The 133282-nt window shown below is 36.0% G+C and overlaps 6 protein-coding genes across 8 annotated transcripts in view; 2 read left to right on the forward strand and 4 right to left on the reverse strand.

Moving 5' to 3' along the window:
- LOC127878034 (protein MON2 homolog) overlaps nucleotides 1-13645 on the reverse strand; it is a 450013-nt gene extending 436368 nt beyond the window's left edge. For both annotated transcript variants that reach the window (XM_052424435.1, XM_052424430.1), the window contains exons 1-8: nucleotides 13511-13645; nucleotides 11582-11738; nucleotides 7647-7710; nucleotides 5824-5951; nucleotides 4327-4458; nucleotides 3750-3882; nucleotides 3132-3232; nucleotides 1416-1541 (exon numbers count right to left, since the gene is read on the reverse strand). In XM_052424435.1, coding sequence (XP_052280395.1) covers nucleotides 1416-1541; nucleotides 3132-3232; nucleotides 3750-3882; nucleotides 4327-4458; nucleotides 5824-5951; nucleotides 7647-7710; nucleotides 11582-11701 — 804 coding nt within the window. In that variant the 5' untranslated portion in view covers nucleotides 11702-11738; nucleotides 13511-13645. The remainder of the gene's footprint in view (nucleotides 1-1415; nucleotides 1542-3131; nucleotides 3233-3749; nucleotides 3883-4326; nucleotides 4459-5823; nucleotides 5952-7646; nucleotides 7711-11581; nucleotides 11739-13510) is intronic.
- Nucleotides 13646-17011: 3366 nt separating this feature from the next.
- Nucleotides 17012-39364, forward strand: LOC127870256 (uncharacterized). Its single transcript, XM_052412921.1, has 7 exons — nucleotides 17012-17140; nucleotides 33542-34282; nucleotides 34548-34916; nucleotides 35263-35430; nucleotides 35770-35930; nucleotides 39043-39096; nucleotides 39217-39364. Exons 1-7 carry the CDS (start codon nucleotides 17105-17107, stop codon nucleotides 39362-39364), a joined length of 1677 nt encoding a protein of 558 aa, XP_052268881.1. The 5' UTR covers nucleotides 17012-17104.
- Nucleotides 39365-52805: 13441 nt separating this feature from the next.
- On the forward strand, nucleotides 52806-96910 carry LOC127878112 (ectopic P granules protein 5 homolog). The gene is made up of 34 exons (XM_052424537.1): nucleotides 52806-52946; nucleotides 55116-55267; nucleotides 55612-55752; nucleotides 56235-56399; nucleotides 58626-58748; nucleotides 59918-60165; nucleotides 60648-60788; nucleotides 61364-61484; nucleotides 61812-61915; nucleotides 62179-62275; nucleotides 62983-63216; nucleotides 64124-64293; nucleotides 64672-64802; nucleotides 67077-67255; nucleotides 67806-67947; nucleotides 68781-68952; nucleotides 70096-70186; nucleotides 70485-70562; nucleotides 71278-71420; nucleotides 72875-73043; nucleotides 75726-75953; nucleotides 76562-76693; nucleotides 78723-78804; nucleotides 79662-79783; nucleotides 80267-80459; nucleotides 80832-81002; nucleotides 81466-81641; nucleotides 87187-87366; nucleotides 87702-87859; nucleotides 88179-88378; nucleotides 88949-89197; nucleotides 91724-91946; nucleotides 94190-94396; nucleotides 95086-96910. The coding sequence occupies exons 2-34, from the start codon at nucleotides 55193-55195 to the stop codon at nucleotides 95384-95386; spliced, it is 5346 nt and encodes a 1781-aa protein (XP_052280497.1). The 5' UTR covers nucleotides 52806-52946; nucleotides 55116-55192; the 3' UTR covers nucleotides 95387-96910.
- A 300-nt stretch (nucleotides 96911-97210) lies between these two features.
- Nucleotides 97211-102079, reverse strand: LOC127878189 (histone deacetylase 6-like). The gene is made up of 4 exons (XM_052424677.1): nucleotides 101859-102079; nucleotides 101068-101590; nucleotides 100198-100326; nucleotides 97211-99521 (listed from the first exon to the last, which is right to left on the reverse strand). The coding sequence occupies exons 2-4, from the start codon at nucleotides 101563-101565 to the stop codon at nucleotides 99465-99467; spliced, it is 684 nt and encodes a 227-aa protein (XP_052280637.1). The 5' UTR covers nucleotides 101566-101590; nucleotides 101859-102079; the 3' UTR covers nucleotides 97211-99464.
- Nucleotides 102080-103208: 1129 nt separating this feature from the next.
- On the reverse strand, nucleotides 103209-105629 carry LOC127878199 (histone-lysine N-methyltransferase 2D-like). 2 transcript variants are annotated; one of them, XM_052424698.1, is made up of 3 exons: nucleotides 105413-105629; nucleotides 104711-105047; nucleotides 103209-104629 (listed from the first exon to the last, which is right to left on the reverse strand). In XM_052424698.1, the coding sequence occupies exons 2-3, from the start codon at nucleotides 105020-105022 to the stop codon at nucleotides 104543-104545; spliced, it is 399 nt and encodes a 132-aa protein (XP_052280658.1). In that variant the 5' UTR covers nucleotides 105023-105047; nucleotides 105413-105629; the 3' UTR covers nucleotides 103209-104542. The 2 variants fall into 2 exon arrangements, with proteins under 2 accessions (XP_052280658.1, XP_052280650.1); XM_052424690.1 differs by having other exon boundaries at nucleotides 103209-105047.
- Nucleotides 105630-110725: 5096 nt separating this feature from the next.
- On the reverse strand, nucleotides 110726-114494 carry LOC127878145 (uncharacterized). Its single transcript, XM_052424582.1, has 3 exons — nucleotides 113856-114494; nucleotides 112378-113588; nucleotides 110726-111998 (listed from the first exon to the last, which is right to left on the reverse strand). Exons 1-3 carry the CDS (start codon nucleotides 114188-114190, stop codon nucleotides 111586-111588), a joined length of 1959 nt encoding a protein of 652 aa, XP_052280542.1. The 5' UTR covers nucleotides 114191-114494; the 3' UTR covers nucleotides 110726-111585.
- Between the last annotated feature and the right edge of the window lie 18788 nt (nucleotides 114495-133282).

Consider the following 133282-nt stretch of genomic DNA (forward strand, 5'->3'; position numbering starts at 1 on the left):
CAAAAATGTCCCATTTCTTGGCATTCATGATATTATTTAAATTGAGCAGAACCAACTTAAACAAAATATCAAAAGAACTAATATTCTAAGCATTTAACGTGGATGAACAATTGGAATTGAAGAGTATTCCCAATGTTATTGCTTGAGTGTTGTTTTATGACCCAGTTTCAACTTGGCCAGACAGTGGAATAATTTTGGTTTCTGCCCTATTTTCATGAAGATATCGCTATGACTACGGATTCTTTAATTGTAGTATTCTTAAGGTAAATGTTGCCAACTAACAATTGAAAAGAAATAAAAAAAGGAATACAAAAACTCACCATTAATATGGCATGCTAAGGTTAGCTAAAAAAGAAGACTATTAAAGATACCAACCCATGAATGGGTTCAACAATATTATACCAACTATATACACGTACAACTTTAACTTTAGACATTGTATTATCTTAACACATTTTAATTTTACTATTTTCATAACCATAATTATGAAAAAATGGATTAACAATTATTATCTAATACATATATAATAATATATATAAGCGCAACCCATCTTCAGTGCAATATTTCCATGCATAAGTTGCATTAACTTGAACCTTTTTATTTTAAAGGAAGAAAAAATGTCTAATAGAAAATAGCAATAAGTACCAGCGGCATATTTGATGTACTTCCGAGATATTATTGTTGATTGTCATTAACAATTAAAGTTATAAACATGTAAAGAAGCTTAAACAATGCTTCCCTGGTCTGCCAGACAGACTAAGAATCTATAGAAATGTGTTTGTTATTTGTTACTGGGCCCCACACATGCACTGTAAAGACATTACTTCAATCATCTTACCAGAGCATAAATCTAAACCTAGGTGTCATCTATGTATGCAACCCCTACAAATGTTTTCCGGCAAAGGTTTATTCAGCATGACAAAAGGCGTCTTAATGGCCATTTCTTTGCAGTGTACTTTCTGTATATTACTAGCACTTTTGCAGGGGATTTGCGAGATCTAATGCACTTAAAGCTGCTCTTCCTATTTGCTAATAAAGAAGGCATCTTTCATAGGAAACAATCTTATATAAAGCTAGATTTATTACCTTCAGCTAGCGTTATCTGTATATTGTACAATTTGTTTCTTTCAAATATCCTCTATACAGTCAACTCCCAATACCTCAAACTTAATTGGCTAGAATTTCTAATTAGAGCAAAGTTCCGTATCAATAGACAACTATTCAATTGCTAAATATTCACATAAGCTTCTCGCATTTCCTGAACTTTTGGATGGCTGACATTTCAATTAAGCTTTAACAGAAAATGAAAAAGTAAACATTCTCCCGCATGAGATGTTGCTGAACTGTATGTTGATTGGCTGGTCCCTAAGACATTGAGCTGCCAGGAGAAGACTCTATATTGGAGTGAGCTCTACCTGAGAGAAGATACTTGGAAATGCTGTAAGGACAGACTCCAGCAGTTCTAGACCAAATGTGCGAGTCATTTCTGTCATCCCTTGCAACCAAAATGGCTGGTCCGCATTCACCAGTTGACACAGATCCTGCAAATTTGAACAAAAATGAGCAATAGATCCAAACTGAAATTCAGCATTACCTGATCAATTATTATTAATTATAAATAGTTTTAGACTAATCCTGACTAACTATTATGATGCTATACAACAAATAGGTAGTGCATTTTCCAAATACTTTTTTTAACCTAAAAAAGAGGAGATACTAAGAATGCACGATTCAACAAAACAAAAGGGCCAGAAAGGCCCAAAATACTTGCATCTGATATATAGCCATATAAGGATAAATTCCCTGCCATGTTTTTAAACAGACCAGAACCATTTTCAAACTCATCAAAGATATCATTAAGAAAAATGTTCTAATTAAGTTTCATGAAGATTGGACAATAAATGTGAATTTGAGAGTGTTAACAAGCTTTTCCTAAAGCCATATAAGGCTAAATTCCCGCCTCTGGCGGCCATGTTTTTCAACCAACTAGAACCAACCGAAAACATTTTCGAACTCATCCAAGATATTATTGGGACAAGTCTTCTGATAAATTTTCATAAAGATCGGTCAATGAATGTGGCCTCTAGATTGTTATCAAGGTTTTACTACAGCCATATATAGCCACATAATAAAAAATGCCCCACCCCCTGGCAGCCATGTTTTTCAATTCGAACTCAATTTCGAACCCAAATTTCATAATGGACAATAAATGTAGTCTCTACAGTGTTAACAAGGTAAATGTTGAAGCCGCATGACGCACAACGGACAAAAGGCGATCGCAAAAGCTCACCATGAGCACATTATGCTCAAGTGAGATTAATATGTGTGCTTCAAATGAATTTTACAATTGCAATAAATGGCCTGTATTGCAATTTCATGTGACAGTGCAAATACATGCTTAACATAGAAGACGAGATTAGTTTAAATACAGAGAAGTTTATATAGCGAGCCTACGAAAACCTACACAAGAACCTTGGCAAATTTTTTAATGTAGGGTGGTGCAAATTACATATGTATAAAATAATTTCATAAGGAACAATCCATTTAGGTTTGTGAACATTGAATGTTGAAAAGTGTATGAATAGAGACAGACTGACAGACTTATATGGTGAATGCATTATCCTGATATACATCAAGTTTAACAAAGATATCATTAACCTACATTCCAAAAGATTGAGTACTTTGTAATAAAGAAACACCATTAATGTACATTGCTTGTTGAAAATACATAAAAGCCAAACTGAAAGACAAACATTCCATTAACAAATTACTCACTAAGCTGACTACCACTAAAACATTGACCAATATGGTTGGCCTATTTTGAGCATGAATTTATCAATTTGTAGATATGTCACACATTAAATGTTCAATTAAGCTAAAAGTTGTCAAAATCAGCTATTTACATGAGCATGTGACTTTTGAGCTAGCTAATTTAAACATTTAGACATTTATATCTTCACAAGAAAAAAACAAAACTAGAGTGTTAACAAGGCAAATGTTGAAGCTGCACACCGCATGATGCACAATAGATGACGGACAAACGGCGATCAAAAAATACCATGGTAATGGATTGCATAAAACTGCAAACAAAACAATATTTTAAAAGTGTGTTTCCACATAAGAAGGCACACCTGGAAGAGAAGATAAGCATCCCCTGCACATGGTCTCAGAGAGAGTGGAGCCTTGCTGGAACCAGTCTTCAATTCTGTTTCTGACACATCGACGGAAAAATCTGAAAAAAGGAGTGTATATAAGTCTTGCTCAAGAAGGTGCATTATGAAAACATAATGGAACAACTTATAACTGAGGTCTGTAGCGTAGTCCATTGAACTTGTCTCAAAGACACAAAGTGCAGATTTTTGCACTTCAAGAAAATAATGAAGGAAACATTGTTTATTTCTGGATTCATTTCCAACTTTTTTTCCAGTGTTTGGTCTAATTTAAGTTTGAATATCATTCTATTTAATTGCACTATTCTATTTGAAGACATAATTAAGTAATCTGTGCATAAAACAAAAGATATCTGTATTTTACCAAATAAAATGTATTTTCATACCATCATACCATTCTTATGCCTATAAACTGATGTTCTTTGTGTATTTAGATCTTTTTTTTTCTTTCTTTTATTTAAGCTAAAAAGTTGAATAAAGCCAGAACATTCAGTTTATCTTCTGCAATCACATATTGACGTAAAAGCAGCCAAAGTCATTTTTTGTGAAACTTGTTTTGGAGGAAATTGTTGAACATACCTGGCAGTTTCAAATTATCCTCGGCAATGACACGTTCAAACACTATGCTAACAAGCTGCTTGATGGCTGCAGCGGCTGTGTTGTTGGTCGTGCTGTCTTTGGTAAAGTGCAGACGCAGACAGATCACCAACGCCTGAAATGTTACACCTCCCCTTTCAGTATCATGAAATCCAACAAACATAGGTTATTTGTTTCATGATACAGAAATGGGGATTTCACAAGACACTGTTTAAAGGGTACTAACTTGAGATTAATTTATTTTGTTGACATCAAATTAAGATGTATCCAAATCTTGCTTTTTCGTTAGATCTCAATTTTTTTATATTTTTTTTTAAATGTCTGATATTAGGCTTTGGACAAGAATATTCATAGAAAATTTGATTTGCAAGTTGAAAGGATCCATGAAAATCCACACAGTCAACTTATTTCGAGAAGCATGGATCACACTATACTAATTTGGAGGAGCATGGGACACACTCCACTGGTCTTGAGGAGCATGGGTCACACTCCACTGGGTTTGAGGATCATGGGTCACACGTTATTTTTCTGTAGATCTTTCCACAGACACTTCCCCTACCTTTGAAAGTGACTCATGCTGGACGACAAAATTAGTCGTGATGAGAAGTATGGCTGTCTGCAGCAGTTTCAGTTCCTCCAAACCACTCTCCATCAGACCCCATAGCATGTTCAACACATCGTCTGCTGCAGTCTACAGTTAGATGGGGAGTTGGAAAGATTTTAGTTATGCTACTGCAGAATTATTTATATTCCTCTGCATGATGTCTACTTGTTTAAAAAAAAAAGAGACAATTTGTGGACATGCAAATTCGTGGATTTAGGATTTTGAAAAACAAAGAATTTGCCTTGGTAAGTCGCTGATGTGCTAGTAACTGTGATAAAGTTAATTGTATTGATACAGCTTAACTGCATCAACATCTCTTTGTTATTTAACAGCTTAATATACTGGCCCCAATATCTCAACAATTCTTTAGTTGCTTTTAATAAAAAGTGGCTTATTTCATGGAGTTATTTTACTTCTTTTAAAGGGTTGTGTTTTAAAATGGTAGTTCTGTTGTTTATGACAACAAGATTTTTTATTAAAGGCTTGTAATAAGTTTATCATAAAATGTTTCTCCACTTTACTGCAATTCAAACAAAATGTGTTCTTAAGCTAATCCTGTAAAAGCAGATTTCAGAATATTCTAAACATCAGGCCCTGGTTCTGTTCTACTCAGGACACAGACTTCAAAGTGTCACAATAAGCATAATCTTTTAATGCCATAGCGGTTAAGTACATAAGTTTAAATTAACCTAATGACAACAGCAACATTGGTAGATTACTAATATGCAAATATCTATCAGGGCTTTTTTCATTCTTTAGCCGGGGCCTTACATAGACCTACTCCCATAAGGAAAAGGCCCAATGCCCCTACAAAATGTCCTTAAAATATAAGCAGTTTCCCCAAACTTCAAGTCAGACATTTCCCACTCAGCAGCAAAGTGAAAATGGTTATGTGCAACCAGCATAAAACCTGAAGAGCATGCAAGTAATTCGCAGTCTGTTCAGGTTTTATGCTGTTTGCTGCTCATCAGTATCTTAGGGTTGGAAATGAAGCATTTCCAACTTGAATATATTAAGAAAAGACCTAAATTTTATTTAATTTTCTTAAGTAATTCAAATGCGTCAAAGTGTGTTTCTGAGTGGTTAAGAGTTAACCATCGCAATTATTTTCCCCTTTCTCACTAGCTCGGATATTTTTCCCTCCTAAAATGGTAGGCCAGAGACATTTAACAATGAAGAAAACAAGCCCTGCATATGATGGTAGTTGATTAACCCATTTATGCCTAGCGTCTAGAAAAAAGGCCTTGGCAAACAGCAAAGACCCAGATGAGACGCAGCATGATGCGATGTCTCATCTGGGTCTGCGCTGTTTGCTTAAAGGAATTTCTGTAAGAATTATTCTAAATATAGAAATAAATATACTAGACATCTCTAATTTTGGAAATAAATTGATCCAATTTAGAAGGATGGGCAAGTCCACTAGGCATAAATTGGTTAAAGGCCCAAACTTACTATGGATATGGCTTCGTGTGAAATCATCCTCTGTACGGCAGTGAGACCAATCTGGACAAGCTTCACGTTCTTGGTGTCACATCCCTGCACAAAAGGCTGCAGTATCTCCGAGCTAGCAGACACCAACCCTGATAGAAAACAAGAAACCGTCGGAGTCGGGTGATGCTCCCCAAATGTTTTTTTTGTCACAATATTGCACTATATATTCAGATAAAAGGAAGCGTCTTGAGGGGCATAACTTTGGACAAAATAATACGATGGATGGTTTAGCAACTTAAAAATTTCAAAAGACCAGAACTCTCTAAATAAATCATCTAACCAGAACCCACAAATAACATGTGCATCTCCTCAAGGTAGTTAAGCTTCCCATAAAGCTTCATTGAATTCCAGTCAGTAGTTGGGGAGAAATAGCCCGGACAAGAATTGCACTATATGTACAGTTACTGGAAAATTTCAAAGGGCCATAACTCTGTGAAAAATCATCCGACCAGAACCGGCTGATAATATGCACATCTCCTCTTGGTAGTGAAGCTTCCCATAAAGTTTAATTGAATTCCGGTCATTAATTGCTGAGAAATAGCCCGGACAAAAATTGTGCACGGACGGACAGACGAAGGGGTGACTATATGCTCCCCCCAAAACTTTTGGGGGAGCATAATAAAGGCTGAAAAGCTTAAACGCTCCATAATCTGTGATTTTGAAAACATCGTTTCAGAACTGATCATCAAAGATTGCTAAATTTAATTATAATATTAAATAATGAGTAATAATATGATTTACACCAGTTATGAGACACAGCAGTGCTTCCAGTGCAACTTTGCAACAGAGACTGAAGTTGATTCAGGCTCTTTAATCACGTAAATGGTTTTTCTTCACAAGAGCACCGCATAACGAGTGCCAACGCTCGGCTGCAGGTGCATTTTTTAATAAATGAAAGCTTGTCAGATTTTTTTGATTTTTTTTAGAGGTCACAGTGACCTTTACCTTTGACCTAGTGACCCAAAAATGGGTGTGGCATGTAGAACTCATCAAGGTGCAGCTACATATAAAGTTTCAAAGTTGTAGGTGGAAGCACTTTGATTTTAGTGCCAATGTTCAAAACTTTAACAAAATGATAAGGTTTTAGCACGACGACAGCGGACGCCGACCTGGTCATGACAATACCTCAGGTTTTCTCCGAAAACAGCCGAGCTAAAAACGACAATTGAAACTTTTTGACGTAGGAAACCCAGGTGAATAAATAGCCCACTGTCTTTCAACAAACATTTGCTGTTAAGAATTCTATTCAGATATATTCAACTATACTGTAACATAAATAGAACAATAGATCTATACTTAATTTACCTTTCGTGTACTGTATAATTATTAAATTAGGTATAAACAGATTTTATATTTGTCAACTTTATCAAACTGTGATGAGACCTGAAAAAGCTAGCTGTAGAGCTACTAGTGAAATATCTAGAGTTAAATAGCTTGGTGCTCTGCCCTGTTTCTTTTTGTTTGCTACCCCTTCAATCCAATCAGATTCTAGAATGTTCAACATAAAACTTGTGAAAAAACTTGCAAAATGTATATATATATATTTGAAACATTTGTAACATGTTTAATTACCTTAATTACATGTGTTAGAAAAAAATATTCCTGGATTTAGCATTTCATGAGAAAAATTCGCCAAACAAGTCCACCCTGCCCCTTTCAAGCAGCACGTTTTGTGATCCTAAACCTTTCCTTAAGCTTCAGAGCCCCCATAATGATAATGAAATGGTATCTCAATAATGGAGTAAAAAAGATAAACAAAGGGAGCCAACCCCACCAAGATCTACCTGACAGCATGTCATCTCCCTTGGCTGAAATTGTCCTCAGCTTCAGTTGAACTTTTTCGGAAGCCTAAAAGATGGAATTGCTCATATTGCACACACAAACTTGGGATAGAATATAATAATATATGTCAATAATTTTCTAAACTAAGACGAAAACAAGAACTAGCTATATAAAACAAAATTTAGTTCGCCTTTATGTATTTACGTCTAACTCTTATTAATTAAATTAAATTTTGTCTTATTAAAATGATCATAACTGCTCTATAATGCTCCTACTGCATCTTTAAAGAATCAAGTAACACATAAAAAATCTCAAAATATACTGTTAGACACTTCTTGACACATGTAAGTATGTTTCATTGTGAAGAAAATTTATGAAGTCACTTATTTGGTGTAATGTTATTGATATCAGTTTACAGAAAACATAATGACAGGTGCTTTTTTCCACAAATATTGGGATTGTGGCCAAAGCCCTATGGATTAAAAAAAACAAGTTTAGTTGAGTTTTTCTTGCATATAAATACTATAAAACTTCGAATAAAAGTGAGTTTATATTTATATTTTTGATGAAGTTTAACTCAGAGAGCTGGATAGGGAGATGAACTGAAGGTTTGGATTTATTATAAACAAGAAATGTGTCAATAGGGCACAGATGCTCCCTAATTCCACTTTTGTCTCAAAGATGCACATACATAAATAAAATCAACATTGATCTGAAAGTCATGCAGATAGACTTACACAATAACTATCAGGCATATATCTGTAAGTGTTTCTAACAAAAATATGAAAAGCATCATGTTAGAGAACATTGTTAATTCCAACGACTGTAACTTCTTCAAAAGTTAAAATCAGTGGACCGAAAAAAAAACACCGTCTTGATCTATACATCATGTAGGTAGACTCACACTAAAAACAAGGGCTGTTTGTAAAACATGCATCACTGTGACCTTGACCTTTGACCTAATGTAAGTTATCATCCGAAAACCATTGTACTATTTCGAGTCACTGTGACCTTGACCTAGTGACCTGAAAATCAAAAGGGGTCATCTGCCAGTCATGATCAAGGGGGGAGTGAGAGGGGGTATAATGTGGGGTGTGGTAATTTATTAGAGGTTTAAAAAAAAAAAAATTGGCAGGGGGGGGGGGGGGGGGTATAAAGGGGGTAGGAGGGAGTTGAGAGGGGGGTATAATGTGGGGTGTGGCAATTTATTAGTATGTGTTAAAAAAAAATTAAAAAAGTGGGGGGGGCCGGGGGGGGGGGGGGTTGTAGTGGGGGGGGGGGGGGTGTAGGGGGGGGGGGTTGAGAAGAGGGGGGGTATAATGTGGGGTGTTGGTCATTTATAAGATGTTTAAAAAAAAATTTTTTTTTTGGGGGGTGGGGGGGGGGGGGGGTGAGAAGGGGGGTATAATGTGGGGTGTGGTATTTTATTTTTTTTGGGGGTTGGGGGGTAGGGGGGGAGGTGAGAGGGGGTTTTTTATATGTGGTGTATGGTAATTCTAGCTGTTTAAAAAAAAAATGGGTAGGGGGGTGAGAGGGGTATATGTGGGGTGTGGTTAATAATTTATGAGATGTTTAAAAAAAAATTGGGGGGGGGGTGGGGGGGGTAGGGGGGGGGTGGGGGGTGAGAGGGGGGTATAATGTGGGGTGGGGTAATTTATTAGATGTTTAAAAAAAATTTAAAAAAAATTGGGGGGGGCCGGGGGGGGGGGGGGGGGTTGTAGGGGGGGGGGGGGGGAGGGGTTGTAGGGGGGGGGGTGAGAGGGGGGGTTATAATGTGGGGTTGTGGTAATTTATAAGATGTTTAAAAAAACTTTTTTTTGGGGGGGTGGGGGGTGGGGGTGAGAGGGGGGTATAATGTGGGGTGTGGTAATTTTATTTTTTTTGGGGGGTGGGGGTGGGTTAGGGGGAGTGAGAGGGGGTATAATGTGGTGTATGGTAATTATTAGATGTTTAAAAAAAATGGGTAGGGGGGTGAGAGGGGGGTATAATGTGGGGTGTGGTAATTTATGAGATGTTTAAAAAAAATGGGGGGGGGTGGGGGGGGGGGGTGGGGGGTGGGGTGTGAGGAGGGGGGATACTGTGGGGTGGGGTAATTTATTAGCTGTTTAAAAAAAAAATTGTTTTTTTGGGTGGTGGGGGGGGAGGGGGAAGTGAGAGGGGGGTATAATGTGGGGTGTGGTAATTTATTACATGTTTAAAAAAAAAATTTGGGGGGAGGTGGGGGGTGGGGGGGTAGGGGGGGGGGGGTAGGGGGGAGTGAGAGGGGGGTTATAATGTGGCATGTGGTAATTTCTTAGATGTTTAAAAAAAAAATTGGGGGGGGTAGGGGGGGGTGGGGGGTGAGAGGGGGGTATAATGTGGGGTGTGGTAATTTATAAGATGATGTTTAAAAAAAAATGGGGGGGTAAGGTTGGGGGAGGGAAGATTCTGGTAGGGGTGTGGGTGGGGTATTGTTTGGGTGGAATCCATTGTGGCATTCAGGTAAGTGTTTTTTTGTCAAAGTAATAATAAAATGTGATCATAAAAAATAACAAATGATCTCACACTGACATGAACAAATATCCTCTATTTATTAAACATGAAATTTTAACTTATTGCATTTGTTTCCCCTGTATATAAGAAAGATATATAATAGTGCATTACCTCCCCTGTCCTGCTTATATTTATATTAATCAACAAAATTAAACATTAACACAATATTTAATATACAAAATATACAAAAAATCTCATATTCTGATAATATTTTTACTGATCCACTTTATTTTACTAAAAGGATGATGTTTCATTGGACTGATAATTATAGATTTAGGATTACAGACCAGTTGCTTCAGTTATATTGTTCAGAGTTCGCCCTGTTGGCCGCGTATGCGTTCCTGAGTTATCATCCAAAAACCATTTTACTATTTCGGGTCACTGTGACATTGACCTTTGACCTAGTGACCTCAAAATCAATAGGAGTCATCTGCGAGTCATGATCAATGTACCTATGAAGTTTCATGATCCTAGGCCCAAGCGTTCTTGAGTTATCATCCGGAAACCACCTGGTGGACGGACCGACAGACCGACAGACCGACATGAGCAAAGCAATATACCCCCATATTCTTCGAAGGGAGGCATAATAAGGAAGCATCTAAAAGGTTTAAAAAAAGTAAGGTTTAAAAAAAGTATCATTGTAACGAAAATTCTTATGTCCCAGGCCCGTAACTTCTTCAAACAAAAAATGGACCAGACAGAAACTCACACTTTATCTGTAAGTCATGCAGATATACTCACATACCAAAATTTAGGTTAACATCTGAATGCATGTTTTCTTTGCAAAAAAATCTGGAATACTGTTACTATAGAGAAAAAGTAAATGGACTGAAACTCCAACTTGATCTGTAACTCATGCAGGTAGACACACATACAAAACTTAGGTACATATTGCGTTAAGGAATAAAACTCTGGTGAAGGAATGCGGGATGGAGAGAAAGAATCACAGTGTAAGGACAAACAGTCCCACTGCTTTTTGCCACCCTACCAGGAGCTTAAAACATTAGAACCCTTTCATTGGGAAATTGAGGCAGCAACTTAATTGGGAAAAATATATACTTTTTAGATAAGAATGGGGTACAATATTTGCCGTAAAATGTTTCCCCCAAAAGCACTGATTAATGCTGCTTTCAAGAAACTTAAACATTGCTTTTATATTGAATTAGTTGAAAGCAAAAAATCAAAATTGACGCAAGCCTGCATAGCGATTTTTTCTAGTGTTTATATTCAGAGAGATGTCCAGATTCCTAACCTGGACCCAGATCATTGACAGACAAGTGCTGATATTTCAGAATTCACTCAAACTTTACTTGACAGAAAACTAAATACTATTTATAGTATTATTGAAATTAGCAATCTCTGAAGACAAATGTCTGTTTAAACTATAATTCACATGAACTGTTACCTCTTTCACATTTGGATGTTTTCTCTTCCCTTCTGTTGACAGTAGTCTCAGGTCACTCTGTAGGTTTTCAAACAGTTTCTTGGCAACTGTTGGATCTTTCATGTTTCCAGCAGTCGCCATGGTAATCTGGAAATGGCTGTCTGTGTAACTTTAAAACCTGTTGCGAATAAAAATTGCAGACTTATAAAATGTGTGCATGGGCTCCTATTATCAACCAACAGAGCTTTATGCCACAAAACCCTGAAAGAAAATCAATGTATTTTTAGATTATTATGAATAAATTATTATCGGGAAAGATGTCAGGGATCACAAAAGCTACATGGTGCTGCTAAAAGGGGGGACGGGGAAAAGCCTGAAAAGTCTGGTGACATTTTTCTTATTATTTAATAAATCAAAGAAATTTTCGTCAAACACTTGTAATCAGTGTTTTTAGGCCAGTACAAGATCGCAAAAATATATTGAATTTCAATCCATTTTCATGCTTCTCTTTTAACCAACCTTAGGGGAAGAAGGGGGCAACAAAAACAGAGATGGGTGCAGCACCCTGCTATTTTCCTCTCAATCTTTCCATTTTTAAACAAGGATCAAAATGAGCACAATTATATTGGTCTCCCAGAAGGTTAATTCTGATTTTGGCTTGCTAAAATAATTCTACCTTTTACATAGTTAGGATTGCCTCAAATTGACATTAATTTTTGCATTGAATACATAAATGAAATAATTGGAAATATATTATACTTTTCCGGGTGAAAAGCACGCCATAAACATTGACAATTGTTAACACCATTTACAGCTGGTAATATTAACAACATTTTGTTTAACTTGAGAAATAGTAATCTCACTGAAGGTACCACCGGTAAGTCAAAGTAGAACCTATCAAGGCCCCTATGTTGGGGGCTACCTGGTGGGTCACTATTATGCGAATGGGCCTGAAGTGGGGTTTTCTTATACTGAAACCAAGTTATTTACTCTGTGAATTAACCAGTGCACATCAAACAATTTAAACAGTACTGTCAATCATTGACAATAATAAAATCTCTCAAAGTAAGGTCTAATGTTCACTGTCTTCATCGAAAAACAATAAAGTGCTACCGAATCATGCAAACTAATGTGAAAATACTGAGCTCAAGCCGGGGATTGAACCCATGACCTCCAAAGTGATAGTAACCACTTTAACCACGTCGCTAAAGAGCTAGCCCAACAGCAAGGCTGTTGGAAGTGACCTTATTACACTTTATTACACTACAAAACTTAGCTGTGTGTAACCGTGATTTTTCTAATCATGAACATTCACCAGTCAATATACTCTTGATTGCCTGTATCATAGTGTACATACCTTAAGCGTCTGAATCAGAAAAACAGCTAGATTGAACTTTACCGGTACGCAGTTGTATACCACTATACAAAGCGGGGGTTTGGGGGTGGTTGCCCCCGATACTAATGAAATATATAGGATAAAAAGGATTATAAGGTGTTACGTTAGTTGTTATGTGTTAGGTGTTAAGGGTTAGGGTACGCTGTTTGATGTTAAGCGTTGCGTACCGGTAAAGTTCAATCGTCCCAGAAAAACGACAAAAATCATGTTAAGTAGATTTTTTTAAATAGCGATAATTGTTGACAATCGAGTTATTACAAAATGACCAATAAAGTAGCATCTCTTGTTGTCACTACAGTGTTGCATCCTCATGAACCAACCCTCAAATGGATCTAGAGTTATGGGCCTGGAGTCGGAGGGTGAGGTTAGGTTCTGTAATCGTCAAACCTTTATGTTTACACTCATTTTGTACACGATGATATCATGTGTATTAATATTTATAAACATTGAATCTCAAAACGTCATGCATGATTTTTACACACAAAGCCCCGAAAATACTTTGACAGTAAACGCAATGACATGAACACGGTGCACAAAGAAACAGTGGTTTGTACCTTGATTATTGTATCAAATGTCACTCAACATCAATTAAAATGTACAAAAACTAAAAATTGACGTTTCAACGTAGCCGAAAAATACGTTTCAGGCAACAAAACAGAAGGTATCCGATTGTTTTTGGTCGGTCCCTTGAACTACCGGTTTTTAATTGTACCGAAAAAACCGGGCCCGTATATAGCAAACAATTCTAAAAAAAGAATATTCTTTAAAATGATAAATTAAAAAATTGATTGAATTTTTAATCAGACTTGGCATTAAACACCTAATGGCTATGTCTGTATCATTCATCATGCAGAACATTTTGTTTAGGACATAATCACTAGTGGAGGCCTGTACATCTAGATATGTATATATACACTGAACGCATTTTCTTGGTTTCAAGTCTATTCTGTATTCTTAAGTCTAAGAATGAGTTGGTGAATACGGACCCATATATTCTTTGGTTGGAGATTCAACTCATATAACATCTGCGAAACGATAAGTTTAGCTGCATACATCGAAGAACTATCAATTGATAGATTGTTGTATATAAATACTCTTGCTTTTGCTTTTTGCACTTTTGATGTACAAAGTATTGTCAAAGGGATCTTTTCACGCTTTGGTAAATTGACAAAATTTAAAAAAGTTGTTTCAGATTCGCAAATTTTCGTTTTAGTTATGAAATCTGTGAGGAAACAGTAATACTGAACATTTACCATGGTCTAATATAGCCATTATATGCATCTTTTGACGATTTTAAAACCTAAAAATTATAAAGCGTTGCAACGCGAAACGATTGAATAATTTGGAGAGTTCTGTTTTTGTCGTTAAATTTTGTGAAACTACAAAGATTGCTTATATTAGGTATAAAATACGTCAAATATGTGTACTCGGCGGAATAGCTCAGTAGGCTAAAGCGTTTTTACTTCAGGACTCTGGCAGGACTCCAGGGGTCACTGGTTCGAAACCTGGTCCGCGCAATGTTCTTTTCCTTTTTTTAATTTTATTCTTGATTTTTTACTGGAGCTTTTACGCTCCAATGTTTACATTTATCGATATAAAGCATTTAATGAATAAGTTAAAAAATGCCAAAATCTGTGAAAAGGCCCCTTCAACAGATGTACGTGTTTTTGAAAAGTGTCAAAAATATGTTAATTAACAAATAAATTATGCTTTGAATAGTTTTATGATAATAACAATACCAAATTAGAATAAACATTGGTGCCGTCAACGTGATGAGAGTCCGTCACCTCTAAAAGCAAAAGAAGTCGCGATGTATCTGTATCTGTTCATATACGTAGAAGGACCACTTCTGGTATATTTCGACGGGGAAGGAGGCTTCAGAAGTGATCCGGGAGGGCTTGTTTAAAACCCTCGACTGTCTGTTTGCGCACCACACTATCTTCAAGATGGTTCCACAACACAAGTGTTTCCACGAAAAAGAGTTTTTGTACTCGTTTGATTGAGCACTATGAATTTTAAATGCACGAGAGTTATTTGTAATGTGTCGGTCTAAAATGTTCGACGATGTACAGTCGGAGTAAGCTTTTTGACAGGTCTTCTTTGAGGTTTAGATGTCAGGTATTCATCTGGGTCCACTGCCTGCCCCATACCCCCTGCGATCTTGTGAGCATCACCAAACGATTATATACGCCCCGGTCTTGAAGAGAATTCAGTTTTAAAGTAGTGAGCATATAAGTAACACATCCTTCCTCTTTGGATTTGTAGTTATTCGTTATAAAACGTGCACTAAGACGTTGAACTTTTTCGATTTTGTCAATATTCTTTTTAAGAAATGGGTCCCATATAATTGAACCATATTCAAGTTGAGATCGAACCAATGCGATAAAAGCTGTTTTACGACATTCTAGGGGACAGTGTTTTGAATTCCGTATCAGAAACCCGAGCATTGAGTTCGTCTTTTTGGAAATGATTGTTATATAGTTCGACCAAGTTATGTCATTTGATAAGAGTAATCTTAGGTATGGATTATAGTCTACATGTTTCAATATTGTTTTATCCAACTCGTAGAAGTACGAACTTTTACTTTTAACACTTAGACCACTTTTTTGCATTAAATTTCATTCCCCAGGTTGATGCCCAAACTTCTAGTGAAGCTAAATCTTCTTGTAATTTTACATGATCCGAGATATTACGTATTTGACGGTATAATTAACCGCAAAAAGAATAACCTGTGATTTTACACTGAGTGGCAAGTCGTTGATATGACATTAAAACATTAACGGACCAAGTACAGTCCCCCGTGGGACGCCCGAATCAACGCGTATGCTTCTAGAAAGTTCACCTTCAACTACATCTTTCATAGATCTGTCTTAAAGGAAGGGTTACAACCAGGACAGTAAGTGACCTTTAACTCCGTAGTGTGACAGTTTTTTGTAAAAGACGATCATGTGGCTCAGTATCAAACGCCTTACTAAAATCCCAAATTGCGATGTCAACGTGTTGTTTCATTTCAAAAGATGTCGACATCATATGCATGCCGTTAGTTATTAATAATTGTGTCTTTGTAGAATATCCGGTCTGAATCCATGATTTGAATTTGTCAGTACACTATATTTATCAAAATGTTTTATAAGGTGGCTACATATTATTATACTATGTTCAAGAATCTTGCTCGTCATTGATTTAAGGCTTACTGGTCGGCAGTTCTCAGCTGTATGCTTGTCCCCACTCTTAAATACAGGCGCCACATTCGCGTCCTTCCAATCTTGAGATAGTTTACTGGTGTTTAACAAATACTGAAAGATTTCACTCAAGCCCGTCGACAGTTCATTTGCACAAGTTTTTAAAACAATATTCGGGATGCTTTCAGGTCCACAAGCTTTAGACACGTTAATATTTAAAAGTTGTTTCAGTACATCTTTTGAGTTGATTTGAAGATGTCACTGCGCCGCGTAAACTTAAATATTAAAGATTAAATCGAAACAAAAATATATGTCATATAAATCCAGGGCCGAAAAATCTTGGTGCCGAAAGGGCCGACACATAAAAAGACCAGTTTCTAATATCAGATACATAGTTGGCATTTGTTAATACAATGAGTATTGTGCATGAGCCTTCTAGTCGTTTCCGTTCTCAAAGTCAAACGAATCAAATAAAACATTACCCACATACATACATTTTATCTCAATCGTTGTGATTGCTAGATTGAACAAACAGGAATTAAGCAAACAATTAACCGAGGAAGGTACTACATATATACTGGTACTTGATTGGTCATTGTCGGCTCGGGTACTACTTCAATGTTCCTGGGCTACTCTTAAGTATACTTACATTTAAGTAGTACTCTAGTTGGTGTTGCTGACTTTGAAAGCTAGTTTAGCCATTTAAGCGTAATGTGCAATAATAATAATAATAATAATAATCATCATCATCATCATCATCATCATCATCATCATCATCATCATCATCATCATCATCATCATCATCAACAACATAATGCGGTAGAGTACAGTATTGTGTGTCAAATCCGGAATATTTCAGGACACTGATTTGACCGGTATCCTTCTTTAGACAATCAAACAGTTGAAATGATTTGTTAATAACTTGCACCAGTCAATGTGTTTGATCATGTGATCAAAATAAAGAAAATGGCAGAAGCAACAGTTTTGAAACGCAAAAAGAAAGTGAGCTGATATTTTAATTTATGTGATAGCATAATTTAGGGTAAATGTGTGCAAGCGATTGATTCTTTCTTTTCAATTTATATTAAAATGTTCATTTGAAATCGTATGCAAGCCGAATTCTGTAATAAGACTTGTCCATCAGGCATCAGATCAGCTGATCGACTGAGGCATATGATGCATATGATACAGTCAGTTATCATCACCGGATCAGTAGCGTAATTAAGTTGTTCTGGTGAAAAGCAATATATGTTTTGAGACTTCTTTTACACCAGTTTGATTAAATATTACCTTTGCTTACTGATTCAGCACATAGTCTTAGTTTTAAACGCAGACAAAATGTATTTGTGATACCTTTTTTTTGCCGCAGAATTCATGCATAAACGAATCAGTTGTAGCCATAACGGATCACATGACTGAAACCACTCAGGGGCAGCTAACACGCTATTTGAACTGTCGAAACATGAAATCAGGGCCCTCGATTTGCACTTTTTATACTTTATACTTATGAAATAAGTATACTTTTTTCCCCTATTTTGTGGAAAAATGTCCCCTAGAAAAAAACAACACAAAACTCGTAACACTGAACGGAAATTGTTAGTGTTTTTGCCTCATCGATACTGCTGATGACGGGAAATATTACGTTTCATGCACCTACATGATTTATACATCTACACCGTTTCCGGATAATAAAATGTCACACAATGCTAAGTCATACTGAAAAGAGCTAAAGAAAAAAAAAGATTTCTTCCTGCAAAAATAGATTTTCTTTTTAAACAAACTGCATTAGATAGTCAGGGGGGCATGCGTGGACGGGAGCTTACCGCGTTTAAGTGAGAAAGTTGGAGCAAAACTTCAAAGATGGCGTCGTTTGTTGGGTTGTCTTAAAGGGGCCTTTTCACGTTTTAGTAAATTGACAAAATTGAAAAAAGATGTTTCATATTCGCAAATTTTTGTTTTAGTTATGATATTTGTAAGGAAACCGCAATACTGAACATTTACCATGCTCTAAAATAGCCTTTATATGCATCTTTTGATGATTTAAAAACCTGAAAATTATAAAGCGTTGCAATGCGAAACGATTGAATATTTTGGAGAGTTCTGTTGTTGTCGTAATATTTTGTAATACTACGAGGATCGCTTATATGAAGTATAAAATACGCCATACTTTGTGTAAGGAAGGATGGCTGAGAGGTCTAATGCGCAGACATTTTACTCTAGGACTCCAGGGGTCAGTGGTTCGAGTCCTGCTGAAGGCTACCTTTTTTGTCTTTTTTTAATTTTATTCTTGATTTTTTACTGGAGCTTTTTAGTTCCAATGTTTATCAATTTATCAATATAAAGCATTTAATGTCAAACTTAAAAGCATGCCAAAAACTGTGAAAATGCCCCTTTAAAGGAAGGGGGGATATTTTCACCCGATAATCCCCTTTGTATTTATAATTATTTTAAATGAATACGTCGTTTTGGCTCTCCGGTGTTTGTGCTTCCCTCGGTTTTTTGTTTCAAGATCGTAGACATTGGGATAAAAAGTTATTGAAGGAAAACCGTCCACAAACCTGTTGTCTCCTTATGTGATATTCGAGAAATGGGATGTACAAATATCATTTTCTGTTATACTACACAGTATTGACGCAAGTGTACGGTAAAATATAACTAAAATAATGATTATTTCATTTTCGACGCCGTTTTTTTCTCTGATATTATACTAATTTATTGCCAAAAACTATTAGTTATACCCTCTTTTTGGAACTTTACTTCCTTTAAGCACATTTTGGAACATGACTTCCAAATGACCAACACAGCTCATACCCATGTAAGAAGGTAATACACAAACTTTCTGTTGTGAATGAATTTACCATTGATATGAATGTTTTAAAGAACGTTTCCTCTGTTTAAATGTATACCTCTTTCATACTTTTCAAATATACAATACCTCAAGCTACATTACAAAAGATGAAACATAACTTGTATTGTTATAAACTGCTACATTATATATGGGTAGCTTCACTTTTTTGCAATATACATGTACTATTAAGCAGCATAGCGCCCTTTTTGGAAGGGATATTATGTTCTGATGTTATGTAATCGACTTACCGGTTCGGAATCAATTTTAAACTAATTGGCGGGTGCACACGGCAGCGGATAATATGCCAGGTTAAGAATAGATTTCACATCCGGTAATGCTGGTTTCGACACCCGACGCATATATACATTTATGAATGAAATTTTTAAGGCTTCATGACCGTTGACATCGCTCTTGGTTACAAGAAAAATTCCCAGGCACGGATTTCAACCGACATTGTTTACAATCAACTAAATGCACAAGTACTGGAATTGGTATAGCGTTTTTTAAAGGTGTATGTCCAGCGCGTGTGCCGGGAAAACAGGGCTTTATGTATTTGTTTGTTCAGCCCAGGGCTCGGCCGTGAGGGCGACGTGGGCGACATCTTCGCCTGGGACATAATAATGTCGCCCTTAAATTACATGAAGGAGAAGTTCACTTCGCCTTCTTTTTACAACATGGACGTTTTTTTCTCTCAACTTTTTCATCTAAAAATTCTCTATTTTCACATGTCATAAAATCACCGATGACGCTTGTTATGTTATCAGTTTATTATCACAGCAAAAGATCGACTGCTGTGAAAGCTTATCCAGGCAACTAGCATACATGGGCATTCACTCCAAACAATAACGGTTTAGATCAAAAGATCATAGCGAGTGTCATTTCGCCGACAGTTTGGATAGTTCTCTGTTCTGCAAGCCCAATTAGTATTAACATCGATAGTTACCAATGAGAACGCGTTCAGGTCGGACCTCAATGACCTCGTGAAGAGGCCGGTAGGACCTGTAAATAAACTCTGATTTAAAAAAAAAAATGAGAACGCGCGCATTGTATAGACATATGCAGTAGTTTACCTGAGCGATGAAATGACGTCGTTATAGACATGTATTTACGCTCAAAAAAGTTTACACGCGCAACACATTCCCAACAGTAAATATGAATACGATTTATTCTAGTATGTTCTACTGTTAACTTGTTTCGTGTTTCAAAACTCATAAACACTAATTATCCAGTCGATGTGCAATTCATTTTGTCAGACATTAATTCATAACCATATAAACGAAAACTAACAACCCACCCGTGCAAACTGTAGTGGTAATTTCCATAATTTTATCTACCGTATCCATACGTAAACAACTTTATTTTATATACCGCAACCTCTTTGCGCGTGCTGGAAGTTGTCTAATGATTACGTGATTGATTGACCATTCGATAATTACAGGTTTTTGGCAGTCGGCACGGTTAAAGAAAGTCGGAAAACTTATTAAAGAAAAACAAAATTGATCAAAGGTCAAATAATTACGTAGATCCACTACTGTAAAAGGCCTGCGAGTTTTGTCAGTTTGTTAATTCACCGATAATTATGAGTAACACCCATCTTATATAAACTGGAATCACAGTTCATTTTTATACTAACAAGTCCTAATACAACACATTAGACATTGAGAAAACACATTTCCTCGATTAGATATAAATTATCCGAGTAGAATAAAATTGCTACGTCATGATTATGACCTTCGACATTGCAAATGGCAGATGTATTGTAACATTTTAACCCGCGTTCAATTCAAAGCTGGCGATTCAAATTACAATTAATATTGATTTAATAATGGAGAAAGCATTAACTGGATTTAACAAACATGTACGTGTAATAAGGTTTGTTAAACCAGATAACAACAAGGAAATTTTGGATTATTAAATGAAACAGGTAAGGCATTCTCAAGTGTACATATTTCGGATATGTATACATTCGGATAAACAGTAATAGATATACTATATGTCCCATGCATTAAGATTGTGTTTTGTTGACTCGTTTTTACCACAATTTGGTGATTTCATGATGCGAAGAATTTCTGATGGCATTGGTACCGGACCTGTTCCCAATTGGGTGAAAAAAATCACTTACTAATTATCATGTACATTATGATGTAAATAGGGTTTGGATTGTCCTTGCATTATTAAAGTACTGTTTATTTTTATGATGCACATGGAAATCACAAGTTTTATTTGTATGAATTGATTTATGTGACTTAATATGTAAGGATTTATTGAATTTGAAAATAGTATTTGTTTGTCATTTATGATGATACTTAGGCTTTGTGTAATGAGGGGTATAAAACAAGCGAAAATTTTATTAAACGCCGAACAGAAATCACTTCTCCTTCTAGTGGCCTCACTTCTCCCTAATTTCAGCTCAGGGAGAAGTCACTTCTCCCTCAAGTTTGAACCTAGGCTGAGCCCTGCAGCCCTTTAATATTTATATCAAGCCTGTATGAACAAATGTCTGTGAACATTAATCCGGTGTTAATTTTTTGAAAATATTTATGCGTTCATTAATTATGGATCTAAAACGGAGCATTAATTTGCATATAAAAAAACACCGGGCGTATTGCATATTAGTTCGGAGACATGACATTATTTGGAAAGAAAGCAATATGAGGTTCAATTCTATATGGGCAAGTCTATATCTGACTCTTATGAATCTTGGCAAATACATGTATCTAGTGTTTTATTTTGCTTAATCTAAAATAAGTTACAGGGCTATAGATAACAAGCGCATTTGCGTTTCGACGCAATTAAAATAACCAAAAACGTAATAAAATTCAAAATAAAGCATACAAAAACGCAAAAACAAATTTAATAACGTAATTCCCTTAAAAAAACATTGTGTCCTGAAACACAATTCTTACGTACACCGGGCGTATTTTTTAGACTGGTTATTTTCTGTACAAAAATGTACCAGATAGTTATATGCCGTCCTATGAAGAAAAGAAGGCAGTCTTTGCAGCGGCTTTCAATCTTTGGGGTATTATTGTAATTATTCATTGACCCGTCCGATTTCTACTTTGATTTTCAAGGTATTCAACTCAAAATGACCCAAAAACGGGGTGCATCGGTTTTGAACAGCCATAACTTCATCAATTGTGCAGTGATTTTCGCGAACTCGGTCTTATTCAACGCAAAAATGAATGCACTTTGATCAAAAATTCAATAATTGTTTGTAGTTATGTACAGATACCTTTTTGAATTCCATTTGTATAAAAATTATAGTAACCTTAGTAGATTTGTATTGTATATGTCATTCCCTAAATTACCCAGTTGAGTTAAAAAACCGGGAGGGAAAAACCCAATTAAGATCAAAATTAAGGGGTGAACATTTTTGCTAAAACTCTTTTGAATTTACAAAAACCCTATTGTTGTCAAAAACAGGGGGTTGATTACCCAATATACCCAAAAAGTTATCTATAGCCCTGAGTTATGCATCTTTATGTACATGTACTTTAAGCAGCATAACATGACTTCCAAATGATCAACAGCTCTTTCATATGTGAAAGAGATTGGCACGAAATACCTACCCATCTATAATAAAGTTTATATGTGTACTTCAATATTATAGTTTTATAGCATTTTATGTGGTGCAATATACATGTAAGTGTTTTCTTGATCATTTTACTGTAGAATTATAAAAATGCTGTACAAAAAACCTGCCGACCAACTGGATCAATTCACTGATTTTAAAGAAGATGGGTTGTGGGGTGGCTGATGTACGAGATAATAGAATGTTTATCAGCCCTTTCAGTAATATTTTAATCAATTAAATGTATTTTATGATGTGTCGACCTTATTCTGATATGAAATTGTCTTTAACCAGTCTTTTACTGCATGTCTTTTCAAGTTTTCAGATGATGAAGGTTAAATGGCGATAATAAGTGCATATTTCGTTGCAATATATGTAATTAGGAATTTAAAATTAGCGGAGGACTGGGATACCATTCCCCATTCATGAACCACATGAGTTTAAATGTAGAATATGCAAGAGAGAGTCCTTCAACAGAGCCGGACTACAGCAAATAAAACAAACGAACCAAACAAAAAAATGTACAGCTAATGTTTTACAGTTATGTGTTTTTTTGTTTGTTTTATTTTATTATTTCTACATAGACAAGTCTGACATATAATGGCTATATGAGTGCTACTTAATTACACAATTTGTTCCGTACATGTCATAATGCTAGTTTCTCACTTTTTATGAAAATAAACCATTAGGCCAGCATTTTTTATTATTTTTTTACGGGAAATATAAAAAAAAATTGAGTCGGGAGGATAAATAAAAATAAAAATAAAATCATAAAAAGTGAGCATTCTACCAAAAAAATAAAAATAAAACTGTCTAAACCGATTATTTTTTTATTTTTGAAAATTTAAAATTTAGCCAATTTAACCTTATGTATACTTGCATTAACCTCTAAGTGTTTTACATATCTTATTACACTGTTGTAGAAGCTTTTTATAATAATAGTAAACATTTTTTTTTATATATATATATTTATATGTAAAAGCACCTTTCGCATGTATTATACTATATTGCTTCAATAGAGACCATTAACCACGCCAGGTGTGTAGTGTATTATAGTGATCGTTAAACTTTTGTTGAGTGTTAATTATATGTATGTTTATAACAAATATAGCATGCATTTGACTTAAATAAAAAAGAATTGAAAACTTTTTAAATTGTTTAATAGCTTTAAATAACAACCAACTTTGTAACTTAAATTCCATCCATGGGTCGAATATGCACACTAAAAAATACTATTTAATATACAACAGACTTGCTTTATATCATGATAATTTGTATCAATCATGAGAAAAAATGAGCCACATAACAGGAAATTGGACCTTAGGGCGATTGCGACCATTTTGGCTCCAAAAGAGCAGTCTGATCAGGATCCAAACTGTTCAACATAATTGTCATTCAGTCAGTTCTTCTAAAGATGTTAAGCGAACACTTTGGATCCTGATCAGACTGCGCTTGAATTGATCTTGATCCAAACTTTGTGTAGTGAAAGATCTAGTACATAAAATGTGAATATTTCATTTAAGAAACCGTGAGTTATAGACTTATAAAACATGTGCTGCATTTCATTTTAAATTCAGAGAGAGTTATAGTGTTTATATATGTAAAGTGAACACAAGAGGCATGACTACAATATTTGGTGTGTAACATCGTTATGAGGTTCTCTTTGAAGTTTGTTCAAATCATGGAGAAAATTTGCCCTCCCTAGGGGTTACTGTTTTGCTTATAAATATAAATAATATAATCATTCTCTGAAACCGCAAGGCCCTTTGGTTGGTTGCGTTGCATGCCAACCATATAGTGGTTCTTTGCTAAGTTTCCTCAAAGCATGTCTCCGTGGTCAAAACTGTTTGCGCTTCAGGGGTCAACTGATTTATATAGATTAATGTCTTTGATAATTCCTAACAACACAGACACCGCAAGGGTCAGGGGTTCAATATTTGGTGTGTAACATGTTAGTGTTTTCTTCTTCTAGGTGTGATCAAATAATACATTTGGAGTTAAAAATAACCCGTCCTTGTTTCACATGCTTGATATTTACTTATATAATAAAGAGTTAAACAATATTATTCTCTCAAAACGCATGGGTTAGGTGATAATTACTTTGTATGTAACATTGTATGGCCGTAATCTTTGTAGGTTTTGTATCATATCCATTGGCTTCACATTAGCCCCAACAAAATATTGAGGTAAAAGACACAATATACCTAGAAACCTAGATTTATTTCATTTAACATTTTCTTAAGTGAAAGCCGTATAAAGAATTAAATAGCACATGTAGCAAGGATTTAAATTGTTCTAGTAGAATTACTCTGCTGACTGTTTATAACTTACTCGCAAGATTAATTATACAGTCCAACCCCTACTTCCGGTCACCCCTCATCGCCGGTCGCCCCGTGAAGGCGGCCGGTCTGTGCCGCGATTGCGATAAACACTATATAATGCACCCCTCTTTAGCGGTAACCCCGTTTCTCCGGCCAGCGGCCAGCAATTTTGCATCCCAAATGTTAAATTCCCCCCATATGAGTGGTCACGCGCGAGTAAGTCAGTCATGTACACTGGCAAAATTACACCAACGCAACGGCGAAAAAATCGATAAAGTACTTCCGGTCTGCAGTTTATGCTCTGCAGTACTGAAGCGTGATGTGTGATAAACATTTTGACAGCCAGTTTGCAAAATTGCAATTAATTAGCGGCAGATTATCGGGTTATCGGGTTAAAAGCATATTCGACCGTTTGATCTTTTTGTTTCCGCACATGCGAATATCATCTATAAGAACTGGAAAAGAGATTCTTAATTTATAATTGATTATTTGTAGCTGTTGAATCATACTATTTCAAGCACACATTTATGACAATTATCGGCTAATTAAAAGTTAAAAAGAACAACACAAATTTTAACAGAAATCTGCAACTGCTCTACATGTTCTCTGTTCTACAAAGTTTTTATCCAAAATTCAATACACGCTTGCATGGGTATGACGTGACATTGTACATTGGTGCATAATTTTCGCGCGCTTTTGTCCGGACAAAGGAAATACATGAGGACTTTTTTGATGCTAGGATTTGTAAACGTCTCGTTAACATAAATCAATCGGGAGTGTGTTTTGGATTACAAATTATGATTCTCATTTGGGAATTTAACAAAACATTTATATTTGTTTTATATTTACAATGATTTCACTATTAATTTTGATAAAACCATTTACGCGGCGAAATAAATGTTTTTATAATATTATGCATGAAAAGCACGATTAACAGTAGGATTACACCTGGTTGCTATTATCAGTCTCTTAAGTAACTGGCCACGATTTTATCGTGGAGGAGATCATCGTCGGGACCAATTCATGCGGTAGGTATTACAAAGCCATGAAACTTCAATTAACCAATTAAATTATCGATTGATAGTGACCCGGGAGTTATTCATGCATACCTGGTAACTGATTCACAACTGTTCCCATCTTAAGTGCATTGGGGCCATACAATGCGCATTCTGTAAAAAACAAAGAATCATGAGAATGATTCTTTTTCATTTACTTGATTCTGATGAGGATGATATTGATGATGATAAGAAAGATGAATGGAATATTTTTTTGAATGAAAATGTTGTTTTATAGCTGACTTTAGAAAGGAAGAAATAAAATTATTTTAAGTCTATACATTGTTTAGTACATGTACACATATTTACCATTTTGTTTATACAAAAATTGAACAGTTGGCCATCAACTCTAGACTCCCTATGACCCAACCCCCTCTTAAACGGCCACCCCGCTTAAGCAGCCAATTTGGCCGTTTCCCTTGACTGGATGCTGAAGAGGGGTTGGACTGTTTATAGAAGACAACTTTTGAACTATGTAATTGTATATTTTAAAATAGTGTTTTATTTAAATAATTTCGTAAAAGACTCACAGTATTGTCAAAATAAAATGGTGTAAACTTTTGCACATATTATTTTGTTCCTCTCTTATTCACAGTTTAAGCAGAGCTCCAGATAAGGTTTTGTGAAATTCTTAAATTACTACCAGATTTTCAAAAGAATTCTTAACTCTGAAATTTTATTCTTAACGTTACTACTAAGTTTTGGAAAATAATTCTTATTTTTTCTAAATGACTTAAAAATAAATAATAATGGTTATTTCCATGCAAAAAAAAATCGAAATAAACATACTAGCAACTTTATTTATAAGAGTTCAACAGTGTCTTTTCAGTATTATACAATTTTATTTTTCAAATACCTTCATATGCCCAAACTGTGCTTAGATTGCATGCCTTTTATTTAGCTTTCCCGACTGTGTCGGCAACTGAACATACAACATCGTATAAGATCTTTTCTATAATGTCTTTCTAAACATTTAACTGCGGCTGACTTTGCATACAATATGTTAAAAGCGTGTTTTTGGACGCTTTGCAGTTTTTTAGGACGTTCTCTGGGCGCCGCCATTGTTTTTTGACAGATAGACTGTATACGCCGCTTTTATTGGAAAAAAGGCGCTTTGTTAAACAAACCCGATAAACATTCTATATAAGCACCGCAAAGATCTTTAATACTTGAAAAGAACTCAATAAAAATCGATACGAACCGATGTAAAAATAATATTCGTAACTTGATTTTGTAATTCTTAATGGTACGACAAGATTTTAAAATAAATACGTAACGGACTTGAAAATAATTCGTAATTACGAAAATACGACCCTTATCTGGAGCTCTGGTTTAAGTTTCTATGGAATGTGTTGTCTGTATTATTTTAAGGAGAAATAGCAATAACATGTTTTGGATATATAATAAACAGAGAGAGCTATATAAATGTGAAGATAATAATAACCCTTGGAACAAATACATAGAGCCGATTGAGCACATTTATCAACAGAGCCTGAGGTGTGATAAATTTATTTGCATTCCTTGCAGTACAAATCTTGCAGTATGAAAACATTATTTACAGTTGATAGAACATCATATTTATGGCTAAATAATAACTCATTTTTGAAAAATTATGTCAAGAAAAATAAATTAAACTTTCTTGTGACTTTGACGGACATACGAACATCGGGACCCAATGTTATTTTCTTCAGAAGCTGTGTTGCATACTTTTTTTCTAAATAAAGAATATATATGGGTTGGTGGGGAATGGGATAGTTGATGCAAGTACCTGTGGTTCAGTCCTCATGTTCATTATAAAGAAGCGTAAGTAGTACTTCTTGGACATTTTCGGGATGTTGATTTTTATCTATAAAAATATTACAGGATATGCATTTTAATAAATATGCATATTTATTAAACCTACCCAAAACTTTTTAACACACCGAAAGTTATGGATGGTGACACCTCTGCATCATCTGCGAAAACTCATAATTATTTTGAATTTCGTATCACAAAATATGGGCATGATGTCAACAATGGTGTTCTGAAGATTATCTTTTCTAATTGAAATTGTTTCTGCTCCGTTTTTAATTAATTTGATTTTAAAATATGCTAAATTTGTCTCGTTGATTTTAATGTCCGCCCATTTTGGAAATGCAATATGAAAATCATTTGTTAAATACTCACCGATTGGCTAATAGCGTGTGGTATTGGCTACAATAGCCAATGAAAATCGCTGACGCTTTACAACGAAACAACCCGTATTATAAACAAATTTTGAACAATACTTTCGGCAATCTGCGCAATTTTTTTTCTAGTTTTGGATAAAATACTAGGTCGGCGGTGAAATGTAAATTAAAAAAAACGAAAGTGACTTTTATTTTTATTTGTATTTGTCAAAAAATAGGGTCGGTCGCTCCCATAAAACTGATAATAAAAAAATGCTGGCCTTATCTGTGTTACGTCATTTCTTCCTAATATGTCTCTGCATATATTTTCAATTGTATTCAGCACTTACATACATGATAAAAAAAGATTTGGGTCAGAATAAATTCTTTATGCATTTGACACATTAACATTACTTACGATTAGAAGGCAATGTTAGGAACAAAGGAAATAATCTTTCTAAGTGGACCAATACTTTATTCCCTCAATACAATAGTCTTAAATAAAATGTATTCACATAGGTATAAAAGAGAAAAAAAAAATACATATATATATTGATCACTTTTACTGAAATCATACTGTGTATTGCATTTGCAAAAATCTTTCTACCCACTACAAATTCACTTTTTGCGATTATAATATAGTGACCAACTCAGAACTGGTTTAAAAGTAGGTCGTCCAAAATGTGTCGCATCAAAGTCACATACGTGTATCAGTATCGTTATGGTAAAACGCGTCAAATGTCATTGTCTTAAATAAACAATTAATATTTAAGTTTTTATTAAAAAAAACATCCACCGATATGCATCTTCTAAGCAGATGTCAGGTATTCCAAATTGCTTCATGTATTCTTAATCGCAACAATGGCAGTTTTTGGTTGCAGCAACGTATACTAGTATCGAACTGGCTTTACCCATTTCTGTTTTTCATTACACTTATATTGCACGTATCTGTGATTGTTTGGCGTGGTACTTCGACGTAATCTTTTTTGTTTGATTGGTGTGTTTTCATGTACCTTTCGCTTTCTAGAGTGGTACACACTTCATTACGCCGTCTTTTTTAATCTTGGCATCCTCAACATATATAACTGGCGTCTTGATATCTGGAAATAGTAAGCATAGCATTATGTTTAGTAGGCATAGTATCCCATTTGATTCATATTCAAACATAAGTATGTCCACATGTGTTAAAATAAACAGGTAAGAATTACACTGTGTTAATAATACCGTCGAATGTCTTATATTACATACACTAAATGTTAGCGTTAAGTACGCGATTAAACATATAATAGTAAAAATTAATAATATAACAATTAAAAGAAAAAAGATAACTCTTGATTTCCTCAAGTGAAAATGTTTTCCAAAACATTCGCACCAATGCGAAATTCATTCACGAAAGTTATTTCGCATAAAACCTTCTAACATAGGAAAGAGCTGTATATCATTTGGAAGTCATGTCCCAATATGTGCTTAAGAGGAAGTTTAGTTCCAAAAATGGGGGTTAACCCGTTATAATTATGCATTAAATGAAAAAATAGACATAAAAACGCGTCAAGATAATAAAATAATCGTGATTTATGTTTTATTTTGCTGTAAACATGCACAAATACTGTTTATTATGAGAGAAAATGATATTCAAACATCCAACATCTCAAAGGTCAAGAAATTACACCAACAAATTTGTCAACGGTTTTGCTTCAATAACTTTTTTATTCCAACATCTACGGTATTGAAACAAAAAACCGAGGGGAGCACAAACACGGTAGAGCCGAAAGGGCTTATTCATTTAAAAAAAATAAAAATATAAATTGGCTTACCGGGTGAAAATATCCGCTACTCCTTCACAAAAAACACTAAAATGACGCCATCTTTGAAGTTTTGCTCCAACTTTCTCACTTAAACGCTGTAAGCTCCCGTAAACGCATGCCCCCCTGGATAGTATTAATAAATACAAACAGTCACACGCAGGCATCGGCGACCGCGTCATCAAATGACAAGTTGTTGGAAATTGACGAAAAACAAGAGTCTGTGCAAAGTAATGGAACAGACCTTCATACACATGCATTGTCGACCGCGATTGTGATTGTCGAAAATAGTTTTTGTTTGTTTTATTAATTAAGTAATATCTTTATTTTTCACCTGTATTTTTTTTTATTGACACTACTCGAAACAGTCCAATCCAACAGTTCATATTTATGCCCCCCTTTGAAGAAGAGGGGGTATATTGTTTTGCACATGTTGGTCGGTCCGTCCGTCCACGGAATGGTTTCCGGATGATAACTCAAGAACGCTTACGCCAAGAATCATGAAACTTTATAGGTACACTGAGCATGACTCGCAGATGACCCCTATTGATTTTAAGGTCACTAGGTCAAAGGACAAGGTCACAGTGACTCGACACAGAAAAATGGTTTTCCGGATGATAACTCAAGAACACTTACGCTTAGGATCATGAAACTTCATAGGTACATTAATCATGACTCGCAGATGGCCCCTATTGATTTTCAGGTCACTAGGTCAAAGGTCAAGGTCACGGTGACTCGACACAGTAAAATTGTTTCCAGATGATAACTCAAGAACGCTTAAACCTAAGATCATGAAACTTCATAGGTACATTGATCATGACTCGCAGATGACTCCTATTGATTTTCAGGTCACTAGGTCAAAGGTTAAGGTCAGGGTGACTCGACACAGTAAAATGGTTTCCGAATGATAATTCAAGAAAGCTTACGCCTAGGATCATCAAACTTCATATGTACATTGATCATGACTCGCAGATGACTCATATTAATTTTCAGGTCACTAGGTCAAAGGTCAAGGTCACGGTGAATCGAACCAGTAAAATGGTTTCCGGATGATAACTCAACAACACTTCCGCCTAGGATCATGAACCCCTGTTGATTTTCAGGTCACTAGGTCAAAGGTCAAGGTCACAGTGACAAAAAACGTATTCACACAATGGCTGCCACTACAACTGACAGCCCATATGGGGGACATGCATGTTTTTCAAACAGCCCTTGTTTGAAAAAAAATCGCTGACTAGTTAAGAGATGACAGAAGAAAATGTGTCTTTTCAATAATAATTTGAGCACTGCATGATAATGGTAACTTGCCATAAATAAAGGACCATGTATGTGTGTAAAATAGCAGAGAAATACTGCTGGAACAACATTAATTTCACCTCTTTATTATATTGACATTCAGTTTATAAAACATCATTACAGTATAGTCTAATATGAGTGTCAAATATAATTAATTGTAAAAGAAGTAATGAATATAGTGCAAACATGCACAAAAAAATGAAGTAATGAGAGACTAAAAAGAACATCCCCCATAAAAGGTAATCGGCGCGAAAATTCCCGCTCATGAGGGCTGTGGGTGGCTTCCCCTGGCGGTAAGAGAGGGCCCTGTGAAATGTGTTGTTAAAAATGATCAAGTTACATTGCCAGTTATAAATTGTATTCATTTGTTTTGTTATTAATTGCTTTCTATATGTTATCTTGTATACACACTTTACGCATAATGTTCTTGTGTGAATTATATGATGAAAATCCTAAAAAGATCAAAAAGATATGGGCATCTTATAAACCATGTAAATTGTTTGAATCATATCTAATGATCGATATTGAAATGGAACATAAATAAAACATTAAGATTAAGATCATTTATTGTAAGAATCAACAAGATTTGCATATATTTTAATATTTTATATATCATTATGCATATTATCACGCTTGATCCGTTATTGCCCTAATTCTTCATTTCATTGATGGTGTTGCAAAATCTTGAACACGAATTAAACTGAAATGGATTTTTGCAGACAGAAAGACTACAAAATGGCCTTTAAATTAATGCGTAAACTTTTTACTTTCGAACAGAGTTATAGCATGTGGCCGCGAAAAATGTTCAACCTCGATTTGGAAACGAGACGGAAGTCAACAAAGTCGTATATACGTGTCAGCAAAACATACAGAAATGTTTGACAAATAGTAGCCCCGATTACGACCCAATCAATGTGTTTTAAAGAACAGGCCTTGAAGATGCTGTTTGCAAAATATCATCTAACAATGTCAACTATTTATTGTGATGCGCATATATATATAATTTGGCAGGTCAGATAATTATGTCCATTTAAAGCTTATTACTTCCCTTGGATTTGTTTTTTCGACCCCGTGACCTAGTTTTTGACCCGGCGTGACCCATATTAAAACTTGACCTAGATATTGTCTAGATACAACTTCTGACCAAGTTTCGTAAAGATCGGATGAAAACTACAAAATCCAAGGGCAGTAATAAGCTTTAAAGGGAGATGATTTCTATACCTGCCAAATGATAAATAAATTTTTTTTTTCAAAGCGGCGCAGTAGGGTGCATTGTGTTTCTGACGAACACATGTCTTGTTTATTTCTCAATGAAACAAGCTGATCATTAGTTTTAAAATGTTACAGCTTATCATAATTTCATCATCAACCACTGTTTAAAAAGTGCCTTGTTGTTTAGTGATTTTTTTAAGTTTTTCTGTCCAGATGTTTCATACACTTGATTAAACTTGTAGGCCTATCACTTACATGTGTATTTGCAGATCAGTGCAACAAAATAACAAGATTTTTAGCCCCAAAACTCTTTCATTCCATGGCATGTATCTGGAAAAGAAACACATATACATGTATCTTGTTTGAAGACACACAGTTTGGGAATTTATTTATGTAAAAAGTAATCAGTATTAGAATTACTGAAAGGAAGTATAATATAGCTAATATTTCCCATTTTTCTTGTACTTTGTATTTGACTTTGTAATTTGTATTGAATAAAAAATGAAAATAATATATATTTAAATATTTAAAGGAATAAATTAATTATTTATGTTATATAAGTTTGTTGTACATCAGTAGCAGAGGGGTATTGTATCATTTCGTACTCATGTATTCAACATAATAATAAAGAAAGCTCTCTATTTACACTCTTACTATAGCTCAAATAAGCTACATACATTTTTGTCTGTAGTCATCAACCAATTCTTAATGTGTGAAAAGCTTGCTTACTGTTATGTGCAAACAATGCTGAATATTCGAACTAATCATGACATTTATCCACTAAACAAATATGATATCAATACATGTTAACAGTAATACTTCCTTAATTTGTAATTTATGTTTGTCTTGTGTTTTATATAAGCATGTATATAAAAATTAATATCTCAAATGGTCTACAATATGAATAATCAGCATTCTAAATAGAAAAAAACAACAATTAAAACTCGCCAAAATTTAAAGCCAAAACGTTATTTTTCATTGTTTAAAAATTAAGTGAGAGGATATGTGTTTGATCAAATGAACATATCCTAAAAATCAACCCAAAATATGCTTGAATTTGTATAGATTTGTCCATGTTTTCATTTTTGACATCAATATTAAACACTTTATAAATAATTTGATTATGTGTGTGTACTCAATTTGTATAGGTAAAGGACAAGGTGTCAAGGGAAGTTGCTGAAATCACTGAAGGTATTCCTGAGGTCTCAGATCTCAAGGACCTACTTCAGGAGGTACAAAAAGACTATGGCAGAGTTGAAACAGAGAAACTCATTGAGACAATACATACAAACAAGCCTAAAAATGAAGGAGAAGTCATTGTAGAAACAACAAAAGATAAGATAACTATTGAGGAGGGGGCAGTTGATGAACATGAAAATGATCTAGACAAAGATGATAATGAATTTGCTGAGGGTGAACAAGAAGAAAAGGACCTTGACCATGTCATAAGAGGTGAAATCATAAGTTTAGACAAATCTGAAGGTGCTATTGATGTTGATTATCAAAATGATTTAAGTACATGTACACTTACTTGTAAATCAGATGTGGATGGAAATAATGAATCTATTGAGTTTAAAAGTGATTCTGCTGCTATCAAAGATGATAGTATCCAAGAAACATCCCAAGATCAGGCAATTGGTGGTGTGGACTATGCAACTGATTGTGATACAAAAGATTCCAGCAAAATGACACTTGATAAAGACGTCTTGAGTGACAACACTTTGTTAGAGGCCACAGATCTTCAAACAGCTGCTGTAGATGTGACACATAAAGCTGATAGCAGTGACTCTAAAACAGCTGAGGCAAATGGAACACATCAGGCAGAAAATAAGTTGCTGTATCCTGACTTATCTGCTCAACTTGCTAAATATATGGAGCAAGACCACCAGGTTGGTATTGTTTAAGTACACAAATGTATCGTCATCTCTTTGATCAAAATTTGTGTGTATGTATCACAAATTCAAACCCAAAACAATCATATGCCCATACGCAGTATGATTTTATTATATTTAGCGTGTCTTTTCAGTAATTTTACAACATATAAACATACAGTAAACAACCATGCAATTTAAATCCTTTTGTGTGTATGGAAGCTATAGTATATTATGGCCATTGCTTGTAGATTTAAGCCAAAATAATTTATTAATGTTACAGCTGCAGATAAATGACATCTTCCAACAAGACATAAAACCACTTGCTGAAAGTCAAACCAGCAGTGGACCTGACAGAACAGCAGATGTACAAGGTCTTCTGCAAGAGAGCTCTGCATCTGCCCCTCCAGCTAGTATGGGTGAAGAGCATTTAGAAGAGGCAACAACTCTTGCTGGTGACACAGTTGAGAAGAGACCTATTGCACCTCCTATTGAAGAGCCTGGCCAAGTTTCCCAAGCACAGCAAGTGCCAAGAAGGGTGATGCCACAGAGCCAGGAAGTCTTTCAGCCACTGACCAGAGACCAGCTTTCCTCCCTGTACTACAATGTCAAGTTGGAGAACTTGAACGCTTATATTGACAAGTTCATCCAGGTAATGCATATGAAAGGTTGGTTTGAAGTAACAGTACTGTATTTGACTGTAATTGCAATGTTTATGTTATTGATTTATCAAATTCATATACATTAAGTTAAATCATTAAGATAATATATGTTGGTTTCTTTAAGTACCATATTAATTAGTTAATACGGATTGATTTTTTGTTAAACTTAATTCTGTTATAATATTAAATTAAATTGTTAAAAAATAGTTGTCGATTTTATTTATGTTAAAGGAATACCATTACTTCTATCTATAAGCTACAAATGGACAATGAACAGGTTTAAACAACTTGTGAAATTTAAATTAGCATTTTTTTTTAATTGTTATTTTTTAACAGACAGAAATGAAGAAGGAAACACACGAATTCTACGAAATTCTCATGAATTATCAGCGGGCCAGAAAACACCTGCTGGAATGCGAGGCCGTCATACAAAATCTGGAAGAGGAGTATCGAAACAATCAGATGGAAGTTTGGATAACAGAAACCTGCACAACAACTGTTAAGGTAAACATGCAGATATTTTAGGTCAGCTTTAACTGTCAAATTATTACTATACAATTACTTGTCAAAATCAAGCAGTATGTTTCAGGTGTAAGTTATTGGCTATTTGATAAATAACCATATCTTTATCAGTGTTAGTGTTCCAAAAACACAACCAATATTTGTAAACTATCCAGTCTTCTGTATGGGTAAACACATTGTCAAATCTTATGTTATCTTACAGTCAATTCTTGACTCAATTCGAATGCATATGGCATATTTTTCAATAAGTATTGATCCACTCAATGACCTAAGTAGTTCTTTTTTTTTCAATAAAAAGCTCCTGCTACATATTGTTTGCAGGGTACCTGTGGTGAAGGCTACAATGCCCAGGGGTCACACACCTTCAAGAAGGCCAAGCTGGACTACAATGGCCTTGCTAAGATGACTGTAACCTTGAAAAACATCCAGGAGCAGGTTCAGAATGAGCTCTCCCTGCACTCATATTCGGCCCAACTCTCCAAGTAAGAATTTTAACATTCACAATATTTAAAGTTTGAATCAGGTGACAAGAAAAAAGTTTAACTATTGTTGTAACTCAGTCATCAGTGTCTGTTTTAGAGTATAATAAAGTTTTAGAAAGTCGAGTATCCTGTACCAGAAGGTGGTACACTGGATATGTTCTCCATTACACGTAATTATGCCCCCCTTCGAAGAAGAGGGGGTTTATTGCTTTGCTCATGTTGGTAGGTCGGTCGGTACGTCCGTCCACCAGGTGTCGGTACGTCCGTCCACCAGGTGGTTTCCGGATGATAACTCAAGAACGCTTGGGCCTAGGATCATGAAACTTCATAGGTACATTGATCATGACTAGCAGATGACCCCTATTGATTTTGAAGTCACTAGGTCAAAGGTCAAGGTCACGGGAACTCGAAATAGTAAAATGGTTTTTGAATGATAATTCAAGAATGCATATGCGGCCAACAGGGCACACTCTGAACAATATTACTGAAGCAACTGGTCTGTAATCCTAAATCTATAATTATCAGTCCAATGAAACATCATCCTTTTAGTAAAATACATTGTCAGTAAAAATATTATCAGAATATGAGATTTTTGTTATTTTGTATATTAAATATTGTGTTAATGTTTAATTTTGTTGATTAATATAAATATAAGCAGGACAGGGGAGGTAATACACTACAGGGGAAACAAATGCAATAAGTTTAAATTTATTGTTATTTTTTTTTCAATTGATTTGCAAAACCTTGGTATAAAACATCGCAAATGTCTTTTAGGGCTGTTCACACAAGCCTAACATATTATTAAATTTCAAGGTAAAAATGTCACAAAGAATAGTGTGTTAAAACATCATTGTGTTTTTAGGGTTCTTGCAAAGAATGATGCCTGTAGTATTCCATTTAGTTAAATTAAACATGTTTTTGAAGTTTATACATTGCTTTCTAAAATTTGTAACACACAACGTCAGTTTAGGGATACGCACTGATCAGCTCTTGAGAACTGCAGTTGTGTTTATGAAGGATTGCATATGGACACCCAGAGCCGTCACAGCAAAATGTATCAAAGGCTCTGAAAGTTCATTTATATGGACTTTCAATGCGGGGACCGAATTCAACCTATTAAGGCAGTTGATTTTTTGACTTGCAATATGAAAAACTTATTTGCAATTTGGATTTTTTTTTTTTTTTATGCCCCCCTTCGAAGAAGAGGGGGTATATTGCTTTGCACATGTCGGTCGGTCGGGTCTGTCGGTCCGTCCACCAGGTGGTTTCCGGATGATAACTCAAGAACGCTTGAGGCTAGGATCATGAAACTTCATAGGTACATTGATCATGACTTGCAGATGACCCCTTTTGATTTTGAGGTCACTAGGTCAAAGGTCAAGGTCACGGTGACCCGAAATAGTAAAATTGTTTCCGGATGATTACTCAAGAACGCATACGCCTAGGATCATGAAACTTCATGGGTAGATTGATCATGACTTGCAGATGACCCCTATTGATTTTGAGGTCACTAGGTCAAAGGTCAAGGTCACGGTGACCCGAAATAGTAAAATTGTTTCCGGATGATTACTCAAGAACGCATACGCCTAGGATCATGAATCTTCATGGGTAGATTGATCATGACTCGCAGATGACCCCTATTGATTTTGAGGTCACTAGGTCAAAGGTCAAGGTCACGGTGACCCGAAATAGTAAAATGGTTTCCGGATGATAACTCAAGAACGGATACGCCTAGGATCATGAAACTTCATGGGTAGATTGATCATGACTCGTAGATGACCCCTATTGATTTTGAAGTCACTAGGTCAAAGGTCAAGGTCACGGTGACTCGAAATAGTAAAATAATTTTCGGATGATAACTCAAGAACGCTTTTGCCTAGGATCATGACACTTCATAGGTACATTGATCGTGACTCGCAGATGACCCCTATTGATTTTCAGGTCACTAGGTCAAAGGTCAAGGTCACGGTGACCCGAAATAGTAAAATGATTTTCGGATGATAACTCAAGAACGCTTTTGCCTAGGATCATGACACTTCATAGGTACATTGATCGTGACTCGCAAATGACCCCTATTGATTTTCAGGTCACTAGGTCAAAGGTCAAGGTCACTGTGACAAAAAATGTATTCACACAATGGCTGCCACTACAACGGACAGCCCATATGGGGGGCATGCATGTTTTATTTTCTTTTAATATTATAACCTAATTGTAATTTATTTTCTCATAATTTAATTACATTTGACATATTTTGACTCAACATTAACATTTTACCATGAAAGGTCAAAGGGGCTGGTCTGCCCATAGATGTAGTCGTGAAAATGCAGTCAATATAGTCTGAAATAATCATACACTACATATTTTGTTTTTCTTATTGTCTGGTTAGCGCTATTTTTATAACACGATATTGTCACCTAGGCAACCCGGTTTCAATCCCTGTTCACGAAAGCATGTGAGTTTGGTTGGTGGTCACCATGCCAGACAGGAGGGGTTTCCCTGGGGTACTCCGGTTTCTCCCCTCAACACAAGACCACACAAAGTTTGAAAATCTTTCAGTAACTACTTTATAGCAGCTATAATTCTGAATCCCTCCAAACTTTAGTGCGTCTAGTAAGTTTATTTGGTAGTACTTTTGGGTCGCACTTTGGTTCTACACATAATGCATAAATCATGCAAGGTGTTTCATGATTTTCATCGTGTGCTATGTTTGTAGACTGCAGGTGAAGTCCTATATTCACGCCAGGTGTTTCATCTAGTGCTATGTTTTAGACTGCAGGTGGAGTCCTATATCCACACCAGGTGTTTTATCTATTGCTATGTTTGTAGACTTCAGGTGGAGTCCTATATACACGCCAGGTGTTTCATCTAGTGCTATGTTTGTAAACTGCAGGTGGAGTCCTATATCCATGCCAGGTGTTTCATCTAGTGCTATGTTTGTAGACTGCAGGTGTTGTCCTATATCCACAACCAGGTGCTTCATCTAGTGCTATGTTTGTAGACTGCCAGTGTAGTCCTATATACACGCCAGGTGTTTCATCTAGTGCTATGTTTGTAGACTTCAGGTGGAGTCCTATATCCACGCCAGTTGTTTCATCTAGTGCTATGTTTGTAGACTGCAGGTGGAGTCCTATATCCACAACCAGGTGCTTCATCTAGTGCTATGTTTGTAAACTGCAGGTGGAGTCCTATATCCATGACCACGTGCTTCATCTAGTGCTTTGTTTGTAAACTGCAGGTGGAGTCCTATATCCACGACCAGGTGTTTCATCTAGTGTTATGTTTGTAGACTGCAGGTGGAGTCCTATATCCATGACCTGCTGGCCACCTCACCAGATCTGAGGGACATACCCAAGAATCTGCCGGTCAGCGGTGAGTACAACTCAACATTCATGTTAACACTATTGAATTCAGCAGTGCGGTGTAGGTTCATATGAGCTTTTGTTCAGGTGTTGTAATTTCAAGCCTTTTCATATGAAAAGCATTAAATATCTTAATAATAACATACTTCAGCGCATATTCAATGCAGATGAGAATACAATTTGTTTCAAAACCTATGTGTGAATATTGACAGTAATTTTGGTATTCCCTGGGAAAAACATTACACCAAACAGCTCGTCATATTTTAATTTCCAAATTGAGCTGATCACATCTAAAAGGAAGAAGTCTTTCCAAACAATATGCTTTGTTGTGTTATTTCCATTTCCAAGATAAGATTATCACCACCACCCAACTAGTTCTTAAGGCGTTTAGAAGGTTGGTCATATTTAACCCTTCCCCACTCACGAGCAAAGTGAAAAGGGCTATGTGCAAACAGCATTAAACCAGAACAGACTGCGAGTCTCTCAGTCTGTTCAGGTTTTATGCTGTTTGCTGCTCACCAGTATCTAAAGGTTGGAAATGAAGCCTTTAAAATTTGAATCAAGTAAGAAAGGTCTTTAATGTAATTTCATTTTCCATCATCATCCAATATCATCTGAAAAATACGATTTCTCGACTTCTTCAAAGATCGACAATCCTTTTTACCTGTTTACTTATGGATATCTAATTTAAGCATGCACTAATGTGAAGTTGACGTGGCCGAGTGGTTAAGGCGATGGATAAGAAATCTTTTGGGATCTTCCCGCGCAGGTTCGAATCCTGCCGACATCGCATACTTTTTGCGACGAGTTTTATTTCTTTTCTAACGTAATTTGATTTCATATAACATGTAAGCTATGTTTATTGTTATATATGTTGAAATTTTTATGCACATCCTTCAATTTTTAAAATTAATAACAAAGTTATGGCTAAATTGGGTGATTTACTGCTGAAAATATGAATGATGCATGTTGCATTTTTATACGCCCGTATAAAATACGGGACGTATTATGTGAAACCCCTTGGCGGGCGGCGGGCGGGCGGCGGGCGGCGGGCGGAAGGCATCACTTTGTCCGGACTCTAATTCAAATTGTATTCATCCGATCTTCACCAAACTTGGTCAGCAGTTGCATCTAGTTGATATCTAGGCCAAGTTCGAATATGGGTCATGCCGGGTCAAAAACTAGGTCATAGGGTCAATAAGTGCATTTTCAAAGGGGCCACTTTGTCCGGACTCTATTTCAAATTGTATTCATCCGATCTTCACCAAACTTTGTCAGCAGTTGCATCTAGTTGATATATAGGCCAAGTTCGAATATGGGTCATGCCGGGTCAAAAACTAGGTCATAGGGTCAATTAGTGCATTTTCAACGGCGCCACTTTGTCCGGACTCTAATTCAAATTGTATTCATCTGATCTTCACCAAACTTGGTCAGTAGTTGCATCTAGTTGATATCTAGGTCAAGTCCGAATATGGGTCATGCTGGGTCAAAAACTAGGTCAAAGGGTCAATTAGTGCATTTTACTTTGTCCGGACTCTAATTCAAATTGTATAAATCTTATCTTCACCAAACTTGGTCAGTAGTTGCATCTAGTTGATATCTAGGCCAAGTTCGAATATGGGTCATGCCAGGTAAAAAACTAGGTCATAGGGTCAATTAGTCCATTTTCAACAGCGCCACTTTGTCCGGACTCTTATTCAAATTGTATTCATCCGATCTTTACCAAACTTGGTCAGTAGTTGCATCTAGTTGATATCTAGGTCAAGTTCGAATATGGGTCATGTCGGGTCAAGAACTAGGTCATAGGGTCAATTAGTGCATTTTCAACGGCGCCACTTTGTCCGGACTCTAATTCAAATTGTATTCATCCGAAACTTTTAAACAACTTTTTATCCTGCGTCAAAGTGGTATGGGGGTATATTGCTTATTTCCAAAACAAATACATCAATCATCAGTGTATCATCTCCAATGGCACACGAATCGGGCGTATATTGCTCCGTCATGCGGCGCTCTTGTTATTTTTATTTCAAAAAGTAAACAGTAAATCTGTCTATTTCTTGGTATTTTTGCTGTATATAGTGTTTCTATAAAAACTTAGTTAAAATATAACTTAAATGATACTATTTTGAATTTTATGACACTTTGTTTTTTACCAACCCAATTTTTACTTGGCTGAAATCACTTACATTTCATGGCTCTCTTCCATAGATAAAAATTTGTAAAAAATAAATGTCTTTAAAAGAATACTTATTTCATCTTGTTTAAACTTTAAACACCTTTACTGCATCTGTACACACCAACTGCATGCCCATATTTGGAAATTTGAATGAATTATGGAACTTTTATATACCCCAGGGATGAAAATAAACTGGACAAAAGCCAAGCATGGGGTCGGTTTTCAAAAATCAGTATATTTTTTTAAAAAGCATGGAAAGCCTACCTACAAATTTGCATGTAGTTCAGTGAAATGATGCTTATTAAGAAAATAATTAATTAGATTATATTTGAATATGTACCCATTAGGGTTGCGCTATCTTAAGCCTATAATTGCAGGCCTAGAACGTCAGTCCCAGACTGTGGCCCACCAGGTGAGGAAGCTGTCCGACTGCCTCTCCATACTGTTCTACTTCCACCGTCTGCCAATAGAAGATGCAGAAATGGTGCAGAATCTCCAGCAATGGACGGAACGCATGGTAATATTAGGAAATTTTAAATTGGTAAGAGTTAATTATTTTAGGTGACAGACTTAAAGATTACTGACATGCAATTCATTACCAATAATTAGGGATGTAAGTTTTTTTTACTGTACACATCATAGAGAAAATAGTGCCTACTGAATCGTCTTTAAAGTTAATGATAAGAATAAACAAAAGCAATAAATCAAAAAAGAAAATTTGTTTGCTTTTCGGGTTTTACCAAGAATGATTGTCCTCAGTAAAGTTAGAAAATTTACATATTTTCACTTGCGCAGTATTTATTTTCACACTTTGCTGAAAAAAAATAATTCACAGTATTAGGCTGAAAAAAGAAAATATCTTCTATATCATGAAGCACTGTCAAGTACTTTGTATTTAATAGCAAATATAACAAACAATGAACTTTTTTGTTGTCGTCAAATTTTTATAACAGAACACCAACTATAAACATGAAATGATCAAAATTGATATCACCGCCTTGGAATGGTCAATGCAAAGCATTGAGGTTTGAAACCAATATGAGGACAAGCCACACCTCATACTGAGGTTTCATGTGGCATTATCAAGTACTTTCAAGTAAATATATGCGATGATCATGAAGTGCTTAAAGTTTTTAATGAAAAAAAACTGATTTAAGCACTCTGCAATTCTATATAATATACAGTCAATCTTGTATTAAGAGACCAATAAAGGGAGTAACCAAAAGTGGTCTCTTAATAAAATTGTCTTAAAAAAAGAGGCCATTTTGAAAGAGCGGACTTTCCATGTTAAATCCATGTAGGATTGTCTCCTTATACCACAATGATTTCAACTTTTGTCAAATTGTAATCAATGGTATTTACCTACCATATTGCATTATATGTTATATTCATATGTTATACATAACAAAAACATTATTACATGTAAGTATTTTAAAATGCATAAAATTAAATTTGTAATCCGAAAAGCATTGCCGAGTTTTATTGTTCGCGTGAAAGTTGACAAGTTCTAGCCACAAGTAAACACAGACAGTTGTCATGTGTTTCGTTTAAATCCTTTGTCCTGATGAAGATAATGCGAAAATAACACCTCATGTACAACGTCACGTCATTCATCCTCGGGGAGCGTGGGCTGTAATACTTGATTGCGTGATAAAAACTTTGTAGCGCAAAGAACTGTGAGATCTTTACTTTTGGTTAAAAAGTTGGAAATGGATTTTTAGAAATTTTGGTAACTTTTTCTCTAAATTAAAAAACAAATCGTTCACACTGTATCTATAGCGCTACGGTCGTTGAGATAGGTCAGTATTGATCTATTACGTGTAGAGTTATTGTATTCACCTTTAGGCTGACAGCGTGTATTCGGGTGCCTGAGTGCTAATTGGCTGATACAATAACCGAGAAGAAATTGATTGACAGCTGGCATAGTGTCAGTTAAAAGCAAATTCAATAGAGAACGTTGTCAAAGGTGACACAAGAAATGACGGATTATCGAGGTGTGTTACAGATTAATAGTTTATTTTTTTACACCAAACACTCTGAAAAGAACATTGTTATTTTGGCGTAACGCTTTTTTATTTTAATATTGAAACAGTTATTGTACTGTATACTTAGTAAACAGCAAATCAGTACAAAACTGGATTTATTGTTGGGTGTTATGAAATCACGCTTAGGTGTACTGACCTACTGTGTAGACCGCGATGTTTAACCAAAAGGGATTAACATTTGCAAATTCAACTCTCTGCCGATATTATTCAATAATTTCCGGTAAGTGGTCGCTAAATCGAAGATTAGGACATCAAAACACTGTACAATCAGCAGTCGCTGGTCGCGTAAGACAAAAGACGCTTAATAAAATATCAAAATATAGTGAAAACGCTCGGGGATAATTCAAAGTGGTCGCATAAGACAAAGGTCGCTTTATTCAAGTGGTTGTTAACACAAGATTGACTGTTCACTGATTTATCACTTTACCACTGTAGAGTTCTTAATAATTAGCTCTTAGTTATCATAAAGCAGTATTTTGTACTAAATAACAAACAATTGATGTTCATTTAACATTATAATTATTAAAAAAAAATTAATATGAATTAATATCTAAACAATCACACCTACTTTGGATTGTGCAGGTGTCAGTGTTGCTGAGGGTGGCCTGTTTTGAGGACCACATGTTCCTGCTGAACCACCTAATGAGGTGCCCATCGGGTATCGGCGCGTGGGCGTCACACTTTGTCCAGGCTCCACTCATCCCCACCAATGAGGATGTCCTCTACACAGATGTCATGTTTGGTAACCCCCACCTCGACCATGTGATGGCTGCCATGGCAACTATTCTGATTCCTGCTAGGTGGGTAGAGACAAGAGAGTGGTTATATTATTATATTTTTTTTAATTATGTTCATGTTAAACATTGCGGCAGTTGAATTTAAGTGTACAGTGTTTTTTTCTCAAGATTATTTATTGTTAGTCCCCTACCGGTTTCACCGGAGGGGACTTATGGTTTGCGCTCTGTGTGTCCGTCAGTCAGTCTGTCACACTTTTCTGGATCCTGCGATAACTTTAAAAGTTCTTAATATTTTTTCATGAAACTTGAAACATGGATAGATGGCAATAAGGACATTATGCATGTCTTTTTATTTTATTCCTACGTCAAAAATTCTGGTTGCTATGGCAACAAATATTTAAAAAAATATATATTTCTGACAATGGTGGAGCCGGTAGGGGACTTATATTGCTTGACAATAGTCTTGTTTTGCTTAATTTGTATAACTATTTTTGTTAAGATAAAAAAAAAAATTAATACATGTTTGTTCATACAAAGTGAACCATGTCTTGAAATGTTCAACAAAAAGTCAAAAGAACTTCTTTCATAGTTTTTAACATTTGGTCTTACTAAAAAAATAAAATGATGATGTGTAAAAAGGGTGTATACAATTTATTAGACAACTGGCTGTAGAGCCATGAATAATACTGAAGTTACTGTTTTCATCCACTATGCAACATTATATGTTTTAATATGAAGTGTGCAGCTAACATACTGTGGCGTCTGACAGCTGAGTTCCGCATATTAAACATGAAAATTAGTGCAACTTTACATACACCTTAATATTGTTATTTAAACCTTGCTTGTGTCAAAGTGTAAGTAATTCCAGAATTTGCCAATTGTTATTTTATATAAAATAAATTCATTTGTCTTCAAGTTTTAATCAGTTACCGTAAAAGCCCAGTCATAAGTCGAGATTTTTTACCTCCAAAATTTGATTAAAAATACAGTATCTACTTATGAGGTCGACCACGAAAAAAATTAATAAAATTCGACGAAAAATATTGTATGTCGTTGTTGTGTAAATTACGATGTACATGTATATACGTCTTGGTTTCCTATGTTGTTGATTTTGTTTTTATGTGGTTCATAATGATTTGCTTGTCTATATTTTTAGTCCTAAATATATATCGTATTGATAGTATTACAAAAAAATACATAATACACGTGTCCGCTATGTCTACGTCGCACAGGGCTATAATGACGTCATGGTCTGTGTAGAGAATAAAAACTTCCCGTACATTTAAAATGGCGTCTGTTTATGAAATTCGTGGACGGACAATTTCTGACTGGACTTATGACTTGGACATATTCAAAATCTCTGATTTTCGTATCATTTTTTACCCCCCGACTTATCAGCGGGTAGACCTATGACTGGGTTTTTACGGTATATAGAAAATGTTTCTGTACCTGCAAGTATTTTTATTAACCAGGTTTTTCGAAGAAAAAAACTGGTTATTAGATTGGTGAATGTCGGCGGGCGGGCTGGCAGGCGGAACATGCTTGTCCGGGCCATAACTCAGTCGTTCATTGTCAGATTTTAAAATCATTTGGCACATTTGTTCACCATCATTAGATGGTATGTCGCGCAAAAGAATTACGTTGATATATCCAAGGTCAAGGTCACAATTTGAGTTTGAAGGTCAAAAATGGCAAAATTCTTGCGCTTGTCCAGGCCATGACTTTGTTGTTCATTGTCAGATTTTAAAATTATTTGGCACATTTGTACACCATCATTAGACAGTGTGTCGCGCGAAAGAATTACGTTGATATCTCCATGGTCAAGATCACAATTTGAGTTTCAAGGTCAAACATGGCCATAAATGAGCTTGTCCAGGCCATAACTTTGTGATTTATTATGAGATTTAAAAATCATTTGGCACATTTGTTCACCATTATTAGACTATGTGTCGCGCGAAAGAATTACGTTGATATCTCCAAGGTCAAGATCACAATTTGAGTTTGAAGGTCAAACATGGCCATAAATGAGCTTGTCCGGGCCATTACTTTGTGATTCATTATGAGATTTAAAAATCATTTGGCACATTTGTTCACCATTATTAGACGGTGTGTCGCGCGAAAGAATCACGTCAATATCTCCAAGGTCAAGGTCACAATTTGAGTTCGAAGGTCAAAAATGGCCATAAATGAGCTTGTCAGGGCCATTACTATGTCATTCATTGTGAGATTTTAAAATCATTTGGCACATTTGTTCACCATTATGTGACGGTGTGTCACACGAAAGAATTACGTCAATATCTCCAAGGTCAAGGTCGCCACAAATAAAAAAAGATTGATTTTGAAACAACTGGGTAACTATGAACAATCAGAAACAATGCACATTTTGATTTTGAGTTGTCTTTCTTTATCAGACTTTTGTTATGCCCCCCTTTGAAGAAGAGGGGGTATATTGTTTTGCACATGTCGGTTGGTCCGTTGGTCGGTCCGTCCACCAGATGACCCCTATTGATTTTCAGGTCACTAGGTCAAAGGTCAAGGTCACAGTGACTTGAAATAGTTAAATGGTTTCCGGATGATAACTCAAGAACGCTTAGGTTTAGGATCATGAAATTTCATAGGTACATTGGTCATGACTGGCAGATGACCCCTATTGATTTTCAGGTCACTAGGTCAAAGGTCAAGGTCACAGTGACTTGAAATAGTAAAATGGTTTCCGGGTGATAACTCAAAAATGCTTACGCCTAGGATCATGAAACTTAATAGGTATGTTGATCATGACTGGCAGATGATCCCTATTGATTTTCAGATCACTAGGTCAAAGGTCAAGGTCACAGTGACTGGAAACAGTTTTATGGTTTCCGGATGATAACTCAAGAATGCTTACACCTAGGATCATAAAACTTCATAGGAACATTGATCATGACTGGCAGATGACCCCTATTGATTTTCAGGTCACTAGGTCAAAGGTCATGGTCATAGTGACTCGAAACAGTAAAATGGTTTCCGGATGATAACTCAAGAATGATTGCGTCTAGGATCATGAAACTTCCTAGGTACATTGATCATGACTGGCAGATGACCCGTAACAATTTTCAGGTCACTAGGTCAAAGGTCAAGGTCACAGTGACTCTAACAGTAAAATGGTTTCCGGATGATAACTTAAGAATAATTAGGGCAAGGATCATGAAACTTCATAGATACATTGATTATGACTGGCAGATGACCCCTATCATTTTCAGGTCACTAGGTCAAAGGTTGATTGGCTTGTTGACAGATTTAGTACAATCTGCAAGCTGAGTTTGTCACACATTACCAACATTGTAAACTTCTTTGGTCAAAATAAAGCCATCTGTGTTTGATAAAATTTTATTATTTATTGGTTTTACCTCTTAAAGAAGTAAACATGATTGCTAATCTGATCATAATAATATTGAACAAATTATTTACAATTAGACAAACTTCCGACATCTCAAAGTCATTTGTGAACACAGGCTTATCAGGTTTACAGTTTCTGTCTAAACAGGATTTTGCAAAAAAGAGACTTTCTTTAAAAATAGAAAAACATCACAATAGCAGAAAGTGTCGTCCCTGATAAGCCTGGGCTGACTTCACAAGCTAATCTGGGAGGACACTTGATGCACATGCATGTAACCCCGTTTTCACAGAGCCCATCTCCTGTTTCAGTTTCCGTGCAGAGTTCATGATACAGATGCAGAAGATGCTGCAGACGGGTCGGGACAACCCCAGCCTGTCCTGGGTCATGATTGACTCTGATGGCGAGGAGGTAAGGCATGAATAACGCACCTCAGCCTGTCCTGGGTCATGATTGACTCTGACGGCGAGGAGCTAAGGCATGAATAACGCACCTCAGCCTGTCCTGGGTCATGATTGACTCTGACGGCGAGGAGGTAAGGCATGAATAACGCACCTCAGCCTGTCCTGGGTCATGATCGACTCTGACGGCGAGGAGGTAAGGTGTGGATAACGCACCTCAGCCTGTCCTGGGTCATGATCGACTCTGACGGGGAGGAGGTAAGGTGTGGATAACGCATTCCGTGTGGTTTGGAATGACAACACTCTTTCAATAAAATATTGGGTAGAGATGTTTAAACTCGGTGTGCTTGGGATACTTACTATCAATCAATTATTTTAGTCAAAAAGTTCGAGGGGGAGATAATTGATTTTTTTTTTACATTGAATGTTTAAAAAAAAAGCTTGTGTTTCAGATTTTGATATTAAAGTTGCAATTTAAGTTTTTATCAAACCTCTAAGTGGATATTGATGCAAAAGTAGGTGGCTGAAAGAAGTTATTTATATGTGGTTGTAGGTTTTGATATATAGAGAATAACAGGTTACTGCCTGATCTTTTTGTAATAAATCAGGCAAGGCTTAGAATAATATATCGGCGAGGCTTGCTTTTTTGTTGTTTGTGTTGCATTTTGTATTTAAAATATTTCACATCTTGGTATCAATTTTTTGTTGTTGTTGAATTTGATTCGATCTTACTAAAAATGATTACTTTATAGTTGATTACGAGTAATATGACGTACCTCCTATAATCGACTGATATAAGAACTTTCTGTTGAACTGATATAAAAAAATATATCATGCAACGTTATATCAGGCAGATATCAGTGCAGCGGTATGATAAAAGTCAATAATTGGAGGTACAAAATATTGCTATGAATAAGTAATTTTTATGACTTATTTTCAGCTTAAGTGAAATGACTTTCACGGTAGCAAAGAAAATATATCACTAGGATATTAAGTGTGATAGTTTTGAAATGTATTCAATTAGCCACTTCCTTGTTCATTATAACAGGAGATAGGTAAAATAAAGCTTTTTAATTTTATAATATGCTTAGACATAAAAGAAAATATAGAATATGATTGCAGAAAAATAGTTTATGTTCAATAGAATGATCAAAACTATAATAAATATAAATGTTCAAAGGATAATACATGTTTAATATCATATTTATAGGACGATGATCCACAACATACGTGGATGTATCTACACGAGAATGATGTAGTGACCATATTAAAACAGCTCCCTTTGTCGGCCATCTTCCGTCACATTTTCTTTGTGGTACCAAACTCTTTGCACGGTAAGAATGCATACACAATGTTTAACACTTTTCTAAGTTGTTAATTTAAGTAAAAGGTCAAATGCATTTTTAAATGCTTAAATTTCTACATCCTATGGTGTAAAATCCTTTTTTATGTGAACCAAATTGATAATATGCTATGGTATTCATAACCAAGCCAACTTAAATTTAGGTAATAAAAAATACTTCTTGAATATGTTGGCAAGAAAGGTCCATCAAAGAATTTTAACAAGATTTCTGAATGGCCAATGCAAAATGTCCATAATTGATAATTTAATGAAATATCGTCATCAACGGCAGACTGCGGCTTAAATGTGAAATGTTCTCAAAAAAATGATAATTTCAGATGGTTATGAGTATGACATCAAGATGACAAGTGAGTCGACCATGTACCGGGTGTTTGCATTCAGTACCTGTCTAGTGGGTATCCTTGGTAACGGACTGAAAACTTACAGCATGTCACGCTACAGACAGCTCAACAAACGCCTCGGACGAATGATCAGGTACACAACCAATATAATCAACATATTAACCACATGGTAACTGCCAAAGTATCAAAATGTTTGAAGCGGATTTTGCCACAAGGCAAAAATAAAGAGGAAAAATTTCAGTAAAGCTTTCATGAGTAATTTTAAAGATGTATTTCATTTGCCTGCAATGGCAATTATTTCTTGCAGCAACTGTTTAACATGTCACTGACACTTTTGTTAAACTAAGCATTTCTGCTATCAACCTTTTGTCCGACGAACATCCTTCATGACTTAGTGTTTGCCCCTTTTAACCCTTTTTATGTCCCTGGACCGAAAGATCGGGGGTATATTGTTTTTGGCCTGTCTGTCTGTCTGTCTGTCTGTCTGTCTGTCTGTCTGTCTGTCTGTCTGTCTGTCTGTCTGTCTGTCTGTCTGTCTGTCTGTCTGTCTGTCTGTCTGTCTGTCTGTCTGTCTGTCTGTCTGTCTGTCTGTCTGTCTGTCTGTCTGTCTGTCTGTCTGTCTGTCTGTACGTAGTCTGTCTGTCTGTCTGTCTGTCTGTCTGTTGTCTGTCTGTCTGTCTGTCTGTCTGTCTGTCTGTCTGTCTGTCTGTCCTGTCCTGTCTGTCTGTTCTGTCTGTCTGTCTGTCTGTCTGTCTGTCTGTCTGTCGTCTGTCTGTCTGTCTTGTCTGTCTGTCTGTTCTGTCTGTCGTCTGTCTGTCTGTCTGTCTGTTGTCTGTCTGTCTGTCCTGTCTGTCTGTCTGTCTGTCTGTCTGTCTGTCTGTCTGTCTTGTCTGTCTGTCTGTCTGTCTGTCTGTCTGTCTGTCTGTCTGTCTGTCTGTCTGTCTGTCTGTCTGTCTGTCTGTCTGTCTGTCTGTCTGTCTGTCTGTCTGTGTCTGTCTGTCTGTCTGTCTGTCTGTCTGTCTGTCTGGTCCTGTCTGTCTGTCTGTCTGTCTGTCTGTCTGTCTGTCTGTCTGTCTGTCTGTCTGTCTGTCTGTCTGTCTGTCTGTCTGTCTAACTAAACTAAGCATTTCGGCTAATCACCTTTTGTCCGACAACATTCTTCAATGACTTAGTGTTTGTCCTTTTAACCCTTTTTTATGTCCCCGGATCGGAGATCGGAGGTAATTGTTGTTGGCCTGTCTGTCTGTCATTCAGTCAGTAATGTAATGTGTGTGGGTCCCAAAAACTTTAACTTGGTAAAGTTTTGGCTATAACTTTTGCAATATTGAAGATGATAGCAACTTGATATTTTGCATGCATGTGTATCTCATGGAGCTGCACATTTTTAGTGGTGAAAAGTTAGGTCATCCTTCAAGGTCAAAAGTCAAAAAATACAATCCAAGGGAAGTAATAAGCTTTAAAAGGAGATAATTTTCTAAACCTGCCAAATGATATATAGACATTTTATTCAAAGCGGCGCAATAGGGGGACATTGTGTTTTCTGGACAAACGCATCTCTGTTTAAAATTAATATTTCAGATTCATTCAAGGAATTTCTTTTCAAACATACTAATATGCTAAAATCTATTTTAAAAGCTGCCATCAGGGTGTTTAAGTACAGCGGTGTTTAAGGAAGGATCAATATGAGCAATGTTTTTAAAAACAATTGTTAGCAATAATTTCAGACATTGTTTGCAGCCAAACTTGAATGATAATTTTATGAAATGTTTTTAGAATATACGTTAACATCATTACAGACAATGTGTTCAATTAGTATCGGATCACTGGGAGAACTTTAAGGCAGCCAATGAGTACAACTTGCAAGCGACTTCCCTACAGAAACTTCAGGCAGAATATGATGCATTCTTCCTTAGGGCCGTGAACCTGATCCACATTTCACAGAGGTAGGGACGCTTTAAATATTGAAGAGCAGCATCTCACCTTCTAACAAGTATATACCTCAACTTAAAACCAGAGTATATGATTTCATTGTCAAAAATTTATTATAGCCACTCTGAAACCAGCATATGATTATCATTAGGGATAATTAGTTAACCATAATATGTCACCATCAATCCAATATTGTTTAATTCTATGAAATTATAATTTACAGCTTTGCCCAGATACTGACAGATTTACCGGTATATTTTGAAGAACAAACATATTGTTGATGTGTTGAATTTACAAATCTGAACAGACTAGTGGCATTTTACCAACTGTGTACATTTTTTGTGTACATGAAGAAGTTTTCTGCTGTACAGCAGAAAATTATTTGTAGTTGTATAAAACTTTACTTTAACATAATTTCTGCTACTACTTCTTCTGAACGTATATTCTGGGGGGTTTTAATGAGAGTTTTATCTGTTTTGAGAAAATTAATATAGTCTTATGTACAAGCTTTAAGTCAGAGCTTTTAGTACCAACACAAAGATATTGATGCAGTTTTGCCTATGAATACTGTAAACTTGTAGTGTATTGGCATATTAAACATGGTTTGTTCTTGAATATTAGATACATCTAGTCAACTGGCTTTTAAACAGTGTTTTGTGTATCAATCATAAATACATGTACTAGTATACCAAAGTGTACTGGATTATTGAAAGTTTAAAGGTCTGTTTATGGTGTTCATCACAATGAACTTATTGCCATTTGCACTAACTGTTTAATAACAAAGAAATTTTAATTTAAAAAAATACGAGAAAAAATAAAAAGATGTTCTTAGTAGTATTAACCCATTTATGCCAAGCGTCTAGAAAAAATGCCTTGGAAAACAGCGTAGACCCAGATGAGACGCCGCATGATGCAGCGTCTCATCAGGGTCTGCGCTGTATGCTTAAAGGAATTTCTTTAAGAAATATTCTAAATATAGAAATAAGTATACTAGACATCCCTAATTTTGGAAATAAATTGATCCAATTTAGAAGGATGGGAAAGTCCAATAGGCATAAATGGGTTAACTTAAACTCCAACTGCATGTGCACATGCTGCTAGTAATTGTCAACTGTCATGTACAGACTTGGCTCCTGGCAGTACATAGCAGACATGCCGTTCACAAACGTTACCAAGGAGACCATGTGGAGGATCCTGTGGCTGCTTGCACCAAAGTCAAGGTCAGGGTCATGACCTCCCTCTTGACATCACTTTCATACCTCCAGCTGGAGAGTGCTGCGCCTATGTGAAAGGTAGGAATGTGATTTTTAAGATTTTTATCTTGTTTGTTTAATAAATCAAGATCATCAGTGCAAAATATTAGCACTGATGTGCTTCTAAGTTCTAGCAAGGATTTTTTGTGATTTTATTATGTTAATTTGATTCTTATATTTTGGTTAGCCAATGTTTTGCATTCGGATTGTTATGTTTTGGTACAATATTGATCCTATTTCATGTTGGCTGCTTGTATTTCTATCAAATAAGATTTTAATAAAACAATAAACTATTGTGTTTCCTGATTGTTAGTGAGTGAAACTTTTACTGTTTTTTCGTTTCAAATGATGAAGTTCAATTTAACATACATTATGTGAACTTAAATATAATATTGATACAATATTATTTGTTTTATAGGGCTCAGCTTTTCAAGTGGTATGAATTTGTTATGGCTTTCCTTCGCTTATTACTCTCACACTTATGATCTTATTTATTGATAATTTTGATCGTGTGTAATTTGGCACCCAAGAAAAAAGGTTTTATTATTTGGCAGATGTGAAATTGATGTGTATTATTTCATTTGCAAGTACATTTCCTACTGCTGTTCATTCTATATTTGCAAAATGTGCTTGATTCAGTGTCTTTTCAGCATATTATAATTCTATTATTTCAAATCTACCTATATGTAATTATGCACTAGTTCGCATACAACATTTGTTTTGCTTTGGTCTGGTTTGCACTTAACCCTTCTTTACATGCCCATAAAAGAATCATTTGATGTTTTTTTCCATTTGACTCTATGCACTACAAAAATAATTTATACCTTAATTCATTATCAGGCCAAGTTAAAAACTTCCAGTTTTTTATGTACAGTCTGTATTTATATTCTGCAATCTCTATTTCTTTCTACACACTTGTATTTTGTTTCATTTTTACTTTGGCTATTACAAGTAAGCAGAAACACTTGTCGACTACACAATAATTGCTTTTTGGATGTGATAATTGTTAAATCCTATTCATGGATTTAGATGGCTGTTTAAGTAAAAGAAAAGTAAACTGAAATGTTAAAAGATAGCTTTGTGCTAATTGAATAACTAATTGAGTGTTACTGATTAAATACCAAGTGCATGCTTTTATCTTGCAAAGATTATAGCACTCCAGCTAGGCCTTATTGGCAGGGCATCTTGCCTCTCAAAGGTGCACCCTGCCCCCTGGGACCTCCGCCATGTCCTTTTTTTATCTGATCACATTATTATACAGAAATATTATGATTAGCCGTAATACATTTTTACACAGTTAGACTTTGCTTTAATTAATTATGGAAACACAGATTTAAATGAATATATCTGTAAGTTGAAATAGATAATAAATATATATTGAAAATATGCCACATTGATAAGACCATGTGCTGAAGTGCCCTTTTGACTAGAATACATCCACATGAAAGTTAATCCTTAAATTACCATAGCCCCTTCAATAAGGAGTATAGAGTTTAATGTCAATGCAAGTTATTTATCCTGTTCAATAATAATGGTTGAGCTGTAAGTGAATGACTGAAAAGTCATTTTTGTTTACTGAGGTGAACTAGTAGAAAGTAGTAGTATGCAGTACAATAAAATACCTCTTATATTATTTCAGATTTTACTATTGCCTTTGCCATATGTCTGTAAATACTATGAGACAGTATCTGGGACATGCTTATGATAAACAGAAATGTACAAAATTTGTTTGCAAGAACTTGTCCTTGCTCAAAAGGTTCTTTAAAAGTATTACAGAAAGCCTAGAAATTCTTATCAATCTGGCCACTAAATGGTGTTTAAACAACCCCATTAAGGCATATACAATGTTCTATAGCAAAATTTATTAATTTGTAGCTATGGGTTAATTTGGCTAATTTCACAGTTTGCCCTGTTTGGTTACCCTTGAAAAATTGGTAATAGTGCGGAATTTATATGAGTCACTTTCTAAGTAAACTTAGCTCTTTGAATGTGTGTAAATAATCAACCCCTGAGCAGTGTGCACAGGCTAATCAGTGACAAGACTTTCCACTGTATGGAATATTTTGTTTGAAAAAGTATAATAAATGAAATGCAGTCTAGGCGGAATTTTTTTCTCTGATTGGCCTGCATAGGCTATTCTGGGACAACACTATGTACTTGCATTATGCCCAGTTTCCCAATAATATGAATGATATATTATATTGCCAGATCCGTCATGTCATAGCCAGCTATCAGACATCCTACAGCACGTGTCTGCCTCTGAGGGGGTGTACCTGCTCAATGCGATGACAAACATGACCCAGTGCTGCTCTGCAGCTGATGTCAGCTTCATTGAGACTGTCACAATATCCGTGTTTGAGGTATACATAATCCCTTGCTTCTAGTCTGTGGGAGAGACTGACTTGATAATAGTCTTTTTGACTTTAATATTATTCTATGAATTTTGGATTTTTCCATCTGCTGCAACCAATTTCTAAAGTTTAAAATAATCGCTTAAAAAAGGAAAACTTATTTTAACCACGGCAAAAGTTGTCCTGAGGCCTCCCTAAACTTGTTTGATACCGTTAAATTTCTCTGCTTATACTATAGAACAATTTGAATTCATTAAGGTTTCTGTGTAAAACTGTTGCATCTGCTAATAAAACATATATACATCAGACACAACAATATCACCGTTTAACTCTCATGTAATGTCCGTTGCTAGGTGTCGTTCATCTGCCCAGAAACAAGGGACATATCCTCCAAAATGGGTAGAGAGCTGCTGGCAGAAGTCGTCAAGTGTCATCCCTTCATCTTATCAGTACTAGTACAGAGGGTCAACGAGTCACTCGACAAATTGGGACAGGTCTGAGACCTTTGGGATTTACTGTAGAGTTTTGGATTTGAATTGAATATTTGTTCTAGTTGTGTTTTGTTGCAGTCAATACTTCTGCATGAACACTTTAGTACTACATGACATTGTACAGATTTGTATTGTAAACCCACAGCCCAAACAAAGTTTTAGAGAGAGTTTATTTGAATGACTATTTAGTACATTATTTAATCCATTTATATGAAAAGCAGGAATACACTTAACTAGTTAATCAATTACTTAGAATTGTGTTCATCAGAAAGTTATTAAAGAGATTTTTTCACTATCAACAAAATGTATTCAAATGTCTTTTTTCTAGAATGCAAATTATTTTGTTATAATGCATATTTCTTTGTGTGCAGTTAAGCATGTTTAAATATCCATCATCTGCATTGTGTTGTAATGTCGTTTTCCTAGCATAGAAATTATGTTGTTAAATTATATTTTTGCAAGATCTACCCCTGATTGTGTTGCAGATGGGGATCTACTTTTTCAAAGGGCTTCCTCTGAGCTCCTGGCTCCCTACTGACCCTGACCTTGCTGTTGTGCGCCAGTGGCTGCTGACCTCTGACCTTAGCTCACCAGCCAATCAGATGGCGCAGCAAATACTCATGAATATTCATTGGGGCACCACAAATAAGGTAATGGTTGTAGATGATTCTTCTGAAAGAAATTAGAATATTCCTATGCCATCTCCATGATAATGGAGAAAGGGCATATAGTGTTACCTCTTTCGTGTGTTTGTTTATGCGGAACATTTTTTATACGGCTCATAAATCAGTGTCCGACAAATTTCTTATTTTTCAGGTAGCCCACTGGGCTACCAATAAAAATATTTGGTAGCCCATAAAATTTTCCTACAAAACGATAAGAGGCAGGTTTTCATCTTTATTTTATTTCTTCATTTACATATACATAATATGTATACATACATATACATAAAACAGCAAGTAGTCTGATGTACACAGTCAATATCGTAAATTAATGTTACAGTACAGGCACCGTGTACTTAAATGTAAATGTACCAAAGAAAATCATATACTACATGTAGATATTACATGTATGTGCACATGTATGTGTACTTAAATTCGGACAGCACGTTAAGTCGTAAACGTAAATAAAGCGTTTAGATGATCAATACGATTGACTCATATGGTGTTAATCAATGCAATTGCTCTTTTTAACAACAAATACTGAGTTTCAAAAAATCAAGAGTATTGAATCATTTATTTACTTGTGTCCGACTTTAAGTACTGTCCGAATTTACGTATTGCATCCGTATGTTACGACACTTGTGTGCAGTCAGTATACAATACAATAATTGTTTCAATAATGAAGGAACTGATACAGCGTAACGGTAACGATAAAGCGTGTTTACATGATATTTTATTAAGAGAAAATGTCAATGCCAAATAATGCGCCAGATACCCCGGTACTTTAGTTGAAATTCACAACGAAATTTTTAATGGAAATTAAATGATCTCAATGTTGTACCCGCTACAAAATTTTTATTTACAAATAAATACACCCACGCCAATTTTCGCGCGCTTTTTATCAGGACAAAGAAATTCATTTCTTAAATGTAGAATTTTGTAACCTAAAATAGCTGTACACAACGCGTGCAAACTGTGGCAGGTTATTTATGCATGTTGCAATACAACGGTCCTAATTGGGAGCTTATTTCATCATATCTTTAAATAGAACCATATGCCGAAATTCATTTGACACTTAAGAAAATTTCAAACGTTTGTGTTTATGACTCTTATCGTCTATATTGCCCATCCATAATTTGGTTTTAAAAATATAAATCGGGCATATATGGGATTATTGATTAACAGTCGATTTATCCAATTATTAGTTGACAATGCAAACTAATTAGCAGATGTTAACCGCGTTCACAAAGTTGTCATTAATTTTCATTTTCGGTTTCGTTACCGTTTTGAAGAATCCGCTATTGTTTTGATTTATTTAATGTTTGGTGTCCTTGGATATTTAATGACATCAAAAATGTTGTCGCTATTACTCATTGTTGCGGTTAACAAAGAATTCCAAACTGCGAAATGATGTTGCATCATGTGCGCCAACAATCCAACCGGCTCTCATTATATTATTAGCAGATGACAATTGTTGATTCTGATTGGATGATTAAAATACACTGTTACTGTTTAAGACATTACCGCAAGTGATCGTTGACTGATTAGATAATTGATTGCACTTTGTTATCAGATTATAAGCAATACACAGTGTACAAACACATGGTCAGTGTGTTTATTCTACGTATGTCTGTCAATAAACCGGGCTACCGCTCTTATAGATTTATAGTAGCCTGACGGGCGTCAGCTGGAAAATTTCAGTAGCCCGATGAAAAATTTTGGTAGCCCCCGGGCTCCGGGCAAAGGATTTGTCGGACACTGCATAAATTTGTCATGCATTATGGGATTTCAAAATAAATTGGTATAAATCAAATGATCATCATATCAAGAAGTATGTCGCTAGCATCAAGATCAAGGTGAATTTGGACACTTGAAGTTTTTTATTACTCCATATATGTGTTTATTGAAAGAACCTATTTGTGCATTTACCTTTTATTGCCAATATCTTTGTTGTATATTATGGAATTTCAAAATACATGGGCTTAAATGACTTGTCGCGTACAACAATCATTTGGTGGTTTCAAGGTCCAGGTACAGTGGACACTTGAAGCTTGTGCATAGCCCTCATAATATAGTATAAGTAATACACAATGTATTACTTTTTAATGATACTTTTATTGAAATTTTAATGCATTTTATTACATTTTTATTACATTTGTGATAATCTTATGTTTTTACACCTGGTGACAACGTAAAGTACTTGTCTGTTTCCAGGGTAACCGCCTGATGGTGCCATGGCGTATTCACAAGCAAGTGGCTGTACTGGTGGTTGAGGCTTATCAGAGGTTCATACATGGCAAGCACCTGGGATCTATGATCATGGAGGGCGTTAAACAGGTGAAAAGCTTGACAGCAGTGCATCTGCATGCATTGATGTGTTATAATGAAGAAAGAGATTTCACTAGGAAATAAATAAACGACAAAAGTGGTAATGTTATAATAGATAATTTTATTAAAATCTGTATATGATGTTTAACATCCATTTAATTGACCTTATGGTGCTCAGGCATTTTTTTGTATATATTTTTCCTCTTTTTAAATATAATACAATATGTTACAATTTTAAAGTGTGAGAACACATTTGCGTTAAGTTAGATTGAAACTGTACATGCTGGCAATATGTTGGTAATTTTACTAGTATATTTATGGCATGAAAGGAAAAGTTCATCATAAACTCAGTATATGAGACTTCATTTTTCTGTAAAGATAAATTAGACAAGTCAAGTGTCATTTATTGGCTTTTTCTTAATAATTTTTTTTATTTATGAAGAAAAATTATGTTATTTAATTATCATTTTGACATATGTCATTAATCACAGACAGTATGATTATATTCCTGGCTATGTTTTAGATGGGGATATACATAAATTTTTAGTTGCTCTGACAAAGTGCTCCAACCCTTTGAAATGTACAACATTTACACTTGAATGCATTGTTCCCCATGTGTAGTTTTTATCGTCCAACATAACAAATTGTAGAAGTGATACCCCTGGTTCAACTTAAAATTTAAATAACCTAATTATTACAATTAGCTTCACAAAATGACATGCATTGGTAGGGGTTGTTAATCACTACTGTAATAAGCTCTAGTAATATTTGCTGCCATTCTGCTATGTTGTTATGTATATGCTGATATACCCAATGAACAACCCATCTTATTCAGGGATAGAAACTGCATGTTTAATGGTAGGTTACCCAGAAGTACTTTTGTATCCCAGGCAAAAAGTAAGAAGCCCAGAACCAAGTAGACACCATAATTATTTACATGTAATACTAATTTTACTAATACTAATTTTAAAATGCTACAAAATCAGACAATATTATAAAATTGGTGCCATGACTCAATGCATAATGCCCTTCAATGAGCCTAAATCTTTGTGCTTTTAAAGATATGCTGATAAGAATTTTTTTAAGTAGTTGCCCAGAATGACTACCAAATTTTGATATTGATTCTAATCCCTCTGAGCAAACAGTAAACCACTAATTTGTATCCCTGTTGACTCTAGATGTCCGCCGCGGTGCAGCAGTACCAGACGACAGAGCAGGAGTTCCACGCCTGGTGCTGGAACCTGCTGCACAGGCTAGTTCTGCACTGGACCAGCCTTCCCAGCCAGGACGAGCACTACGCTGCGCAGCAAGGGGGCGCTCCAGACCTCAACAGTGATGACTCCCTACTGCCCCTCGTGAAAGGGGTCAAGGAGAAGAACCCCACAGCATGTTATGTGGCCCTCATGGTGACCAAGATGGGCCAAAAGTAAGAAATTTGGAAGAATCTATTGTAAATATGCATCTTGATGTGGAAAGTATATAGTAAACCTCAATTTTACCTGTACCAAAGTCAGACAAAATAAATGTTAAGTACAAAGTGACTTCCTATAACTGAGCAGAGATTTATTACTTAGGCATTTAAAGTCAGTCAATTATTCACATAATGTTTGCTTCACTTTCTGCAAATGTTGATTTTTCATCGTTTAAATATCATGTTATGGGCATAATATGATACACATTTCAATGAAAATTATTGTGCTGGGAAGAGTTTATTAACCCTTTGCATGCTGGGAAATTTGTCGTCTGCTTAAATGTTGTCTGCTGAATTTTTAAAATTAGCATTTTCTTTGATTTTTTTTACGTGGCGTCTCATCTGGATCCAAACTGTTTGCGAAGGCTTTCAAAATTAGTTTCCAGCACTGAAAGAGTTAAAACCACACAATTCTCTTCCTACACTGGGTGTTTCAGCGTGAATGAGTTCCTATCAGAGGGTATCAGACAGCTGGAAGTGCTCACAGAGCAGGGTCTGTCACGTGCCATTGTAAGCACTGTATACTACACCCTGAGAATGTTTGTGGACAACCAGAAGTATATACTAGACAGCATCAGGTATGAACTGGTATTGAAGGAAGCAGATACTTGTGGATATTGATAAAATGTGTCAAAGATCTTTGTTAGACGTCTTCCTTTAGAAGAGTTAAACAAATAATATTTTTGAAGAGAATTGTGACTAGTTGGATTTGTTGATATGATTGTGCGAGTTTTTAATGAGTTTCAACTCACCAATAGACTATTATGCAAGTTTTTAATGAGTTTCAACTCACTGATGCAAGTTTTTAATGAGTTTCATCTTACCAATAGACTATTACCTTAATTATACAATTACATTTTCTTATCAGTAGAAAAAATACTTGGCTTAATAATTCAGACCAGAGTCTGGTAAGGGCAGTAATTGATACATGTGCTCCACACCTCAGCGACTCGTGTTCAAATCACACATCTAATGCATGTTAGTGTGGTATTGGTCACCATACCAGGCAGGTGGGGTTGCCTCCAGGTAACTCCTGTGCCTTTCATAACGCAGTCTTGGGCATGGAAGGATCTCCTTAATGTCCAAACAAACATATTTAAAAATAAACAAACTTAAATAATTATTTCCGGCATATTTACTTTATGTATGTCAGATTTCAAGAAGTGGTACTGGCTGTGTTACATGCAGATGAGTCCTATTTCAAAGTTGTGAAAGGCTTGCTGTCATATGACTTCCCTGGACCAATCACCAAGCTCTTTACATCCATGATTTTGGTAAGCCAACCGATCAGAATAAGTTTTTAAAGCCCTACATGCAAGACCAATTACTGTCATTATACATTATTTTTAAGAAGAAGAATTAACAGAAAGTTGTTACATTCTTACCTTCAACCTGAATATGATCAATAGATTTGATGTAACGGAAGTGTAAAAGCAAATGCATTTTTTATTTGATGAAGTCAATTTACTTTGTTATTTGAGAATAGACATTCAAACATAGTTCTCAGTTTAACTAACCCATATGAAATCTTATTTGATAATATTGAAAGAGTAACTTTGGTATGTAAATGGACTGTAATGTTTTATTTGTTATTATAACAGAGCCAGGTGGAAGAGTGTGGGAAGGAAGGTAATGCAGGCTTTGTGGCAGCCATTGACATGTGGACCAGGATAGTACTGCAGATACCAAAGTGGCATCTAAACAGGTACATATCATAGTCATCTTGTATGCTTTTAGACCTGTATTCACCGCCCCTTGACAATGCAACAAATTGGGTAAGACACAAAAAACTATAATTGCAAGTTGAAAAAGCACTGTTACCAACATGTTTTATGTTGTCAACATTCTATTCTATGTAAGGAAATTCAAGTCACAGACTGTGTTAAAAAACATGTAAGTCTCAAATATTTGCTGGTTTGTTGCCAGTCTGTTGATCTCATCTGGTATGTCTATGCTGTATGTTGACAGGAATTGTTGCTGTGTACTGGACCACCTCATCAAAGCTGCATTCACAAATACACAGGCATTGCAGAGGGTGCAGAAAACATTCACTGAGTACTACAAGGTAATTGGTAGTTTTAGGTTCTGTGCGTTGATTTCCTCAAAATCTATACAAGCATTTGTCTTAAATGGCAGCATCAGAGCAACTTAATTGGACATATAGGAAAAGAACACTGTACTGTAAAACATCTGGGGGGTTTTCTGTATTATTTTAGAAGGTATGTTCAAGGTGTTGTCATTCATATGTGTGTTCATACCGAATTCTTTAAAACCAACTCTGTGCTTGAAAAAGTTAAAACATTTTTTTGTGTCATTTTGGCATGGAAGTATGATTTAGATTTTTGTGTGTTTTTGAACTTACAGACATTATTTAACCCCCCATGCGACCAATAAAACTTGTACAAGGTTGCAGTTCATAATGTTCTTATTTCTCCTGTGTTTTTTCATGTTTTCCAATTGCTAATATTTTTTTGTGTTGATTTTGTTTTTGCTAATAAAGCATGATGGTTTAAATTATGTAATCATATTGTAACAAAGAAAATCAGTCAATGTTAACTTATATTGTTTATGTGTCTAAAAGTTTATTGAGATGCAAAGACTCATCCATTTGTACATATGTATTCATTTTTGAATTTGTATTCATACAAGTTATTTTTCTTCAAATAATCATTTTTCAATTGAATTATTCTCATTGATTATTTTTCATAAAAAACGGCATGCACTGGTATTTAAAAAAGTCAACCAAACCATTTTTGGACTTTTTGTTTTCAGAAATTCTGTCAGCAGGAGAGAGGTCAAGGCATGGTGTCCTCCATTCTGACCTGGGTGACCTCGGGCATCCACCTGCCCTCGTTTATGGACAAACTGTCGGGCGGGGAGTTCTGCTGGCTGGCCTACATCGTGCTGTGCTTGGAGGGTAGCTACGAGGTGGAGACCAGACTGTGGCCCGCCTTGCAGGAGGAGCTGCTAGCCAACCCTAAGGCGGGAACCGAGCAGTGTCTCAAAGTGAGCGCTTGGATTGGTTAAACAACTTTGATTGTACTGTAGTAATTTTTTTAAATGTAATGTAACTGTTTCTATGTATTTACCAAGCTGGCTAGCTTAGTTTACCAGGTGAGGGCTTGGATTAGTTCCATCTGAATGTATGGCAGAGAGCTTTTTCTGTAACCTGGAGGTCATGGGTTTGATCCCCACGGTGGGAGTGTTTTTTAGATCTACCCAAAAGACACCAAGTACTGGTTTCACCCAGGAAACAGGCTTGAGTGTACTTCAATAAGCCTGATATGCTTTTGATGCAATCGAGCTGAAATAAATAGGTTTAAACTAAAGGCTGGCAAGGAGCAGTGTCTGAAAGTGAGTGCTCAGAATGGTTCAATCTTAATGTGTGGCAGAGAGCTGTATCTGTTATTTTTTAATAGGGAATTAAAAGTGGGATACCTTGTTATGATTTGATGAAAATTGAAAATTTGAATATTGTATATTTATACCGGAACAAATGAAGTTTAAATCAGTATATTGGTGTCACATGGTTTGTTGTCTTATTTGTTATGTACCTTTTGATCATAGCCATGGCTGTCATGACTGTGATAAAGCATTTAACAGGTATTTATCACATTAATGTCTAAGCTGTTGTTATATGTTACTGGAAGTAACAAGTCTAACTTTATAATGGAGGTTAAGCAACTTTTTATTGTAGTAATTTCTTTATATGTTGTAGTTGATGTTATATAATGGTTTAAATTGCAAGTTAAAAAAAATGTCTTGTGTAATTAAATAATCATTTAATTCAAATCAGGAATGTATTATTATTGTGCATTTGCTTGTTTTCCAATCCATATCCAAACCGATGATGTAATTTTATATTCCAGGAATGAAAATGCTTTGAATTACAGAAAATTATAACTTTTTGTAGAAATCCATCATGAAACTGAAGCTGGATCAGGCCCCAGTGTGGGGCAATCTGAACATTGTCCGCTGGGCAAACAAGGCCCTGGACATGCCCGAGGACCACCCTGTTGCTGTGTTGGTATGGCAACGTTTCTTTGGGCTTTATCTAGGCAGGCTAACCACCAACCAGTCAACGTAAGACACGTGTGCAAGTTTTGATGTTGTTGTTGATGTTGTTTAACCATATTTTAAACGGATTTAATAGTAAATTAAATTTGAGTTAATTAATTGGTCAATCTTAAAAGCTTGGTTTTGTGACAATTTAATGTGAAATATGAATATAAAAAAATGCAGGAAAAAAACTTTACAAATTTGCAAATTTTCTCAAAGAAAATCCTCACAACAATGTGTTAATTGAGGCATTTTCAGATTTAACGAAATATAAATTTATGTTTTAGAGAGCTTTGTTAAATGAATACTCTGAAACAATATATTTAAAATTCATTTTTCGGATAAGCTTTTTAACCAAAAGAAATTAACCGTAAACCAGTTCCTAAATTAATTTTATTTCAGCGTCTCTCAAAGGGCAACTGTTGGAGAGAGGTTCTTTTCCACTATTGGCTATTCTTCGTATCCAAAGAAAATGAGAAAGAAACTGGGACAGGTTGCAGATCACTATGTGAAACTCTCCAGTGAAACTGTGGGTAAGAACTTGGTTACTCATTTATTTAATTGATATTAAATGGAAGTATTTACACTCTTTCTCTGTGTTGAAACAGATATGAATGAAGGTAAGAATTGGAACATTCAGAACAAGAGATGTGTTTGTCAGAAACACAATGCCCCCTTCTGCGCCGCTTTGAAGCCATATATTTGACCTTTGACCTTGAAGGATGACCTTGACCTTTCACCACTAAAAATGTGCATCTCCATGAGATACACATGCATGCCAAATATCAAGTTGCTATCTTCAATATTGCAAAAGTTATGGGCAATGTTAAAGTTTTCGGACGGACGGACAGACTGACTGACGGACAGTTCAACTGCTATATGCCACCCTACCGGGGGCATAAAAAGTGCTACCTGAAAATCATCCAAATTAGAGTTTAAATAATTGCAATTCGATAAATCTAAAGGAGGGCATATAGTGATTGTACTGTCCGTCTGTCTGTCTGTCTGTCTGTCTTTCCGTCACACTTTGCGTTTAGGTTTCGAAAAATGCTCATAACTTCTATGTCGCTTCAGATAGCAACTTGATATTTGGCATGCATGTGTATCTCATGGAGCTGCACATTTTGAGTGGTGAAAGGTCAAGGTCATCCTTCAAGGTCAAAGGTAAAAAAAACAAATCCAAGGGAAGTAATAAGCTTCAAAGGGAGATCATTATCTGTACCTGCCAAATGATATATATATTTTTTTTAATCAAAGCGGTGCAGTAGGGGGCATTGTGTTTCTGACAAACACATCTCTTGTTGTTTGTATGGTTGAAAACACATTCTTGTTCATAAGATGTGTACAATATTTGAAGATCCTCGCAATTGTATGTTTGATTGTTTGTTTATATCCCACTTAGACACAATAATCGGTTCAGCACCTGATATGAGTAAACATGTTTGTATTAATTGTCCCCTACCTGTTGAAACCAGTAGGGGACAATTAATACAGACTCACAGACAGACGCACAGAGGGCAAACCATAAGTCCCCTCCAGTGAACTGGAGGGGACTTATGGTTTGCACTCTGTGCCCCTGTCTGTGAGTCTGTCTGTCTAACTTTTCTGGATCCTGCGATAAGTTTAAAAGTTCTTCATTTTTTTTCATGAATCTTGAAATATGGATAGATGGCAATATGGACATTATGCACGTCATTTCATTTTGTTCATACGTCAAAAATTCTGGTTGCTATGGCAACAAATAATTTAAAAAAAAAAAAATTTATCTGACAATGGTGGAGCCGGTAGGGGACATATATTGCTTGGCAATAGTCTTGTTTTATTTATGGTACCATTTCAAAGATAGTTCACTTGTTTTATTTAAAATTCATCTTTCATATTCATGTGTGTTTTTAGATCTATTAGATGTTGAAATCAAATAAGTATGTACCTGTTTTAAAAACTCATTCATACAATTATGTAAGTTTATTTATGTTGAAGATGATATTTATTCTAGTCTGTTGGGATCTGGTTTTCTCTACAGCCAAGCTCAGCTTTTGAGGCAAATCATAGATACTTTACCAGGATACATATAGAAATGTGTCCCTGAATGACATCTCTTGGGTAGAATTTGCATTCCTTAAGTCAAACTAGCAAATAAAGATCAATATGTTAAATACACAAATTTTGAGTTTCAGTGGATTAATTAATGGGGTTGTTGTCTGGAGACCTTTAAACAAATCATGATTCAGCCAAGAGAGTGCTTTAATTAGCTGTAGCCTTCTGACACAATGAAGATTAAAGACAATCAACTAAAGTAATTATGCACAAAATGTAGGTATTTGTTAACACCTAGTTAAAGCTATGGAGTTTTCACTACTAATAAGATTTCTCATCTTGTTATAAGTAATATATGCATTTTGTTAAACATATTTAAAAAAGGAAAACTTATTTATTTTTCATGGAAAAGCCCATATAGGTTTGTTTGAACGTTACAGTTAGTTTTTAGACAGTGGAGCATTATAACTGTTGCCTAGTCGGCTAGTGCAGATTTGAATGCATCATTCTAAAAAAGGTGTATTTATTGTGCATTAAAAGCAGTAGTATTTGCACCATATCCTTTTCTTCATTTTCCTGCAGTAATACATTTAAATATGTTGCAAGTGTAATTCTTCTTTTGGAAAAAAGTTTTAACCATATAATAAGAAAGCTTAAGATCATTTTAATTGTATTTGAAGTAGCATTGTTAAGTTCATTAATACACTTTTATAGAAGGGCTAAATGCATGTGGTATCGTAATGATAATACCAATGAGTGTATATGCACAGATGAGGATGATGAGGATGCAGTGTCCAGGAAGGAGCTGCACTACAGGCTGTCTCGCCTGTTTCAAACATTCCAGCTCTGGGTGGAGGAGCCACTACTACATGATGCCACCCTCTACCTGCCCTCCCTACCCATACAGTACCTGGCTGAGAAACTGCTGGTTGTCTTCCAGAATCACACGGTCAGTAAAGTAGCGAAACAATTTTTTGAGACTCGCTATGGGAAAATGGGGCTTAATGCATGTGCGTAAAGTGTTGTCCCAGATTAGCCTGTGCAATCCGCACAGGCTAATCTGGGACCACTCTTAAAGCACGCCTATTAAGTCCAGTTTTTCCAGAACAAGGTTCACACTTAAAGAATTGAATGTTCTCCAAGTCATTCCTGTGGGTGAAAAAAAAGTAAAGCCCTAGCGAGACATTTAAATGAATCAACAGGTAGCAGCTGTATTTATATTTCTTTAATCTGTTTTATTTAGGATTTCTTAATTATGTGTGCAATTAGAATTAACGTTTATTGAATGCTTATTTTCTTCAATTTTGTTTTCGTGATTGTAAGGGTAAAGCTGCCTTATGTTTATGTAAAATCAGTACTAATTCTATACTGATGTACTTAAAAGTTGTTTATATTATTAATCAATTCGATAATTGACTAATTCATAACAGTTAATATAAATTTCCAGTAATGTGTGAATTTATTTATTTATGAATGAATTGATGTTTGTGCAATGTCAGGCTCCATGGCTGGAATACCTCGATTTGAAAGGAGTTTTACATGAACTTGAGGTCATGACATCAGAATGGAAACTCTCCAATACTCCTGAACAGAACCCAAAGACAAAGGAACCAAATGAAACTGAGGCACTAAAACTGTCAGGTATTGAGACTGAATATGAGCGCTGGACTAAAAATCATAGGATCACGGTTTGGATACACGGCCGAGTTACATAAATTGTTAGCAAATTGGTCAATAAATTCTTCCTACAGCCATTCACCCCTACCACTGAACAAAATAGGGACGGTATTGGTTATTGGCATAAGTATGGGCACTTAGTACTGGAAAAACAGCTAGCCCAGGAAAAGTATGAGTTTGTTTGCTGACTGCCATGACTGAAATATTGTTGAAAATGGCAAACAAATACCATTAAACAAACAAACATCACAACACTTTCAAACTTTCAATATGTAAACTTGCCAATAATACTTTTGAGTAAGCTGTAAGCAAAACAGTGATGTAGACATGAAATATTTAACTCTTCCATGTGCAGTTTACATATGAATCTTGCTATATAACTAATACAAAGGTTAAAAATTGTGAAAGTTAAAGCTTTTAAAAAGAACTTTATTCTTCATAAGCTTCGCCAAACTTTCCTTTAACCTGTGAGATAAATTAAAGAACTTAAACACACTAACCTAATAGTCTCTCTTAACCCTTTCCCCCATAAAAAGCAAAGTGAAAATCACTTTTGCAACCAGCATAAAACCAGAACAGCCTACGAACTCGCAGTCTGCTCAGGTTTTATGCTGTTTGCTGCTCATCAGTAATTAAGGGTTGGAAATGAAGCCTTTAAAACATGAATTTAGTAAGAAAGGTATTTGATTAAATATAACTTTCTTAGGGACTACAAATACGTCAAAATAGGTATCTAAGTGGTAAAGGGTTAAGCCATGTTAATCATCTATATCACAAGCATACATTGTGCACTCCAGGCAAGGAGCAGATATTGCTGCGGCTGTCCAGGATGGAGGAGCCCCTCCCCCCACCCCCTGTGCCCCCCATCAAGCCCCCTGTACCGGAGATGAGTCCGGGCTTGGCAGAGAACAAGAGTGCCATACTCCACCTGCTGGAGGCTGACCTTACCACTCTCAGGGAGTATGCAGGGTGAGGGCATTAATGGTCATAGATAATGTAATTGACCTTACCTCTCTCAGGGAGTATGCGGGGTGAGGGCATTAATGGTCATAGATAATGTAATTGACCTTACCACTCTCATGGAGTATGCAGGGTGAGGGCATTAATGGTCATAGATAATGTAATTTCTCATACATTTAGATACGTACTGAACCATGCTTATTCTTGTAATGCCCTTTGGATCGAATGATCGGGGGTATATTGTTTTTGGCCTGTATGTCTGTGTGTCTGTCAATAAACTTTAACCTTGGTCATAAGTTTTGCAATATTAAAGATAGCAACTTGATATTTGGCATGCATGTGTATCTCATGGAGGTGCACATTTTGAGTGGTGAAAGGTCAAGGTCATCCTTCAAGGTCAAAGGTCAAATATATGGCTTCAAAGCGGCGCAAAAGGGGGCATTGTGTTTCTGACAAACACATCTCTTGTTCTTTTTTATGCTCCCCCAAAGTTATGGCCCTTTGAAATTTAATTTAAAAAAAAATCTTGTCCCCCGTACTACTGTGCCCTCAAGACGTTTCCTTTTATCTGAATATAAAGTGCAATATTGTGACAAAAAAAGCTTTGGGGAGCATCACCCGTCTCCGATGGTTTTTTGTTTGGAATATGAGTCGGATTCTGGGAAAATGGGGCTTTATGCATGTGCGTAAAGTATCTTCCCAGATAAGCCTGTGCTGTCTGCTTAGGCTAATCAGGCATGACACATTTTGTTTGTATGGATTTTTTGTAAGGAATTCTCTTTTAAAGCAAAATCCAGTCTAGACAGACAGTAGCGTCCTAGTCCACACAGCTAATCTGCAATTATACTTTACGCACATGCATTTTGCACCGTTTCCCAAGAGGGTAGGCTATTTAGACACAAAATTAAAAAATGCTTTTTCCGAGTGTTTAATGCATAAATTGATAAATTATTAATAATATACCAGTTTTGATGGCATTGCTTGGTGAAAAAGAAATTCCAAAAAAGTATTTTGTATACACAGTTCAAGAGGGAATCAGATTGGAAAATGTCATTACTGTAATTTATTAGTTATAAGTTTTGAGCATTTTACTCTTTTAATCCATAGACTGTACAGAATTATACCATTTGAGGTGGCTGTTTCTGTTATCAGGAACCATTGTGCACAGGTAGCTGGGTTGAAGCAGTTAGATGAAGTGTATATAGACAAGGTCACCAGAGTCTTTCAGAATGTTGGACAACAGGTACCATATGTGTTGCCAAGAGGAGAAAAACAAATGTATTAATATGAGTGTAAAATTCATGTTATTTGTTTTGTTTTTAAATTGAGTTACTATTGAACCATTCTTATTGCTTAATAAGTTTTTTTACAACGGTAAAATGTTGTTTGATAATGTTTACACCTTTGACATTAATTTTTAAAATTGCCAACAATACTAATGCAATCAATGATAGTATTTAGGGAAATATTTAGATTCCTTTGCACATAATCTCAATTTATGTTTCAATCAAAGGGTATTGTTAAGCTTTGTTCCATTTCAGGTTACCATAGAGATAAGGTGCTCGAGTATGATCAACCCTCTTCACAAGTGTGCCAAGCCTGGTGCTATTACTACATGGGTATGTTAGTCAATACCTTAGACTCGATTTGTGAAATTATTTGTGCAGTAAAAACTCTGAAGGTAATTGAACCAATGTAATTACACAGGATGAACTTAAAACTTAATGGTACATCATAAGTATGGTTCCAGTGATGTGAACAAAATGCATTTACTAGTACTTAGTAAAGAATATACATGAGATTAGATAAAACTTACACATCTTAAAAGATGCTACTTACAATACTAAACATTGACCCGCGGACATGATTTGATTGACTGTGCATGTCACCATACAGAAATCAGACAATATAACTTGACATCCATAGAGGTTCTGAATAAACATATTGTAATAAGTGTTGTTTTGATTATAACAACCCTTAAGCCTAGCAGACATGATTTTAAATGCGATTCATCCCTTTCATTTGAGCCTCATTCCTGGAAAACAAGGCTGAATGCATGTGCGTAAAGTTTCATCCCAGATAAGCCTGTGCAATCACACAGGCTAATTAGGGACGACACTTTACACCTAAAATGGATTTTTTGTTAAGAAGAAACATCCTTTGAACAAAAAGTCCCATAAAAGTTGAAAGTGTGATCCCTGATAAACCTGCTCAGGCTAATCTTACATGAAACTTTAAGCACATGCTTTAAGACCTGTTTTCCCAGAACTGAAACTTTAAGCACATGCTTTAAGACCAGTTTTCCCAGAACGAGGCTTATTTTGACTCTGAAAGGTAGATGAGAAGTGGACAGATAAAACCATCCAGCGGAATGTGGATGAGAACCGAGCGGAATACAAACAGAGGCTGATAGCATGCAAGGTGCCCTTCTCCAAGAACACAATTGTTGCTGCGGTGCACACTGAGAATGCTATCACGTACGAGCACTAGCATTATTTACCCTTTACCACTCAGCTACTCACTGTGACACATTTGTGATAACTTAGAGTAAAATTAAGTAAATTTATAGAGGATATTTGTTGGATTCGGTGGAATATCGATTTTAATTCATGAGTGATTATAGAAAATAATATTTTCATGAGTGGCGCAGCCACGAGTGAGAATATATATTTTCTGTGATCACAAGTGAATTAAAATCAATATTCCACAGAATCCAACTAATTTTCTTTTTATTTTATGCTTTTTTACTGTTCATTTACAGTGTAAACGAATTTAACTGGAGAATTTCGCTGAAATAATGACGTCATTTCGTCACAAAAAATGACATCATTTCACTATAAAACAGTGAAAATTATCGATTATTTTCACTGTTAATTTTCATTGTTTGAAAACAGTCAATTTTCAGTTTTAATTCACTGATATTTCTCTATAAACCACAGGAAAGCATAAAATAAAGAACTTTCTTACTAGATAGATTTAAGTTTTTTAAGGCTTCATTTCCATCATCGAGGTACTGATGAGCAGCAAACAGCATAGAACCTGAACCGATTGTGAGTTACTCGCAGGCTGTTCTGGTTTTATGCTGGTTGCATATTTCAAAACTTAAATACTTGGCTGATAGTCCATTGACTTCAGATATGAAAAATTGTTTAACAAGCAACATTATTATCAAACATATGAAAATTATTTGAACTTATCAATTAGTTCACAATAATCACATAGATATTAGGATTAAACATTTATTTACTAAAATACTGGATCAAAAGAATAACGAAGGGTTTCAGCAACTCGGCCCTTATTCAGGATACATGATGATTGGCACATTGGAATATTATTAAATACATCAAGTATATTTTGTAAACATTGCAGTGGTACTGGATTTCATGCAGTATTTTTTATTTACATGCTGTGTTTTTACAAAACTAAAGAAATGTTTCCACAAGTTTTGATGACTAATTAATTCTTTTATATGCTCAACAGTGAAAATTATTTTTATCTATTATACATTAATTGAATTCAAAGAAAATGAACCAACCTTAAGTGGAACTTTTTTTCCATAAATTGATGCAGGAGGCAAATGAAAAGGTTAAACCAAATAATTTTGCTTATTTCTTTTTACATCAATGATCTGTAATTTAAATGAAATGTGCCTTTGCTCTTGAAAAAATGGGGCCAAATTCTTGTGCATAAAGTATTGTCCCAGATTAGCCTGTGCAGTCCACAAAGGCTTATCAGGGACTATACTTTCTGCTTTAATGTTTTTGTTTTGTTTTAAGGAAGTATTTTCTAAACAATATTCAAAATAAGGCGGAAAGTGTCGTCCCTGATTAGCCTACGTGGACTGCACAGGCTAATCTGGAATGACATTTTACGTCATGCATTAAACCCCATTTTCCCAGAGCGAAGCTCAAGTATGTGGGTTATTTTGCAGCATGTTGGTGAAGATGTACCGTGGCTCCACAGACGAGCACAGACGTGCCAACCTGTGTAGTATTGGGTGTAACCTATTCTTCCGCATGGGTGAGGTGATCACGGACAGCATTCTGCAGTACCCGCCAACTAAACAGTTCTTTGCTTCATGTATTGACATCCTTGGAAAAGTAGGTAACAAGTTGAACACAGAAAAAGATAATAAATTAAGTATTTGAAATATTTAAACTTGTACATGTATTTCAAAGGGTTTGAACTTTTGTGTTGGATTTATTTTGGTGGATTTGTTTTTTCAGTAATCAGGTAATTATTTAGTTTTTAATGTACTTCATTATGCCCCCCCTTCGAAGAAGAGGGGGTATATTGTTTTGCACATGTCGGTAGGTCGGTCGGTCCGTCCGTCCACCAGATGGTTTCCGGATGATAACTCAAGAACGCTTAGGCCTAGGATCATAAAACTTCATTGGTACATTGCTCATGACTGGCAGATGACCCCTATTGATCTTGAGGTCACTAGGTCAAAGGTCAAGGTCACAGTGACTCAAAATAGTAAAATGGTTTCCGGATGATAACTCAACAACGCTGAGGCCTAGGATCATGAAACTTCATAGGTACATTGATTATGACTGGCAGATGACCCCTATTGATTTTCAGGTCACTAGGTCAAAGGTCAAGGTCACAGTGACTCTTAATAGTAAAACGGTTTCCAGATGATAACTCAAGAATGCTTAGGCCTAGGATCATGAAACTTCATAGGTACATTGATCATGACTGGCAAATGACCCCTATTGATTTTCAGGTCACTAGGTCAAAGGTCAAGGTCACAGTGACTCAAAACAGTAAAATGGTTTCCGGATGATAACTCAAGAATGCTTACGCCTAGGATCATGAAACTTCATAGGTACATTGATCATGACTGGCAGATGACCCCTATTGATTTTGAGGTCACTAGGTCAAAGGTCAAGGTCATGGTGACTCGAAATAGTAAATGGTTTCCGAATGATAACTCAAGAATGCTTATGCCTAGGATCATCAAACTTCATAGGTACATTGATCATGACTGGCAGGTGACCCCTATTGATTTTCAGGTCACTAGGTCAAAGGTCAAGGTCACAGTGACTCTTAATAGTAAAACGGTGTCCGGATGATAACTCAAGAATGCTTAGGCCTAGGATCATGAAACTTCATAGGTACATTGATCATGACTGGCAGATGACCCCTATTGATTTTCAGGTCACTAGGTCAAAGGTCAAGGTGACTCGAAACAGTAAAATGGTTTCCGGATGATAACTCAAGAATGCTTTTGCCTAGGATCATGAAACTTCATGGGTACATTGATAATGACTGGCAGATGACCCCTATTGATTTTCAGGTCGCTAGGTCAAAGGTTAAGGTCACGGTGACAAAAACGTTTACACACAATGGCTGCCACTACAAATGACAGCCCATATGGGGGGCATGCATGTTTTACAAACAGCCCTTGTTTATTAAATTAATTTTAATTATGTGAAGTTAAATGGCAGAAGACAAAGTTATGTAGGTGCAGCTTTAAAGGGGCCTTTTCACGTTTTGGTAAATTGACAAAATTTAAAAAAATGGTTTCAGATTTCAAATTTTCGTTTTAGTTATGCTATTTGCGAGGATATAGCAATACTGAACATTTACCATACTCTTAAATATCCATTATATGCATCTTTTGACGATTTGAAAACCTGAAAATTATAAAGCATTGCAACGCAAAACGATTGAATAATTTGGAAAGTTTTGTTGTTGTCGTTATATTTTGGGAAACTACGAGGATTGCTTATATAGGTAAAAAATACAGCCGTTCATAGCATGAGCATGAGCGGATGGTCGAGTGGTCTAAGCCGGAGACTTTTTACTCCAGGACTCCAGGGGTCAGTGGTTCGAGCCCAGTTGAGGGTTACTTTTTTTCCTTTTTTAAAAATTGTATTATTGTTTTATTGACTGGAGATTTTTAGGTCCCATGTTTGAATTTATCAATATAAAGCATTTAATGACAAGCTTCAATACATGCCAGAATCTGTGAAAAGGCCCCTTTAAATTTGCAACATTTTTGGTATTCATCATTTCAAGAAAAATATGCATACTTTTGAGTTTGTTCAAGACAGATTTTACTAACTTGGTGTTCAGTATGAATCTTGACTATATTGAAGTGAACTGAGCTATAGACATAACAGTCTATAAAACATGTAGGATAAAAAATGTTAAAGAGTTTTTACAAAGTATTTAACTATGAAGTGACCGCTTTGACTAGATTAGTAACAACTGACTAAAATATGCTCTACAGGAAAGTTTATTAATTGCTGTTAAAATGACTTTGAACAAGAAAATGTATTATGAACAAGCTATTGAAATTTGCAGTGTGAACAAGGAAGCCCTAATTCTTACATTACTGGGGTATTACTAAAGACCAAGAAAACACTACAAGCCAGTCTATATGAAACTGAAAATCTGAATAAGCCCCGTTTACATTTTACCAGTATAGGCTCGTGGGCCTGTTCTTATTTTGATTATTGATTTGAGACGTGCTCTGTGAAAAAGCGATTTAATGCATGTGCGTAAAGTGTTGTCCCAGATTAGCCTGTGCACTCTGCAGAGGCTAATCAGGGACAACACTTTCCTTCTTAACTGGATTTATGCTAAGAAGAGACTTTCTTTAAACAGAAAAAAAGCGGCAAGTGTTGTCCCTGATTAGCCTGTGTGGACTGCACAGGCTTATCTTCGACTACAGTTTACGCACATGCATTAAACCCCCTTTTCACAGAGCGCAGCTCATTTACAATAAAAATAACCTGCCTGGGTAGTACAAAGTCTCCTATTTTCTTCAGGAGTTTGTACAGTGCGAGCTCCAGCTCCCTGACCAGGTGCTAGCGATGGTTCTTGAGAGACAAGAGATAGGAGGCCTGCTGTCCCCACACTTCAAACCCAACCTGTCCCCGCAGACGTTTGTGCGCATGTACGGGAGCCTCGTGCAGCAGATCAGACATGACCGGCCGGGGCCCGAACGTGATGTTGGAAGTCTGGCCCTTCAGGTGGCCGCCATGCTTCTCAGTAAGGTAGGGTAGGTGTTGTTCACTATATGCATAGTTTGGTTTTAAGGAAAATTTCTAAAGAGTTGCTGAACAGTGAAAACCAATGTTGTGTACTGGAAAAAGGTGTCTGCCTTGCAAACAAGGCAGAGTGAGTTTGAACACTGCATTAGGTCACTTTTGAAAAATCTTTATTAAGAACAACAAGTATAGTTTTTTCATGTTGGCTCCATCCATTAAATATCATATGAAAAATACAAATGATAAGGCTTTAATTCTTTGGATAAACATCTTTGATAACTTTAATTCAGTTATTATATTCTTTTGTGTGTGCCTTTCTCGTCATTCATTTTAGGTACATATTAATCTTGCAGTTTTGTAATTTGTCATTACAAAATTGAGTCATAGCTTAAAGTTGTGATTAGATATTCAATACAGGGCCAGAACTTGAAAGTGTCTATTAGAACTTCGTTTCAATTGAGCTACTATAAAAAATCAGTTAAATTTCGAAATGAATTGTGTATCAATGGAGCTACAATATTTAAAAAAATCAGTTTGACATAAGAACTGAAATAACTTACATTTAAATTATGTTTTTACCCGTTTTATGATGTGTTTTTGTTCCCGTGTGCCAGTTTGACATGCTTGCGTGGCTGGGAGAGTACAGCCCAAGCCGACAGGAAGTGAAGACACTGATTGAGCACCTCAGTGTGGCCTTCATAGCCTGCGGCCTGAAACCTGAACTGCACTACAACACACTCTACCAGGTCTGTGTACTGGGCCAGTATTCAGCAATGGTTTATTAGACTTAAGAATGGAGAATAGACTTAGACTTAAGAAAATAACTCTCGTGTTTCAATATAATGACAAGAAATGGTGGTTATGTCAATAAGAATCTTTTCTTAATTTTTTATGTCCCCCACTATAGTAGTGGGGGACATATTGTTTTTGCCCTGTCTGTTGGTGTGTTGGTTGGTTAGTCTGTTGGTCTGTTGGTTTGCGCCAACTTTAACATTTGCAATAACTTTTGCAATATTGAAGATAGCAACTTGATATTTGGCATACATATGTATCTCATGGAGCTGCACATTTTGAGTGGTGAAAGGTCAAGGTCATCCTTCAAGGTCAAAGGTCAAATATATGGGTCAAAATCGCTCATTTAATGTACACTTTTGCAATATTTCAATATTCAAGATAGCAACTTGATATTTGGCATGCATGTGTATCTCATGGAGCTGCACATTTTGAGTGGTGAAAGCTGAAGGTCATCCTTCAAGGTCAGAGGTCAAATATATGTGGCCAAAATCGCTCATTTTGTGAGTACTTTTGCAACATTGAAGATAACACCTTGATATTTGGCATGCATGTGTATCTCATGGAGCTGCACATTTTGAGTGGTGAAAGGTCAAGGTCATCCTTCAGGGTCAAATATATGGGTCAAAATTGCTCATGTAATGTCACTTCTGCAATATTGAGCTAGCAATTTTATATTTGACATGCATGTGTATCTCATGGAGCTGCACATTTTGAGTGGTTACGGGTCAAGGTCAAGGTCATCCTTCAAGGTCAAACGTCATATACGGAGACATAGTGTTTCACAAACACATCTTGTTTTTATGTATTATAGGTGTTAACTGTCATGCAAAACTTAACTTTAAAGTAATTATAAAACATGGTTGTTTTAAGAACATATATCTCTTAGGGAAATTTAAGAATTGGTTGAAGAATACGGTCCTTGGTACTGACTCTTACAATACGGTTTTAAAAGCCTTCCCTTCTTATTTCAATTGTCTGTGTTAAAGTCCTATGACACACCTATCGGGTTGTGTATATCCTACAATATGGTTTAAACCTCGACCCTACTTATTGTCCCCTACCGGTGAAACCGGAGAGGACTTATGGTTTGCACTCCGTCTGTCTGTCATCTGTCTGTCTGTCAGTCAGTCAGTCCGTCACACTTTTCTGGATCCTGCGATAACTTTTTAAGTTCTTCATATTTTTTCATGAAACTCTAAACATGGATAGATGGCAATATGGAGATTATGCACGTCATTTCATTTTGTTCCTACGTCAAAAATTATGGTTGCTATGGCAACAAATATAAAAAATAGAAATAATTTTTTTTTTTTTTAATGACAATGGTGGAGTTACACCGGTAGGGGACCATATTGCTTGACAATCTCTTGTTTTAATTGTCCGCTTTGAGGTTTTTTGATACACCTATCCAGGTGTGTATATCCTAGTTCTGTGTCACGCAAAACAGGTTTAAAATACCCAAGCACATGCTTTGCATTGTCTGTTTCAAGGGGGCAAGAATTGCTTTATTCATTTATAGTTATGTTCTTGTTTTCTTTTGTTTTAGTGGTTTTGTAGTGTTTGGCATCATCACTTTCAGGATTGTATTCCATACAACATTTCTCGGTTACTTTTCTGAGGTTACTTTTCGTCAATATGTGATGTGTATACCCTTGTGAATGTCCATGGAAATATATTGTAATCCACCTTTTTAAGGTGTCATAGTGATGTAACTGTGACTTTTTCTACGCGTTGGTTACATCATATACAGAAGCACCAACAAATGTCTATGAACCCTTTCCAATTTTGAATTGCAATTTAAAGAATTAGGGACAAAATACATTTGTTGAGATCTAATTACATTATTGAGATTTTAATGTGACAAATATAAATCCAGAAATATTATCAGGAGATAAATTACTTTTACTATCTGCTGGTTTTTACGGCCATCGTAAAACAGTAACAACATTGTCAGCTATTATATTTTCTGTAACCCACTAGGTGTACCTGATCCATGAGAAGAAGCTACTTCAGTACAGGTTCCCTATGTACCTCCATGAAGTGCTGGCAGCTATACTGCAGGGTAAACTTGTTGTCCGATCCATAATATGAGAAAAATTTTGGAAAAAAACCAGCATTAAATGCATGTACAAAAAGATTCGTCACAGGTTAGCATTTGCAGGAAGTCTCTTTTAACCCTTTCAGTGCGGGAACCGAATTTTGAAGGCCTTTGCAAACAGTTTGGATCCTGATGAGATGCCACAGAACGTGGCGTCTCATCAGGATCCAAACTGTTTGCTATTCTGATAGTATTCTTTGAAAAAAATCGAAGAAAATGCTAATTTTAGAAATTCAGCAGACGACATTTTAGCAGAAGACAAATTACCCAGCATGCAAAGGGTTAAATGAAAATCCAGCGAGGCAAAAGGTTCCGTCCAAGATAAGCTTGTTCACACTGCACACGCTAATCTGGGATGAAACTTAATTCATGCATTAAGCCTGGTTTTACCATGGACTGGCTCAAATTTATTTGTTAAAAGTCGAAGAAAAGCATGAAACTGTTGTGCCTCTGTAAAAATTCTGTATCAAAAACAATTAATGTAAATTGGTTTCCGTTGATTAATTAGGTAACATGATATTTTTTTTCAAAATCATTGACAGTATATTTGATTTATTTTCTTTATACCTGTTTATTAAAGCTAGATTGCATTGACAGCTGGGTGCTTTTTGAAAAGTTTTTTTCCTGTGGAACCAGTACTTGGTGTTGTTAGGAGAGATCCTAAGAATGGTAAATTGGGATCCAATCTGAGACATCCCGTTCACTAGGGCGACACCATTTCCACTATGCCACAGCAATGTAATTGTCTTTTGAAATGTTGACTTAAAAGTCATTGAGATTAATTAGGTGCATTTAGATTAATGTTGCTGTGTATACTTCAGGTTCATCAATTCAGCGAGTGTGTGTCCAGTGCTGGGAGGTGTTGCATAGCTACTGTTTCCATAGCAATGACCTTGAGTCTCGAGGTCATTCAGATGTGTGCACTATGCTGTCCTTAGATGAGGTATCAGTAATCTTCTTATGGCTTTTTCAGGTTGTTTTTTTGTTGTTTCAAAGCTACATAGCTATGGGTTGTAGATATCATTTGAAACCATGTGTTTTCATATAAACCTATGCTTTTTGGCAAGGGGTTTAGCAGGCTCTTGTGTGATGAAGCCAAATAACAATTGAAATAATAAATTTGATCAGCAAAAGGTTACTATTGACAATATTGATATTTTTTTTACTTAATTGACAATTTTCGATTGTGGTGCATTGTTTATATTACTCTGTGTAGACTACTCATCAGGAAATAAGGTAATGCCACTATGCTTAATTTAGTTTGCTTGTCCTGTATTCAGGATATGTTGGCACTTTCTACATTAAGTTCCAATAAATGCTTTCATTTGACACTTGAAAGCAAACCAATACTTTGATCCAAAAACAAAAGCTATTGTTTAATCACCATTTTTGAATAACCTTTATTTTCATTAGTAAAATGTTTCAGATTCGAAACCTGATGACATGGCTTGGGTTTGAGTTCATGCAGATGAGATTGAACGTGAAGCAGACGTCAAACTTTGGCCTCTACTCCAAATGGCAGCCATATGTTACCTACATTGCAAGGCTGTTGAGAGATTTGTCCAAATGCCTTCTTGATAAAATGCTGCCAAATATTGCAGATGCAAATACAAATGACGGTAATGTTCTGTTACATTGCATCTAAATAGAATATATGTATAAAAACTAAATAAGAAATAAATGCATTCAGTATTGACAAAAATCCTGTCAAATCGCTGGCTTATCAATACAATAAGATCTTAATGACAGTAATGATGTAATTGTTCGACAGACCTGTTATGTAAAACATTCGTTCACCGCAAATGGCGTGACAGACTTTAACCTTAGTAAGAATGGAAATAAATCCCATAGCATAAAATTAAGAATTAATATGAAGCTGTATCAAATATTGCGTAAAAATCTGCTCTTTTGTTTATTATCTCAAATAATATTAAATGCTATACTTATAATTCAAGTTTGGGAGACTCGAGAAGTATGATCCTACATTACAGGTTTGGATATGGTCTGGAAGGCAGTGGTTGAGAGTTACTGCCCTTGGATACAGACAGTTACTATACAGAAAGTGGGTTGTGTCCCCTGGATTGACAGTGACCGAGAACTAGCTGCAGAGATGGTGCAGTCACTGACAGACTTTGTAGCCTACGCACAGTACAGGACTGAAGGTAGAGTGGTGTATCTCTGGTGCACTGCTCTTAAGTATGCCCCTTATTAAAACATAAATTTGCTTTCTCATTATTGTTACTATAGACTTTTCCTCTGGAACCAATTGGCCCAAACCTTTTATATTTGTTATGCAGTATCAAATAGTGGTTTTCTACAAACTTTATTAAAATAATGCCCCTGGCCCAAAGGTCAAAACTGGCAATGCCCCTGGGTCAAATTTTTCATTTTCATAACTTGCTACATATGACTACATGTGGGTTGGGTAAGAAATCATCACTACTTTTATAAGCTCCAGTTTTTAATTAAATAAGAACTCAGACTTTGGAGTTCGAAAAAAGGCTTAAGTTTCCAAAAGTTATTCTCAAAATCAGTGAAAATCTGCATAAAATATTTTGACAATCAATAAGCTTGCCATTTTACAATGATTTTTAAGGTTTCAATTTACTTGTTCTCTGCCTGCAGATATTCACCATCGCTTCTTCAATGACTTCCTCTCACTGCTATGGCTGTACTTTGCCACAACGCTTTGTGTGGAAGACACAGCTCCCACAGTGGTCACTGTCTACAACACCCAGTTTGCTAAGTTACCATGGCAACAGCTGGTGCCCAATCTTGCTGTCATGGAGACAATGACAAGGGTGAGCAAATACTAGAAGAGTGAAGATGAGAATTGCAGTCATCTAACAAATCTTTAAGATAGCTTTTATGCTCCTTCAGTCAAGGGTAATGTAGAAGAGTGTTTTCCACTCCTTATAAACTACTGGTTGAATCTCACTGAAACTTTCACAATTGAAATGTACATGATGTTTAAGAAAGGAATTTTGTCTGCGATTAGTTATGGCAGAATTTGTCTGTTTTTCCACTATAGAATATTGAATCCCAAAATTTGTGTTTCCAACTAAAAGTTGGATCTTGCATAAACTTTTTCAGTTGAGTGAACATAATGTGTAGATGATTATAAAGAAAGTGATTTTGGCTGTGACGTGCTTTGAGAGAATTATGACCCCTTTGTCTCTCTTTACTCTTTAAATATATACTCCTTAAATTGTGTTTGAAACTCCCCTTTAACTACTCAGAAAATCTCACTCAAACTTTTAAAGTTTAATAACCTTGATGTGTACATGATAGTAGAAAGAAAATCTAACTTTTGCAAGCAATTTTGCCTGAATAATTGCCCTTTTTTCCCACTGTATAATATTTAGTGGATTTGTCAGTGTTAAAACATAAGTCATGGGGCAGTCAGTGTCTGTAGCACATTTCAAGCATGCTCTGTTAATGACAGAATACAGAATAATAAGAATGGTTTTAGGATGTTATCATTTAGAAATGCCTGCCAGGTCTGAATAATCACGTATACACATGAATATGACCCTTGTTCTGGGAAATCTGCATGTTCCTGTTGTGTATGTGGGTTTAAGACAACGTGAGAACTCCGGTCTGTTTGATGGCTAGTTTAATACTACACAGATACAGCGATAGGCATGCAGCAATACAACATGGTAGGCGGGGTTTATCATGACTGACTTGATCATTATACATAACAATTTTCCCCTTTTAAATGTGTTGATAATATAATTATTCATAAAAAATCAATTCATAATACATTTAAAAAATAATATGAATAATCATTTTCAAACATAACATTTCTTGTTCAAATATCAATTCATTCAGTGTTCTTATCTAATTACTGTGAAATTACGCATTAATTGTCCATAATTATATATCGTTACTACACAATGATATAAATTTCTTACAGCTCGTTAGCATTCACAAGTACCAAAATGTCCGAGGAAAAGTACTGCAGCAATTAATCTGATCAGTTACAAATTACTACTGATAAGACAGTTGTTCAGGCTGTCGCCTGTTTCTAAATGGATACCGACGCTCCTTAGTTAATTGCTCATTTGAAACCAGAGGATCATTTTGAGAATCATTATCATTTTTATCTTTGTTCTCAATTAGTACTGGGTGGTCTGACATTAATTGGCTATGACACGGAGTCTCGTGGTTCGACAGATAGTGGTTCGCACGGTAATGGGATTGTGTCATTTTCATTTGAAGCGTTTTGCACGTCTGTAGCGCGAAGCTGATCAATGTGCCTTCTCCACACTGTATTACCGATGTCCACTTTGTACATAAGTGGTCTGTCGCGTGAAACAATAGTGCCCTTTATCCATTTTTCCTTAGAGTTAGGCCTAAAATCTCGGGCAAGGACACTCTGACCTAAATCTAGTTCGCGAAATTTATTTCTGTCCGGAACTGACATTTTCATTTGTCGGTCATTCACATGCTGCTTAGTATCAGGTTTAAGCAAATCTATCCTACTTCGCAAATCACGACCTAAGAACAATTTTGCTGGTGTTTCGCCGGTTGTAGAATGCGGCGTGTTACGATATGTATGCAAAAAGCAATTCAGTTTCTGGTAAAGGTCATCCGTTTCGCTGTTCATTGCGCGAATGCTAGATTTGAAAGAAGAATTGAAGCGCTCCACAAGACTATTTGTGGATGGCTTAGCGACCGCAGTCTTTATATGGAGAATTCTGTTTCTTTTCATGAACAGTTGGAAGCTTTCAGATGTAAACGTACTGCCATTGTCAGAAACAATTTGTTTCGGTAACCCATATCTTGCAAATACGGTTTGCATGACTTGAATTGTTCTTTCTGTGTTCGTTGTATTCATTTCAATGACCTCAGGCCACTTAGAGTGAGCATCCCCCATGACTAAGAACATTCATCCTAGAAACGGGTCCGTGAAATCTACGTGTATTCGCTCCCAGCTAGAGCTTGGCCGTTCCCACGGATGTTATTGGACATGCGCTGGTAACTTCTGTTGCATTGCGCATCCATTACAACGTTTGACCAGACTTTCAATGTCGGCATCAATTCCCGGCCACCAGACATTGCTCTGAGCTTGTCCTTTCATCTTTACAATTCCCGGATGGCTAGCATGTAACAGATTGAGCACACGCGTTCTTAGTTTAATGGGAATGATTACCCTATTTCCCCACATCAGACACCCACGATGAAGTGTTATCTCGTTTCGGCGGAAATAATAGCTTTTTAGTACTGGGTCATTAGCGTTTGAAGCCCAGCCCTTTTTTACTTATCTAAGACGCGTGACATTACTGGCTCGCACTGCGTTTCGCGGCTAATTTGCGAACTTGTTACAGGGTGTTGCTTGAATTGTGAAGTGTAGAATATTTCTTCTACATCATTAGAGTTATGATTATGATTCGGCGTGGGTAGTCTGGACAACCCATCAACATTTGTATGTCGTTTTGTGCATTTGTGCTCTATGTCGTAATCAAAACCGGATAGGTACAAAGCATATCTTTGTACGCGCGCAGCAGTTGTTGCAGGTATGCTTTTGCTTGGACTGAAGATTGATAACAGCGGCTGACAGTCCGTTACTAGGCAAAATTTCCGACCTTACAGGTATGGGTAGAATTCCTTTACTGCCCAGAATATAGCCAACGCTTCCTTATCAATCTGCGCATATCTTAGCTCGGTATTGCGTAATGACCTTGACACGAAAGCAATAGGTTTTTCAGAACCGTCTGTCATGACATGAGACAGTATTCCCGATATTCCTAGTCTAACAGGTAGATCTGGGTTATAATGCGTAAGCACAAGCTCAGAAGTGATCAGCTTTTTTGAATTTTGGAACGCGATCTCACATTCTTTTGACCAAATAAACTTACAATTTTTTTCAAGCATCTCGTTTAGTGGTTTAATGACAGTCGCGAGATTCGGCAGAAACCTGTGGTAGTAATTGAGAACACCGAGATACACCCTTAAACAAGTAACATCTTTAGGTGTGGGTGTGTCAATCACAGCCTGCACCTTGTCATTACACTTCCATAATCCATCTTTGTCGATCTCGTGTCCACAATACGTAACTCTATCCTCAAAGAATACACATTTGTCTTTGTTTAGTTTTAAACCAAACTCGTTCAAACGACAAAGCACTTTCTCGAGGTTATCCAAATGAGACTGATTACTGTCCCCTGTCACGATCATGTCTTTAAGAATGCATTGCACTCCAGGTATTCCTTGAAGTATCTGGTCAATTGTGCGTTGCCAGATTGCGGGAAGTGACGATATTCCGTACACACATCTGTTGTACCGATACAGCCCTTGATGAGTGTTAATGGTCAACAATTCCTTGCTGTCGTCGTCGACCTCAAGTTGGAGATACGCCTGGCGAAGATCCAGTTTCGAGTATTTCTGTCCGTGTGACAGATTCGTGAAGATGTCCTCGATCCTTGGTAGGGGGTTGTCAACTTTAAGTGCTTGGTTGACTGTCACTTTAAAGTCTCCGCAAATTCGAACATCCTGTCCGTTGCCTTACAATACTGGAACGATTGGCATCGCCCATCTGCTGGTATTTACCTTCAAAATAATACCTTGCCTTTCAAGGCTGTCGAGTTCACGCTCTATTTTCGATTTCATAGAGTATGGAACTGTCCTTGCTTTCAAGAATCTGGGTGACGTGTCTTCTTTCAATGTTAACCTGGCTTTTATGTCCTTCACTTTTCTGATACCTTCATCGAAAACAATTGCATTGTTTTTCAAAATTGTGTTTAGTCTGTCTTGAACAATATCTCTTTTGATCATGTTTACGGGAATAATGCGTTGCCAGTCTAATTTGATAGCCGTTAGCCAGTCTCTCCCGAACAATATAGGACCAGTGCCTTGAACCACACAAAGCCAAAATTGTGTTTATTGTCCATTGTACTTTACTGTTACAACCTTGGTACCTACTTGTTTAATGATTTCCCCGGAGTACGTCTTAAGTACTGATTTCGCGGGATCTAGTGGTACCTTTCCGAACCGTTTTCGGAAATCAATATCCGACATTAATGTCACTGCCGATCCTGTGTCAACTTCCATTCTGAATATATGTCCGTCAATTTCAGGTGACTCTGTTATTTTGTTATCTCCATGGTTCACAGAATAAATAATCAAAACATTGTCATTATCTGTGGTGTTCATTGCATTGACGTGTTTCATTTTAGACATATTTTTTGAATGTGTCCTTTTGTCTTGCAGAAGTGACATACGGCATTTTTCAACAGACATTTTTGTGACACATGGTTGTTCTTCCCACAGTGAATACAGTTGGGTTTGGAAGTAACTTGCACCGTTTCCCTTTTAGGCCTTGGTCTTGTCTTTGTGTGTTTACGGTTAGCAATCCGGTGAACACTCCCGGTAGCTGCCGATGACAGAAGTTCTGCGGCGTCCTTGGTCGCTGTTTCCATAGCAGTCGCAATTTCTATTGCTTTAGCGAATGTTAGGTCAACTGTTGAAAGCAACTTCCTTTGTGTTGTTTCCTCATGAAGACCGCAAACGAATCTGTCCCTTAATGTGTCGTTAAGGTTGTCGCCAAAGTTACAAAATTCCGCCAACTTCCTTAATGTTGCTTCATAGTCCTTGATACATTCCCCTGTCGCCTGATTTCGTTTATGAAATCGAAAACGTTCGGCAATGATCAGCGGTTTTAGACTAAGGGGAGTGCTAAGCAAATCACACAGTTGCTTGTACGTCTTCTCCGACGGCTTTGCTGGCGACATTAAACTCCTGAGAAGACAATATGTCCTTTCCCCTAGGAGGGTAAGTAATCCAGCCACTCTCTTTTCATTTGCAATATCGTTCACAATAAAATATTGCTCCAGGCGTTCTTGATAAGAAGTCCACGTTTCCGTGTTACCTTCAAACGGATTAATGCTTCCTATTAACGCTGTTGCCATGATTATCACAGATGTAATATCCAGAATTTTAAGCACAATACTTCATTTTGAAAGAAAGGATAAAATTCCCGAAATAAAAACTCTGCTCAATCCTCGTCGCCAATTGTTGTGTATGTGGGTTTAAGACAACGCGAGAACACCGGTCTGTTTGATGGCTAGTTTAATAGTACACAGATACAGCGATAGGCATGCAGCAATACAACATGGTAGGCGGGGTTTATCATGACTGAAGTGATCATTATACATAACAGTTCCTTTAGTGTCATTCTGGATTAGTCTGTGCAGTTTGCACAGGCTAATCTGGAACAACACTCTCCACTGGAATGTGTGATCTCTGGTTAGCCTGTGCAGATTGCATAAGCTAATCTGAGACGACACATTACGCACATGCATTAAGCCCAGATTTACCAAAACTGGGCTCATATAATTACAGTTGAAGGAGACTGGGTGCAGCATGGGTTTCAACTTGGTGACAGACATCATGGCGGCTGTGGGCTGGAAGCAAGTGATGGAGTTCTACGAGACGCACTATGACCACAACAGGCTAGTCCAGTTTGAGGGATGCTTCTTTCTGCTCTTGATACAGGCCTTTTCTGAAAGGAAACATATAGAGGTGAATCTTCGGTGCATACAGGGATATTATTGAATGTTTTAAGGATTTGTTAGAAATACTTGTCTGTGGATTTTATCGAGCATCTTAGAGTAAATTAAACTATATACTGTTTTAAAATGTACTAGTTGCAGAGATACAACAACAATATAATTATGCTCTTATTGTTTACTAAATGAATTGCATTTTGATGAATGTAATTTAATTTTTTTTTTATATTGATTTGTTGTTTTTTTTAAATTTATATCATGGCTTCATGGATTGTGGTATAGATAATAATAATCTGCGATTGAAATCAAAGTTCAATTAAAAAAATGCCTTTAAATGTTTTTTTGCAGAGCCCAGAAATTCAAGATGTGATGACTCAAGCCCAAGTTCTGGAATGGAAGCATCTGTCAGCCAATGACTTCAAAAGGGCATCGTCATGGTTACTGCAGTCATGTGATCCAAAATGGCTTCTCCTGTCAAGAACATCTATAGAAGTACTTGGATTAAGGTTAGACATTTACTGGTTCAATGACTGATTACGAGAATGTACTTTTGTTACAATTTTAAAAATTATTATTAAGGTACTTAAGAAAGACTTAAAGTCAAAATTGTTGGGGTTTGTATATCAAGTTTCTCAATTATATATCTTCTTGAACAAATGTCCAAACCATGAAAGATGTATTGCACTTTTTATTTCTTTCAGAAGTGTCAAACCTTTGGTTTCTCCAGAAAAACCTTCTTTAGACTTGCTAAGACCAGTATTAAAGTCATTTCTTTTGCTTTTTGGGTAGAAACGTTTCAACACCCAGATACAATTACTGTTACAGAATAGCTGAGACAGCTGCAGGCTTCAACACGAGTGTGTCGGCGATGTTGACAGAGGAATGGACGACTAAGCGGCTGGGCTACCTACACTGTCTGTCCTCCCTGATCTGTCAGTTTACGTACCTCCAGGACATGAACCCGGCCTCCCTCAGTACAGTTGTACTCAACCTGCTCACCCAGATAGAGACTGTGGAATCAGCAGGTAGATATTATATGAGTCACGATCTGGGCAAACTAGGCTTAATGCATGTGCATTTTATCCCAGATTAGCCAGTGCAGTCCACACAGGCTTTTAGGGATGACACTTTTCATTTATTTGGTCTTTTTCATGTAAAGGAAGTCTCTCCGAAAAACCATTAAGGGGGAAAGTGTGGTTTTGATTAGGACTGCATAGGCTAATCTGGGAAACACTTTACACACATGCAATAAGTCCCATATTCCCAGAATGCCACTTATATTATAAAAAAACACCATCATTTCCTGCCAAAAGACTATCCTGCCAGAATAAGATCATTTATGTTGATCATTGATTTATACTCAAACATTCCCCTGAAATAAGGTAATATAATCAGTTTATCAGAAATTATTTTATTGCATGATTGGTGTTAACCTCAAGACACTGGCTTGATCCATTAATCAATGAAAGAAGAACTATATATTTGTATAAATAAATATATGTATATTTTTTGTTTTGCTGCAACAATATAAAATACACATATGCCTTTCATATTGTTCATCCCACTGATTAGTATTAAACATTTGAACCTTGCAGTGGTGGACACTCGCACCCAGATAGAGGAGAGCACAGACATGGTGAAAGAGATTCTCAGTCTCCTAAACAACAGTAACCCTGACAACAAGGGGTCAGAGGTCATAATGGAGGTCATCATGGACTGGTTGCGTGAATCACCACAAACCATCCTTCTGTCGCCATGCATACGGGCTGCGTCGAGGAATTTAGCTTCGCTTACCTACATGGTCCGAATAGTGGAACATTGTATTGAGTTGTCTTTTGTGCCAGGTAGAGAATTTCAGTATTTAAAATTTACTACACACAATTTCATGATAATGGTCCTGTTTAGAAATGTTTAATTATTTGGAGTGGATGTTCAAAACATGAAAGAATTACAATTTTAGAGTAAGTGACAATATTCAAATGGATTATACTCCTTCTTAATAATAAGTGTCATAATGCATGTGTTATGTTTAAAAAAATAAGTCTACACAATAGAGTAAGAACACAATGTAATACATAGAGATGTTTGTTTACCTGTGATAGATATATTCTTAATCCCTCCTGATTTTGATTTCTTTATTCCTCAAACTATGCTTATTTACTGTGCCTTAAAAAAGGTGTTTTATACTAACAAAATTGGGTCATCTGGGATCAAAAACTAGGTCAAATTAAACAAAGGTTTATGAACATTCTAGAGGCTGCATTTTGTTTTTGCTCAACTTTATGATGACATTTGTTACAATATTTCTGATTAATCTGAGCTGGCTGATGTTGGGTCAAATATTAGGTCACTAGGTCAAATTAAATAAAAAGCTTGTGAACACTCCAGAAGTCACATTATTATTACTAAGCTGAGTTTAGAAATGATTGGGATTTGTTTAAAAAAACATTGCTAGCAGCAGTTTTCTTATAAACCTTGTGAACAATTCCTGCTCAAAACAGTTCACTTCCTTTGGGTCTCAGGTGAGCCCTTTAAGGCTTTTTGCCCATTTTAGCTCACCTGAGCACAACGTGCTCATGGTGAGCTTTTGTGATCGCTTTTTTTCCGTCGTGCGTCGTCCGTCGTCAACATTTTGCCTTGTGAACACTATAGAGGCCACATTTATTGTCTGATCTTCATGAAATGTGGTCAGAACATTTGTCCCATTGATACCTCGACTGAGTTCGAATCTGGGTCATGCTGGGTCAAAAACTAGGTCACTAGGTAAAAAAAAAGAAAAACCTTGTGAACAATGTAGAAGTCACATTTGATGCCCAATCTTCATGTCACTTTGTCAAAATGTTTGTCTAAATGATATGTTGGTTGAGTTCAAAAATGGTTCCGGTCCGTTGAAAAACATGGCCGCCAGGGGGCAGTATTCCTTATATAGCTATAGAGAAACCGTGTGAACACTCTAGAAGTCACAATTTTTTGCCCAATCATCATGAAACTTGGTCAAATCATTGGTTTCATTGATATCTCGGACGAGTTCGAAAATGGTCCAGGTCGGTGAAAAAACATGGCCGCCAGGGGACAGTGCAGTTTTCCTTATATGGCTATAGTAAAACCTTGTTAACAATCTAGAGGCCACATTTATTGTCCAATCTTCATGAAATTTGGCCGGAAGATTGGTCTCAATTATATCTTGGATGAGTTCGAAAATGGTTACGTTTGCTTGAAAAACATGGCTGCCACGGGGCGGGGCATTTTTCCTTATATGGCTATAGTAAAACCTTATGAACACTCTAGAGGCCACATTTATTGTCCAATCTTCATGAAATTTGGTCAGAAGATTGGTCTCAATGATATCGTGAATGAGTTCGAAAATGGTCAAGTTTGCTTAAAAAACATGGCTGCCAAGGGGCGGGGCATTTTTCCTTATATGGCTTTATATGGCTATAGTAAAATCTTGTTAACACTCTAGAGGCCACATTTATTGTCCGATTTTTATGAAACTTGGTCAGAAGATTCACCTCAATAATATCTTGGACGAGCTTAAAAATGATGCTGGTTGGTTGAAAAACATGGCTGCCAGGGGGCGGGGCATTTTTCCTTATATGGCTGTAGTAAAACCTTGTTAACACTCTAGAGGCCACATTTATTTTCCGATCTTCATGAAACTTGGTCAGAAGATTTGTCCTAATGATATCTTGGATGAGTTCGAAAATGGTTTTGGTTGCTTAAAAAACATGGCCACCAGGGGGCAGGGCATTTTTTCTAATACGGCTATATATCATGCTTTAGTAAAACCTTGTTAACACTCTAGAGGCCACATTTATTGTCCGATCATCATGAAATTTAGTCAGATGATTTGTCCCAATGATATCTTGGATGAGTTCAAAAATGGTTCCGGTTGGTGGAAAAACATGGCCGCCAAGGGGGAGTGGCATTTTTCCTTATATAGCTATAGTTAAACCTTGTTAACACTCTAGAAGCCATATTTATTGTACGATCATCATGAAACTCTGTCAGAAGATTTGTCCCAATGATATTTTGGACAAGTTCGAAAGTGGTTCCAGTTGCTTGAAAAACATGGCCACCAGTGGGCAGGGCATTTTTCTTTATATGGACTTATGAATCTTCATGAAACTTTGTCAGTATATTTGTTTAAATGATAAATGATATCTTGGATGTGTATGAAAATGGTTCTGGTATGTTGAAAAACGTGGCTGCTAGGGTACCCTGTTCACTAGTCATGAAAGTTGGTAAGAACATATTGTTCTAATGACATCTTGGGCTGCACAGAACAGGTCAGTTCCTTTGAATCTCAGGTGAGCGACTTTGGGCCTTTCAGGCCCTCTTGTATTTTTTTAACATCAGTACTGTTGCAGGTACCAACAGAGTTCAGACAGTAGACCCCTGGAGCCACATCCTGTCAGCGCTGCAGGTCCCAGAGTTGAACCTGACTGAGTTCTTCATGGCGTGTCTCAATGAGTCCTCGTTCCTCCTGCTGTACTCGTTCCTGCTTCAGCAGGTGCCCCTCAGACAAACGCTGTCCGAGCAGCAAGGCGTCATTGAGATGGTTTGTGATTGGACAGAGAGGGCAAAACCATGGTATGTATGATGAGATGATATGAGCCGCGTTCTGAGAAAACTTGGCTTAATGCATGTGCGTAAAGTGTCGTCCCAGATTAGCCTGTGCAATCCCCACAGGCTAATCAGGGACGACACTTTCCGCTTTTATGGTATTTTTAGTTTCAAGATAGTCCCTTCTTACCGAAAATCAAGTTTAGGCGGAAAATGTTGTCCCTGATTAGCCTGTGCGGACTGCACAGGCTAATCAGGGACGACACTTTACACACAAGCATTAAGCCCATTTTTCTCAGAACGCGACTCATATTTAAATATGTTTAGGGTAAATCTTATACATATTTTTGAAGTCGTCATGGTGTAGTGGATATGGTGCCCACCAAGAACAGGAAGATTACAGGTATGAATCAGATTTTGGGACTGTTCTTTGGTCAAAGACACTAAGAACTAGTTCTTCTCAGGAAACAGACTCGAGGGAGTTTCATTAAGCCTTGGGCTATTGATACAGGAAAGCTGAAATAAATAGGTTAAGCAAAGAGCATGATGATTTGTTTGAGTCCACTTGCAGTCAAGCTTGATACAGCTGACAAAATGGCTATTCAGTATATGTGCATGCCTGTGCCCATCCGGCTAGGCATATCCAGATTTCATTCAATTTCAAATAATTTGCTTAAACAGCGTAAAGTAAAAATTCTTAACATTCAAAACAAAAATCAGGTATTATTCTTCGAAAGATTATTAGCAAGCTCATGAAAGGTTTGTGAACATTGCATATTATGTGAATGTATTTGACATGATTGTGACTGCAATTTATTGGGCATTTCCTGATGTTTTTGCCACGCAATAGAAACGATAGATTTGGTTAGCACCATTCTCAAGCTATATAATTGAAAATACATTTCATCATGATTTTATATGGTTTTATTTATTTTCCATACCCATTATTTGATCTACCTGTATCATAAAGTTCTAGATGTAAGTCTAAATGTGGTCGATCTTACCCTATTCATTAACCATGTCATTTCTTTCCCCCCCCCCCCCCCCCCCCCCCCCCCCGAACTTAAATCATGAGGTGTTTAAAGTGTATGTTATAAAAGGGGTTTACAATTTTGAGACTGGATTTTTTTTTTTTTTTTGAAATTTGTACAGAAATATGTAGAATCTATATGTATGTTGCTTCAATATTAATTATGCCTTTGTATCCCCCCCTTCGAAGAAGAGGGGGTATATTGTTTTGCTCATGTCGGTCCGTCTGTATGTCCGTCCACCAAATGGTTTCCGGATGATAACTCAAGAACGCTTAGGCCTAGGATCAGGAAACTTCACAGGTACATTGATCAAGACTCCCAGATGACCCCTATTGATTTTCAGGTCACTAGGTCAAAGGTCAAGGTCACGGTGACCCGAAATAGTAAAATGGTTTCAGGATGATAACTCAAGAACGCTTATGCCTAGGTTCATGAGACTTCATAGGTACATTGATAATGACTCGCAGATGACCCCAATTGATTTTCAGGTCACTAGGTCAAAGGTCAAGGTCATTTGAAAAAAAAAGTTATGAGCTATATATTGTCATCACCTTGGCGTCGGCATCTGGTTAAGTTTTGTGTTTAGGTCCACTTTTCTCATAAAGTATCAAAGCTATTGCATTCAAACTTGGTACACTTACTTACTATCATGAGGGAACTGGGCGGGCAAAGTTAGATAACTCTGGCGTGCATTTTGGCAAAATTATGTGCCCTTTTTATACTTAGAAAATTGAAAATTTGGTTAAGAAAAAAGTATACTTTTTGCGATTGGGAATATAGTCGAATTTCGGCTATAAAATCAGGCCAAAAAAAACACCCTGCCTAGGATCATGAAACTTCATAGTTACATTGATCATGACTGGCAGATGACCCCTATTGATTTTCAGGTCACTAGGTCAAAGGTCAAGGTCACAGTGACAAAAAACGTATTCACACAATGGCTGCCACTACAACTGACAGCCCATATGGGGGGCATGCATGTTTTACAAACAGCCCTTGTTATATTAAACTTTCTTTAGAAATGGTCTATTGTTCGTGAATTCTTATTGGAGAAAACCCACAAGCAACTCACAACAAAAAATATTTATCAAAGTTCATTTTTGCACTAGAATGTGCTGTATTGTTTTTATTACAAATGCACTAAAAACTTTAATAGAAAGATAATAAACAATTTTAGAAATGTATTTCTCACACACATGTTCAACAGTCTCAATATTCATGCATTCTGTGATGTTCCAGCTCCGACAATGAGAGCAAGCTGCTACTGTGGTGGTTCCAGGCAGTGGACCTGATCCTGCGTCAGATCGACCACGGGCGGGACACCGTGACCTGCGTGATGCTCATCAGGAAGCTCATGAACCGTGTGAAGGGGTTTGGGGAGGACAGGGCATCTGAGGGGCTGCTAGGGGCAATTGGGCTGGGCAGGAAGTCACAGCTGTCAGAGAGGTAAGGCGGCTGCTGTGATTGTTGCAGTGTGATGTGTAGATTGTTAATATTTACATGATTCTTGTGAAATCTATTGGGATAAATTTCATTTTGTATTGTTGTTGAATTGTGGAGATATAGCTCCGTCAACATTAATCCTATACTGGTGAAATCTTTTCGGGATTAATTTTTTGGTTGAATGGTGTCCTATCTCTTACACAGTATAGTTGATGCATGTGTTGAACAAGATTCATAACATGTAACAGTTAGTTAGAGATTTTCTTGCATATATTTTAATTGATAACAGTATGAAAAGTTTTTTGTTATCAAAACGGTACTTGCAAACTTCATGCATGAAGGTCAGATTGTCAGGTTCATGATGGCAAACTATAGAATGACAAACTTTTCTTCTGTATCTCTGTTTGCAAACTTGCATTGTGTATGGGCGTGCAGAACAAATGTTTACTTTCTTTGCAAATGAAAACACTTCCTGTTGTGAAAGTAAGTGTTAATTGATGTCTGATGCGCTGTACATGTTTGTGAGTTTTAAATGTTGTTTAGTTTTGTATAAGTTAATAGGCTAAATGATTATATGCTTGCAAGTTGTATGCAATTTTAAAGACAAAGAAGTTTAAGTTTGTATACAGTGTTGTATTGGCATACACACTTTTATTTCTTTGTTTCTTAAGTCTCATGTTTTTTGGTTTCAGATTCCGCGTCTGCAGCCGAGCCTTTGTTGCTTTCTGCAGCCTCCAAATAGCAGGTGACAGCAGTCTCCGCCTTAAACCCGCAGACCCCGCCTCCTCAGTACCAGCTGTGAAACTGGATGTGAATAATCTGCTGTCAATCAAAACCAACAAGAAGTATCAGCCAATCAGAACGCAGGTGGACAGAGTGTGTGAGTATGTGAACGACCAATCAAAATGCTTGAGAGATGCCATTGGCCTGTTGGCAATGTTGAAGGAACTTTTTTATGCTGACAAACATTTTTTATCTTTGATTGAGTCATAACTATACTCGTTTTTTGTGCACAGCTGTTTCATAGATTATAGATTGGACTAAAACATTGTAGTTGTAGACAACATAGACAAAAGCTGTTACTGTAAGTAGACAGTGTACAGTATATAATGATAAAATCTGTGTTTAGTTGTTTTTATGAGTTAATTCAAATTTTGGGATTCTTACGTTCCTATCAAATATGCTGACAATCTAGTCTCATGAATAGTGTTGCGATTATTATGTTCTTTCTAGACTTGAGATTATGTCATGTGCTTGTTAAAAACAAAAGAAGCATGATTTTTTGTGTCTATTGATTTTTTTTTAAGTATTTAAAAGATGTCAATATGTATCTTCAATATAAGCGAGTGTTTGTAAAAGATGCAAACATCATGTAAATGTCCTTTACTCATTGTTTTGATATGGTTGTTACAATATTCATATTTGTTCAAAGAGGAGATGTAGTCAAAACTTGTTTGATTTTATTTCTGGTAGGTATCCAACCCTCATGTAGTTAAATGGTAAAGATTTTGATATGCATTTTCTTTATCGCTATTAATTTGAGTCTTAATGCTATGAGGTGAAGTTTTATTCACATTTTAATGTTTCATAAACAATTCTGGCCCAAGTGTGCGATAATGACTCCTTGAACCCATTTGAACTGCAATTCTTCGCATTAACAGTTCCAAATGGGTGACTTCATTTCTATTCATTGTTGTTTGTTTGTTGTGTACTCCTGCGTCTTGTCTAGTGCAATGTGTTATTTGCCATTACTGAAGGACTGCATGATATAATAAAGTCTTCCCTCCTAATGGTGCTGCTGAAGTCTCCACTATTTAATACAAATGTTCTATATTGAAAAAAATATTTTGCATACAGAAAATAAAAGAAATTTTGACAATATTTATTTGTGATACCTATTCTGAGGTTATTTGTAAATAGTAATTATTAGTTTTACTGAGCATTTCTGTTGCATATACAAATGTAGCAAGAAATGTACATAGATTGCATTAGTATTTATTTCTGTGATAGTAATACTGACAAATAGAACTTACCTGTTGTTTTCTACACATTTTGGTTGTTGTTTTGTTTTATACATATGGAAAGTTGATATAAAATGTTAATTTATAGATTAGAGTGTTTGAGAATCCTGTCAATTTGTTTGATAGCTGATTTCCTTATGTTTATATATAAAGAGCAGATTCCTAATTCATATATTCTTTTTCCTTAACATGACTGGAGCATTTTTTGCTTTCATGCTAAAACTTTTTTTTATTAGGTTATTGCTACTGCATACAATTTGTCTTGCACATGTTGTTAACATGTCAATTTCACATTGTTGTGAATGTACCTTATGATAGGCTGTCTGTTTAGTTGATATTACTTGTCTGATGGTTTTAAACTGTTGTGGATTTCTTTGTGTTTGTCAAATTTCTGAGAATATAACTTGAACATACTATTGTTGTAAAGATATTATGACATGTTACAAAGTTTATTGTGCAATTACTGATATGTTCTAAATACATTTGTTACAAATTATACTATACGTTGTTTCCTTAAATATATGTATATTTTGCATTTCATCGCCCATAAGATAATTTTGCCAAAAATTCAAAAATAAGAGTAGCAAATAGACAGAATGCAATTTCCATCTTTTCATGCAAATATCCATCTATCAAATAAGAGTGGTACATTCTTTTGTAAAATAACATGATATTGATATGTCGCTTTAAAAATAAAACAAGTATAAATTGATCTCTTTGAAAATACTAACAATGATATCAGCTTAAGCAATTAAAATGTTATTATTCATTTTCATATAAAAAAACTGAAGAAACCTTTCTAATTTAATACTTTTATTAAATCACAAATCAACAGTGCACTGTTTAATTTAAATGCATGCACAATTAATTTCACACACAAAATATTGATCCAGATGACACCATCTTCTTTCTTGAGCTGTTACAATTCTGTATTCTAAATGTGTTCAATGTTAACAGTGAAACACGAGACCATCAAATCAATATGTGAAGAATTTCTAGACAAATAAAAGATGTCAATTTTAGCTTTAAAGGGATATTGAAGTTGGTTGTACCCATATTAAAATAATAATAAATGCAAATAAAGAAGTCCAAATGAAAACAGACAAAATTCAGCCAAGGTATAGTTATTGAGATGAAAACTAAGAATATAAATGGGTTGGTGAAGAAATACATTGTATACATTGTATTTTTCTATCACTATTATAGATTGTACAACTTTGGCATGTTTTTTGTATGGCATCTTTTTGGGAAAAAAAGTTTTGTAGTACATATTTCATAGCTTTTTATGCAAATATGACCTTCCCATTTGAATCAGTTGTGCTTATTATCAAGAAGTAAATGCTTTATGAATGTAAAATATACATAAACCCTTGCCAAAGTTTGTGCTTTGTCTGTTCTCAGTTTTTCGCGACAAACTTGATATTTGTTTAACACAATTACAATATTTTCCCTAATGTCTTTTTTCCTTGCAGTAATGTCATCTGATCAGAAGATGTCTGTTTTAGAAATATTTATTAAACATGTCTAGAAAATGGTGAAAGATTTAATTACAATTACAACATCAACAATTTACAACCATTGGTACAGCAATACTCAACAATAAAATCACAACATTGATCAATGCGGTAAGTAACTGAATGCTGTAAGTAACTGAATGCCGGGTAATAATATTCAGGAAGCTGTAAGGTGACCTTGCATTCCTAGTAAGATTGCCTGTAAATCAAGACATCAGAAAAAATCACCAAAATACACATATCTTTCATGGTCTCTTATAGATGCACTAATACTCATTAAGCAATATTCAAGTTATACAATATTTGTTTCATTTATACACATATGCTTTGATTAATCTTCCATGAAATGCATACTCGTTTTCTAACAGGAATTTAGTACAATTCTTTAAAAACATTATAAAAAAAATCAATATTCTCTATAAAAAAAGTCAGTTTCTCGCTTATTGATCAAGTATACATAGGAATATTGTGCTTTTCTTTAACATTAAGTACACATACATGATATGATAGTAGCTCATTTATCAAGCACACATGAAATATACTCATTTAACTAGCACATATTTTAGTTACTCATTTATGTGCACACTTACATGGAAAATTCTAAATAGAAATCAATTCATCAACTAATTTTTAACACACATTAGTTTCTTATAATTTAAGTCAAGCACACATAAACATGTAAAATTGTCTAACAAATCACTCACTCATGATATCTTCTTTAACTTTATTCAACACATGCGGACAGATATGTATTGTTGTAACAGATAAACATAGACATGTGAGATACAATGTTATTAATTAAGCATGCATACATCTTTTTATATCACACTTTCAAGCACACATTTCGTTATTTTTCTAAACCCTAAGCAAACAGTAGTTCATACAACTTAAATGAACCGAGAATGCACAGACGTGGTTGGTTGTTTCTTGACCGTAAACAAAGGATGCAAACATACTTACGTTGGTTTCTCTGATTTAACATAACTGATTGACATTCATCAGACAAACCTCGACATTTCCGATTGAAATTAATCTTATAAACAGTTTTGGTTTAATGTTTTAACAAAGCAGTTTTATATAATTGATTACTAATCATGTATATCCGTTTCTCTGACATCATTGGAGCACACAGCTATTGATATGCAATCTTATTAAAATAATTAATCCAGCACAAATGGATGCACGCTGAACGAACTCCCGTGAGTCAAATTCCAGTTTACTTTATTATGTTAACTTTGCATTATGCAAATTCACATAAATACAATATGTTCGATTCTGTCAACATTAATTAAGCGGATCTTAAATAATATAAGTGTGCTTTAAATTAAGCACTATGTATACCAACGGAATCACGGTTCCCAGTTGAAACGGTACAGATACAATTGATCACCCAATAAAATGTTTAAAAGCAATGTATCACATTTATTGCAAGCAGTGGCACGTGATAATTTTACAATTAAAGCTTTTACAATTAAAAGTGCAATTTACATAAAAGATGTTTTGAAATATCGTTCTAAGGATGGTCAGACACAGCTTTCACAGCTCAGAACCGAACTTGCTCTTGTGTGCAGCATTCTTGATAGGTGTCAAGACCTGCAACAAAATGGCAATGTTGTAAGAACTAACGCTTAACCCAACAACATTCAAAAGAACGAAGGGCATGTGTAATAATATAATATAATCTTCTTTGTATATGGTATCAGCCCAGACATAAAATAGTTTCCTACTTTTATTACCACTCGAGCATGCATAACTTAATGGTATTTCATCATGTCATGCTTGCGAAAACAGCACATCGTATGCGAGTTTTCATGGTTATATAAATTATAGAAATGTGTTGAAACAATTGCCTGGGTATCGATATAAAAATAAGAAGCAATGCCCGTGTTGCCAAATTAACGTTAAAACCAATGTCGGGTCTGTCAAAATAACATAAAACACGATATCCGTCTGTGTCGAACAACAACTCCACAAATTGTCATCATATAGGAACACAAAATTTACGTCTTTGGCGAAAATCTTGAATGAAAATTCTTCCCCTGTTTTGAAAACATCATACAAACAGGAACAGCTGTCCACCCGTGTCGAAATACAAACAATGTTGAAACAATTGTCCGCTTTAGTGGAAATAAAAACATGGGAATAGTGTCCACCTTTGTCGAAAAAAATACACCAGAAATAATTGTCCCCGTGTTTAAAAAAATCAGTAGGAAAAAATTGTCGTTTTTTACCGAAGTCTAAGATTCTTAAATAGCACATATTAACAAACCTCATTATCGAGATAGTTTTCGCACTTATAACACCAGACGGACAGGTCTGCGTAGCTCAACACAACAGGGTGGTCAGCATCCTCCCCGTGTTTCACCATGTGACTGTTCACGTAGCGGCTACAAAACACCTGCCACAACAAATAGATAGCTATGTTATGAAAAAGTAACTCTTTTCCTTGAGGAGACGGACTCTATGTGAAAATAATGATTTGAAACAGTTCGTCCTATGTGATATTAAAACATAAAATAAATACGGTCAGTTTAGAAATAATGTCAATTTATCGAATTAGTTTTCATAACAACTCAAGGAATTCGTTTGTTTAAGACAAATAATCTGCTGTTGTTTTATTGTTAAAAACTATTCCGTTTAAGGGAAAACATGTCTACATAGTTGCTGCTTTTAAATCACAATGATATAGTTAGTTTTAGTAGAAGACTTTGCAGATCAATATATAAAATGTCTTTTTGTTGCTTTTAAATAGCTCGACAACTTCTGTTTTAATACAATATAATAATTGAGGAAATACAACTCCGAATAGTGATAGCATATTGTTTTTTAGCATAGTATTACTTTTGTCAATTCATTTTGTAGTATGTTCTATATTCAAACATTTGGTACACAAAACAATTCTACAATCAATTATTAAATCAGACGAGGTTCCATTACATGTAAACAGACGCGACAGAACCATATCTCTCCGGTACAAGCGTTCTCTAAATTCAACGCGTATTACGATAAAAGGGCCATTCCTATATGTAATTACCTTGAAGCAATGGAGACAGTCCTAGAATTCTAAAGTTGCGTTGCGCTTTTTATACAGATCCCCTACGTTAAGACCTTACTCTGACCACTTCCTTAACGTAATTACCTGGTAGCAGACGAGACAGACCCAGTTCTCTCCGGTAGCGTTGCACTCGGTACAAGGGTCCTCAACGTTCAGACTACACTCCGGTAGAGGGGCCACTTCCTTCACGTGATCACAGTCAGTTAAGGGCTGTACCTGTTCCCCCTCTGTCACGGGACTGACATCTTTCTCTTCTGGTACGAGGCTGACTGCCTCCCCTTCCGGCACGGGGCTCACCTCCTCCCCTTCCGGCACGGGACTCACCGCCTCCACTTCCGACACGGGGCTCACCTCATCCCCTTCTGGCACGGGGCTGACCGCCTCCCCCTCCGGCACGGGGCTCACCTCATCCCCTTCTGGCACGGCGCTGACCGCCTCCTCTTCCGGTACGGGACTCACCGCCTCCACTTCCGGAATCGGACTCACCTCCTCCCCATCCGGCATGGACTCCACCTCCTCCCGTTCCGGCATGGGGCTCATTTCCTCTTCTTCTCGAACAGGGCTAGATCCTTCATCTGCCATTTTGGATTTGACAAGTTCTTGGACACTAAGGCGACAAAGAAAATGTAACGATTAGATTGCAAAAGGGAGAAAATATAACACGAGTATCTTTTCTACTTTAAATACCACTAGTTACATATAAACATGAATACCCGGTACGTGAATAGTACTCACGTCTGGTTGTTTTTATTATTTACTCCAAATGAAGACGGTATTATTGTAATAAATGGTATAATCTAATAATTGTTCATGATACAAACAATAACGTCTTAAACACAAATAATTAAATAAAATTTAAACAACCACGAACTTACCCAAGAATATCGAATGTCAAATGAAGCAATAATATTATTAACTAGTGTTTCTCCTCCACAAATATTCAAGAATCCACAATATTTCAGAATAATTCAGATCCGGTGCAGTTTTCCTGACTATCCGACCTTTTTACAATTGTGTGCACGTTAAATCCTTGAAAAGGCAGCAGCAAATGTCTAATGCCCTGCGCCAGACGATGTAGTGTGCAACTTATAGGAAGGACATCGTCTGATCTGGAAGGAAAGGAATCAATAAGGTGCCGTGTGCAGCTACTGCAATGCGACAGACTGGCAGACTTGAAGCTGATTCAGAGGAGCTATTTCCAGGCTTTTAACATGTCTGTTCCAGAACATTCATTACTCTTTTCTGTTGCAATTCAATTTGCATACAGTGTTTGCGATTAAATATGTATGTATTTTTAATAAATAAGTTTTATTTTCACAAATACAGTATAACAATCAATATTTCTTTCGTTTCAATCCTTTTCTGATATCTATTGTATTGTGTATTTTGATATAGTGTACTTGCAAACAGAAAAAAATATGGTAGACTAATTAATATTTAATAATTTAATATCATATGTCAGCATTTTATCGGTGTATGAACTGTTGGAAAAATAACGACGGCGTTCTTAAGACGTAATTTTCTGTACAGATTAAACATCGTTGAAACGCAGACAAATGGTCAATGATACTTAAAATTCCTACATAAAAGACTAAAATGACCTGCAATATTAACATTCTAAAGGCAACTACGCACTTCTATAATTATGCAGTTGTATAAATTAAGTCTCATTTTTAAATTTATTTTTGTCGAAAGGCATATCGTTAACATCGGTGCCAAACTATGACGTCACTTGGCCCATGACGAATGAAAAAGAAGCTCGATACGATTTGCACAAAATATTAACGCCATTGCGCTTTTTTAAATGAAGAAATACTGTTATTACTTTTAAAGTTTAAATTTGAATACGGAAGGGTTCATCGGGAACATGTCACGTTATCTCATTATAAAATCAAAATATGGGAATATAATTAAAACAGGAAGTGAGCGATTCATGTACCGCCGGGACGTCTTTCGCCTGCAAAGCACAGAAACAGTTAGAAACATTTGAGTTGTTCAACGCTTTGAGATTTTTCCACTTTGGAGCTTGCTTTATGAATGTCAAATGTACATAAACCCAATTCCCTCGCCAAGGTTTGAGCTTTGTCTGTTCTCAGTTTTTCACGACAAACTTGATCTATATTTAACACAAACACAATATTTTCTCTAATGTCTTTTTACCTTGCAGTAATGTAATCTGATCAGAAGATGTCTGTTTAAGAAATATTTATTAAAATTGTCTAGACAATGGAGAAAGATTTAATAAAATTAACAATATAAACAATTCACAACCATTGGTGCAACAAGAGTCAAAAATGAAATCACAACATTGATTAATGTGGTAAGAAACTGAATACCGTGTTATAATATTCAGGAAGCTGGAAGGTAACCTTGTGTTCCTAACAAGATCTTCTGTAAATCAAGACATCCGAAAAAACACCAGTTCATATTTTCTCATTGGGCAAATAGTATATACACATATCTTTCATGGTTTCTTATAGATGCAGTAATACCTATTAAACAATATTCACATAATACAATGTGTCAAATTTATACCCATATGCTTTGATTAATCATACATGAAATACATACTCTTTTTCTAACAGGAATTTAGTAAATTGCTATTAAACAAAACTTATTATGCTCTTAAATTAAAAAAAATACGCAATGTCTCCATAATGTATTAAGCATTTTTTTGTTTACTTTAACACGAAGTACAAATACATGATATGCTAGAAACTCATTCATCAAGCGCAAATGTTTAATAACTTTTTATCAAGCACATAAATGTTTCATGTAATATAGATTTACTCATTTAACTAGCACATAACAATCTTAGTTATTTAATTATGAGCACACAGACATGGTAGATATAGAAATCAATTCATCAACTAATTTTTAACACACATTAATTTCTTATAATTTAAGTCAAGCAAACATGAACATGTACAATTCTCTAACATAATCAAGCAAACAGAACATTAATATTCTAATTCTATATCACTAATCATTCACCCACGCATGATACTTCTCTAACATTATTCAACGGACATAAAATAGTTTACTACTTTTATTGCCAATCGGGCATGCATTACTAAATGGTATTTCATAATGTCATTGAACTTGTTTTAAATACCGAATTCAGAAAACAGCAATGTCATAATATGACGCTATTTCTTATTTTCGCAAATAAGTTCAGTTACTGCAGATACATACTGTATGCACGTTATACATCTATATCCGATTTTTTGTAGAATTTTGAGTGGAGATTCATGGCCAATTATGTGCAAAACATGTACAGATGCAGCACAAAGTAAGATCAACGGTAATCGATTCACATTACAGACATCATTTAGCAGATAGAATTAATTGTATAACTAGTCCGCTTGAGAAAACAGCACATCTTATGCGGGTTTTCATGGTTATATTAACTTAAAGAAATGTGTAGAAACAATTGCCTTGATATCGATATACAAATAAGAAGCAATGCCCGGGTTGCAGAATTAACGTTAAAACCAATGTCGGTTCTGTCAAAACTGTAGAGGGGCCACTTCCTTCGGTGATCACAGTCAGTTAAGGGTTACACCTGCTCCCCCTCTGTCACGGGACTGACATCTTCCTCTTCTGGTTCAATACTGACTGCCTCCCCTTCCTGTACGGGGCTCACCTCCTCCCCTTCCGGTACGGAACACACTGCCTCCTCTTCCGGTACGGGGCTCACCTCTTCCCCTTCTGGCACGGGGCTCACCTCCTCCTCTTCCGGTACGGGACTCACTGCCTCCTCTTCCGGTACGGGGCTCACCTCTTCCCCTTCCGACACGGGGCTCACCTCCTCCTCTTCCGGTACGGGACTCACTGCCTCCGCTTCCGGTACGGGGCTCTCCTCATCCCCTTCTGGCACGGGGCTGACCGCCTCCTCTTCCGGTACGGGATTCACCGCCTCCACTTCCGGAATTGGGCTCACCTCCTCCGCATCCGGCATGGACTCCACCTCCTCCCGTTCCGGCATGGGGCTCATTTCCTCTTCTTCTCGAACGGGGATAGATCCTTCCTCCGCCATCTTGGATATGACACGTTCTTGGATACTACAGCGACAAAGAAAATGTAACGATGAGATTGCAAAAAGGGAGAAAATATAACAAGAGTATCTTTTCAACTTTAAATAACACTGGTTATATATGAACATGAATACCCTATACGTGAATAGTATTGGTTGTTTTAATTATTTACTCCAAATGAAGACGGTATTATTGTATATATATATGATATAATCTAATATAAAATGATTTTTAATTTATAATTCTTTGTTCATGATACAAACAATAACGTCTTAAACACAAATAATTAAATGAAAGTAAAACAACAATAAACTAACCAAATAATAATTGACACAAACAATAACGTCTTGAACACAAATAATTAAATAAAAGTAAAACAACCATGAACTTACCAAAGAATATATCGAATGCCCAATAAAGCAATATTATTAATAACCAGTATTTCTCCTCCACAAATATTCAAGAACCCACACAATTTCAGAATAATTCAGATCCGATGCAGTCTGCCTGACTATCAGACCTTTTTACAATAATTTGCAGGTAAAATCCTTGAAAAGGCAGCAGCAAATGTCTAATGTCCTGCGCCAGACGATGTAGTGTGCAACTTATAGGAAGGACATCGTCTGATCTGGAAGGAGAGGAATCAATAAGGTGCCGCGCGCAGCTACTGCAATGCGACAGACTGGCAGACTTGAAGCTGATTCAGAGGAACTATTTCCAGGCTTTTTACATGTCTGTTCCAGAACATTCATTACTCTTTTCTGTTGCAATTCATTATTCATATAGTTTTTCAGATTAAATACATTAAGCATTTTTTTTATAAACATGTTTTGTTTTCATAAATACAGTATAACGATTAATACTTCTTTCGTATCTAGTCTGATATCTATTGTATTGTGTATTTTGATAAAGTGTACTTGCCAACAGAAATAAATATGTGTAAATTAATTAATATTTAATAATTGAATAGCTTTTGTCTGCATTTAATCGGTGAATGAACTGTCGGGAAAAAAACGACGGCGTTCTTTAGACGTAAATTTCTGTACAGATCAAACGTCGTTGAAACGCAGACAAATGATGAATGGTACTTATAATTCCTACATTGAAGACTAAAATTACCTGCAATATTACAATATTAACATTCTAAAGGCAACTACGGACTTCTATACGCAGGTGTATGCATTAAGTTTCTTTCTTGATTAAATTATTTTTATCGAATGGCATATCGTTTACATCGGTGCCAACCTATTACGTCACTTGGACCATGACGAAAGAAAAAGAAGCTCGATACGATTTGCACAAAATATTAACGCCATTACGCATTTTTAAATGAAGAAAAGTTAATATTTTCGAGTTAAAAATTGAATACAGAATGGTTCATCGGGATATGTAAAACACGTCCCTTTATCTCATAATCAAATCAAAATATGGGGATATAATTAAAACAGGTAGGTAAGCGGTTTATGTACCGCTGGGACGTCTTTCGTCTATAAAACCCGGATACAGTTAAAACATTTGATGTGTTCAAAGCTTTAAGATGTTTTCCACTTTGAAGCTTGCGGTGGCTTCGAGTTTTATAACTTTCTATATTCAACACAATTTTATCAATGCGAAAATGTCTTAATCGAATGTTTACCGTTAATCAACACAAAGCGAATGTTTACCGTTAATCAACACAAGGTGTGTTTACATATCCGAGTAGTAAGCATTCTGATTATCAAACATTACGTGGTGCCTTTCAAATCATGTATTTTTGAATGAAGCCGATGTAATATTAATAAAATCTGTCTCAAAAGTGTGTGTTGTATTCACATTTAAAGTCATTTATAGTGTCAACAAATATATATTTAATAAAAAAAACAACTGTTTATTGCTTCAGTGTGACTTTATGATTTCGTGAACATTTTTTTCTAATTTTATGATAATTATTGTTGAAAATGTGATAAAATCGGTATCTATACCCATAAAAAGACAATTGTTATCACTTTTCAAATATGATGGTGTTTTGTACAGTGTACTTATACTTCTTGTCCACCTGTCAGCCATCCAAACTATTTCGGAACAGTTCTATCCCTGATGAGATGTACAGAATATCATGATGTTGGGCAATACCCAGACATGGATGAAGAAACTTCAGTGACGTATACTGCATAAAAGGAACATCGGTGACTTTGACGAAGTAAATTCCCCTCCTTCCCCATGCAACAGCAACCTGACTACTCCGAGGCAATATTTCGAAAGCCTGATCAAACAGTTTCAATTTCGTGTTTCCAAAATCAGAAATGATAAATTCCCCAGTGAATATGTTTATCAATTTGTTATCATTTGTCTATTATCTAGAACACATGCATGAATAACTCTCTCTGTGGATGGTATACATTTTGTTAAACCGGCTTTAAACCAGCGTCGTCTTATATTTGCCGAAAGAGTAGTGAACCATGTATAATGTACGGATATGACATATACTGCTCATATAAAATATTTGAAATGCGACATGTCTTAACATTTGGATTGTAAATAATTAAGATCCAAAAGTTTAGAAACACAAATTATATTACCACTTAAGTGGATAACGAGGACATAAAACCTCATTTTGTAGTGCGGGTATTTTGTTGACATTACTTTATTACAAATTTCACTTTTTGTTTTTAGTTTTGTGTTCAATATTAAACTTCCGTCATAAAAAGTTTTATTTGTACACGTGGACGTTTTAATGGCAGTAACTTTTATTCTTGATTGTTAAACAACACTCTTTCGTAACAAATCCAAGAATTAGATTTGTACATATTCATAAAGAAAGAATGCAATTGCAAAATCCGGGATGAGTGTTATGTTACAGTGCACGAGTGACTTCGCTTGAGTCGTTGCACTTATGTATCTGATGTTCACTTGTCGCGTTAGTCATTTGTATGATCTGAGAGAGGTAAATTTGTCGCGTTTTTCGTTGCTCTGATCTGTCAAATATGCATATGTTCATTTACTGCTTATATCGTTGGTCCGATCGGTCGGATGTTCATTTACTCCACAAGTCGTTGGTCTGATCCATCAGATGTTCATTTACTCCATAAGTTGTTGGTCTGACCCTCATGCGTGAATTTACTGCATTATTCGTTGGTCTGATTCATCAGATGTGCATCTACTGCATAAGTCGTTGGTCTGATTCATCAGATGTGCATCTACTGCATACATCGTTGGTCTGATCCATCAGATGTGCATCTACTGCATAATTTGTTGGTCTGATCCATCAGATGTGCATCTACTGCATAAGTTGTTGGTCTGATCCATCAGATGTGCATCTACTGCATACATCGTTGGTCTGATCCATCAAATATGTATCTTCTGCATAAGTGGTTGGTCTGATCCATCAGATGTGCATCTACTGCATAAGTTTTTGTTTTGATCTGATCCATCAGATTTGCATCTACTGCATAAATCGTTGGTCTGATCCATCAGATGTGCATCTACTGCATAAGTAGTTGGTCTGATCCATCAAGTATGCATCTACTGCATAAATCGTTGGTCTGATCCATCAGATGTGCATCTACTGCATACATCGTTAGTCTGATCCATCAGATGTGCATCTACTGCATAAGTCGTTGGTCTGATCCATCAGATCTGCATCTACTGCATAAGTCGTTGGTCTGGTCCATCAGATGTGCATCTACTGCATAAATCGTTGGTCTGAGCCATCAGATGTGCATCTACTGCATAAGTCGTTGGTCTGATCCATCAGATGTGCATCTACTGCATAAGTCGTTGGTCTGATCCATCAGATGTGCATCTACTGCATAAATCGTTGGTCTGAGCCATCAGATGTGCATCTACTGTATACATCGACGGTCTGATCCATCAGATGTGCATCTACTGCATAAGTCGTTGGTCTTATCCATCAGATGTGCATCTACTGCATAAGTTGTTGGTCTAATCCATCAGATGTACATCTACTGCATAAGTTGTTGGTCTGATCCATTAGATGTGCATCTACTGCATAAGTCGTTGGTCTGATCCATCAGATGTGCATCTACTGCATACATCGTTAGTCTGATCCATCAGTTGTGCATCTACTGTATAAGTCGTTGGTCTGATCTATCAGATGTGCATCTACTGCATAAGTGCTTGGTCTGATCCATCAGATGTGTATCTACTGCATAAGTGGTTGGTCTGATCCATCAGATGTGCATTTACTGCATAAGTTGTTGGTCTGATCCATCAGATGTGCATCTACTGATTACATCGATGGTCTGATCCATCAGATGTGCATCTACTGCATAAGTTGTTGGTCTCATCCATCAGATGTGCATCTACTGCATAAGTGGTTGGTCTAATCCATCAGATGTATATCTACTGCATACATCGTTAGTCTGATCCATCAGTTGTGCATCTACTGTATAAGTCGTTGGTCTGATCTATCAGATGTGCATCTACTGCATAAGTGCTTCGTCTGATCCATCAGATGTGCATCTACTGCATAAGTGGTTGGTCTGATCCATCAGATGTGCATTTACTGCATAAGTTGTTGGTCTGATCTATCAGATGTGCATCTACTGCATAAGTGGTTGGTCTGATCCATCAGATGTGCATCTACTGCATAAGTGCTTGGTCTGATCCATCAGATGTGCATCTACTGATTACATCGATGGTCTGATCCATCAGATGTGCATCTACTGCATAAGTGCTTGGTCTGATCCATCAGATGTGCATCTACTGCATAAGTCGTTGGTCTGATCCATCAGATCTGCATCTACTGCATAAGTTGTTGGTCTTATCCATCAGATGTGCATCTACTGCATAAATCGTTGGTCTGATCCATCAGATGTGCATCTACTGCATAAGTTGTTGGTCTTATCCATCAGATGTACATCTACTGCATAAGTCGTTGGTCTGATCCATCAGATGTGCATCTACTGCATAAGTCGTTAGTCTGATCCATCAGATGTGCATCTACTGCATAAGTTGTTGGTCTAATCCATCAGATGTACATCTACTGCATAAGTCGTTGGTCTGATCCATCAGATGTGCATCTACTGCATGCATCGTTAGTCTGATCCATCAGATGTGCATCTACTGCATAAGTGGTTGGTCTGATCCATCAGATGTGCATTTACTGTATAAGTCGTTGGTCTTATTTATCAGATGTGTTTTACGGCCTAGGTCGTTAGTCTGATCTGTCAAATGTGCTATAGTCGTTATTGGTCAATCGAATCAATGTCCTGTTTTTTCATATGTGTTGTTATTATGAACTGTAATATGGTTTGATGCCTTGATGATATGTTTCGTCCGAACCCTTCAAAACGAGTCTCTTTACCTTGACTATGTCACACGACACTGTACCGTGTGTCTTCTTTCCTGACTCTAATATATCATTATTTGGATAATACCTATATTCGTAATGATTTTGGTACGTCAGTCTTTGAACTGACTCTGTCATACGAAGTTTTATCTGAGCTTCATATACTTATTTGCTCTGAATATGCATTGTGTTAATTTGTTTGCTGACACTATTCTTTGCGACTGAGCTGCATTAACAGTAAACAATACAGTTTCTGGTTGTATTTTTCGTGTTAAATTTCCAATCGCCGTAAACATTATGTACATGTTGTTAATGCTTAATTATTAATTAAGCAAAGTAAAAAATACTCTTATAACGTTTTTAGTAAAGTTGATTTCATGCGCGATCTAACAAGAACAAAGACTGCATTGGATCTTCTTATATTATATATAAATACTAGTAGTATTGATAAAATGTAAACTACCATGAACACTGCTTCTTCCACAAACACGACAATGTCTAGACAATCCAATAATACTTTAACAATTGATAAAATGTCAACATTTGTCGATATCATGTAAAAAAATATCCATACTTACCTTCCGTATTCTTTTTGGACAAATTGCTTGATACAATGGATATACTTAAATAGGTTTACATAAATCAATACATATTAAGTTTAAGCAGGTTATATACACTTATGAAAGTAAAAGCGTGAACAACGTATTTCACCACAATATTCATTTTTTACATAATTTATCTAGCAAGCTTAAAGCAATACATGCAATAATACTTAATTTTCAGTGGACTATATCTGGCAACCACATATCCGCTAGCTATGTCGAATATTATCTGAAAAGTGTTCACGTTGTCAATAATTACTTGGCACTGGCAAGTAGAAATTGTTCGTGTTATCCAGTAAGTCATCTTAACAGGAAAACATCATGTGATACCCACTAATGGCAAGTACATATGGACTTGCGGTTACTGGATATTATGCAATGTTTTTGGAAAGTCAGCATTAGGAGCTTACAGAAATTGTTCCATGTCTTGTGCACAAAATTGGGTTAATCATAAGACGAAAACAAAAGAAAATTGATATAAAACTTCAATAACAAAATTGTAACATTTAAAACACGTTAATAACCCATATTTCCACAATTGCATATTTTAGTACATGTGTATGCACTTAATTATTTTAAACGTGTTTTCATCTCAACAACATCTTAAACGCACTTTTATGAATTACATTGATAGCACGTTGAGAGTGAAACCAAATCTTATACTACACCCTTTTTAAAGTGTGTTTACGTGTGTATTCTCATAAGAATGCTTTCTTGGCGTGCAGATATTATTTGACTGAATCTTGCACACAAGTATGTTATTATTATCTTTCATGCTAACGATGAGTGAGTCCCTGGATTTACTGTAGAAGACTGCTATTGGTTTTCTCACTCCACTGACAACCTCTGCCAGTGTCTGTATACCACGATTTTCTACCTGGATGATTCTGTTAGACAAGCCTCCACACACTAAAACTTGTCCAGAGTCTGTCACATGAATGCCAAACATTTCGGTGCCCCATTGCAGCGCAGGGTCATTCATTGTTGCAATCACTGTACCATCCCTGGACAGTGTGACTAGTTTTTCGCTGTGACCGTTCACCACGTATATATTGTTGCCATCTGGACTGACCGCACAGGCAGTAGCTGTAAAGTTGGAAATGGTATTCTTTGTATAAAGCAAACTGTTATTAAGTTAGTTGTTGTGGAATTACATAATTATGATATTAATTCAATCACACATACAGCTAGTGATGAGAAGCAAACATTTCTTTAAAAAAAAGCTACACCAATTATTAATGATTACAAACCCCTAGTACCTTTATATCGGCATATTAAAGGGGCCTTTCAACAGATTTTGGCATGTATTGAAGCTTGTCATTAAATGCTTTATATTGATACATTTAAACATTGGACCTAACAATCTCCAGTTAAAAAAAAGAATACAATTTAAAAAAAAAAAGAAAAAAAGGAACATTAACACGTAATATGTTCTTTATGTTGTCTTATTCTTGTCCATCATTACCTGAATTGCGGGTTGACGTGTCTTCATAAATCTTGCTCACTAATTCTCCATCAATAGTGTAGCTATATAGCTCTGTTCCTGATGTGACGTAAATAATACCTTGGTTGTGGGCAATACTCATACATCGATGAGGGAGTTTAAGTTTTTTAAATTTCCTGTCCTTCAGCAATTGACAATTATTGACCATTCGGATGAAGTGGATCTCGTTTTTACCCACAGTTACAGCCACCAGATATGGTTCTATGTTGAAAATGGACAAAATGGCTTCAAGAAAATCATAGTGGGCAACGACCTCAGTAGAGGTCTGACTCAATAACTTCACTGACTTGTTATTAAAGTCACTGATTAAAAGTTCTCCAGTAGCCATCTCACATATTGCTGTTATACAGCATGTCTGTGAATCACTCTTTGAGCTGACGTTGTACAAAGTTTTATTGCTCACTGTGATTACTTGGTCTAGGTGCGACAATGTGCGTGCCTTGTTTAAGCCATATTTTTGGTTGTCGTGAAAAGTTTGGCTAGATGAACCTGGTATTAGATTTGCAAATAAGTCTTCCTGGTTTTCTTCGCTCATACGCTTTTCCGGGTCGATAAGCTGGTTTTTCTGATTTAAGCTGGATACTTCACCGTGTACAACCTGACTAGTAACTACATCTTCTTTTGTTGGCTGCACCTCATTCTTTGGAAAAGATCCTAGTCCTGAGAGTGCAGATAGAGTCTGTTCAACAATTGTATCAGGTTTAAAAGATATTGTTATCTCATCTTTTGCGGCCATTTCTTGTAGCATTTTGTCCGCCTGATGGGACTTGTCAATGCATTTTATGTACGTCAGGAATTGAACGGTTTCACTTTTCTTAGGCATATCCTGTATAGTAACCTTTACACTTTTCATTGCGTTAATATTGTCGTTACAGATTGTGATATCAGTTTGAAGCGATTTCATCAAATCTGCCTTTAAATCATCTAATTCTCTGATGGTTTTTAGTTGTAGCTTATCCAAACTATCGATAACTTTCTTGCGTATACTATTGATATCATTAAGAACAGTCTTGTAAGATTTCTCGAGAGAATCCATATGTTTCTCAAAGCCATTTGTCTTCTGTATCAACTGCCCATGTAATATGTCGATAGTTGATACCAAATGCTTGAAAGCATCTTTTTCGATAAGATCTTTCAGTTTATCAGCTATAAGTACGACACGATTGCATTTTCTGAAAAGATATAAAGTTAGGTTCATAATTGAACGCACAAATTTAAACCCGTTGCGCAGCATATATTACTGCCCCTATTTGAATTTAGAGAAATACGTTTATTTAGTAACTAGTAATAGAATCTAACAGATACTTACGTGCAATTTGTAAAACATCATAAATATAACTTATAATAAATACATAAACTCACCGAAATTATTGTTATGCTTATAGAAGTCATAATTTATGGTATTTACTCGTACCATATTCTACATAAAATATACTTACTTATGACGGTAGATATGACAGACAGCACACAACAGATCACCGTGGTCCTCACAAAATACTTCCAGTTTCTTGTCTTTGTGTTCCAGGCAATATTCGTGTAAATCCTCTGATGCCTTGGCAACTGGCCACTTGTTCAAGTAATTTCTTCCAAATATGTCATGCTTTTTATAGAGTTGATTATGATGTTGCAAGCATGTGTTACAGTAAAACTTTAAACATTTCTCACAATAAAAATCAGCCAGTTTGTTATTTTCATTCTCCTCACAACTATCACAGGAAAAGTCGTGGATTAAATCTGATCCGCTATAAATTGATCCCTCTAAATTAGACGCCATGTTGGACCATATAACCACAAATATATAATTAAGTACTGCAATAACTATGAAGCATGACAACGGAGACCCACAATCTTTTTCAACATTCAGAATGAGTATATTGTTCACAGTAAGATTTTTTTCTTTCAAATAATCCAGTTTTAAACCAGTATAAGTTTACAAAAATATTATATGAATACTTAATGTGTTGAAGCAATCTCTTCACAAACTCCTCGATGAAAGAGGTATAAATACTGAATTTTAAAGCATACTCTGTTAACCTTACACAGTACTAAAGCTGTTCAAGCACCACATTCCACCGTAAGGCTTCAGCAATCTTAATGAAAAGGTTATATCATCTGGTTGTATAGTGGTTCATCGCGGAGAGCTTGATTTATCTGTATGGGAAGGATTTTATTCGTTTAAATTAAAGGAATTGGTCAAAGATTTGACATTTAAAGTATGTTATTCAATAACTTAATTTGACATACAATGTGTTCACAGTTGAACGTTGCATATATGATAATTGAACACAAATATCACAATAACGTGAACACACAAAACAGTTTAAATATTTCCATCATAATTTAACCTCGTTCTAGGTTTACTTAAAGTTTGAAAGACGTCTGCTTCTTTTCTTACGTGCAATACACATGCTAATTCTATGATTGAAGGCTTAAACATTTTCTATATATCGTTCGCAAAAAATCAGATTACAAGTAGATGTGTTATTCATATTTAATCGGTTCATTTCAAAATTGAAAAACGTATTCATTTCCCCTTTCCCAACATAACGAGATTAAAGTCTTAAATGATCATGTGTCAACGCTTTTGTAAGACATTTCTTTTCAATTGTGTTCATGAGGAAAAAGATACCAGAACAAATAGTTCAACCGACTTGCCAATCGACATGTGCAAAGCAAAGACCCTTACTTTATCTAAATTGTTTAAGTACATGTAGTTAACTAAATTGAAACGCACCGTTACTTTATCTTGTTCTTTGCCAATTATAGATAAAGACCCAATACATATGCGTAAAGTTTTACAAGAATAGCTTACGTAGATACAGGCATATGAAGTTGTTAAAGTTAAACTTTAATCTGTATTTTGTCACAAAACAAGGTGGCATAATTCTGTTGAATAGCATGACATAGCATGTGTTAGCAATGTGCCTTTTCAGGGAAGTCATTTAATGTCCGAGAAAACATGTGTCAAGCTTCATTGAATTGTTAGTGGTAAAATATACATGAAGTTGTTGCACGCAAATCGTTTTCTGATCTGCGCGCGTACACCAAAGAACGTCGTATGGTAAGGCACACACTTTGTTATGTATATTGGAGTTAAAAAACAGAAAAACAAAATAATAAGCGTATTTGAAGCACTGACATATCGCTCTTTTAATTCCATGACTCCAGTTTTCTTTCAAAGGATGTTTTAATCTAAAAACTCTTGTAGGGAGAGACAGTAATCGTACGCGCTATGCAAAATATATCGGACATTGCATCATAAAGTACACAATGACCGTATTTACATGGAAAATCAATGTTTAAACTGAATTATGTTGACTTTTGCTTTATATTAGCTGAATAAATTATATAGCCCGCCATAAATAATTTAATGGATGCTAAAATGCCGTCAGTTCTTATGCAAGAAATTACTTTTATTTAAGCGCTTTGTGCAAACGTTTACATATAATTAGCCATAAGCTTGGTACTAACGTAGAGGAAGAAAGGCATTTATATAACCCTCTTTCTTTGCGAAAGAAGATTACATATTTAAAAAAACATCCCTGATATTTATGCGAATTCAAATGTCGAAACAAGATTTGCAATTAAGCAGTTCATGATTATTATTGAAGTTAAATTTTATTTACACTTATATGTATCATGAATATGGGCCAAGTGTGAGGTTGAGCGCTCTAAAATCGGTTTAAAGCACCAATGCTTTGCATTTACCGTTCCAAGGCGGTGACCCCAGCTTAATTCTTTTATGTGTGTATGTTGTTTCGTATTGCGCTGTTTCGTACTGTTTTGGCAATTGGGCAGTTGCCTTAAATAAAGGATCAACTAATTGTATATAATGAGAATGCAATTATGCTCCAGGAGCTGGAGTTTTACTTCTTTATATTACAAGCAAAACGTTAAAGATCACGTCAATTATTTAGCACTTCGGCAAACCGAGGCATTAAAACGATACATAGGTACATACTGACGTAAATGCCCGTTTGGCGATAGTGAGATCATTAGTTTACTCGTTTTTTTGTTCCAAAAGACAGTACACGGCTCTTAAATAGATCTTAAAGTGCCATAATAAGCACCCTCCCCCGCCCCCCCCCCCCTAAACGTCTAACACAAGACAACATAAAGCTGGTGATAAGAATGTGTTTTAAGTGTTATAAATGCAAAATACATTATGTTCTGATCTGAAGAATGCTATCAGATAAACTGAAACACAACACATACGTGGAGCTTTTGAGATAAAACAAAGCTCTTGCCAAGATTATTTGATAAGTGACACCCAATATACAAGCGAGATCATTTCTTGTCTCGACAACACACCTCACATACTTGATAAGTGACACCCACTATACAAGCGAGATCATTTCTTGTCTGGACAACACACCTCACATACTTGATAAGCGACACCCAATATACAAGCGAGATCATTTCTTGTCTTGACAACACATCTCACATACTTGATAAGTGACACCCAATATACAAGCGAGATCATTTCTTGTCTGGACAACACACCTCGCATACTTGATAAGTGACACCCAATATCCAAGCGAGATCATTTCTTGTCTGGACAACACACCTCACATACTTGATAAGTGACACCCAATATACAAGCGAGATCATTTCTTGTCTGGACAACACACCTCACATACTTGATAAGTGACACCCAATATACAAGCGAGATCATTTCTTGTCTGGACAACACACCTCACATACTTGATAAGTGACACCCAATATACAAGCGAGATCATTTCTTGTCTGGACAACACATCTCACATACTTGATAAGTGACACCCAATATACAAGCGAGATCATTTCTTGTCTGGACAACACACCTCACATACTTGATAAGTGACACCCATTATCCAAGCGAGATCATTTCTTGTCTGGACAACACACCTCACATACTTGATAAGTGACACCCAATATACAAGCGAGATCATTTCTTGTCTGGACAACACACCTCACATACTTGATAAGTGACACCCAATATACAAGCGAGATCATTTCTTGTCTGGACAACACACCTCACATACTTGATAAGTGACACCCAATATACAAGCGAGATCATTTCTTGTCTAGACAACTCACCTCACATTCTTGATAAGTGACACCCAATATACAAGCGAGATCATTTCTTGTCTGGACAACACACCTCACATACTTGATAAGTGACACCCAATATACAAGCGAGATCATTTCTTGTCTCGACAACACACCTCACATACTTGATAAGTGACACCCAATATACAAGCGAGATCATTTCATGTCTGGACAACACACCTCACATACTTGCTAAGTGACACCCAATATACACGCGAGATCATTTCTTGTCTGGACAACACACCTCACATACTTTAAATAATCAGTAAGATATTCATTTCAGTGCTGTGTCATATTTATGATTTATAGAACGATTTATTACAACAGACCATGTTCTGTTTGTCTGATTTATCATATACCAAGATAATGAACTGTGAAATCCAAATTCCCTGGGGACAAAAGGATTATATTTCATTATCGATGTCAATCAAGTGTTTTTTCATTATGACGCGGATATAGCTCTGTTGAAAGTAAATGTCAACAATCACTTGGTCTGCGCAGGCTGTATAACGTCCATATTTTAGAGCATAGAACACAGAGAGCGGTACACATGTCATGCACGCAGAATGTCGTTATAAATGGTTACTAGTTGTGGTAAATTAATTATGAACAACCAGATTAATGTTGCAGTTATTGTCTAAAGAAAAAAAAACTACAGTTTATATACTATATAATCACGTTAGTGTGACAGTAATCTCTCAACTGGAAGTTTGAGGAACAAAATAACGTCACCCTATGGTGCAAGAGTTTACAATTAACCATTAAACGGTGCATACGATCCGTTAAGTCATATGAATTTAAATTATCGACAAAAAAGCAAAATAGATGTGTTTATTATTTAAATTGCTTTCAATCCATGAATTAAGGACCAATATAGAGCCGACTGTACTACAGCCTGGTTTGAAACCGAACTGCGCGTCAGTTTAACTTTTATTTCCAGCGACCAATTTTGTAATTGTTCATTTCTTTAATCTACTACGTGGTTACACATTAAAATCCAGAGGGCGACAATGCGATAGGGCGATAGTAGGATGGCGTCAATGCGATAGTACGATGGCGACAATGCGATAGTACGATGGCGACAATGCGATAGTACGTTGGTGACTATGCGACAACGCGATAGTACGATGGAGACAATGCGATAGTCATATCGTACTGTCGCCATCGTATCATCGCATTTTCGCCATCGCACTATCGCATTGTTGCCATCGTACTATCGCGTCATCGTATTGTCGTACTGTCGTTATCTTATTATCGAATTGTCGCCATCGTACTATCGCACTGTCGTCATCGTATTGTCGCACTATAGTCATCGTATTATCTTACTATCGCATTGTCACCATCGTACTATCGCGTTGTCGCATAGTCACCAACGTATTTTAAAGGCACGCATATCTTTAACAAAAGACTTATACATCACATTGAATAAGAGGGCCAATGCCTCGGATATACCCCTGATGCATACAGGATATTACAACAGTACGACTTAATGAACGTCTTACGTTCATACGTCCAGGATAGAAATTTCACAACAAAGCGACAATTGAAGAAAATAGTTAAGCGTTTAGACGAAATTAACATAAAGAACGAAATACAGAGTCGCATCAAAGGCACCGATCAATGAGGCGTAACTGCGCATGTAATAGACTCCAATAATTATTCCCCTTTATGGAGAGTAGCTAAGGATAATACAAAAATACTTAACCGTATGTAAAACATTATTGAATAGCATAGGTATGTTTGTGTCTTGAAAGTTTGTATGAGAATGCAGACATTGTTGCTGAAACTCGTTAATCTCGTACTTCATAAGATGTGTTATTGCTAGAGGATACGCGAAAACATTTATGGACAATTTTAATTGAATGCATCGGAATAGCGGAATTTTCGCGCTTTATCCACTTAAATGGCTTAGAACAAAGTGCCTTGTTGGTAAAAAGGATATCTGACACTGTTGACTTATATTTTGTGCATTTTACGGTGTGCAAAGCTGCTGTTAGCATCCTGAACTAGTGTTGGACGCTCTGAGCCGGTTTTTTTTACAAATATGATGTTGATGTGTCGATCGTATCTATGTTAGTGTATCTTAACACTATATAGCAGTCTTCCGTGGAAGGCAACATTTGTGACTTATATTAAGTATATTCGCCTGCTTTGTCTTTAATTTCGTTTTCGCTTTAAGACATATACTCGGCAATAAGTTACACTGAAAAAAACCTATGCTCATTTCAATCTGATTATTTTCCAAGGGAATTAACAATTATATATATATATATATATATATATATATATATATATATATATATATACTCTATTTATGTTACTATTATTTGTAAATAATCTAATGTATTGAGCGGTATTGAGTTGCTTCATTCTGATCTCTTGTATGTGTATATACTAGATTGTACTTCATTGCTTATAATCTGTATTATATGTTATGCTATTCGTGAATGGAGGAAAATAAAAGACTATCTGTCTGTCTGTCTGTCTGTCTGTCTGTCTGTCTGTCTGTCTGTCTGTCTGTATGTCTGTCTGTCTGTCTGTCTGTCTGTCTGTCTGTCTGTCTGTCTGCCTGCCTGCCTGCCTGCCTGCCTGTCTGTCTGCCTGCCTGCCTGCCTGCATGTCTGCCTGCCTGCATGTCTGCCTGCATGTCTGCCTGCCTGTCTGCCTGCCTGCCTATCTATGTCACCAATATGGCGATATTGCATCCTCCATCACAACCCAAAATAAAGGCTATACTATGAGTACAATTACTCGAACGTTTTAAACAAGTTCGTAGTTTTTGTCTTTCATTCGTGGAACAGTAATACATAAACGATTTCGAATGACACTACTCGATTATAAAAGGCTGGTCACCGAACATTTAGGGATGTATTATTTCAGAAATAAAACTCACGAATTTTCTTTAAAACGAAGAGGAAGCAGCCTTTATCCAGTTGTGGTTATTTTGCATTATTTCTTATTACGACACATTTTATTGGTTATTATTTAAAATTGCATCACCATATGGCATTTACGTGCACTATAGGTTAAGGTCTTTTTTCTTTTTTTGTGTGTGTCAACCCTATTGAAAGGGTCAGCCTCTTTGGCTTATGTGACACTTATTGCCTGTATACCATGTACCTCCCAACTCCTATCACTATGTCAGGCGCCATGCGGATAGAAGTCGGTAACCATTAATTTTTAACTTTTTTTCATAACAAAATAACATTACACGATTCAAATGAAGCTTGAAATGGAATAGCAATTAGTAGATAGTATTTAACGTGATTTTAACATGTATGACTTTGAATTATCAAACCAAAACCATTTTTAGTCAGAAAGACAACAAAAATCTTACAAATAATAAATATTTCACACACAGACAAAGACGTCTATATAAAATATGTTACATCTATTGATAGACACACACACACGCACATATAATATACATATAATTTTAATTTAATAGGATGTCAGCTAGATAAATTAATTTACACTTCAGATGATATTGCTCGTTAATCTTTAAGATATTTATGGATGCGAATACTAACATAAATAATGAGTTTTCGTCCTCCAATAATATATATATCAATAATTACTACTTGCTGTGGTAAAGCATAAAATGAAATTAAGAAATGAAGATGTCAAAAATATTCGCGTCATCAATGCGGGTGCAAAGCACCAGGTATCAGAGCACATTACTAGCTTGCAATTATTGTCGGAAAAAAAGATCAGCAAATGTTCTTTAAGTTTCATACACGCTAACATATATTTCGTAACAATCATATAAGTAAACGGTGTTTTGATAGGAATAAGGTTCGTTTTTAAATTACTGCAACATTCTAAACTACAAATGAAAATATGCTTATATAGAATAAACATCTCTATATTTGCAGATCCTCAAATATAATACGAATATCTATGCCATAGTATGGTAAAACGCTGTTAAATATAATAATAACATTCTCCTTTTTAGACAAATTCCAACAATCCAATAATGAGCTAATGTACATTCATATAAAGCTCTTTTTGATGAACACAAATTATGTGATGTTATAAATGATACACACTAAATACACGCTGTAAAGTCAAGACAAATATTTAATATAATAGCTTCAAATATCATTTAAAATTTAGGATGCTGATAAAAATGGGAATGCGATCGTTCCTAAAAGAAACATGTATTATATATATATATATATATGATTTGTTTTCACTGTTTTCATTAAGATTTCTTGTTAAAAAATCAATATAATAAGCAATTCTAACCCACCACCCTTAAAAACGTTTGTGTAAATATTAATACAATAAAGCTGTGTTTCTTTTTAATAAATAAGACTGAGTCTTGAATACTAAAATGTTATTGTCATTCCACAAGCCAACTATCAGTGAGGCTGTGCGATTACAGTAATATACACATGCTGGTGATCTTAAGGAGTCCATTTTCGTTACAATTTCATCAAGTCTCTTTTTTCCATCTCTGTCCACTTGAATGATCGAGTTACCTCCACAAACCAGCACTTGCCCCAAGTCTGTCACGTGTACGTTTATGTTGGAGACTCCGTATTCATATTCCGACTGCAGTGAAGGGTCAGTTAGAGTGAGAATCACTTCGCCCTTGGTAGACAGTGTGACCACATTGAGAGTATCACTGTTGCCCACATATATCCTGTCTCCATTGGGACTAACGGTATATTGGAAGGATTATCTCACTAGCGACGCAAAACGGTAACACGAACGAACATATGATCGAACATTAACTACCTGCATGTCCAGATAGATTATCACCATAAATTAATCTCTCTAGCTTTTCATATACAGTGTAGATGTACCAGAAGTGATGTACAAGTTGTTTTGATGATGAGCGATGCCGATGCATTCGTCTTCTCCAGCCGACCTTTCTTTACCATTATGAATATGATTTCATGCTTTGAAGTCATATCAACAGCAACATCCACTTGGCATTCGTCAATGCTACACATGGACCGTGGTACTTCATGCATGTCACTGTGGGTCTTAACCTTGAAGTCTTTGTTCAGTAGCTTCACTCTGTTGTTCCAACAGTCAGAGATAAGTAGTTTTCCAGTCGCTACGGCACATCTACCTGATAAAGAACATGGGAGTTTATCCTTCTTTAAGCATATTAAGTGTGATGTTGAAAGATACACTCCTATCATTCTATCTGCATTTAATGGAAGGCAAGACTGTGTAAAAACATTTCTTGTATATTTGCCTGGCACACTGTATTGTACATCCTTTTCCTTTTTGTTTGCTAAATTCCAGATTCCTGTATCGGTTACCAAAATAGACGAATCATCAGTTTTTCCAAATGATACCAAATTGGACACATCAACCTCCTGATTAATTGCTACATCACAATCGCATGTATCCGTTACCAAAACGGGCGAACTATCGCTGTTTACAAAATGTCCAAATGACGTCAGATTTGACAGATCAATGGCTGAATCTAGAACGAATCTAAAAATGTATCGCCGATGTTCTTAAGCCACTCCTCTGCCTTGGATATCGCTTAAACACATTTTCTGTAAATCCTATAGGACAATACTTGTCTTTTCTCGTCTATGAATTGTATTTCATTTTGAAGACACTGCATCTTTTTAATATATTCTAAGCTGTTTCTTTTGTCAATACTTATTGAAGATTTTTTCATAGACAACAGTTTATTCATGGACGATATTGTATTCCTTTGAATTTGGTCAAGTGTGTCATTAAGAGTCTTGCGTATGGTATCGATTTTGTCCAGTGGCGTTTTATATGGTTCATGCTATTATTATATTTCTTCTTCTGGTCTGGCGTGGGTTCGTCTCAGATTTTCTGTTTGTATTGCAAGGTTTGCAGACGGTTTTTCAAAGTTTCCGTTCTTCTCGATTTCTTTAACTGTGTCATATATTAATTCCACATTGTTGCATTCTCTGTAGAGAGAACATGGCTATACCGTTTTAAGAAGATAATAATAAAATAATCATAAACATAAAATCAAACCCAAAATTTTTAGTTAAAATATGCACACATCATTATTTATTTTTTTGTAATAATAAGTTTTTGAAAATATTTACAGAAAATAGTTCACATTAATAAACACATATTTAAAATAGTTGTTCTGGTCTTACTCATAATTGTGGCTATTTTGATTATGTTATTTAATTAATCAAGATATTTTAAATCAAAAGAATCATTGCTTTTATAATATTTTTCCTTTTATACGTGATTTACCTAGTACTTACTTGTGATTGGAAAGGAAGCAAGAATCACACAATAGCAAGCAATGATCTATGCAAAACAACTTCAATTTCTCATCTTGGTGAACACTACATTGCTCAAAAGCATCCAGTGTTTCCAATGCAATTGGCCACATATTCATCTTTTCTCTTTCGAATACACTGTGTGTTTTAAATACTTGCTCATGCGAATTAATACAGATGAAACAGAAACACTTGGCACAGTCTTTACAATAAAATTGAGCAACGTCCGACTTTTGTTTTACCTTTACAATAATCACAAAAGACGTCACAAATAGATTCTGATCCTTTGCTAATCGAAGAAGATTCAAAATTGGACGCCATTTTATAAACCTTTAATACTGATATAACTTTCGCAAGCCAATATCAAAATGCGACTCGAAATACACCACTGGCACGTAACCCACCTTTAATGTGCATTTATTAACATTAATATCTCACGCATTCATGAGCGCCCCTTGTAGCGTTTCTTGCAGATCTTAGCGCTTCTTTTATTTATGTTACAAATGTCCGTACTCTTTAAAGATGAAATAAATCCGTACGATATGAGACGTTGCTTTGAGCTCGGCAGTAGAGGGGAAACTAGGCTTCTGGGACAGAACCGTTTCCCTTCCGTTTTCCTTCCGTGTCCCAGGAAATTCTATATATAAATGTATAGGTAAATAATATCTTTTTCAAGATATTATATATCCTTCCGTGTCCCAGGACATTCTATATATTAATGTATAGGTAAATAATATCTTTTTCAAGATATTACATATTTCCGAAAGGTCAAGCTCGGGGCAGCTTCCCATTCGCAAACGCGGCGGCTCGAGGACTTTTGACCACTACCATTATTTGTGAAGGCCTTTGAAAAATATTTCGTTTATATGTTTAATTTCAAAGTCTTGGTAAACAATGTCGTTTGGTTTGATCATTCCGAGTAAGAATGCCGTGGTAATAGCACCTTTGCGATATTTTTTCTCCTTCATATCACACTCTAATTTTAACACGTATTTGTCAATCAACCTAAGTTGATCCCGTTTTTTAACGTTCACCCACTGTTTCATTGACTCTTTAATGGTTGATTCCATCTTTTTAAACTCATCGTTTTTAGTGCAGAGCATTTGATTAAGTTCATCATGCAGTTGGACGCTGTATGTTTTTGGTATTTTAAACGTTTTATTGAATTTTAATAAGGTAGACGTTCCATCGTCTTTGTCAATAATCATACCACATTTTCCGAACCCTAGAAGCTCCAAATACCTCTTATTTTCCTTATCAGTTTCACGCTTACTACATTCTAGAAAAAACGGATAAAATCTCATTTGTTATATTAAGGATGATTTAGTTAAATTAGTTTGATAAAGCATACATTCGCATATATTGAATACCAATTTCCTCATCAGGTGCACCTGAGCTTATAGTAAGTCTATAAAATTTATAATCATCAATAGTTGTAGAAGGTGGAAAAGGTGGTATAGAAAAAAACGTAACAGCAGAACTAGTACCATACAGCTTATCCTTAGATTGACGAAGAATACACCATTCTCTAGCATTTTTGCATATTTTGTAATAGTTTTATCTTTTACAGCAAATAGAGCAATTCTCCAAATTCTTACTGGTTCAGGACACTCAATTGTAATCGATCCTGAACCCAGAGTAGCCCACCCGTTATCAGTAAGATTGTTAAAAGCATGATATGGTTTAAAAGATTGACCAATTACTGCGCTTGAAGTAACAATAAACCCAGTTACACTAACATTTTCTTCCAAATAGGAATATATCCACTTAAACATGGAACACTTATGTTTTCTTTAGCTTTACTAATATGCTTATCAACATAATATTTAGTTGCAGCGTCTTGATCGTCTGAAGGATCCAATACATTGATTATTTTGTTAGAGTTTATATTTAGTACACCTGTTAAAGCACCACCTGCTAATGGAAGATGCTTATCAATATAACTTTTAGTTGCAGCATCCTGAGCATTAATAGGATCACCAACACTTCTTATTTTGTTAGAACGCATTTTTAGTTCACCAGTCATAGTATCTCCAGACTTTGAAACAGCGCGATTATCAACATAATTTTTCGTTGCAGCGTCTTGAGCATTAGCAGGATCCAATACATTGATTATATTGTGAGAATCCATATTAATATTTGCGTCAGCGGCATTTTTACCATCTCGCCTTAAGAACGTATTAATGGCCTGTGATAATGTAACCCCTCCTGAAATCACTCTTTGCGACGATCCTGCGTTTGTTTTTACAAATATGTTTACAGACATTTTTATATACACATTATTTTTTAATACAATGAGTTTATTACATGTTGTAAGCTTACGCTCTCACATTGTTTAAGAATGTAAAGACATAGGTGACCACAAAATACCTCACCATCCGTTTGTACTCTTTCGCTATTATAATACACAGGATTCCTTATATAGCTGACGAGTTCAACAGGCGGTGCTAACCCATAACTGTCAAAGTACAGTTTTTCATGACCGTTTTTGATCCATGCAGTCCAGTGTGTACCATTTCCTCGCGAGTCGCATAGATTTAGAATTCCACACTCTACCTTTTTAGGGCTTTTCGGAAGTTCATCGCGAACATAGACACCCCTAAAGTGTTTAATTTTTAACTTTTTAGCGGCATCTATCAACTGGAAATTGGATAGAGGTTCGTTTGGTAAGACAACTCCTTCAACATTAATATACTTTTCGGTATTAAAACTCATTTTATATAGTGCTATCAATTTTTTGTTTTCATTTGATTGTTTAGATACGTTACAAGTTCAAGTGGTGGCTCTAAACTAAAAGTGTCAAAGTATATTTTTTCATTACCGTTTTTGATCCATGCCGTCCAGTGTGTTCCTGGCATATTGGGATGACGTGGATAATTGTCGCGCACATACCTTACTCTAACGTTTGAGCTTTTTAGTTGCTTTGCGACGTCAATAAGTTGTGATGTGCTTGAGAACGTGCTGTATATGGAGGTGTTGGGGACAACACGCCCACCCACGCTCTTAAACTTTTTTATTATCTTTTGATTGTCTGTGAGATTATTGCTCATCTTGTTTTTTTCTAAGGAGGTTATGTCCATAAGCCATTGTATGAATACCGTCTTTTAGTATAATACGCTTATCATCATTTGCGCTAAGAGCTACCTTATTGACCGTTTCAGTATATATTTCATGCGCGTATGATCTGATAACGTTCATTGACCTTAGCACTTCTTGACGAGAAAACAGCGTGTTTTTATAATCGTTGTGTGTAATGGTGTTTTCGATAACGCTCTTTTTTACCCCCTTACACTTTTTGTTTTCCTTTCCTTCATACATTTTACACGAATACAGTTTAGCTCTGAGTCCTACAAATTCCTCTATTTGTTTTCCAGCTGCCTCATCTTTGAACATTCCGAGAACCTTTTTGTTCACACCCGTTTTAATTCCGGAGGGGTGATCTTTTGGATACTCACTCGTATCAAACAGTCTTTCAACATCGTTTGAAATGTCTGCATAAAAATCTTTAGTTTTAATTTCGTAGACAAGACTGTCTGTGTCCGTAAACAATAGCTTTGCCTTTTGTCCATATTTAGCCTTGATGTAATTATAGTGAAACTCATACATTATTGTCTTGCTTAAGTCTAGAATAGACATTCCAAGATAAATGGGTTTGTTATAACATAACTTGGTTTTTCTCATATGTACAGCTATTAAATTTTCATCAAATATAGTCAAGCGGTCGAAATTTACCTTTGCAAGGAGCTTTTCCGCCTGTATAATATTATTAACCAATCGGATATCAACACGATTCTCGATGTTCTCCATTGTTTTTCCAAACACACTGTTGTTCATCAACTTGAAGAAGTCTTTTTCAAAGTTGTTAGTTGCAGCTGTTCGCAATTCAGTGTTCAAGTCGATATATGTTTTTAACCAAGGGCTTTCATCAAACTTAATTCCTCTGTGAATGTTGGTAACTCTGAGCCCTAGCTTTTCGTACCGCTGCAAGTTTTCATAATGTACTACATACTTGGTTTTGTTGTTCAAGTTTGGAATAAGCTTTTTAACTTTTGATCCCTCAGGTATAATGTTTTCAGGGGCTAATGGATAGTCATTATGAAGATCATGTAATTCATCAGGATATTCCAAGTCAACTTCTAAAATACACCCCTGTCCTTCTGTGCATGAAATGTTTTTTCAATCGTTAAGCTCATTTTCATTCATCCACTTAAACCCCCCGGTTGGAAGTGGCTTACTCATCGCGCACCCGTAGAGATTGTTAGCATCCAGATAAATGATAAACGATGAGTCTTTGCTTTCATCATAATCATCACCCATATACTTATTGTTTCCAATACCAAGACGCGTTGAAATTGTACTAACCCCACCTCGAATACCTTGCTTTAACATTAGCAACACGTCATAATCGTTTATAAGCTCAAGTTTTACCTTAGTCAACTTAAGACACGCATCCATAGATAGTCCTGGCGCTGTATAATACCATGCTGGATCTAGTTTATAATATTTATTGCTAGCATCTCTGAAGTTTTCGAAAACGTCGGCTAGCAGCAAGACATCACTCTTTATGTAGAGTTCAAGGTAGTCTCTTATTGTTTTACAGCCAAAAGCCTTCCATACTTTGTTTGCAAATTCATAATCATCATTACAAATAGCCTTACCCGTGAGCTTTGAGTAGAATGCTTCCTTTGGGGGCAATGACGTTTCTGCGAGTTTTTCAACAGAGCTCACATAATCATATGGAAAGATGCCCTTTTGTTTCAAGAGTGTAAACTCATTACCGCTATAGACCTTAGCCAATTCACGAAACTGATCATCGGTAAGATTTCCTGATAAAGCATCCAAACTCGATTGCATAAACCTATAGGTATCGATAAACCTAATATCACGATAAATAGGCTTTTCCTGTCCTTTTTTGTTTGTATACGTGTCAACAACAACCTTCTTACAGAACGAAATATACTTTTCCTCATTATTTGGAATGCAGCTAATTTGTCCTGCAATACTTAACTTTTTAATAAATAGATGACAGTCATATCCAGAAAGATTGTGTAGTAATACAGGAATACATTTAGGGATTTTATACCCTAAATTACACTTTGAATGTGCCGCTCCTCTAAACTTTCCAGTCAAGTGACAATGATCGCGAACCTTTGTATAGCTATCAGTGTTGCCTTCTAATCTAAACTCGCCTTCATCACCTTCGCATATATGACATGTGGTCGCAGCATCGTATTCAGCTTGATCATCTTTTGTGAATATCATTTCCTTGCAAAATTTAAATGTGTTGTAAATATCCTTAGTGGTTTGTTCAACAGAGTTAACAAATAATTGCGCGACATCATCTGTTTGATTCTTAGCTGAATACACAACAGGCTCTCGACTATACAATGAGCCATCAGAGCATACCACGTGATAGCAAAACGCGCTAGGCGTATGCTTCTGGAACTTGTGTGTAAACGACGTCGCAGGATTCGGATTACAAGAACTAATAGGCTCGATAAACGATTCGAAGTCTGCATATATTACAAACGGAACCCTCAGTAATGCTTGAAATACTCTGTGGTTCCCTCTGCTGGCATCACTATTTTCTGTGTGCTGTGTAATGAACAATATTCATTGTGTCTTTGAAGACCCTCAATTGTTCGATGACCTGTTAAGCACCTTTTACAATAATACATTTTATTGTGACCGGTTTCAGTTCGTCCCGAAGCTAATTTGTTAAAATTTTTAATCAAGCAATAATGTTTTGTTTTTCCATTTGAAATCAGCAATAAATCAATAGCCTTTTCACTTTCGTTTTTACTTATTATTAGTGGGTAAATATCCTTTTCTTTAGAATCATAACCGAATATATTGATGCTCAAGTTGTTGCTTATTTCAAATTTACTTATTACATTTTCATCCACTGCAACTGGAAATTTAATACCACCCCAATTTAACGACTTTGCGTGTTCCTTTAATTGTTCGGTTATTCTTTCGGAATGTTTTACAATAGGATTTAATGCTCTCGTGACGCACCACTTGAAACATTCGTCATCTTCATTCTTTATGTTAATAATTGCCTTTTTAGCAGCCAACTCTTTCGGCAATGGAATGTATGATTTACCTTTTAACGGCTTATACGTACCGGTGTTAATTTCCAGTCTAATGACGGACTTTAGCCTCCAATTGCTTCCCTTCATTTGACAATTTGCAAACGATTCCAAAATCCTATCTACCATTTGGGTAAATAATTCAGCAACATCAGTTCCCTCCAATACTATTTCAGTTCTCGAAACAAAGTGTATTTTTTCGATTACACCAGTTTCATGTTCCATAGAATGCCGCTCCATTTCACACACTAGCACTAGATTCATTTTTATTTGACGATGTTTGCTCATAAACTTTACAACTTCAGGTTTAACAATATCTAAAAATGTTGGAGCATCAGTTTTTTCAACCCCATCAATAACATATTGCCTTGCAAAACGTTTAAGTGCAGTTTTACTTTCTTTAATTACTATGGCACTTTCACTAATTTTAATATCACGTTCACTTCTTTGCTGCTTCTTATAATAATTATTATAAATAGATTCGACTTCTGCTTTAAACGCATCAGCCTTTTTGCTTATCGCTTTCCTTAAAGGCTCTGGTGTATGTTTAATAATCCAATCATAGCTATTTTTTGCAGCTGTCTTTACAGGTTTAACAGCCCAATCATAGCTATTTTTTACAGCAGTCTTTACAGTCTTTACAGGTTTAACAGCCCAATTAAATAACCTATTTATCATAGTAGGTTTTTTAGCTGGTTCAGCCCTTGCATCCTCCCTCGCATTTTCCCATACATCATTATCCCTTGCATCCTCCCTTGCATTTTCCCATACATCATCATCAGCCGAATCCTCATCGTTGCGTCTGCTCAGCCTCGCTATCAACTCAGCTTTTGTGAGCTTCGAATATCCGCACAGACCCTGATCTTTTGCGGCTTTCTTCAACTCTTTTACAGTTTTGTTATTCATTTTATATATATTAAAAAATATTTAGGTCGATTCAATTTTTTTTAATAAGCATGTGTTTTGCTTATAAAAACATGACCTCATACCTCATTCCATTTACCACTTGTCCGTTGTTTCTCTTTTTTATATTACAACCAAGCGCTTTTATTGCTTGGTATTTTGAGTTATAGGTTGTTTCCTCTCCAGTTTCAACATTCGTTAATTTAACAATAACTTTAGGCGAAAACTGTATAGGTCTGCCTCGCGGTCTTTTTTCATTAGGTTCTGGTATAACAACATCTTCTCGTTTCCAATCTAGTCCGTTTTCCTTTGCAATCAACATTAACTCCATTATACGTTGATCAGTCGTAGCAGGAACGTCAATACTTTCTAGCATTTTAATTAATACTTTCTTTGTGTGCTTCATTTTTTTTATATAAAAAATAAAAAATACTTAAGCTAATTTATTGTTATGCTGCAGAAGGAATAGCACGATCTAAATTAGTAATTTAACATTCCATAGTATTCCTCTTATTCTTTGGGAACCCTCATCCTCATCAGCATTATCATCACCCTCCTCATCATCATCATCCTCCACCTCATCATCATCAACAGGAACCCCTTCAGCTAACCTTTGTAGGTATGCTACATATTCTTGCTCATCAGCCCTACGTTTCCTCATCCTTGTCCTCATCCTCGTCCTCATCCATGTCTTCATCCTCGTCCTCAATCTTATTAACCTCCTCATCCTCTCGTTTGTTGGCTAGTCTTCGCATGAATCTAGCACGGCAAAAAAGTTCCCATCGCTCACGTTCCGCTGTCAAATACTGCTTAATTTCCTTTTCCTCCTCGTCCCTACGTTCCCGATCCCTACGTTCCCTAAGTTCCCAGTGCAGCAGTGTCAAATATTCCTCCTTTTCAACCCTACGTTTTCGATTCATACGTTTCGTAAGATTCATATGTTCAATCATTGCTGATATAATATTTTGCAATCGCTGCTCTGACTCTTGATTCATTTTTTATATAGTATTTTTTATTATTATTTCGTCACTATATACATTTTAGATCCGTCAGAGGTAAATTTTATCATTTGGTCGGAAATAACAACTGCGTACGCTTCTGTTCCCGCTGGCACATTCTGGTGGAATGTTGCTTGGATTTGCATCTCTACCGATGCATATTTTAACCGCTCACTTTGTTTGCTGACATCAAACACCATAATAGGAAACAGGTCTTTGAAATCCGCCGGTGTAATGTTACTCTGTGTTACCAGCGGATCCATTCCATAAAACTTTTCGCTAAATCTAGCCGCTTCATAGTAAGCTCGTAAGAACTTTTGGTTTGGAAAAGATAAGTTGTAATCAGCCTCAGGGTATCGTTGATTGTTAACAGTCACGTACATGTTATGAAGATCGCAATGATCGAATATCGATGTATTTCTTTCTTGATTATTTTTGCGATTAGTTTCAAATCCAACCAAAATGTATCGCGGTTTTTCGGTTGGTGTTCTAACACTTAGTCTCCAGTTGAACGATGTAGACTGTGGCACTGTAATACTTTCGCAATGTCTAGACCTAAAAGGGACGGGTACTGTTACCTTTGATTCAATTGATTTGTACCGTTGAAATTTATCCCTATCTGCAGGTAAAATCTGAGGCATAAACCATGACAATCTATCGATGCTTACTTTACCCGCAGCTGCTGCATGTGCTCGAAAGATGGCATCGTCGTCAGTTTTTCTAACAAGTGCGAGCGTATGTTTAAATCCATACACAATCTTGTCATAGTCATCACAAAAGCCGAAAATGTGTTTCAGCGGAACAACGAACGAAAATGTTCCCTTGGGGTTAGGCTTCTTAATAAGGTATGCCTGCCTGATGTTAAAGCCTGCGTTATCTGCAATTACAGCTGTTGTCGTCGTATCTTTACTCCAAAGCTGATTGAGTCCTTGCGCTTTTGAAAACCCATCCGGATACTTTAGCATTCCAATCATGGTCGTAGCCTGTCCAGGATGATTCAACGATTCAATTTGTTGATCGGATAGCTTATACGTAATATTTAAAAATAAATGCATAAGCCCATTGTTTGTTAACGATACTGCGTCACCGTCTGCGTATGCAGGCGTGCCGTCATCGCCGTCGGCAACTTTAGTTAGTGTACCTTCAATGAGTAGGTACGATTCCGCAGGATGAGCAAATACATCATACAACCCGATATCGATAGTTATGGTACCCGATGAATTTAAATTCGTACCATTTACAGGCTCATACGCCTTAAACTAATATTTTTCAATGGATTCATCAACGGTTATAGCTTCTGTAAAATTTAATATTTCGCTCGACATTCTTACTTTTTATAAGAAAGAAATTTTTTTTTAAGCCAGACGAAGACCGGATCCTGTGTTCAACCTTTTTACAAGATCTTGAATTGATATTGCGTTTGCCCTTGCGGTACCTCTCTTCACCCCGACGCCGTAACCCGCAAGCAAGTTGTTAATGTTTGTTTCTTTAATATAACCCTTATTTACGAGAGACGCTAACGCGTCCCTCGATTCTTGCG

Source organism: Dreissena polymorpha, chromosome 1 (assembly GCF_020536995.1).
Source record: "Dreissena polymorpha isolate Duluth1 chromosome 1, UMN_Dpol_1.0, whole genome shotgun sequence".
Classification (NCBI taxonomy): domain Eukaryota; kingdom Metazoa; phylum Mollusca; class Bivalvia; order Myida; family Dreissenidae; genus Dreissena; species Dreissena polymorpha.

What these genes read in the sequence shown, in the direction of transcription:
- LOC127878199 (XM_052424690.1), bottom strand. Translation starts at nt 105,022, where the DNA reads ATGGCGGAGGAAGGATCTATCCCCGTTCGAGAAGAAGAGGAAATGAGC.
- LOC127878112 (XM_052424537.1), top strand. Translation starts at nt 55,193, where the DNA reads ATGACAAACATGACCCAGTGCTGCTCTGCAGCTGATGTCAGCTTCATT. An exon ending in TCATGGAGGGCGTTAAACAG is followed by an intron (nt 58,749 to 59,917) that starts GTGAAAAGCTTG and finishes TGTTGACTCTAG; the next exon opens with ATGTCCGCCGCGGTGCAGCA. An exon ending in GCTGGCAGCTATACTGCAGG is followed by an intron (nt 78,805 to 79,661) that starts GTAAACTTGTTG and finishes TGTATACTTCAG; the next exon opens with GTTCATCAATTCAGCGAGTG.
- LOC127870256 (XM_052412921.1), top strand. Translation starts at nt 17,105, where the DNA reads ATGGCAGAAGCAACAGTTTTGAAACGCAAAAAGAAA. An exon ending in ATATGGAGCAAGACCACCAG is followed by an intron (nt 34,283 to 34,547) that starts GTTGGTATTGTT and finishes TTAATGTTACAG; the next exon opens with CTGCAGATAAATGACATCTT. An exon ending in TATTCGGCCCAACTCTCCAA is followed by an intron (nt 35,931 to 39,042) that starts GTAAGAATTTTA and finishes CTATGTTTGTAG; the next exon opens with ACTGCAGGTGGAGTCCTATA.
- LOC127878145 (XM_052424582.1), bottom strand. Translation starts at nt 114,190, where the DNA reads ATGGCGTCTAATTTAGAGGGATCAATTTATAGCGGATCAGATTTAATC. An exon ending in TGTCATATCTACCGTCATAA is followed by an intron (nt 113,589 to 113,855) that starts GTAAGTATATTT and finishes ATATCTTTTCAG; the next exon opens with AAAATGCAATCGTGTCGTAC. An exon ending in CACGTCAACCCGCAATTCAG is followed by an intron (nt 111,999 to 112,377) that starts GTAATGATGGAC and finishes CCAACTTTACAG; the next exon opens with CTACTGCCTGTGCGGTCAGT.
- LOC127878189 (XM_052424677.1), bottom strand. Translation starts at nt 101,565, where the DNA reads ATGGCAGATGAAGGATCTAGCCCTGTTCGAGAAGAAGAGGAAATGAGC. An exon ending in TCTGTCTCGTCTGCTACCAG is followed by an intron (nt 100,327 to 101,067) that starts GTAATTACGTTA and finishes TTGTTGTGGCAG; the next exon opens with GTGTTTTGTAGCCGCTACGT. An exon ending in AAAACTATCTCGATAATGAG is followed by an intron (nt 99,522 to 100,197) that starts GTTTGTTAATAT and finishes ATTTTGTTGCAG; the next exon opens with GTCTTGACACCTATCAAGAA.